Source organism: Heptranchias perlo, unplaced genomic scaffold, assembly GCF_035084215.1.
Source record: "Heptranchias perlo isolate sHepPer1 unplaced genomic scaffold, sHepPer1.hap1 HAP1_SCAFFOLD_319, whole genome shotgun sequence".
In the NCBI taxonomy this organism is placed as follows: Eukaryota; Metazoa; Chordata; class Chondrichthyes; order Hexanchiformes; family Hexanchidae; genus Heptranchias; species Heptranchias perlo.
In genome coordinates this window covers 119,664-263,842 of record NW_027139331.1, presented here as the reverse complement: position 1 = coordinate 263,842, position 144,179 = coordinate 119,664, and the positions used below count along the sequence as shown (strand labels likewise).

At 46.5% G+C, this 144,179-nt stretch overlaps 1 protein-coding gene, 3 long non-coding RNA genes, 10 other non-coding genes and 2 pseudogenes across 18 annotated transcripts; 8 read left to right on the top strand and 8 right to left on the bottom strand.

Moving 5' to 3' along the window:
* Positions 1 to 11,441: 11,441 nt before the first annotated feature.
* trnay-gua (transfer RNA tyrosine (anticodon GUA)) lies at positions 11,442 to 11,535 on the bottom strand. The gene is made up of 2 exons: positions 11,499 to 11,535; positions 11,442 to 11,477 (listed from the first exon to the last, which is right to left on the bottom strand). It is a non-coding gene; the product is annotated as a tRNA-Tyr (tRNA).
* Positions 11,536 to 27,965: 16,430 nt separating this feature from the next.
* trnal-uaa (transfer RNA leucine (anticodon UAA)) lies at positions 27,966 to 28,048 on the bottom strand. Its single transcript has one exon. It is a non-coding gene; the product is annotated as a tRNA-Leu (tRNA).
* A 23,264-nt stretch (positions 28,049 to 51,312) lies between these two features.
* trnaf-gaa (transfer RNA phenylalanine (anticodon GAA)) lies at positions 51,313 to 51,385 on the bottom strand. Its single transcript has one exon. It is a non-coding gene; the product is annotated as a tRNA-Phe (tRNA).
* Positions 51,386 to 54,052: 2,667 nt separating this feature from the next.
* Positions 54,053 to 54,144, top strand: trnar-ucu (transfer RNA arginine (anticodon UCU)). The gene is given in 2 exon segments: positions 54,053 to 54,089; positions 54,109 to 54,144. It is a non-coding gene; the product is annotated as a tRNA-Arg (tRNA).
* Positions 54,145 to 55,734: 1,590 nt separating this feature from the next.
* On the bottom strand, positions 55,735 to 55,806 carry trnaw-cca (transfer RNA tryptophan (anticodon CCA)). The gene has a single exon. It is a non-coding gene; the product is annotated as a tRNA-Trp (tRNA).
* An 8,511-nt stretch (positions 55,807 to 64,317) lies between these two features.
* Positions 64,318 to 82,864, bottom strand: LOC137311261 (zinc finger protein 271-like). Of its 3 annotated transcripts, XM_067978577.1 has the most exons (5): positions 82,692 to 82,864; positions 81,617 to 81,773; positions 76,044 to 76,197; positions 68,385 to 70,959; positions 64,318 to 64,896 (listed from the first exon to the last, which is right to left on the bottom strand). In XM_067978577.1, the coding sequence occupies exon 4, from the start codon at positions 70,605 to 70,607 to the stop codon at positions 69,036 to 69,038; it is 1,572 nt and encodes a 523-aa protein (XP_067834678.1). In that variant the 5' UTR covers positions 70,608 to 70,959; positions 76,044 to 76,197; positions 81,617 to 81,773; positions 82,692 to 82,864; the 3' UTR covers positions 64,318 to 64,896; positions 68,385 to 69,035. The 3 variants fall into 3 exon arrangements, with proteins under 3 accessions (XP_067834678.1, XP_067834679.1, XP_067834680.1); XM_067978578.1 differs by lacking the exon at positions 81,617 to 81,773; XM_067978579.1 differs by lacking the exons at positions 81,617 to 81,773; positions 82,692 to 82,864 and adding an exon at positions 77,068 to 77,204.
* Positions 82,865 to 86,776: 3,912 nt separating this feature from the next.
* LOC137311263 (uncharacterized) lies at positions 86,777 to 90,864 on the top strand. Of its 2 annotated transcripts, none has more exons than XR_010960283.1 (3): positions 86,777 to 86,851; positions 87,462 to 87,588; positions 90,346 to 90,864. It is a non-coding gene; the product is annotated as an uncharacterized lncRNA (long non-coding RNA). The 2 variants fall into 2 exon arrangements; XR_010960284.1 differs by lacking the exon at positions 90,346 to 90,864 and adding an exon at positions 90,164 to 90,317.
* Positions 90,865 to 93,433: 2,569 nt separating this feature from the next.
* On the top strand, positions 93,434 to 94,489 carry LOC137311262 (zinc finger protein 664-like; annotated as a pseudogene).
* A 15-nt stretch (positions 94,490 to 94,504) lies between these two features.
* LOC137311264 (uncharacterized) lies at positions 94,505 to 98,961 on the top strand. The gene is made up of 2 exons (XR_010960285.1): positions 94,505 to 94,567; positions 98,379 to 98,961. It is a non-coding gene; the product is annotated as an uncharacterized lncRNA (long non-coding RNA).
* A 2,838-nt stretch (positions 98,962 to 101,799) lies between these two features.
* On the top strand, positions 101,800 to 101,871 carry trnaw-cca (transfer RNA tryptophan (anticodon CCA)). Its single transcript has one exon. It is a non-coding gene; the product is annotated as a tRNA-Trp (tRNA).
* A 1,462-nt stretch (positions 101,872 to 103,333) lies between these two features.
* On the bottom strand, positions 103,334 to 103,425 carry trnar-ucu (transfer RNA arginine (anticodon UCU)). The gene is given in 2 exon segments: positions 103,334 to 103,369; positions 103,389 to 103,425. It is a non-coding gene; the product is annotated as a tRNA-Arg (tRNA).
* A 2,670-nt stretch (positions 103,426 to 106,095) lies between these two features.
* trnar-acg (transfer RNA arginine (anticodon ACG)) lies at positions 106,096 to 106,168 on the top strand. The gene has a single exon. It is a non-coding gene; the product is annotated as a tRNA-Arg (tRNA).
* An 18,723-nt stretch (positions 106,169 to 124,891) lies between these two features.
* On the top strand, positions 124,892 to 124,963 carry trnaa-ugc (transfer RNA alanine (anticodon UGC)). Its single transcript has one exon. It is a non-coding gene; the product is annotated as a tRNA-Ala (tRNA).
* Positions 124,964 to 125,008: 45 nt separating this feature from the next.
* On the top strand, positions 125,009 to 130,965 carry LOC137311254 (uncharacterized). 2 transcript variants are annotated; one of them, XR_010960280.1, is made up of 3 exons: positions 125,009 to 125,303; positions 128,130 to 128,220; positions 130,867 to 130,965. It is a non-coding gene; the product is annotated as an uncharacterized lncRNA (long non-coding RNA). The 2 variants fall into 2 exon arrangements; XR_010960279.1 differs by lacking the exon at positions 130,867 to 130,965 and adding an exon at positions 130,481 to 130,547.
* Positions 130,966 to 131,606: 641 nt separating this feature from the next.
* Positions 131,607 to 131,680, bottom strand: trnat-agu (transfer RNA threonine (anticodon AGU)). The gene has a single exon. It is a non-coding gene; the product is annotated as a tRNA-Thr (tRNA).
* Positions 131,681 to 134,778: 3,098 nt separating this feature from the next.
* On the bottom strand, positions 134,779 to 136,207 carry LOC137311258 (zinc finger protein 229-like; annotated as a pseudogene).
* Between the last annotated feature and the right edge of the window lie 7,972 nt (positions 136,208 to 144,179).

The following is a 144,179-nucleotide window of genomic DNA, read 5'->3' as shown; positions in this document are numbered from 1 at the left end:
AACGGGCAGTTGCAGGGGCATTCTGTAAACACCATGTATTGTTCTATATGTATAAATGCGTAGGCTTCATGGAGCTCCTGAACATTTACCTGAGGAAGGAGGAAGCCTCCGAAAGCTTGTGAATTTAAAATAAAATTGCTGGACTATAACTTGGTGTTGTAAAATTGTTTACAATTGTCAACCCCAGTCCATCACCGGCATCTCCACATCATATCTGGATGATAACCGAGGTGGGGTATGTGTTAGTTACGATACGGGGGAGCGGAGGGCCATGTGCTGCCAGGACAACCAAGGGATTTGCCATCCCTCATGTACCCCCAGCAGGGTTGAGTGTTTACAATACGGAGATAGAGAGGGGCCTAACGGTCCTACCCCACCGATAATTCACTGTTATTGGGGTCATGATCCGCCCCAAGCTATTGCTGTCACCCCGGCATTCGATCCATTGATCTGTCCGGCTATGGAAGAGGGGCCAGCCAGCGGGCTGGTATTCACTTTGACCGAAAATGTGATGTTCGACCACATACGACATGAATTAGTTTCAGTAATCCTGAACCTGACCGACGCCACCCTACCCGCGTGGTGTTTGGTACAGACCCAACAAATGTATCAAAGCCTCATAACACAGGTGCTGAGACAAGGTGCGGTCCGCAGTGGCGGCGGATATAACAAAAAGAGCAGGCGAGTGTGGCGACGGAGGAGGGATTTGCTTCATGACGGAGCCACAATCTTTAATACGGGCGTGTCAGTTATTAACACTATCGACCTGGTCACGGGAGATCAGAAGATTCGCGGTCTCCGCTCGCAACCAAAAGCTATTCTCAGACAACAAAATAGCGACGGGTATCGGGAGTCAAGGGGAAATGAGATTTTAACCATATACCTCCAGGATATAGCTACTGTGTTAGAAACACACGCCCAGACAATAAATAAAATAGTTAAAGAAGAATATAATGCCTCACAACAGGCAACGGCAAACGATGCTTGTAGCACCTATGGTAACTGGATGGTTGAGCAGACTCGAGAGAACCTAGACCAGATACAGGGTGGGGAGGTCCCCTTGTGGATCACCAACCAGCAGTTGAAGGGGACATTGGCTCGGGGTCATGCTGGAAAGGGGACACCCAAACGCCTTTTGACTAACCTTAATATGACTACCTGTCAATTTCGGGCCATGATAAGGACCAAGTGGAGTGTAAACAGGATGGGGGACGGCGCCTGGGTCTGGTTTTGGTCATCCCAGTCCTGACCCAGGAGACTCGGGGGCGAGAGGTGTATCGGGTGCAGAATATTGGTGTAATGAAAGACGGCATGCCTGTATCTCATCACAATGTGTTACCTTTTGCAGTGATGATAAACGAAAATTTGGTCGGAACCAAATTGGAAGGATGTGTCACTCGACATGCCATCATAGTCTGTCCACAGACGATCAGCCGAAGCCCACAAGCCCAATGCGGATTTAACAACACTGACCTGGAAATTAACTGCACCATGGAGGCACTGGACCCCGACACAAAACCCACTCAAGTGGCTTACACCGGAAAAGGCAAATATTGTGTGAGGACTCATTTAAGCTCGTTCGAGTCGGCCTACTTAATGTGTGCCAGCCCCAGTCCAGAGTTTAGCTTCACCACGGAAATTCCCGTACGAATTGGACACGAGGAGCTGGTGGACATACACCAGGACAACACGACCTTTCTTCAAGTGTCTGAAGACATTAGGAACGACGTATGGAACTACATCAACACGTTTGGATATCCAATACCTCCATTGCCCGAACACCTGAGACAGTTACGAGAGAAGGTTGAACATTCCCAGCAGGTGTATTATACCATGGAACAGGGGAGCAAGGAGTTGAGGAAAGACATAGACGCGATCAAGGTGACCATGTGGTGGGATGACTTATGGGACTGGAGACTAAATGGACAGATTCATCCATGGATCCGACTAATTTCCCATGTTTTGGTCATGGTGCAGTTAATACTGGTCTTTATTCTGCTATGTATGGCATGTAAGAAATGGCAACGGGCTGAGGCAAAACATCTGGTTGGACAGGAGGTTAAAACAGCTGGTGTATGCGCCCCTCCCCCACCCGTGATTCAGACGATTTCAGCCGCTTGTGGGAAAAATCAAGTGTGTGGGTGAGGAGAGCAGCAGGAGATTGAATCGGGAATGGTTTTAATGTAAATGACTAATTACCCTCTTTTGATGCAGACCCGGTGCCTCGACGGGCGGCCGCCTCGACAGGACTCATGTCGGATCATACGTGACCAATAGAGGATCCCCCTGGAATAGCCAGTGGGCTGGAGAGGGGAGAGGGCGAGTAAATTAGGTTGATTATTATACAAAACCTCAGTCACTTGCGCTCTAGCTTTTCCCTGAACAATCCAATGTCCAGGTTTGGAGGGGGACTGTTGGACTGGAAAATAGGCTTGTGAACAGAAATCCAAAACCTCCAGCCCCCCCTCACCTAACCTGATATATATATATATATATTAAAGAATGATTAGCCACTCCTATCCTCACACACACACAAGTAGTTAAATCGCACATGCAGCATTTAGGTAGCAGCAAAGCATGATGGGATACTTGACCATTATGGGAGCAGCTCGTAACCCACACTGTAAAAGCGGACAAAGGCAGGTTTGTTGGATTTGTGTCCACCACCTCGCTTATCTCCAGAACACACCAGGGAATGTTTATCCAAGGCCGAAACCGACATTGTTTATCCTAACGAGCTCACTTCAGATGATTAAGGGAGGAGCGGTGGATATCTCCAAGGTTACCCCAGCTCAAAAGGGAGTCAGATAGGAAGCAGCTGCTCAGGACTTTGTGAAGACCCTTTGTGTAGTTTCAATGTCTGGGACTTGTGTTTATTGATAAGTGTCCTCCTCAGGAATGTGAGATGTTTAATGTCATGGGACGACCCAAGGTAGCACCTGACAAATGAGTGGCAGACTATACCACCCAATGAAACCCTCTGTAGTTACATAGACCTGTACCACATTCTACAGCAGGTGGGTGTTGCTTATTGAAAGGTATAAACATGCTTGTAGTGCTGACGTTCCTTTGAGAGTTAGTCACGAGCTTGAGGAAGCTGCCACTCTCCCTTTGTGCACAAAGCTTTCTAATAAACTTTAACTTGGTCAGCAGTTCCGTCTCCGTCTGGTTTTGCTCCAAAAATTCGAGTCTAATAAGGCTGAGGATTGATTTAATTGAGGTGTACAAATTTATGTGTGGCCGAGATAGGCTGGATAGGAAGAATCGATTTTCCTTAGCAGAGAGGTCAATAAACAAGGGGCACGGCATTGATTTAAAGTGATTGGTAGAAGGATTATTGAGGAGCTGAGGAAAACATTTTTCATCCAGAGGCTGGTAGGTGTCTGGAACTCACTGCCTGAAAGGGTGGTAGAGGCAGAAACCCTCAACTCATTGAAAAGGTACCCGGATATGCACCTGAAGTGCCGTGACCCACAAGGCTATGGACCAAGTGCTGGAAAGTGGGATTAGGCTGGGTGGCTCATTTTCGGCTGGCGCGGACACGATGGCATGAATGGCCTCCTTCTGTGCTGTAAATTTTCTATGATTCTATGATTCTAATTAACAGTAAGCAGGGTAGTTCAGGGATCATGAGAACACTACTGAAGAAAAGTAACTGCTGGGAACCAAGCAATGTGTCCTTGTAAACCACAGATTAGGGAAGTTCCAGCTCCAGTGACAGAGATGGATCACAACAGGGTATAAAAGTGAGGGGATACTGATGTAAGTGGCAGTTGGGACTGGAGACACCGGAGATCAAGCTCAGGGAGTCCGTGGTTCCATCCAGAGGGCTGATCTCGTCTACACGGGGTATTTGCATGTTTAGTCTGGTATGGGAGAGGAAAGAGAATTTGCTCATATATTTCTTCATGAGGTATTAAAGTTGCTGACTCTCAGACTTGTTAAATAATAAGACAATGCATTATTTAGAACCTTCCATCCCTAAGTCTCTTTGCTGCTCTACTTTTAAACTTTGACCATTTAGTTTACATTTCATCTCATTTTTCTTCCTCTCAAAATGCATCACGTCACATTTCTCTGCATTAAATTTCACCTGGCCCATTTACTAACCCGTGGACGTCACAGTGAAGTCACTGACTCCTCTTCACAGTTGCCCCGGTGCCAATTTTGGCGTCATCTAGAAATTTTCACCCTGTGTCCCACATACCCACGGTCAGATCATTCTCTATATTGAGAAGAGCAATGGTCCCAACACTGACCCTGGGGCACACCAATGTTTACATCCCTCCAGTCTGGAGAACATCCATTAACCACTACTTTCTGTTTTCTGCCCTTTACACAACTTCCTTTCCACACTGCCTCATTCCTTTTAATACGGTAAGTACTAATTTTATCAACAAGCCTCCTGTCCGGCATCTTACCAAACACCCTTTCACAATCAATGTCCACAACATCCACTACATTCCCTTCATCAGGAGACGTGAGTTATCTCAAATGATCCACGTTGGCTGTTGTTAATTAATGTGTTTTTCTAACAAATGTTGAAATGTTTGCTCCACCTCATCTGGTTTGATCTGTTTCAAGACGCAACAGAAAGGTCGAGTTGTCTCCTGGAGTTTAAGATAAATTAGGATTTAAAAATTATGTTTCAGACAATGAGGAGCATCCAGGCTGAGACCCGCCCATTCTGTGCTGCAACTCCCGCCCCTCACACACTCCGATTGGTTGGAGGACCAACTCACCCTCTCACCCCTCCAGTCAATTTCCGCTCCTCCTATTGGTCCGGAACTCTCCTTAATCACCAGGGCGGGATTAGTGGTGAGACTGACATCCTGAGGTGCAGTTCGAAAATGAACATAAATTGACCCCGTCAGTTGCAACATTTAATAAAACGAAATTAATAAAAGTTACGAAAAATATTTTTTGGAGTGCATCAAAGTGGCGGAGCGTCTGCGCTGTGTGTTTGTGCCGGTTGAAATGGCACGAAGAGCTGGGGTTTCAGTTTATTTTATTATCCTTTCTCCAAACGCGCTCTTCCTGCTTCCAATGTCTTAGTTTTTCGGCCTGATATGAAGGATCATCAATGGCGGCGGCATCACCCAGCATGCAGCGCGGTACAGATTGTGCCCTATCTGAATCAGTGGAGCCCAGTGCGCAGGCGCAGTAGTGACTCATTACCGGTCAGTGTGTCCTGAGCATGCGCGGCCAGTCGAGGCTGCGGGAGGAGCGCGTTCGGTGCAGGTCAGAGGATCGGAGCAAGAGGCTCAATAAACCCCGGGGCCCGGGTCCGGGCTCAGGCCCAGGCTCAGGCTTTACAAACCCCGAGTGCGGCCCCAGACCCGAATATAAAACAGTGAACATTATCCCCCCCCTCACGACCCGCCGGGAAATGAAGGGGAAATGGGGATCGGTCAGGGAGCGTCTGTAAATGAAGGAGAAATGGTGATCGGTCAGGGAGCGTCTGTAAATGAAGGAGAAATGGGGATCGGTCAGGGAGCGTCTGTAAATGAAGGAGAAATGGTGATCGGTCAGGGAGCGTCTGTAAATGAAGGAGAAATGGTGATCGGTCAGAAAGCGTCTGCAAATGAAGGAGAAATGTTTATCGGTCAGGGAGCGTCTGTAAATGAAGGAGAAATGGTGATCGGTCAGGGAGCGTCTGTAAATGAAGGAGAAATGGTGATCGGTCAGGGAGCGTCTGCAAATGAAGGAGAAATGTTTATCGGTCAGGGAGCGTCTGTAAATGAAGGAGAAATGGTGATCGGTCAGAAAGCGTCTGCAAATGAAGGAGAAATGTTTATCGGTCAGGGAGCGTCTGTAAATGAAGGAGAAATGGTGATCGGTCAGGGAGCGTCTGTAAATGAAGTAGAAATGGCAATCTGTCAGGGAGCGTCTGTAAATGAAGTAGAAATGGCGATCGGTCAGGGAGCATCTGTAAATGAAGGAGAAATGGCGATCGGTCAGGGAGCGTCTGTAAATGAAGAAAAAATGCTGATCGGTCGGGGAGCGTCTGCAAATGAATGAGAAATGGTGATCGGTCGGGGAGCGTCTGTAAATGAAGGGGAAATGATGATCGGTCGGGGAGCGTTTGTAAATGAAGGAGAATTGGAGATCGGTCAGGGAGCGTCTGTAAATGAAGGAGAAATGGAGATCGGTCAGGGAGTGTCTGTAAATGAAGGAAAAATGCTGATCGGTCGGGGAGCGTATGTAAATGAAGGAGAAATGGCGATCGGCTGGGAAACGTCTGTAAATGAAGGGGAAATGGTGATCGGTCGGGGAGTGTCTGTAAATGAAAGAGAAATGGAGATCGGTCAGGGAGCGTCTGTAAATGAAGGAGAAATGATGATCTATCAGGGAGCGTTTGTAAATGGAGGAGAAATGGCGATTGGTCAGGGAGGGTCTGTAAATGGAGGAGAAATGGTTATCGGTCGTGGAGCGTCTGTAAATGTAGGAGAAATGGTGATCGGTCGGGGAGCGTTTGTAAACGAAGGAGAAATGGAGATCGGTCAGGGAGCATCTGTAAATAAAGGAAAAATGGCGATCGGTCAGGGAGCGTCTGCAAATGGACGAGAAATGGTGATCGGTCAGGGAGCGTTTGTAAACGAAGGAGAAATGGTGATCGGTCAGGGAGCATCTGTAAATGAAGGAAAAATGGTGATCGGTCAGGGAGCGTCTGGAAATGAAGGAAAAATGGTGATCGGCCAGGGAGCGTCTGTAAATGAAGGAAAAATGGTGATCTCTATATCTTCAGTCATCCAGAGAGCTCGAGCTTTGGATGCCGTTCCTTTCCTCATCATGGGAATCTGTCTACTCTGTACCCGAACCTACTCCTCCTTGAAGGCCTCCCACTGTTCAATTACTGTTCTGCCTGCCAATTTTTGATTCCAATCCACCTGGACAAGATCCCTTTTTAACTCACTGGAATTAGCCCTCCTCCAGTTAAGAACTTTCACATTTGACTGTCCCCTGTCCTTTTCTATAACTCTTCTAAACCGAATGAGATTATGATCACTGCTGCCCCACTGAAACATGCTCCACCCTGTCCCACATCATTCTCCACACCGAGCCCACTGCTGTACTCACACTCTCTCACACTCACACTCACTCACACTCACACTCTCTCACACTCTCACACACTCACTCTCTCACATTCCTCTCTCACCCTTTCACTCATGGTTTAGGGCCACTGAAAGGTGATGCGATGGGTTTGGATTTCAGCACAGGGAGGAGGGAGAGTGTGTGGGACGGGGATTTACAGCTTTGAGGAATGAGAGAGGAAATAATGTTCCATAGAAAGTAGAGATATCTGATCTGAATTTCTATCCTGTTCTTACAGTGATAACTTTGATAAACTCCTTTTACAGGGGAGGATTTGCAGAGGGAAACTCAAACCAAAGATCACGTCAAGATCTGACAGAGTCACTCGATTCATCAGGACATGAATATCATCGGCCTTTGAATGTGGAAGGAGAAATGTTTGTCTGTTCTATCTGTGGGAGAAGATTTCAAACATCAGTGTGAGTGGGAAAGCACCGAGACACACACACCCGAGTGAGAGTGTTCCAGTGCACTGACTGTGGAAAGAGCTTTAACCAGTTACACAGCCAGAAAAAACATCGCACCATTCACAGCGGGGAGAAACCGTACACGTGTTCTGTGTGTGGACGAGGCTTCAACTGATCGTCCAACCTGGAGAGACACAAGGACACCCAGACCATGGAGAAACCGTGGAAATGTGGGGACTGTGGGAAGGGATTCAATTACCCGGCACAGCTGGAAACTCATCGACACACTCACACTGGGGAGAGGCCGTTCTCCTGCTCCGTGTGTGGGAAGGGATTCACTCAGTCATCCACCCTGCTGAGACACCAGCGAGTTCACACTATTGAGTGACCTTTTAACTCAGTGACTGTGAGAAGAGCTTTAAAAGCAGAAATGAACTGCTGACACATCAACGCATGCCCATTGGTTGAGAGACTGTTCACCTGCTCCGTGTGTGGGAAGGGATTCACTCAGTCATCACACGTGCTGAGACACCAGCGAGTTCACATATGACTGCAGGGGTTGGATTCTGCTGTTAATCCCATCCAGGACTGAACCATGTTCATTCTGATAGTTGGGGTTTGTTTCTCCCAGATCGGATCAGGATGAATTCAGTTTACAGGAGAATTGGGTCAAATATCACCCACAATCGAGGGAGACAAAAGCAGCCATTAGAGAAGCTCAGACATCTTTGGGAAAGAAGATGGTGCCCAATTCTGAGAATAATAGCAAATGTCTTTCCAGCTACGTCAGGAGTCAGAAGACCATTAAAGATGCTTTAGGGCCACTGAAAGACAGTTCAGGACAGATTCCCGGGCTATGGCAGAGCTGTTGAATGACTATTTCTCATCAGTCTACACTCCTGTGGATGATGCTCAGATTCCAGCTGTGGGATGTGCTGTCAACAATAACATCATAAATATTAAAATAGAATGGGATGTCACTTTGGATAAAATATGAACTCTCAAAATGCATTGTGCTCCAGGTCCAGATGATATCCACCCCCGGGTGTTTAAAGAGATGGGACGGGTGCTCTGTGAGCCCCTTGCCTGTATCTTCAACAGCTCAATAGAGTCAGGGATTGTCCCCTGAGATTGGAAGGGAGCTCACATAGTTCCCATTTTCATTAAAGGGGACAAATCAGAGCCGGGGAATGACAGGCCCATCAGTGTGACCACGATCAGAGGGAAGATGCTTGAAGGGATCCTAAGAGATGCTGTTTATGATCACGGGGAAAGAGAGGGAGCCATTAGAGATACTCAACACAGCTTCTGGGAAAGAAAATGGTGTCTGACAAACTTGCTTGAGTTTTTTGAAGAAGTTGCTGGGTTAGTGGATGAGGGTAATCCGGTTCACATTGTCTATCTCAGGGATGTCAAACTCATTTCCTGTGGTGAACCTGACCCGATATCCTGGCACTTGGCCTGGGCCACATTCAGCAAACGTTATTAAACTAGAAATAGATGAAGATGAACTGTATTGGTATTTACTTACATTTAGATTTTATTTACAGCTACTGCTGCTCCCGATACCTGGCACCTCTGAGCTTGAACTATTGCACCAACATTTAGAGTAAATGACTGGGCTGAGGCCTGTCTTGGATAAAAACATGAGGACCACTTGTCATTACAGAACTGTGTGCCCCAAACACTAACCGTGGAAGTGAATTCCACAGACTGCCTACTCCCGATGTAAAGAAGTTTCTCTTGACTCCTGCTCTAAAACAGAGAGTGGGGTTAATTGTAGCGACTCACACTGTATAAGGTGGAAAGTGGGGCTCCACAAGGATTGGTTCTGGGACCACTGTTCACAATTCACATCAACGAATTGGACTCGGGAATCGGAAGTACAATTTAAAAATTTACAGATGACGCCAGATTGGCGGGGTGGGGTGGAGTTTGGATAATATTGATGAAGATTGCGACCAAATACAAAATACATCAATAAACTTGCAAAATGGGTGTATAATTGGCCGATGAATTTTAATGCAGATGACAGTGAAGTGGAGCATTTTGGGAGCAAGAATTTGGAAATTGTGCCCTGTATCCCCAAGTCCAAGTCATTAATGTATATCAAGGAAAGCAGTGGTCCCAGCACCGACCCCTGGGGAACACCAATGTACACCTCCCTCCATTCCGAAAAACAACCGTTCACCACTACACTCTGTTTCCTGTTATTTAGCCAATTCTGTATCCATGCTGCTACTGCCCCTTTTATTCCATGGGCTTCAATCTTGATGACAAACCCATTATGCGGCACTTTATCTGACGCCTTTTCGAAGTCCATACACACCACATTAACTGCATTGCCCTCATTGACCCTCTGTTACCTCATCAAAAAACTGTCTCAATTTAATTAAACACGATTTGCCTTTAACAAATCCGTGCTGGCTTTCCCTAATCCTTGTCCAATTGACTGCTAATTCTGTCCCGGATTATCGTTGCGAGAACTTTCTCCACTACCGAGGTTAAACTGACTGGTCAGTAGTTGCTGGATTTTTTCTTTCACCCTTTCTTGAACAGGGGTGTAACATTTGTAATTCTCCAGTCCTCTGGCATCACCCCCATATCTAAGGATGTTTGGAGGTTTTTTGCCAGTACCTCTGCAATTTCCACCCTCACTTCCCTCAGCAACCGAGGATGCATCCCATCCGGACCAGATGACGTATCTACTTTAAGTGCAGCCAGCCTTTCCAGTACCTCCTCTTTATGAATTTTTAGCCAATCCAGTGTCTCTACAACATCTTCCTTTACTGACACTCTGGCAGCGTCTTCTTCCTTGGGAAAGACAGATGCAATGTATTTATTTAGTACCTCCGCCATGCCCACTGCCTCCCACTGCTACTAATTCGTTATAATCTGGGCCAGTGGTGCAATGGATAACGCATTAGGTTCGATTCCTACCTGGCTTGGATATTTTAATGCAAAATTTTATGGCCTTCGATACCTTGCAAGCTGTCCTACTTGGTGGTGCTGCCTGGCTCCATACCTGGTAAGTGCCTTCTCAGTGCAGCAAGCAGTGCATCAGTGTCATAATCTGAAGGTCCTGAATTCAATCTTCAGAGAAGGTATCAAGGATTACGAAGCTTTTTTTCCATCTCTCACCTCATCTTTCCATCTTTGCTGCATCGCAAAATCAAGAACTTTTGCTTCCTGCAGCACATCAAAAGATTTGCTGCCCCTTGATCTCTCTGTACCCAAACACACAGTGAAGTTTAGGAAGTCCATGGGCGATGGACTCACTGACAACACTCTTGTTTCTGTATAATTGCCCCAAGACAAACGGTGAGTGGAGAATATAATCAACGATCCCGCTACTTCTCACAGGCCAAGTGAGCGCTCCACCAGTTGAGCTAATTCCTCGTTTGCTGTTTGTAAATCGCCCCTCACAGTTCCTGCCTCACACTCGCCTTCAAGCTGCTCCAAGACCAGCAGAGAAATCTTGCCTTGGGTTGCCGCTCCCTGAATATATTAAATACTTTGCTCCAATCGGCGGTATCGAGCATCAGCAAGTGAGGAACAGCAGAACGGGAAGCCGCAGTAATCATGAGTGATGCTGAGAAGAGCCCGAGCCTTCGGAAGGAAGACGAGGTCACCGGAAAGCAACAGCCGTCCGAGCTCGAGGAGCAGCGAGAGCCCTGACTGACTGACTGATCGAAGACCATTTTGCCTGAAATTGAGGGCGATTTGAAGTGTTGCTGCTCAAAGGCACTCCCTGCTGGTGAGCAGAGGGAAATGCTCGAGTGAAACAGCCGTGCTCGGGCAGACACAGAAAGCTTTCAGGTTTTGGAAAGGAGAAGAGGCGTCTTGTGCCTGAGTGGCAACATGTTAATCTGTGAGCTGCCTGTGAAGTTCAGAGAGTGACCTTGAGGTAATTGCTGCTTATTCCAAAATCACACTCACTCCTTCGAGCCGGAATTGAACCAGCGACCTAAGGATGACTTTATTTTATTTTATTCACTACAGTCCTCCGCTCTACCAGCTGAGCTATCGAAGGGAAGTGATAAACAGTGCTGTCTTTGGTGATTGTTCACCGTGCGCCTGTTGACACGTTCAGACTCGTGGAGTCCGGTGCTGATCGAAGACTTCTTTTGCCTGAAAGCGAGAGCTGAGTGTTTTGAAGTCTTGCTGCTCAAAAGCGCTCCCTGCTGGTGAGCAGAGGCAGAGCAGCCTTGTTTGGGCAGACACAGAAAGTTTTCAGGTTTGAGAAAGGAAAAGAGACGTCCTGTGCCTTCATGGCAACATGTTAATCTGTGAGGTGCCTGTAAAGTTAAGAGAGCGACCTTGAACTAATTGCTGCTTATTGCAAAATCACACGTTCTCCTTCGAGCCGGAATTGAACAAATGACGGAAGGATGACTTTGTCTTATTTTCCACGACAGTCTTGTCGCTCGACCAGCTGAGGTATCGAAGGGAAGCGGCAAAAATGTTTCACTTTGGTGATTGTTCACCGTGCACCTTTGACACACCCGGACTCGTGGATTCCAGTGCTCATGACTGAGGCTGACTTGGTACCTGCTCATACCGCAGTGCTGTGGGAGTGGGAGCTGCTCCGTGTTCTCCACAGCCCGGGCCAGTGACACAATGAATAATGGGACTGATTATTGATCTGGAGATTGTGGGTTTAAGTTTACGGAGGGTGTAAAGTGGAAGGCCGGGCCTGGAGAGCATTGGAATAGTCGAGTCTGGAGGTAAACAAAGGCACGGATGAGGGTTTCAGCAGCAGAACTTCATTCTGGAAGTTGGGATTTGTTTCTGCTGATGTTAATAACCGCTATAACTGGGCTGAAATTCAATATTCTGGATCGATGTCAAATAAATCAACTTTGTTTCAAACAGAATGGGTCAATTACTTGATGAATTCAAGATAAGAGACTAATTGATGTCCTCATTACCGATTATTTTGCCTTTTCTCCTTTCTCACTGCAGATTATTTCAGTTCTCATACCTTCAATTACTCTCATGGCCAAGTCCCAGCTCCCCGGTCCTTCCCGAGTGCCTCTCCCAGCCTTGGGATCCAGGGAAGGTATCAGTAATGTACCCAGGATCACTGAACACAAAACCCAGTCTGTGAATCACTTTCAGCTACTGGACTTATCGTGTGTCCCACAGCATCTCTCTCACCTTCGATGTGTGAATAGAGCATCAGGCCTGGGAATCTCGTCTTAAATTTAAATACACTCAGCAAATGTATTTAACAAAATACAAACAAGTAAACACATCACGGCCCAATAATCCAGCACTAAATTCAAAGGAGTAAGTCTGTTATCAAACTCCTTGAGTGGACAGAATAAAGAAAAATCCCAACTCTAAGATCCCCTCGAATCCTTTGCAAATACCTTACAAATCTTGACAATAATCAACAAGTCTAATTGAATGTTGACCTTTATCTCGAGTGGGGTTGGAATACAGAAGTGATGCTTCAGTTGTAATGAACCTTGGTCAGACCCCACCTGGAGAACTGGGCACCGAACCGAGGGAGAGATAAATCGGCCTTAGAAAAGGTACAGTGCAGATTCACCAGAATGATGCCGGGCTTAAAAGGGTTAAATTATGAGGATAGGTGGCATAAACCTGGTTTTTATTCCCATGAGTTTAGAACATTGAGATGTGACCTCATCGAGGTGTTTAAAATAATAAAATGATTCAATAAGGTAGATACAGAGAAATGATTTCTTCAGGAGGGGGAATCCAGAACAAGAGGGCACAAGAAATAGGAGCAGGAGTGGGCCATACGGCCCCTCGAGCCTGCTCTGCCATTCAGTCAGAATCTGGCTGATCTTCTACCTCAACTCCACTTTCCTGCCTGATTCCTTGATTCACTTGGTGTCCAAAAATCTCTCGATCTCATTCTTGAATATATTCAATGACTGAGCATCCACAGCCCTCTGGGGTAGAGAATTCCAAATATTCACAAACCTCTGAATGAATAATTTTTTCTTCATCTCAGTCCTGAATGGCTGATCCCTTATCCTGAGACTATGCCCCTTAGTTCTCGACTCTCCAGCAAGGAGAAACAGCCTCTCAGCATCTATCCTGTCAAGCTCTCCAAGAATTTTAGACGTTTCAATGAGATCACCTCTCATTCTTCTAAACTCCAGAGAATATAGGGCCATTCTGCTCAATCTCTCCTCATACAAGAACCCTCTCATCCCAGGAATCAATCTCGTGAACCTTCGTTGCACCCCCTCTAAGGCAAGTATATCCTTCCTCAGGTAAGGAGACCAAAACTGTACACAGTACTCCAGGTGTGGTCTCACCAAAGCCCTATATAATTGCACCAAGGCTCCCTTACTCTTATACTCCAACCCCCTTGCAATAAAGGACAACATACCATTTGCTTTCCTAATTGTTTGCTGCACCTGCATATTAACGTTCTGTGATCTGTGTACAAGGACACCCAAATCTCTCTGAACAACCAACATTTCTTCGTCTCTCACCTATTCAAAAAATATTCTGCTTTTCTATTCTTCCTACCAAAGTGAATAATTTCACATTTCCCCACATTATACTCCATCTGCAACCTTCTTGATAATCTTACAATTCGAGCTCGGTCATTTACGAGCAAAATAAGGTGGCAATTTTTCACACAAAGGGTGGTGGAAATCTCAAGATCAACTCCCCGAAAGGCTGTGGATGCTGGGGGTCATTAAAATTTTCAATATTGAGATTGATAGATTTGTGTTGTGTGAGTGTTTAAAGGGACATGGGGCAAAGAAGAGTAAATGGAGTTGTGGTACAGATTAGTCCTGATCCAATTGAATGGCGGAGTGGGCTTCAGGGGCGAAATCACTAATTCCAGTTCCTGAAACAAGTCACTGACACCAATCTCCTCCTGTCTGATATAAACCAATCCCACAGTCACTGACACCAATCTCCTCCTCTCTGATATAAACCAATCCCACAGTAACTGACACCAATCTCCTCCTCTCTGATATAAACCAACCCCATTCTCACTGACACCAATCTCACTGAATGGTGGAACAGGATCGAGGGGCTGAATGGCCTACTCCTGTTCCTAATGTTCCGATGTCACACTGAAGTTTCTAACATTCCTCTTCACAGTTCTTAATGCTCCCGATCTTGGTGTTGTCAGGAAATGTTGATCTTATGCCCTTGTACCCAAGCCCAGGTCATTGCTCTGTATTGAGAAGAGCAATGGTCCCAACACTGCCCCTGGGGGACACCACTGTTTACATCCCCACAGTCTGAAAAACATCCATTAACCAATACTCTGCCCTTTATCAAACTTCCCATCCACACTGACCCACTCCCTGTAATACCGTGAGCTTTAATCTGATCAACAAGCCTCCTGTCCGGCATCTTATCAAACACTTTTTAACAATCCATCTTCACAACATCCATTGCATTTTATCCCGACACTGTGTTATTTCCTCCAATATTCCCTGCTGTCTGTCCTTAATTATCCATTTTATCCCGACACTGTGTTATTTCCTCCAATAATCCCTGCTGTCTGTCCTGAATTAATCCATTTTATCCCTACACTGTGTTATTCCCTCCAATAATCCCTGCTGTCTGTCCTGAATTAATCCATTTTATCCCTACACTGTGTTATTTCCTCCAATAATCCCTGCTGTCTGTCCTGAATTAATCCACTTTATCCCTACACTGTGTTATTAACTCCAATATTCCCTGCTGTCTGTCCTGAATTCATCCATTTTATCCCTACACTGTGTTATTTCCTCCAATAATCCCTGCTGTCTGTCCTGAATTAATCCATTTTATCCCTACACTGTGTTATTTCCTCCAATAATCCCTGCTGTCTGTCCTGAATTAATCCATTTTATCCCGACACTGTGTTATTTCCTCCAATAATCCCTGCTGTCTGTCCTGAATTAATCCATTTTATCCCTACACTGTGTTATTTCCTCCAATATTCCCTGCTGTCTGTCCTGAATTAATCCATTTTACCCCTACACTGTGTTATTTCCTCCAATAATCCCTGCTGTCTGTCCTCAATTAATCCATTTTATCCCTCCACTGTGTTATTTCCTCCAATAATCCCTGCTGTCTGTCCTGAATTAATCCATTTTATCCCTACACTGTGTTATTTCCTCCAATATTCCCTGCTGTCTGTCCTGAATTAATCCATTTTATCCCGACACTGTTATTTCCTCCAATATTCCCTGCTGTCTGTCCTGAATTAATCCATTTTATCCCTACACTGTGTTATTTCCTCCAATAATCCCTGCTGTCTGTCCTGAATTAATCCATTTTATCCCTACACTGTGTTATTCCCTCCAATATTCCCTGCTGTCTGTCCTGAATTAATCCATTTTATCCCTACACTGTGTTATTTCCTCCAATAATCCCTGCTGTCTGTCCTGAATTAATCCATTTTATCCCTACACTGTGTTATTCCCTCCAATATTCCCTGCTGTCTGTCCTGAATTAATCCATTTTATCCCTACACTGTGTTATTTCCTCCAATAATCCCTGCTGTCTGTCCTGAATTAATCCATTTTATCCCTACACTGTGTTATTCCCTCCAATATTCCCTGCTGTCTGTCCTGAATTAATCCAATTTATCCCTACACTGTGTTATTCCCTCCAATAATCCCTGCTGTCTGTCCTGAATTAATCCATTTTATCCCTACACTGTGTTATTCCCTCCAATATTCCCTGCTGTCTGTCCTGAATTAATCCATTTTATCCCGACACTGTGTTATTTCCTCCAATAATCCCTGCTGTCTGTCCTGAATTAATCCATTTTATCCCTACACTGTGTTATTTCCTCCAATAATCCCTGCTGTCTGTCCTGAATTAATCCATTTTATCCCTACACTGTGTTATTTCCTCCAATAATCCCTGCTGTCTGTCCTGAATTAATCCATTTTATCCCTACACTGTGTTATTTCCTCCAATAATCCCTGCTGTCTGTCCTGAATTAATCCATTTTATCCCTACACTGTGTTATTCCCTCCAATATTCCCTGCTGTCTGTCCTGAATTAATCCATTTTATCCCGACACTGTGTTATTTCCTCCAATAATCCCTGCTGTCTGTCCTGAATTAATCCATTTTATCCCTACACTGTGTTATTTCCTCCAATAATCCCTGCTGTCTGTCCTGAATTAATCCATTTTATCCCTACACTGTGTTATTTCCTCCAATAATCCCTGCTGTCTGTCCTGAATTAATCCATTTTATCCCTACACTGTGTTATTCCCTCCAATATTCCCTGCTGTCTGTCCTGAATTAATCCATTTTATCCCTACACTGTGTTATTCCCTGCAATATTCCCTGCTGTCTGTCCTGAATTAATCCATTTTATCCCCACACTGTGTTATTCCCTCCAATATTCCCTGCTGTCTGTCCTGAATTAATCCATTTTATCCCTACACTGTGTTATTCCCTCCAATAATCCCTGCTGTCTGTCCTGAATTAATCCATTTTATCCCTACACTGTGTTATTCCCTCCAATAATCCCTGCTGTCTGTCCTGAATTAATCCATTTTATCCCTACACTGTGTTATTTCCTCCAATATTCCCTGCTGTCTGTCCTGAATTAATCCAATTTATCCCGACACTGTGTTATTTCCTCCAATATTCCCTGCTGTCTGTCCTGAATTAATCCATTTTATCCCTACACTGTGTTATTTCCTCCAATATTCCCTGCTGTCTGTCCTGAATTAATCCATTTTATCCCTACACTGTGTTATTCCCTCCAATAATCCCTGCTGTCTGTCCTGAATTAATCCATTTTATCCCTACACTGTGTTATTCCCTCCAATAATCCCTGCTGTCTGTCCTGAATTAATCCATTTTATCCCTACACTGTGTTATTTCCTCCAATAATCCCTGCTGTCTGTCCTGAATTAATCCATTTTATCCCTACACTGTTATTCCCTCCAATATTCCCTGCTGTCTGTCCTGAATTAATCCATTTTATCCCGACACTGTGTTATTTCCTCCAATAATCCCTGCTGTCTGTCCTGAATTAATCCATTTTATCCCGACACTGTGTTATTTCCTCCAATAATCCCTGCTGTCTGTCCTGAATTAATCCATTTTATCCCTACACTGTGTTATTTCCTCCAATAATCCCTGCTGTCTGTCCTGAATTAATCCATTTTATCCCTACACTGTGTTATTCCCTCCAATATTCCCTGCTGTCTGTCCTGAATTAATCCATTTTATCCCTACACTGTGTTATTTCCTCCAATAATCCCTGCTGTCTGTCCTGAATTAATCCATTTTATCCCTACACTGTGTTATTTCCTCCAATAATCCCTGCTGTCTGTCCTGAATTAATCCATTTTATCCCTACACTGTGTTATTTCCTCCAATAATCCCTGCTGTCTGTCCTGAATTAATCCATTTTATCCCTACACTGTGTTATTCCCTCCAATATTCCCTGCTGTCTGTCCTGAATTAATCCATTTTATCCCTACACTGTGTTATTTCCTCCAATAATCCCTGCTGTCTGTCCTGAATTAATCCATTTTATCCCTACACTGTGTTATTTCCTCCAATAATCCCTGCTGTCTGTCCTGAATTAATCCATTTTATCCCTACACTGTGTTATTTCCTCCAATAATCCCTGCTGTCTGTCCTGAATTAATCCATTTTATCCCTGCACTGTGTTATTCCCTCCAATATTCCCTGCTGTCTGTCCTGAATTAATCCATTTTATCCCTACACTGTGTTATTCCCTGCAATATTCCCTGCTGTCTGTCCTGAATTAATCCATTTTATCCCCACACTGTGTTATTCCCTCCAATATTCCCTGCTGTCTGTCCTGAATTAATCCATTTTATCCCTACACTGTGTTATTCCCTCCAATAATCCCTGCTGTCTGTCCTGAATTAATCCATTTTATCCCTACACTGTGTTATTCCCTCCAATAATCCCTGCTGTCTGTCCTGAATTAATCCATTTTATCCCTACACTGTGTTATTTCCTCCAATATTCCCTGCTGTCTGTCCTGAATTAATCCATTTTATCCCCACACTGTGTTATTCCCTCCAATAATCCCTGCTGTCTGTCCTGAATTAATCCATTTTATCCCTACACTGTGTTATTCCCTCCAATATTCCCTGCTGTCTGTCCTGAATTAATCCATTTTATCCCTACACTGTGTTATTTCCTCCAATATTCCCTGCTGTCTGTCCTGAATTAACCCATTTTATCCCTACACTGTGTTATTCCCTCCAATAATCCCTGCTGTCTGTCCTGAATTAATCCATTTTATCCCTACACTGTGTTATTCCCTCCAATATTCCCTGCTGTCTGTCCTGAATTAATCCATTTTATCCCTACACTGTGTTATTTCCTCCAATATTCCCTGCTGTCTGTCCTGAATTAATCCATTTTATCCCTACACTGTGTTTTTCCCTCCAATATTCCCTGCTGTCTGTCCTGAATTAATCCATTTTATCCCTACACTGTGTTATTCCCTCCAATATTCCCTGCTGTCTGTCCTGAATTAATCCATTTTATCCCTACACTGTGTTATTCCCTCCAATAATCCCTGCTGTCTGTCCTGAATTAATCCATTTTATCCCTGCACTGTGTTATTCCCTCCAATATTCCCTGCTGTCTGTCCTGAATTAATCCATTTTATCCCTACACTGTGTTATTCCCTCCAATATTCCCTGCTGTCTGTCCTGAATTAATCCATTTTATCCCTACACTGTGTTATTCCCTCCAATATTCCCTCCTCTTTGTCCTTTATTAAAGTCCAGTTTTTCCCTCGAGTTTGACATCAATCAGGTTTAAAATTGATGCAGAGTTTCAGCCAATGAGGGAGATCCGGGCTCAGCCCCGCCCACTCGGTGCCGCAAGTCCCGCCCCTCACCCACTCCCATTGGTTGGAGGACCAACCGCCCGCTCGGTCCTCCAGTCCCTCTCCGCTCTTCCTATTGGTCCGGAGCTCCCGTCAATCACCCGGGCAGTGTGAGCTGAGCATGCGCGGCGGGCGGGGAGTGAGGCCGAGATCGTGTCGGCAACAGGTGAGAGATGGGCGGGGGGAGCGGGTTAATAAACCCCGGGGGAGGGGGCGGGGGCTTCACAAACCCCGAGTGCGGCCCCGGGCCCGAATATCAAACAGTGAACATTCTCCTCTCTCTCTCTACACTCCGGGGGCTCCGGTTTAGATCAGACCCGAAACTCAACACACGGCCCGCGGCCTCCGAGCATGCGCAGTGTCAGCGTCAAACCTCGTGACTCATCGAATCAGGGAGCGTCTGTAAATGAAGGAGAAATGGTGATCGGTCAGGGAGCGTCTGTAAATGAAGGAGAAATGGTGATTGGTCAGGGAGCGTCTGTAAATGAAGGAGAAATGATGATCCGTCAGGGAGCGTCTGTAAATGAAGGAGAAATGGTGATCGGTCAGGAAGCGTCTGTCAATGAAGGAGAAATGGTGATCGGTCAGGGAGCGTCTGCAAATGAAGTAGAAATGGTGTTCGGTCAGGGAGCGTCTGTAAATGAAGGAGAAATGGTGTTCGGTCAGGGAGCGTCTGTAAATGAAGGAGAAATGGTGATCTCCATATCTTCAGTCATCCAGGGAGCTCGAGCTTTGGATGCCGTTCCTTTCCTCCTCGTGTCGACTCTGTACCCAAACCAACTCCTCCTTGAAGGCCTCCCACTGTTCAATTACTGTTCTGCCTGACAATTTTTGATTCCAATCCACACGGACAAGATCCCTTTTTAACTCATGAAATTCGCCCTCCTCCAATTAAGAATTTTCACATTTGACTGTCCCCTGTCCTTTTCCATAACTGTTCTAAACCTAATGAAATTATTATCACTGCTGCCCCACTGAAACATGCTCCACCTGCCCCACTTCATTCTCCACACCGAGCGCACTGCTGCACTCACATTCACTCTCTGACACTCACTCTCTCTCTCACCCTTTCACTCATGGTTTCGGGCCACTGAAAGATGATGCGATGGGTTTGGATTTCAGCACAGGGAGGAGGGAGAGTGTGTGGGACGGGGATTTTCAGCTTTGAGTAATGAGAGAGGAAATAATGTTCCACAGAAAGTAGTGTTATCTGATCTGAATTGCTATCCTGTACTTACAGTGATAACTTTTATAAACACCTTTTACAGGGGAGGATTTACAGAGGGAAACTCAAACCAAAGATCACGTCAAGATCTGACAGAGTCACTCGATTCATCAGGACCTGAATATCATCGGCCTTTGAATGTGGAAGGAGAAATGTTTGTCTGTTCTATCTGTGGGAGAAGATTTCAAACATCAGTGTGAGTGGAAAAGCACCGAGACACACACACCCGAGTGAGAGTGTTCCAGTGCACTGACTGTGGAAAGAGCTTTAACCAGTTACACAGCCAGAAAAAACATCACACCATTCACAGCGGGGAGAAACCGTACACGTGTTCTGTGTGTGGACGAGGCTTCAACTGATCGTCCAACCTGGAGAGACACAAGGACACCCGGACCATGGAGAAACCGTGGAAATGTGGGGACTGTGGGAAGGGATTCAATTACCCTTCAGAGCTGGAAACTCATCGACGCCGTCACACTGGGGAGAGGCCGTTCTCCTGCTCCATGTGTGGGAAGGGATTCACTCAGTCATCCGGCCTCCTGACACACCAGCGAGTTCACACTGGGGAGAGACCTTTTAAATGTTCTGACTGTGAGAAGAGGTTTAACTGCAAAAGGAATCTGCTGGAACACCAACGTACCCACACTGGGGAGAGGCCATTCACCTGCTCCGTGTGTGGGAAAGGATTCACTCAGTCATCCAACCTGCTGACACACCAGCGAGTTCACACTGATGAGAGACCTTTTAAATGTTCTGACTGTGAGAAGAGCTTTAAAAGCAAAATTGAACTGCTGAAACACCAACGCACTCACACTGGGGAGAGGCCGTTCACCTGCTCCGTGTGTGGGAAGGGATTCACTCGGTCATCACACTTTCTGTCACACCAGCGAGTTCACACTGGGAAGAGGCCGTTCACTTGCTCAGTGTGTGGGAAGGGATTCACTCAGTCATCCAACCTGCTGACACACCAGCGAGTTCACACCGATGAGAGACCTTTTAAATGTTCTGACTGTGAGAAGAGCTTTAAAAGCAAAATTGAACTGCTGAAACACCAACGCATTCACACTGGGGAGAGGCCGTTCACCTGCTCCGTGTGTGGGAAGGGATTCACTCAGTCATCACACTTTCTGTCACACCAGCGAGTTCACACTGGGAAGAAGCCGTTCACTTGCTCAGTGTGTGGGAAGGGATTCGCTCATTCATCCACCTTGCTGACACACCAGCGAGTTCACAATGGGGAGAGGCCGTTCTCCTGCTCCATGTGTGGGAAGGGATTTACTCAGTCATCCAACCTGCTGACACACCAGCGAGTTGACACTGATGAGAGACCTTTTAAATGTTCTGACTGTGAGAAGAGCTTTAAAAGCAAAATTGAACTGCTGAAACACCAACGCACTCACACTGGGGAGAGGCCGTTCACCTGCTCAGTGTGTGGGAAGGGATTTGCTTGGTCATCCACCCTGCTGAAACACCAGCGAGTTCACACTGAGTGACCTTTGCATGTTCTGACTGTGGGAAGAGATTTAAAATCAGAAACGAACTGCTGAGACATCGACGCACTCACACTGGGGAGAGACTGTTCACCTGCTCCGTGTGTGGGAAGAGATTCACTCGATCATCCCACCTTCTGAAACATTAACTTGTTCACACTATTGAGTGACCTTTTAATGCAGTGACTGTGAGAAGAGCTTAAAAGCAGAAATGAACTGCTGACACATCAACGCATGCCCATTGGTTGAGAGACTGTTCACCTGCTCCGTGTGTGGGAAGGGATTCACTCAGTCATCACACGTGCTGAGACACCAGCGAGTTCACGAAATGAGCAGGTCCAACGAGCCGGTCTGTAACACAGGCCAATGACTCAGTGCAGCTCGTTACCCAGTCACTGGGCTCCGTTATAGCCTCTCCTGTCAGTAACACACAAAGAGAAATTGTAAATCTGAAACAGAAAGAGATAATGTATAACACTTCATATCAACCACCAGTTTTTCCCTCTTTCCGGCTTTTAAAACAATCTGTTTCACAGTTTGTCAAACCCGAAACAGCCTCTGGGATTTGCTGATTGAGAATTTCAGTGGAAATTGGGACCGTCATTAAGTATCGGAACAAATATCCCCGCTGAGGTTTCGGGATTGTTACTGGTTTATTTATATCAGTGAGTGACCGATTTTAAACGAGGTGAGGGTCTAAACCTAAGGTAAGAGCCTGGGATAGACAAGAGATTCTTCAATGTATCAAGTTAAATTACACTGATTCCACCAACACTGGACATCACATCCCTCAAACATTGTTACCTGTTACTGTATAAAACTGGTGAGGGTGGAAATGGGAAATAACTGAAAAAAACTTCATTGTATCAAAGTTACTTCTGATCATTATTATTATACAAACATTCTAGAACCTATCCCTTAAAAAGGACCCAATATCAAACCAGTCCCCAGTCCTTGGGCCTGTGCCTATGTTGTGATTTGCACCCGCTTCTGACTGACTTGGTATCAGACGCACTCCCGTCAACAGTAAACGGATGGAGCCGGATCCATAAGAGAAAAATGAGGACCGAGCTCCGCGGTTCTCCCAGAGTGCGGGAGGCGGAGTAACAGCAGCAGACAGAGAGATCTCTCCAAACCAGCCGCTGCCGCCGGAGAGAAGCGAGTCCCGTTCCGAGCCGTGTCTGTCAGGCGCCCGCTGACCCTCTCTTCACTGAAGGGGACCGATTCAGCACCAACACACACACCCACCATTGGATCATTGAATCACCTTCAACACCTGAATTACATCACCACTTAATCCTCTATACACGAGGAAATACAAACCTTGTCCATGCAACTTGCCCTCATAATGTAACCATTTTAGCCCCGGTATCATTCTGGTCTTTCTGCGCTGCACCTCCTGCAAGGCCAATATATCCTTCCTGAGGTCTGGTGCCCAGGACTGAATGCCGTACTCTAAATGTGGCCTTAACAGAGTTGAAAGAATTCTAACATAACTTCCACCCTTTTGAATTCCAGTTCCCTTGCGATAAAGGCCGACATTCCATTAGCCATTTTTATTATTTTTTGCACCTGTTTGCCAACTCGTCATGATTTCCCGAAGTATCTCTGCTCACCCACAGTTCCTGGCTTCTCACCATTTTGAAAATACTCTGATTTATCTTGCTTCGGACCAAAGTGGATGGCCTCACATTTCCCCAGATTGAAACTTTGAACAGTCTGGGGCTCTTTTGTATCGAAAAGAGAAGGCTGAGGGTGACCTGATACAGGACTTTAAGATTATGCAAGGGTTTGATCGGTCAGATGTAGATAAGGTGTTTGTACTTTTGGGAGTGGGGACGTCAAAACTTAGGGCCATGAATATAATAATCATCAATAAATCCAATCTGGCATTCAAGAGAAACATATTTATCCAGAGAGGCGTTAGAATGTGCAGCTCGCTCCCACACGGAGTAGTTAAGGCGAATATCATGGATGCATTTACAGGGAAGCTGGATAAACACATGGAGGAGAAAGGAATATTCAGGTTTGCTCATAGGGTTAGATGAAGAGGGGTTGGAGGAGGCTCGTCTGCAGCATAAACACCGGTATAGTCTCGTTGGGTCGAATTGCCTGTTTCTGTGATGTACATTCTATGTAATTCTATGTAAGCTCCATCTGACACAGTTTTACCAACTCACTGAATCTATCAATTTCCTTTTATAACTTTATGCTCCCATCTACACAACTCACTGTGCACCCAAACTTGGTGTCGTCGACAAACCTGGATATACCGCTCTCTATTCCTTTATCTCCCTCAATTATACAGATCCCTGGGGGACACCACTAATCAAATCCTGTCAATTTGAGTACATACCCATTAACCCTACTCTCTGTCTCCTACCTCCAAACCAACTCCCTCCCCATGTCAATGGATTGCTGTAAATTCCACATGTTCTCATTTCTGTTAACAGTCTCTGATGTTAAACCTTAACGAGTGCCTCTGGAAGTCAATATACACATAACCCCCATAGACACTCCATTATTTACCACGTTAGTTACATCTTCAAAACGTTCAACTAGTTTCGTTAGACTTGACTTACCCTTTACAAATCCATGCTGACTCTCTCTGATCAATTCATGTTTATCCAAGTGCTCAGTCACTCTTCCCTTATAACGGATACGGTTAACTTCCCCACAACAGACGTCAGACGAATCGGTCTATAATTTCCTGCTTTATCTCTCCTACCCTTCATATATAATGGAATGACATTTGAAATTTTTCAATCCATGGAACAATTCCTGAATCAAGAGAGTTTTGAACGATCATGACTAAAGCATGTACAATTTCCTCACCTATTCCCCTTTGTCCCCTGGGATGGTCACCATCAGGTCCTGGAGATTTGTCTATCTTTAGTCCAATTGTTTTCTCCATTACCATTATTTTACTTACACTGAATCCCCTTGATTTATTTTCAGTTTTCCTCGTGTCTCTGGTATATTATCCTCATGCTTTTCTGTGAGTGTCAAAAAAGTCTGCCATTTCCTGATTTTCAATTACAATATCACCACCATCTGCCTTTAAGGGGCCCACATTACTCTTTGTCACCCTTCTTTCTCATAATATACGTGTAAAAACCTTGAAAGTTGTCCTTAATTTCACTCACAAGTTTTTCTCGTTTTCCCTCTTTGCACCTTTTACGTTTTTTTCGTTTCAGCACCACAATAAACAACACTTCACTGTGAAATTTGCTCAATTAGTTCTTCAGTGTCAGAGTGAGAATTGTCCATCCCCAATTTATTTGAAGTAACAAACACAAGCACAAATATTCATTCGTGTATCAAAGCACTGATGGACACAGAAAGATAAACACAGCCTGAAACGCAGTCAGTATCGGGATTCACAGGGAAACGGGCAAGTGAAATAGACAAAGATCAAACAGTCTGCACCCCCAACAGAATGTGACGTGTAGCTGATAGGTATTAATGAGAGGAGGTGGGAAACAGGACCATGACTTGGCTCCGTGGCTTAGTTGCTTAAAACGCTTGTCCAGTAAACAAGAGATCCTGGGTTCAACTCCCAGCGGTGCGTTTGTTTAATTCATGGTGTTTCGTGAATTTTAGAAGGAAAACACACAGTGCGGTGTTTGTGTTTTGTTCAGGAGCCAATACGGAACTGATCAGGAAGTCTCTTCAAAAATGCCTTTTCATTATACAGTCAGCCCTCTCATAGAATGTGTCCGTGACACGTTCTTCTTTCTGGGCTTGTTGAGGTCGGGGTATAATTCTCGATTCGAGGGTCATACCCTGGAGAAGCCCTAATTTAACCCTAGACTTTTGATCTTGACGTGCGATTCAAACTTTTGCAAAGAGGAAAAATAAATCCCCAAATCACTCCACCTGAATCTCACGCGGTCTCGGAAGAAATTCAGTTCAAACAATCAGGACTTTAAAGGCACCTCAATGACCTGCACTTTCATTGAACGAGCTTTGCTTACAATTGCATTCGACCTTGAAACCGCTCTGGGCTTTCATCTCACTGAAGCAGAGTTTGGCCGCTTTGTCTCTGTGAGCATGTCGGTGACGAGGTTCGCTCTGATATTGGTCGCTTTCAATTTTTAAGATCTCGCCAAGCTCTGGGAAAAGAAACCGCGAATCGAATTGTCCCTGTAAGTGATGAATTGAAGGGATTGGTGCTCCAAGCAGATCTGGAAAATTCACAGTGCGGTCGCTCAGGAATTCCAAATCCACCCTCTCACCACTCAACGATCATATTAACTGAGCAGAGAATAAATGTCACACCCTTTATTTTGGAAAAGCAAAACGGTGGGGATTTTTATCATAGCCCGATGCCTTTCGTGTTGGATCAGATGTTCCCCGTTGCGTTACTTTCATCTTCATCGGAGAACCGGTTCGGGCGTTCCTGTGATAAACAGCGACAATTGCCTGTTAATGTTAAATTTAAGATGCAGTCTGTAAAATGATTAAATTTCATCACATGCAAAGCACAAAAATCTTATTAAAGTTTTGACTGTCTCTCGGTAACCACGTCAGCATCTCCTTCAGTCTGAAATAGAAAGTTATTGGTTGATTAATGGTGATTAAAACAGTCATTCAACTACGAACAGGGTTTAATTAGCTTCATGTAATTATTTATTAAGTTCATAACTCTTGTTAAATTTAATTCTCTGACTGGGAATGGAACCACCCGGTGATGGGAGCACTGAATTTTAACCACCAGTCCATCGGGGAGCTCCCAGGATTGAGCACCAGACACTATGGAACTGATGACATTTATTTTTGTTTCATTCAGCTCTGTGTTTATTCTCAGGCCTCTTATCTCTCCCTTCTTTTCAGCTTCTGACTGCAGATATTCCTCTGGTCAAATATGAATAATATAGAATATCTCACAGCCCTGGTATATTTGCTCCTTCTCTGTACAGTTCTGTAAAAAATCAAACTGTACGCAGATACCGACAGTGTCGCTCCCTCACTCCCCACAGGAGCAGCAGGAGATGACACTTTAAACTGCCAGTTGCTTCAAACGATGCCCGATAGACCTGCGTTGCTTTGGAGTTTTCCCAGGAGCTGCATTGATTCGATGTGTGAATTTTGGAAATGGAAACATGTCCATCAGCAGCTTGTGGGAGTATTTTCCCTCACTTTCCATTCCATGTCCATGCCGACTTGCACTTGGTGCTGTCATTGCCTGAACATCACCTTCTGTCCCGATAGTAGTTCGAACAGAAAATGCCATTTTGTGCGAGCAGCTTGTCTGACACGAAAATGACCTGAATTACAAAGGGGCGAGTGGGAAAGGCCGCGTTGGTCTGCTTGTTCACAGCAAAGAATTTTCAGCGTTTCCTTGTGGTTCAGTGTTTAGGATTCGGAGCTTTCATCACCACGGCAACGGTTCGATTGGTGTCTGTCTCAACATCCACATATTATCCACTCTACCATAAGTGGACTGGACTCAAATTGCTGATGTTTCACTGTGAGGGTGAAGAGACATAAATGTGTGGACATTAGTTACGAATTCATCAGCTGGGTTGCACCTTTGCTTCTCCCCCCGTCTCAGTCTTTCCATCTTTACCCTTCACTGCCGGTGTTCCAGGTTCGATCATCCGTGGCCGTTCAACGAAGCCTGAGAAGTCCATGAGGGAAAAACACAGAGAGTCAGAGACAGAGACAAGGTGGGATCAAAGTACAGGAAGAAATAGGATCAATGTCAAGTTCTGCGAACGGGCAGAATTTAAGATGGAGCTTGGGAGAGATTCCTTCACGTGTCTTGCAATTTTACAAGAGACCATTGGGCTCCGAATTAAAAGCATGAGCCGCGCTGGAGAGTCTCTCTGAGAGAGGGAATGCGGTTCGTCAACTCCAGTTCACATTTATTTGAGCAGTAAACATAACTTTTCGCAAAAGTGCTGTCAGCAGGATTCGAACCTATGCAGGAAAATCCCATTCGAATTTTAAGTCCAACGCCTTAACCACTCGGCCATCGCAGCCACAGTTACTTATGCTGCACGGCTGTAAATCAGAATGCGTCGGTTTATCACAAGCGATCTGTGATACAATGTTCTCTCCGACAGGTTTCCAACTCGACACTTGGAGCTTGATAACGTGCGGGCATTGCTGTTTCAGTGAGTGAATCCTCGTCTGCAACGTGGTGAGGTCGGGCTTCGATTCCCGCTCAATTCAGGATTATTATCATTCTCCATTCATAAGATCGTGTGAATTGGGATCTATTTGCACTCAGCTTCAATCTGCTCACCGTTCTGAAATATTTTCCTTTCTCCACACGTGTTGCATCGAGGCTGGGTGGGAAAATCACTTTGCGAGTCCAACGCCTTAATCATTGGGTCATCGCAGCTGCAAACGATAAATCAGAATGCGGAAGGTTATCACAGGAGATCTATGAGACTGTATGTTCTTGCAGACGGGTTTCCAGCTGGACTCATGCAGCCAACACCTGTGCGGGCATTGCTGTTTCTGGGGTAAAATTCTCGCCTGCCAAGCGGGATGTTCGCGTTCCTTTACCGCCCAATGGAGCAGCATTTTCATTCTCCATTCATGAGGTCACGTGAATTGGGATACATTTACATTCAGCTTCAATCTGAACACCATCGTGAGACATTTTCCTTTCTCCATGTGTGTTGTGGTCAGAACCTCTGCATTCTGTCCTCCATGCACTGAGATTAAGTCAATCCTGCCGACTACACCGCTGACAAGACGTGAGAAGCCAATTAGTGATTTTACACTAAAAATGGTAACACCGCAGGGCTCGTTCGCGTTCTCTCACATATCAATCAGCAAATACCCAAGTCGAGAATCATACCCCAAGATCAACAAGCCACTAATAATAAAGGGGTGCCACCCACAGCCGATCGGCCATCATTCTGTCCATCCAATCACGTTTTCTATTCCGATGTAGAGGAATGTCCAGTTCTATTCTAAATATTTCATATCAACAATATTAGCCTCTCTTTACCACATTCGTTTATTTACGTGCGACTTGTATTATCAAGTGAGACTTTGCAGAATTAATTGCTCTAAAGCTACATTGTTGTCTGTCTCGTCATCCGCAGATTATCCACTCTCCCACAAGTATCACAGTGACTACACTTCAGACGTCTTGTGGTCGTGAAAAGCGCTTTATAAATTCAAGACTTTCTTCTTATACTGGGATAAAATTACTGATGTTTTCACTGTGAGGACGAAGAGTCATGAATGTGTAGACATTAGTTACGAATTCATCTTCTGGATTGGTCCTTTACTTTTCCTACCGTCTCAGTCTTTCTATCTTTACCCTTCTCTGCTGCTGTCGCTGGTTCGATCAGCCTGAGCCGTTCAAGGAAGCCGGAGGAGTCCATCAGGGGAAAACACAGAGAGAGACAGAGACATAGAGATAAAAGTATAGAAAAAATAACCTAAATATCAAGTGAGCAGAATTTATGATGGAGCTTGGGAGAGATAAAATCATAGAATCGTTTTCGCACAGAAGGAGGCCATTTGGCCCATCGAGCCTGTGCCATCTCTTTGTAAGGACAATCCAGTTCGTCCCATTCCCCCGTTCTTTCCCCGCAGACCCGCAAATATTTTCCCTTCAAATATTTTTGAAAGCCACGATGGAATCTGCTTCCTTTCTGGAAGCGCATTCCAGATTATAACTACTCGCTAAGTAACAATCGTTTTCCTCATATCGCCTTTGGTTCTTTTGTCAACCACCGTAAATCTGTGTCCTCTGATTCTCGACTCTTCCGCCAATCGGAACAGTTTCTCTTTATTTACTTTATCTAAACATGTCATGATTTTGAAAACTTCTATCAAATCTCCACTCAACCTTCTCTGCTGTAAGGAGAACAACCCCAGCTTCTCCAGTCTATCCGTACCCAAATTGTGGAATATTGTGACGTTTCCGTCACGCATCTTGAAATTTTGCAAGAGACCATTGGGCTCCCAATTAAAAGGCTCTGCCGCGGTGGAGAATCTCTCTGAGGGAAGGAAAGGCGGCCCGTTATCTCCAGTTCATATTTATTTGAGCATTGAACAAAACTTTAAACAATAGCGCCGTGAACTTTCACCGGAACACCCCGTTGGGTTTTATATCTCACGCCTGAACCGCTCGGACACGGCAGCTGCGAGCGCCTCTAATGCACGGCTGTAAATCAGAATGCGCAGGGTATTCAGAGGAGATTTGTGAGACTTTATGTTCTTTCCGACAGGTTTCCAAGTGGACACATGCAGCCGCTACCGTGCGGACGTTCCTGTCTCACTGGTAGAATTCCCCAGGTACAGCTCACACACAGGATCAGGAATCCCACTCCTGACAGATTCACTTCTTTAAACCTTGTTTAGATTCAGTGAATTAGGATTTAATTTAATCCTCATCTGCACTCCGCTGTTGATGAATCTCATTCCCGCTACTCCCATTAATAATACCTTTTGCTGCTAAATTCTGCTTAATACAAATTGTCCAGGAATTATAGAATTTCTCCTGGGGACTGGGGAACTGACTTGGGTTTGGCTCAACCCTCAAATCCACAAATTTTTATCACTGCTACTGCACAGGATTAAAGGAAAGGACCGATCCAGAGATAATCAATAAAGATCAGTAATAGACACCGTCGTTGCGCATGTGATCTCAATCCTCATATTCGAATGACGCACCCATGTGCACTTTAACCTTTTTGTGTTCGGTGTTGAAATGGTGAGATGAAACGGAACGGGCAGATCGGCTGCTGGACGGGAGATACAGTTCAAAATACAGCAATGTAAACGGGAGGAGAGCAGTGAAAGGAAGCACAGACTGAATGAGAGTGGAGGTTTGGAAGGGCGCAGATACTCACATCTTTAAAATTCATCCTATTACAGTGTGAGAGCTGTTAATAATTGGGGCCAACAAAAAATAATCGACAAGATCACTCCCCGTGAATCTCAATCAGTGCCGTTCGCGGTATTGATGAGGACGGGGCAGGTTATATGAGGTCAGTTATCTGCATTGTTGGCGCCACAACCACGGTGCAAATCCGGGTCACGGTACCGCTTGGTTTACTCTCCGCGACACAGGCTAATAGAACGCTGCAAGAAATCAATATTTACCACATGAAAGAAAGATGTTTTGTGGATGGTGAAAGCCCGCTTACTCTTTCACATCCGAGCACTCTCATGTGTCTCTGGATGATCCAAAATTCAGACCCGCCGCTTCTTCCCGCTTTTTCTTCCTTCCACAATCATGATCCATTTCACTGAGACTTTACTGCGGCCTTACCTACTCTAACATTCACTCTCACATTCTTACGCCTTTAAGTTTGCTGTACATCGACCGCTGTTCCTCAGGGGCACATGTCCCGTTCGCACCAATGTTCATTTGTGCCTTAAAACCAATCGATACATTTCAATCTGCGAGACTGTTCCAGAAACAAGCACTGAGAAAGCAGGACTGGCATTCGGAAGGACAGCGGTAGACTTTACCGTGAAATTTCTATGGGGTATCTTGTGACACGGGGGATGTTAACTGAAGAACTGGGTTTTGTTTCCATGGTCGTTGGCGCTTTTCCCCGAGTAGTTGATGTGCGGGAGAGACGGGCGGCGCGACATAGCTGCGAATGACGGCTGAAAGGTGCACTTTTAGCAATCTGGGCAGTGCAGTCAGGTCGGAAATATTCCGCTTGATCTTAATAGGTCTGTGGAAATGTCCGATTGAAAAGGAATGAGGAGAAATGAAAAGAGCGGCAGTGGTGAAAAGCTGTCGATTACAGGAGGTTGGCCGTGAGCGAAAGGCCCTTTGAAAGCTCGGCGCGGAGGGGATTTTGTTCGGAAACGGCAGATTTTGAAGCATGTGAGCAGGAAAGGAAAGTGCCATTTTGCGTATGAGAAGAGCCCCAGAAAGTTATGCTTGGAACTGAGTCCTTGAGTCAAATTGGGTGTTTTCAGGAAAACAGCCATTGTGAAATCACAAAGATGAAAACAGAAAATGCTGAAATACTCAGCAGGTCAGGCAGCTCCTGTGGAGAAAGAACCAGAGGGAACGTTTCAGCTCTCTGAGCTTTTTCATTAGAAGTGACTAAATGGGGAGAGCGTGGCTGAGCTGCTCCAGGTGCCAGGTTTTATTATACGTCTTTTGCCCGTATGTGGGTTCGAATCCCACCCCTGCCAGAATTTGTGGAGTTGTTTGTTTTGGCCTCTTCACGAAAAATCCTTCGTTCCTGAGAAGTGCTTTTTCGCATTGCTGGTTTACATCTGTTTGCTCAAATCAGCAAAGTCTTGCACGGAAGTGTTGAGAGTGTAAGGTGTGATCTCGGTGAAGTTTCAACCAAAGTGCACAATGGCGCCCTGGTAAACCGAGTATCTCTTCTGGTCAGCATAAGACAAAAATATGTACCATAATTATGAATTTCTTCTTTGCATCACAATAGGATATACTATCAGGGAATGTACATCAGCAGGCCGATTTACGTCACGCTCCGGTTATCTCCATCTCCTCCTGCACCTTTTGGATCGGTTCACTAATTGGGAATCGGATTTAACTGCTGTGGTTCGGCACACGGTCCCACACTGCTGAACTCCCAGCCCCTTCCATCAACACTCGCTTTCTTTCACACACCGACTGGATTTCAACATGTTGCTGTTCCATCTGAAATTTATCAACGGCCTCTCCGCCGAAATATCGAGTGAATCGTTCTGCTTCCTATCCTGGCAATTCCCCACGCTCACCATCACAGACTTTGGTTCTTCGAACATCGCTGCATCCAGTGGCAAAAGCTGTTCTTCCACTGAAGTTTGCTTACAGCAGCTGATTGGACATTTTCAACATTCTCGATTTGGGTGCATGGGCGGGTCATATTGTCCAGTCAGACTTTCTTGTCCTCAATGATCAGGACTTTACATTGAGAAAGAAGAAAATAAAAGTGTTTCTGTTCTGACCCAGCTCTGACGAAAGTTCATCAACCTGAAACATTAACTCTGTTTCTCTCCCCACAGATTCTGCCTGACCTGATGAGTATTCCCAACATTTTCTGTTCAGATTGCAAACAGCGGCAGTATTTTCATTTTGAATAAAAAGGGTTTTCTCCGCTTTGTTTATTCGGCGAGGTGGCCGAGCGGTTAAGGCGATGGATTCCTAATGCTTTGTGCGCGTGGGTTTGAATCCCATCGTCATTGCATGGAAATCTTCATTTCGTCCATCCAGAAAGCTTTAAGTCCCAACCTTCTTGAAACGGTGGGGGAAGGTTTTTGCATTGTTTGCTGAAATCAGCAACAGTTCCTTCCACGAAGGTGTTGAGGTTGTCAGGACGCAAAGTGTACAGTGGTATCCTGGTAAAAAGAATACATCTCATGGTCAACTTTAGAGAAACTTACGCATCATAATTATGATATCTTTCCGGAATCATTCCGTGTCTGTGTCTGTTTAAAAGGGATGTGCTGTAAGTCCCGGATCATTCCGTGTCTGTCTCTGTTTAAAAGGGATGTGCTGTAAGTCCCGGATCATTCCGTGTCTGTGTCTGTTTAAAAGGGATGTGCTGTAAGTCCCGGATCATTCCGTGTCTGTGTCTGTTTAAAAGGGATGTGCTGTCAGTCCCGGATCATTCCGTATCTGTGTCGGTTTAACAGGGATGTGCTGTCAGTCCCGGATCATTCCGTATCTGTCTCTGTTTAAAAGGGATGTGCTGTAAGTCCCGGATCATTCCGTGTCTGTCTCTGTTTAAAAGGGATGTGCTGTAAGTCCCGGATCATTCCGTGTCTGTCTCTGTTTAAAAGGGATGTGCTGTAAGTCCCGGATCATTCCGTGTCTGTGTCTGTTTAAAAGGGATGTGCTGCAAGTCCCGGATCATTCCGTGTCTGTGTCTGTTTAAAAGGGATGTGCTGTAAGTCCCGGATCATTCCGTGTCTGTGTCTGTTTAAAAGGGATGTGCTGTAAGTCCCGGATCATTCCGTGTCTGTGTCTGTTTAAAAGGGGTGTGCTGCAAGTCCCGGATCATTCCGTGTCTGTGTCTGTTTAAAAGGGATGTGCTGTAAGTCCCGGATCATTCCGTGTCTGTGTCTGTTTAAAAGGGATGTGCTGTCAGTCCCGGATCATTCCGTGTCTGTCTCTGTTTAAAAGGGATGTGCTGTCAGTCCCGGATCATTCCGTGTCTGTGTCACCCGATTTTCTTGATACCTTTTTCCTTCTGAACTGAAATGACGATCCTCTCTCGAGAAGAAGGCTCACCGCCTGCTTCGGGCAACTGGTAGGAAAAATAACAAAAACTGATGAGACCAAGTTCATTCTGCTGGTCTTCCATTCCAATCTCCGCACTCTATCCCCCATTCAGTCCCACCCCCGCCTGGACATTATAATCTGCGATATTCAGAAGCGAATGGGGAAGCCGAATATCACGGGTATAATTTTCTTGATTCCTCAACACTGAATAGCATCAATTGCAATGATTCAGAAGGTAATCAGAGAATCAGAGAATCATACAGCACAGAAGGAGGCCATTCGGCCGTCATAACTGTGCTGGCTCTTTCGAAGACCTGTCCAAATTAGACCCACACCCCAGATTATTCCCCATAACCCTGCAAATTAGTCCTCTTCAAGCACATGTCCAATTGCCTTTTCAATGATCCAATGGAATCTGCTTCCACCACCTTTCAGGAAGTGCGTTCCTGATATTAACAAACCCTCTGTCTGAAAAAAAATTCTCCTCAATTCCCCTCGAGGTCTTTTGCCAATTATTTTAAATCTGTGACCTCTGGTTACCGACCCACTTGCCAGAGAAAACAATTTCTCCCAACTTGCTCTTTCAAAACCCCTCATTATTTTGAATACCTCTATTAGGTCTCCCCTTAAGCTTCAGGAGAATAATCCCAGCTTCTCCAATCTCTCCAAATAACTGAAGTCCCTCATCCCTGGTATCATCCAGGTCAACCTGCTCTAATCCCCTTCAATGCCTTTTCATCCTTCCTACAATATAGTGCACAGAACTGTACAATATACTCCAGCTGAGGCCTACCCATTGATTTGTGAAGGTTTAATATGACTTGTTTTTATTTTCAATGCCCCTATTTAGAAAAAACAAATATCCCATATGCGTTCTTAACTACCTTATTAACTTGCCCTGTTTAGTGAATATGCACCCCCAGGTTCCTCTGCTCTTGCAACCCCCACCCCTCATAAATTGTTCCATTTCGATTATACTGCCTCTCTGTGTTCTTCTTCCAAAAGATCATCACATCTCACTGATCGGCCTTAAATCTGTTACGTGACTGCCCATTTCACCAGTCTGTCTATGTCCTCCTGAATTTTGCTACTATCTTCCTCACTATTTACGACAATGCCACGTTTTGTTTCATCCGCAAACTTCGAAACTGTACTCCCTATTCCCACATCCAAATCATTTATCTATAACAAGAAAAGCAGTAGTCCTAATACCGACTCCTGGGGGATCCCACTGCATATTTCTCTCCAGTCAGAAGAACATCCGTTCACCACGACTCTCTGCCTCCTATCCTTTAGCCAATTACGTGCTCACGTTACCACCGGTCTTTTAATCCCACGTGCTTCTAGATTTTGAATCAGTCTGTTATGTGCTAATTTTTAAAATGTGTCCTCAAAATAGCCGTAACCCCGTAATTTTATTAAGCAATGGGAATACAGATATTAAGACCGAGTGATAGATCGGGTTCATTCCCTTTACCCGGAGGTGACGGGACCCGAGGAAGGGAATTCTCATCTGGGTTTATATTTTCCGAAAACAGAGACGGAAAATAGCAAAGCTCATCCCGTCGAAATATAACAATTGGACTGAAGATCCGACAGCCTTGTCCCGTCCCGGGTTTCCAGACCTGGCCGTTCAAGGAAGCCTGATACATTCATCAGGGGAAACACAGAGAGAGAAGATACGCAGACAGAGATCGAGAAATTCATGTACAGAAAACAACTAGTATAAATCACCAAATTCTGTGATTTAGCAGAATTTAAGGTGCTACGTAAAGGAAATTCAGTCTTAAGTTGTGAAATCTTATCGGTGAACATTGGGCTAGATTATCCCTTAAAACTCTGAGAGAATTCAGCGCTGCCTGGAAGCCACGGCTCTTATTTATTTGAGCATTTCACAGTAGCATTTTAAGCTGGTTTTGAAACCCGCGTGAATTTCAAGACCATGTCTTGATCCATTTGTTAGGTAACCCACAGGTAACGCACGGCTGTAAAGCAGACTGCGTAGATTATCATAGGAACTCTGCCAGACTGCATGTTCTAGACATGTATTCAACTCTACACGTGCTGCCTGCGGCCGTGTGTGTATTGGTGGTTCAGTGGTAGAGCCCTCGCCTGCCGGCAGTAAATCAGGAGTTTGGTCCCAGGCCCATGCAGCATCCTTTACCTTTTGTATCCTTTACCCATGGGATCGCCTGAAATGGGATAGATTCATGTGCCGGCTTCAATCTGTACAACTTCTTGAAATATTATATTAATTTCGTCTACGTGTGTTGAATGGACAAACCCCCTGCACCCTGTCCTCTGGTGCTCAAACATGCTCTGCTGGAGATGAGTCAAACCTGCCTTCTGCACCGCTGAAAAGATGTGAGAAGCCAATTGGCGATTTTTGATTAAAAATGGGGACACAACGGGGCTCATCCGGGAATTGAACCAGTGAAACTCCCTGAGCGAGAATCAGACCCAAAGACCAACTGGCAACAGATCCGAGCAGCCAATGAAAAATGTTACTGCCATACAGCCGATCCGAGATCCTTTCAGGACACAATGTCCATCCAATCTCGCTTTCTTGTACGATGTGCGATGTGGAGCAATATCAGGTTGTACACTAATTATTTCATATCAACAATATCAGCCTCTCTTTTACCAAATTCGTTTTGAATTTCCGACTTGTATTATCAAGTAACACTTTGCAGAATGAATTGCTCTGAAACGACATTGTCATCTGTCTCGGCATCGTCACAGTATACTCTCTACCATAAGTATAATTCACTCAAATTGCTGCTTTCATTCACTGTGAGAGCGAAGAGACATAAATGTGGATACATTAGCTCCAAATTTATCAACTTTACTCTTCCTACCGTCTCAGTCTTTTATTTCTTTACCCTTCTCTGCTGGTGTTGCCGGTTAAATCAGCCTTCGCCTTTCAAGGAAACCTGAGAAGTCCATCAGGGGACAACACAGAGAGACAAGAGACAGAGACAGGGAGAGATAGAGAGATGACTGCAAAGACAATAAAGAGTATACATGTCAGGTTTTGCAAACTAGCAAAATTTAGGTTACAGATTGGGAGAGATTCTTTCTCGGCCCTTGAAATCTTGCAAAAGACGTTTGGACCACAGTTTAAAATAAGGGGTCTCCCATTTAAGACGGAGATGAGGAGAAACTTTTTCTCTCAGAGGGTGGTGAGTCTGTGGAACTCCCTTCCCCAGAGAGCGGTGGAGGCAGGGTCAGTGAATATTTTTATGGCTGAGTTCGATAGAATCCTGATTAACAGGGGAGTCAAAGGTGAGAGTAGGTAGATGGGAAAGTAGGGTTGAAGTCACAATCAGATCAGCCATGATCTTATCAAATGGCAGAGCAGGCTAGAGGGGCCGAATGGCCTATTCCTGTTCTTAGTTCATATGTTCTTCTGTCTGTTCATATGTAACTAAAAGCACCGGCCACACGGAAGTATCTATCATTCTGAGAGAGAGGTAAATGCGGTCAGTTAACTCCAATTAATCTATTTGAGCACTGAAGAGATCTTTAAACAGTATCTCTGCGAGCAGAATTCAAACCTGCGCAGGAAAAACCTACGGAATTTTGAGTCTAACTCGTTCACCATTCGGCCATCGCAGCAGTAAACGGCACGTTCGTGCAAACAAGATTCCAAACGGATTTATACACTTGCTGTGCATGCGAGCAGTGATGATGTGGGGTAAAATTTCCGGTTTTCCTGATGGTGGACCCGGGTTCGATTCCCAGCAAATGTAGGGTCTTTTTGCGTTCTGCACCAATAAGGAACTTTGGAACAGGATTGAACCATTTCAACCCTCGAGCCTGTTCCACAATTCAATGAGATCATGGCTCACCTATGACCTAACTCCATATACCCGCCTTCGCCCCGTATCCCTCAATACCTTTGGTTAATAAAAATCTCTGGTTCAAAGTTAACAATTGAGCTTGCATGAACTGCAGTTTGCGGAATGGAGTTCCAAACTTCTACCTCCAGTTGCTTGTCTAAGTGTTTCCTAACTTCACTCCTGAAAGTCCTGACTCCAATATTTAGGCCATGTCCGCTAGTCCAAGACGCCCCAACGAGCGGAAATAGTTTCTCTCTATCTAACCCATCAGTTCCTGAAAACTTCGATCAAATCAGCTCTTAGTCTACTAAATTCCAGGGAATATAACCTTCGTTTGTGTAATATCTCCTGGTAATTTAACCCCAGGAGTCCAGCTATCATTCTGGTAAATGTGTACTGGACTTGCTCCACGGCCAATATATCCTTCCTAAGGTGGGGTGCCCAGAACTGAACACAATACTCCAGGTGTTGTCTAACCAGAGCTTTGTCTAGCTGTAGCATAGTTTCTATCCCCTTGTATTCCCGTCCTCTAGTTATGAAGGTCAGCATTCCATTAGCCTTTTTGATTATTTTCTGTCCCTGTCCGTGACATTTCAATGATCTCTGTACATGGTCCCCTAAGTCCCTTTGGAACTCCACAGTTTCGAGCTTTTTACCATTTGGAAAGTATTCTGATCGATCCTTTTCAGGTCCAAGGTGGATGACCTCACACTTGCCTAAATTGAAATCCATTTCTCACAGCTTTGCCCATTCATTTATTATATTAACGTCTCTCTGTAATTTTATGCTTCCATTTACACTGCTAACAATGCTGGCCATCTTGGTGTTATCGGCAAACTTGATTATGTGGCTCCCTATCCCATTATCTAATATCAATGAGACCGTCTGAACTGGGGTAAATTCACATTCAGCTTCAATCTCCTCATCATCTTGAGACATTTTATTTACTTCACGCGTGTTGCGCCTTGAAAACTTCCGCACTCTGTCCTCTGGAGCTCAAACATACTCTGGATAAAATTCAATTCTACCAACACCAACACCGAAAAGGTGTCAGAATCCAATTGGTGACTTTTCACTAAAAGCAGTGAGACCCCAGAGCTCGTACGGGATTTAGACACGCGACCTCTCGCATATCAATTAATGTTACGCTGCTAAGCGCGAATCATACCCCTGGACCAACGAGCCGCTGTGATTGAACTTGGGCAGCCAGTGTGAAGGTTCGCTGCCTCCCACAGCCGATCGGCCATCCTTTCAGACCTCTTCTGTCCATCCAATCACGTTTTCTGTTCCGGTGCACAGCAGTATCAAGTTGTACACTAACTATTTCCAGTCAGCAATATTAATCTCCCTTTACCAAATTGTTTTCGACTGTCCGATTTGAATTATCAAGTAAGACGTTTTAGAATTAGTTGCTCTGAAACTACATTGCCAGGGAGGATACTGGGAGGTGTCGATGAACAGAGGGACCTTGGAAATGACATCCACAGATCACTGGTGCTGGCAGGACAGGTAGATAAGGTGGTTAAGAAGGAATACAGGATACTCTCCTTTATTAGCCGAGGCATAGAATATAAGAGCAGGGAGGTCATACTAGAAATGTATAATATTCTAGTTCGGCCACTGCTAGAGTACTGTGTACAGTTCTGGCCACCATATTACAGGAAATATGTGATTGAACTAGAGAGGGTACAGAGCAGATTTACGACGATGTTGCCAGGACTGGAGAATTTTAGTTATGAGAATAGATTGGATAGGCTGGGTTGTTTTCTTTGGAACCGAGGAGACTGAGGGTAGATTTAATTGAGGTGTATGAAATGATGACGGGCCTAGATAGAGTGGATAGGAAGGACATATTTCCCTGAGCAGAGAGGTCAATAATCAGGGGACATAGATTTAAGATGATTGGTGGAAGGATTTGAGGGGGGCGGAGGAGAAAGTTTTTCACCCAGAGGGTGGTGGGAGTCGGGAACTTCAATTCCTGAAAGGGTGGGAGAGGCAGAAACCCTCATCGCATTTAAAAAGCACGTCAATGTGCACTTGAAGAGCCGAAACCTACAAGACTACGGACCAAAGGCTGGAAAGTGGGATGAGGCTAAATACATTTTTCGTCCGGCACAGACACGATGGGCCGAATGGCTTCTTTCTGTGGCGTAAATTTCTATTCCCTGATATGTTTGTTGCCTGTCTCGGCATCGTGATAATATACACTCTACCATAAGTGTACTTTAATCAAATTACTGCTTTGTTTCACTGTGACAGCGAAGAGACATTAATGTTTGGACATTAGCTGCAGCAGCTGGGTTTCACCTTTACTTTTCCTACCGTCTCAGTCCGTTTTTTCTTTACCCTTCGATGCTGGTGTTGCAGTTTAGATCAGCCTTCACTGTTCAAGGAAACCTGAGAAGTCCATCGGGGAAAACACAGAGAGACAAGAGACAGAGACAGGGAGAGATAGAGAGATGCAATCAAAGAAAATAAAGATTATAAATGTCAGGCTTTGCAAACTAGCAGAATTTAAGTTACAGATTGTGAGGGATTCCTTCTCGGGTCTTGAAATCTTGCAACAGAAGATTGGACACTCAATAAAAAAGCAGCGGACACGCTGTTGTACCTCTCATTCTGGGAGAGGGGTAAATGTGGTGAATTAACTCAAGTGAATCTATTTGAGCATTGAAGAGATCTTTAAACAGTAGCTCTGGGAGCAGAATTCAAACCTACGCAGGAAAACCCCATCGGAATTTTGAAACCAACGCTTTAATCACTGGGCCATCGCAGCTGTAAACCACAAGTTTGTTGAAACAGCATTCCAAATGAGCCCATGCAGCACTAGTAGATTCAAGCATTGGTGGTTCAAGGGTCGATGTCTCGCTTGCTACACGGGAATCTCGGATTCAATTCCCGGCCAATGCAGGGCGTTTTGCATTCTGCGCCAATGAGGAACAACGGAAGAAGAGTATACCATTCATCCCCTCGAGCCAGTTCCGCAATTCAACGAGATCATGGCTCATCTGGGACCTAACCCCATATCCCTTAATACCTTTGGTAAAAAAAAAATCTATAAATCTCAGCTTTAAAATTAACAATTGAGCGCGCATCAACTGCCGTTTGCGGAAGAGAGTTCCAAACTTCTGCCTCCCTTTGCTTGTCGAAGTGTTTCCTAACTTCACTCCTGAAAGTCCTGACTCTAATGTTTAGACTATGTCCCCGGTCCGAGAAACCCCAACGAGCAGAAATAGTTTCTGTCTATCTACCCCATCACTTCCCCTTAATATCTTGAAAACTTCCATCAAATCAGCCCTCAATCGACTAAATTGCAGGGAATACAACCCTAATTTGTGTAATTTCTCCTCGTAATTTAACCCTTAGAGTCCAGGTATCATTCTTGTAAATCTACACTGCGCTCCCTCCAAGGCCAATATATCCTTCCGAAGGTGCGGTGCCCAGAACTGAAACCAGTACTCCAGATGTGTTGTAACCAGAGCTTTGTATAGCTGTCGCATAATATCTATCCCCTGATATTCTTGTCCTCTAGTTATAAAGTCCAGCATTCCATTAGCCTTTTTCGATTATTTTCTGTATCTGTCCATGACATTTTAATGATCGATGTACATGGACCCCTTGGTCCCTTTGAAACTCCACAGATTCGAGCTTTTCAACATTTAGAAAGTATTCTGATCTATCCTTTTGAGGTCCAAAGTGGATGCTCTCTGCACTTGCCTGAATTGAAATCCATTTGCCACAGTTTTTCCCATTCATTTATTATATTAATATCTATCTGTAATTTTATGCTTCCATCTGCACTGCTTACAATGCTGCCCATCTTGGTGTCATCGGCAAACTTGGATATGTGGCTCTCTATCCCGTCATCTAATATCAATGAGACCGTCTGAACTGGGGTAAATTCACATTCAGCTTCAATCTCTTCATCATCTTGAGACATTTTATTTACTTCACGTGTGTTGCACCTTGAAAACTTCAGCACTCAGTCCTTTGGAGCTCAAACGTGCTCTGGATGTAATTCAATTCGACCAACACCAAAAATATGTCAGAAGCCAACTGATGACTTCTCACTAAAAGTAGCGAGATCCCCCCAAGGACTCATCCGGGAGTTGAACCCGGGACCTCTACGCCTATTATTCCATACAATCCCCGAAGCGAGCATCATACCCCTAGACCAACGAGCCACTAAATTAAGACTTGCGCAGCCAGTGTGAAGGTTCGCTACCTCCCACAGCCGCTCGGCCATCCTTTCAGACCTCTTCTGTCCATCCAATGTTGTTTTCCATTCCGGTGAACAGCAATATCAAGTTGTACACCAACTATTTCCAATCAGCAATATTGATCTCCCTTTACCAAATTGGTTTCGACTGTACGACTTGAATTATCAAATAAGACGTTTCAGAATTAGTTGCTCTGAAACTACATTGCTTGGGAGGATACTGGGAGGTGCAGATGAACAGAGGGACCTTTGGATTGCATGTCCACAGATCCCTGAAGGTAGCAGGACAGGTAGATAAGGTGGTTAAGAAGGCATACAGGATACTCTCCTTTATTAGCCGCGGCATAGAATGTAAAAGCAGGGATGGTACGCCAGAACTGTATAATATTCTAGTTAGGCCGCAGCTAGAGCATTGCATACAGTTCTGGTCACCGCATTACAGGAATGATGTGATTGCACTGGAGAGAGTATAGAGGAGATTTACGACGATGTTGCCAGGACTGGAGAATTTTAGTTATGAGAATAGATTGGATAGGATGGAGTTGTTTTCTTTGGAACTGAGGAGGCTGAGGGGAGATTTAATTGAGGTGTATAAAATTATGACGGACCCAGATAGAGCAGATAGGAAGGTCCCATTTCCCTTAGCAGATAGATCAATAATCAGGGAGCATAGATTTAAGGTAGAAGGATTAGAGAGGAGCGCAGGAGATTTTTTTCACTCCGAGGGTGTTGGGGGTCTGGAACTCACTGCCTGAAAGGTTGGGAGAGGCAGAAACCCTCATCGCATTTTTAAAAATCACTTCAACATGCACTTGAAGAGCCGTAACCTACAAGAGTACGGCCCAAAAGCGAGAAAGTGGGAAGAGGCGAGAGACATGTTGCAGGTTAGATCAGCCTTCAAGGAAATCTGAAACGTCCATGAGGGACAACACGGAGAGGCAAGAGACAAAGACAGGGAGAGATAGAGAGATGAATGCAAAGAAAATAAAGATTATAAATGTCAAGTTTTGCAAACGAGCAGAAATTATGTTACGGATTGGGAGAGGTTCCTTCTCGGGTCTTGAAATCCACCAAGAGAAGATTGGACTCCCAATTAAAAGCAGCTGCCACGGTGAAATATCTCTCATTCTGGGAGAGAGGGAAATGCTGTCAATTAACTCCAGTTAATCGATTTGATCATTGAAGAGATCTTTAAACAGTAGCTCTGCGAGCAGACTTTGAACCTACGTTGAAAACCGATAGGAATTTTGAGACCAACGGTTTAACCACTCAGCCATCGCAGCTGTAAACGGCATGTTCGTTCAGACTGGATTCCAAATGGACACATGCTGCTACTCCCCATCCGAGCATTGGTTGTTCAGGGGTGGAGTTCTCACCTGCCACGCCGGAGACCCGGGATGAATTCCCGGCCAATACATGGTCATTTTGCATTCTGCACCAATGAGAAACTTAGGAACAGGAGTCGGCCATTTAGCCCTTCGAGCCTGTTCCGCAATTCAATGAGATCACGGTTGATCTGTGACCTAACTCTATTTTCCCGCCGTAGCCTCAGCTCCCTTCATACATTTGGTTAATAAAAATCTATAAATCACGGGTTTGAAATTAACAATTGAGCTCGCAACAACTGTCGTTTGTGGAAGAGAGTTCCAAACTTCTACAATCCTTTGCTTGTAGAAGTGTTTCCTAACTGTTTAGTCTATTTCCCGGAGTCCGAGACACCCCAACCAACGGAAATAGTTTCTCTCTCTCTTGCCCATCAGTTCCGATTAATATCTTGAAAATTTCGATCAAATCAGCTCTTAATCCACTACATTCCAGGGAATACAAACCTAATAGGTGTAATCTCTCCTCGTAATTTAACCATTCGAGTCCAGGTATCATTCTAGTAAATCTGCAGTGCACTCCTTCCACGGCCAATATATTCTTTCTTAGGTGCGGTGCCCAGAACTGAACACAGTACTCCAGCGCTGGTCCAATCAGAGCTTTGTATCGTGATGGCATAATGTCCATCCACTTGTATTCTAGTCCTCCAGATATAAAGACCAGCGTTCCATTAGCCTCTTTGATTATTTTCTGTGCCTGTCCATGACATTTTAATGATCTATATACATGGATTCCTAAGTCCTTTTGGAGCTCCACAGGGGTTTCGAACTTTTCACCATTTAGATTGTATTCTGATCGATCCTTTTTCGGTCCAAAGTGGATGACCTCACACTTGCCTAAATTGAAATCCAATTGCCACAGTTTTGCCCATTCATTTATTATATTAATGTCTCTCTGTAATTTTGTGCTTCCATCTGCACTGCTTACAATGCTGCCCATCTTGGTGTCATCCCCAAACTTCGATAAATCGCTCTCTATCCCGTCATTTAATATCAATGAGACCGCCTGAACGTGGGGAAATTCACATTCAGCATCAATCTCCTCATCATCTTGAGACATTTTATTTCCTTCACGTGTGTTGCACCTTGGAAACTTCCGCACTCTGTCCTCTGGAACTCAAACATCCTCTCGATATAATTCAATTCTACCAACAGCGACATGGAAAAGCTGTCATAAACCAATTGATGACTTTTCACTAAATATGGGGAGACAGCAGGGCTCATCCGCGATTGGAGCCCAAGACCTTTTGACTATTAATCAATGCTATCAACTAAGCAAGAGTCAGACCCCGACACCAACAAGCCGCTGTTGGTCGAATCGTGCAGCCAGTGTAATGGTTCGCTACTTCCCAGAGCCGATCGGCCATCCTTTCAGTCCTCTTCTGTCCAGCCAATCTCTTTTTCTATTCCGGTGTACAGCAATTTCATGTTGTACACTAACTATTTCCAATCACCAATATTAGTCTCCTTTTACCAAATTTGTTTCGAGTGTACGACTTGAATTATCAAGTAAGACGTTTCAGAATTCGTTGCTCTGAAACTACATTACTTGGGAGGATAGTGAGAGATGGAGATGAACAGAGGGACCTTGGAGTGCATGTCCATAGATCCCTGAAGGTAAGAGGAAAAGTAGGTCAGGTGGTTGAGAAGGCACACAGGATACATTCCTTAATTAGGCGAGGCACAGCATATGAGAGCAGGGAGGTTATGCTAGACCTGTATAAAACACTAGTTAGGTCACAGCTAGAGTACTGTGTACATTTCTGGTCACCAAACTACAGGAAAAATGTGATTGCACTGGAGAAGGTACAGAGGAGATTTACGACGATGTTTCCAGGACTGGAGAATTTTAGTTATGCGGATAGATTGGATAGGCTGGGGTGGTTTTCTTTGGAACCGAGCAGGGTGAGGAGAGATTTAATTGAGGCGTCTAAAATAATGACCGGCCGAGATAGATTGGATAGGAAGGACCTACTTCCCTTCGCAGAGAGGTCAATAATCAGGGGGCATAGGTTTAATTTAATTGGTAGAAGGATTGGAGGGGAGCGCAGGAGATTTTTTTCACCCAGAGGGAGGTCGGGGTCTGGAATTTCACTGCCTGAGAGGGTGGTAGAGGCAGAAACCCTCATCGCATTTAAAAAGAACTTGAATATGCATTTGAAGAGCCGGAACCGAAAAGACGACGGACGAAACGCTGAAATATGGGATGAGGCTCGATGCCTGTTTTTTTCGGACGGCACAGACATGATGGGCAGAACGGCCTCCTTCTGTAGCGTAAATTTCTAAGATTGTATGATTCTATGATTTGATTGCCGTCTGTCTCGGCATGGTGTTAATATACACTCTACCATAAGGATACTTTAATCAAATTGGTGATTTGTTTCACTGTGTGAGCGAAGAGACATTAATGTGGAGACATTGGCTGCAGCAGCTCGGTTGCCCCTTTACTTTTCCTACCGTCTCAATCTTTCTTTAACCTTCTCTGCTGGTGTTGCAGGTTCGATCAGGCATTGCCGTTCAAGGAAGCCTGAGAAGTCCATCAGGGGACAACACAAGAGACCGAGACAGGGAGAGATAGAGAAATTTATATAGAATATAAATTATAAAATGACAACAGCACAGAAGGAGGCTATTCGGCCCATCCTGCCCGTGCCGGTTCATTGTAAGAGCAATCCAATTAGTCCCATTCTCCCGCTCCTTCTCCGTAGCCCTGCAATTTTTCCCTTCAACTATTTATCAAATTCCTTTTTGAAAGCCACGATTGAATCTGCTTCCACCACCCTTTCAGGCAGCGCATTGCGGGTTATAAATACTCGCCGGGTAAAAAAAAGCATTTCCTCACGTCGCCTTTGGTTCTTTTACCGATCACCTTAAATCTGTGTCCTCTGGTTCTCGACCCTTCCGCCAATGGGAACAGCTTCTCTTTATTAACTTTATCTCAACCCTTCATGACTTTGAACACTTCGATCAAATCACCTCTTCACGTTCTCTGCTCTAAGGAGAACAACCCCAGCACGGGGTAAATGCGGTCAATTAGCTTCAGTTCATTTATTTGAGCATTGAACAGCTCTTTGAACGTTACTCTGACATTATGATAGCGCGGCCTCGCGGTCTAAGGTGTTCCATCAAATTTCTATGGAGGCGTGGGTTTGAATCCCACTGCTGTTAGAATTTCTGGCAATGTTCATTTTGACCTGTTCACAGAAAACCCGATTGTCGTGCGATGGAGCAGAGGATGTGAAAGAAGATGAAAGTGAAAGTGCAAATATTATTTTCATCACAGTGACTGGACACGTTTCCACAGGTTCGGGCCTCTCACCTGAATATTGTTTCCAGCAGAGTGGGACAGGTGATCAGAGTGACCGGGCTCCAGCGGCGCAATCGGTCAGTGCGCGGTCCTTATCTGACAGAACAGGGTCGGGAAATACCGAGGTTGTTAGTCGAGTCTCACTTTGATCAACCAATCTTTTGCCTTGTGAACATTTTGACCGCAGTTGAAGGTACAATTGTTCCAAAATGCATCTACTTATTTGTATTGCCATGTGGTTCCTCCGGACTCCGCTTTTGCAATAGCAGATGAGATGTTTTGTGTTATTATTTTACAGGAGGTAGACTGCGGAATTGGAGCCACAAACTATGATTTTGATCCATCTGCAAATTATGGGATTTAGCATGAGCTTTAAACCAGCGCGTTAGAACGCTCAGTCACGATACTTTCCATCTTGCGATCTTCTGGCGCTACTATTACAGCAATAGAATTACTGCAAGCAAGAATTCTACCCTCAAGCACCAATGCTCACACGGCAGCCGGATGCTTGTGTCCAGTTGGAAACCTGTCTGAGGGAACATGCAGTCTGACAGAGCTAGAAGTCCAGGAGATTGACTTTTGTGTTGAGCAGATGATGAGCCTCCTTCTTGAGAGTGTTTCACCAATCCAGCTCAGAGTGGATTAAGCATTATAAATTCGGGGGGAGTGGAGCCACGTGTAGAAGATGAAGTGTGGGGGATTATTTCCCTTCCTTGACGAACATTATTGATCTTGTTGCGGTTTTGCTACAAAATTTTACTTTCGAGCACCGAAATCGCTAGTTTTAACAGCAGGTCAACATCAAAAGGCGTGGGGAAAATGAGGGCTCGTCCGGGATCTCTCGCATATTTCAATCAGCAAACCCGAAGCGAGAATCAGTCCCCGTAGACCAACGAGCCCGCTGAATAAATAGCACCAAGTAGCGACACGCGAGGGAGAGTTTCTGAGTACCAGCGCCCACTTTCCCCAAATCTCCCTTAAAGTACAGGAAATAAAAATGTGTCCGAACATGAGTGAAAAGTTCTAAAGGTCATTTCTTCTGTGTTGGGTTTTGTTTAGGGTTCCAGATGCTGTTAAAGGTGATTGGGGACGGTTACTGAATTAACCGGTATAAGGGTGCAGATCCTCCGGTGTAAGGGTGCAGATACTCCGGTATAAGGATGCAGATACTCCGGTGTAAAGGTGCAGATACTCCGGTGTAAAGGTGCAGATACTCCGATGTAAAGGTGCAGATACTCCGCTGTAAGTGTGCAGGTAATCCGGTATAAAGGTGCAGATGCTCCTGTGTAAAGGTGCAGATGCTCCGGTATAAGGGTGCAGAAACTCTGGTATAAGGATGCAGATGCTCCGGTATATGGATGCAGATATTCCGGTATAAGGGTACAGATGCTTGGATTTAAGTGTGCAGATAAATGGATGTAATGATTTGTTGACCCTACTGAAATGCGGCTTAGAACTGTTGTTATTATCCGAGGCAGTGCTGCAGGATCCTTTAATGATCTCTTCCAAAAATAACTGAAACCCTTCGGAATGTGAATACAATTAGCGTTTCCAAAATAAAGGGAGTGACATTCATTATGGAAACAGTCAGGTGTCGCTCACTGCAGAAATATCCATGTCAGAGTGAAGCGGATCTCCTGCAACCTTCGGACCTTGTCTGTCAAGCAGAATTCTGATTTCCGTGAATCCAATCACAGATTAAATGGTAGAAGATCGGCCGTCCTCAGCTGGCCATCTCAACCGTGCACTTTTTTTTGCAGCCAAAACACACATGAGAAACCAGGACACGCGAGACCATGAATCTTAAAGTAAAAGATTTCCCCTATCGTCCCTGGGTGGGCTCGAACCATCAACTTTCCCGTTTTCTAGCCGAACGCACTAACCGATTGCGCTGCAGCTCCATAATTGAACAACTGATTTAACGAGCTAAAAATTTAGGTTACAGCGACCAAGACAACATCTCTCAACTATCAGTTTGTTCATGATGAATCTGGGTTGGACCCATTTCAAGGCCAATCTCTCCTCCGTGAGGTGCAGTGCCCAGAGCGGAAAAGAGTCCACTAAATGGGTTTTATTCAGAACTCTGTACAGCTGCAACATAACTTTCACCCCTTTGTGTTCCATAAACCTTTTCAAGTTTTTTGTACCCGTGAACTAGATTTTCGTGATTTGGGCCCCCAAATATTTCTGCTCATTTACAGTTCCCAGCTTCTCACCATTTATTAAAAAAAACTCTGATCGACCTTTTCTAGGCCCAAAGTGGCTGACCTCACACTTTCCCACATTGAATTGCATCTGCCACAGTATTGAAAGGTAATGAACTGAAACCCTTCGGAATGTGAATACAATGTTATATTTCCAAAATAAAGGGAGTGACATTCATTGTGGAAACAGTCTGGTGTCACTCACTGCAGAAATGTCCATGTCAGAGTGAAGCGGCTCTCCTGCAACCTTCGGACCTTGTCTGTCAAGAAGGATTCTGATTTCCGTGAAGCCAGTCTCAGGTTAACTGGTGGAATATCGGCCGTGCTCAGCTGGCCATATAAACCATGCACTTTCAAAGCAGCCAAAACACACATTCGAAACCAGAAAAAGCAAGACAGTGCACCTTGAGGTAAAAGCTGCCCTTAAGTCCCTGGGGGGGCTCGAATCACCAACCTTACAGTTAACAGCCGAACTCGCGAACCGATTGCGCCACAGAAACACAGAGAGGTTGTTATTGAACCATTATTTCAACCAACTAAAAATTCAGGTTGCAGCGATCAATATAACATCTCTCCACCATCAGCTTAATTTTCCAAAATAAAGGGTGTGAAGTTTGCACGAGTGAAAATCTGTGCTGTATTATTTCTGAACATTCAACTCATCTTGCCATTAAACACCTGTATGGTGGAAGACTCGGTCCCCTCGTGGGAGAGTCTATTTCAGCGCGGTGATACTGGGACAGAGTAAAGTTTAGTTCATGCGATTGCCGAGTGGCGAGAGGGTGGATTTGTCCAGATCTACTTGGAGCGATATTCACTTCAATTCATCACTGACAGGAACAGTTTGATTCCACGTTTATTTTCTCTGGTGCTTGGTGAGATTTCAAAAGTTCAAAACGATCCGTGCTGAACCCAATCTCGCCAGTTCCACGCTGACAGAGCGATTTCACCGTCGAATGCAAAGGCGAACAAAACTCATTCAAAGAAAGTGCAGGTCATTGAGGTGCCTTTAAATTCCTGATTGTTTGCACTGAAATTCTTCCCAAAGCGTTTGAGATTCAGGTGGAGCGATTTGGGGATTCGTATCTCTCTTTGCAAAAGTTTCATCCGCAGTTCAAGATCAAAAGTCGAGGGCAGAATGAGACGCCTTCCTGACATTTGGGAACGAGGGAAGCAGACTTTAGAACAAGGTTCTGTTTATTGTGAAAAAGCAGCTAAAACATTCATTCCGGAACGATCCAGAATCCGATCAGCTCGAAAAGCAACGGTTACCCCGTGATTTGAACACTCAGCCTTCTGGTGGCGGAATAAATAATGGAGATAGAAGCAGGAAGTTGAAAAGTGGGAATTGATAAATTAAGTGAGTGGGTAAAACTGCGGCAAATAGAGTTCAATGTGGGGGAGAGCGAGGTCATCCACTTTAAATCTAAGATCAATCAGTGTATTTTCTAAATGGTGATAAACTAGGAACTGTGGAGGAGCAGAGAGATTTAGGGGTCCATGTACAGAAACCGCTACCAACCGGCGCACAGGAACAAAAATTAATTAAACAGCCGAATGTGCCTTTCGGACCGCCGGTTAGTTCATTTGCATCGAGTTTACCGTAATATCATGATCACGGATTCGATTCTTGTAATTTGCTTTATTTATATCGGGTTTTTGTAACTTTTAAATCCAAGCTTTACAAACAGGTCCACAGACAAATTCACGGGGACAGTTTATTGAATAACACCCTGGGCCGGAGAAACACGTCTTTCTTTTCATTTGTCTTTTTCCGGTTTGCAGATAAACGTTTAACTCGCGGCCTGTTCCCATTAATGATCATCAGCAGCAACAGACAGACAGAGCGGGTCTGACCGCCCCGAGATGGGGAAAAGGCATCACTTTCGAATAAAGTGCATCAAATCAAATAGTCAACCGGCACCGAGAGAGACAAAACCAAGAGAAAAAGGCAGAAGGTAACAGAGAAATAAAATCCAAATACAGACGATATAAATATTTCCCATCCTTGATGTCTCTCTATTCAATCCCCAATCCTTCAGTGGCGGGGATCAAATTTCACTGTAAATAAATGCGAGAATCGACCCAAAGAAGAAGAAACTAAACAACCAAAAACTGCCGAAACTCGGGGTTGAACCAAGGACCTTTAGATCTTCAGTCTAACGCTCTCCCAACTGAGCTATTTCGGCTCCACATCTAACGCTTACTTTGTGTCATTGTCGTGGAAGAAAATATAACCCCAGGAGGAATTGCCCCTCCTGTTCATTCCACAATTCAGATAAAAACATCGCACTCATATATACACACCCACAGTTCATATATAAACATCGCACTCATATATACACACCCACAGTTCATATATAAACATCACACTCATATATACACTCCCACAGTTCAATATAAACATCGCACTCATATATACACACCCACAGTTCATATATAAACATCACACTCATATATACACACCCACAGTTCATATATAAACATCACACTCATATATACACACCCACAGTTCATATATAAACATCGCACTCATATATACACACCCACAGTTCATATATAAACATCACACTCATATATACACACCCACAGTTCATATATAAACATCACACTCATATATACACACCCACAGTTCATATATAAACATCGCACTCATATATACACACCCACAGTTCATATATAAACATCACACTCATATATACACACCCACAGTTCATATATAAACATCACACTCATATATACACACCCACAGTTCATATATAAACATCGCACTCATATATACACACCCACAGTTCATATATAAACATCACACTCATATATACACACCCACAGTTCATATATAAACATCACACTCATATATACACACCCACAGTTCATATATAAACATCACACTCATATATACACACCCACAGTTCATATATAAACATCACACTCATATATACACACCCACAGTTCATATATAAACATCGCACTCATATATACACACCCACAGTTCATATATAAACATCACACTCATATATACACACCCACAGTTCATATATAAACATCACACTCATATATACACACCCACAGTTCATATATAAACATCACACTCATATATACACACCCACAGTTCATATATAAACATCACACTCATATATACACACCCACAGTTCATATACAAACATCACACTCATATATACACTCCCACAGTTCATATATAAACATCACACTCATATATACACTCCCACAGTTCATATATAAACATCACACTCATATATACACATTCATAGTTCATAGAAAAACATCACACTCATATCTACACTCCCACAGTTTACAAAACAAGAGCGCACTCTTACTGCACATCCACTTAATATCTACCCAAAGTCCTGTTTATTGTTCTCACTAAAGTCTGAACACTGAACGTTTAACTGTTTTCCAGATACTGTCCATCCTGTTTTGTATTTTCAGCGTTAAATTTGCTGAAGTCCAGCAAAGGTGGCGCGATAGCGGTCCTGGCGGTGAATGCTGCTTCGACGGAAGTCTCGGTGTCCAGGAGCTGGCGGGGATTGGAAAGCTCTTGTGTCACACGAAGTGTCTGAAAGGCCCGGATACACATGAAGGTTATCAGTGCGGTGCCCACACCTCGTGCTGCAATGTTAGCGAGCCTGACATCAACTTAAAAGGCGGCTTGTTGTGGTCACAGTTTCTTTCTGTACATAACTGAACCTAAAACATTCAAAATGCAATGCTTTCTTTGCTGCATCACAATAAGCAATATCTTATTATAAAGTTTCGCTCATTGGTTCCTAAGTGTCAGATGGGAGAATTGTCTGAACCCCTCATTTATTTCATTGTTCATTCAGAATCTGCCCACGGATTGACACAGAGATAAACACAGGGAGAGTTGCAGAGTATCGGTAAACACGGCGAGAGATACAGAGTATCGGTAAACATAGCGAGAGATACAGAGTATCGGTAAACACAGGGAGAGATGCAGAGTATCGGTAAACACAGGGAGAGATACAGAGTATCGGTAAACATAGCGAGAGATACAGAGTATCGGTAAACACAGGGAGAGATGCAGAGTATCGGTCAACACGGCGAGAGATACAGAGTATCGGTAAACATAGCGAGAGATACAGAGTATCGGTAAACACAGCGAGAGATACAGAGTATCGGTAAACACAGCGAGAGATACAGAGTATCGGTAAACACAGCGAGAGATACAGAGTATCGGTAAACATAGCGAGAGACACAGAGTATCGGTAAACATAGCGAGAGATACAGAGTATCGGTAAACACAGCGAGAGATACAGAGTATTGGTAAACACAGGGAGAGATGCAGAGTATCGGTAAACATAGCGAGAGATACAGAGTATCGGTAAACATAGCGAGAGATACAGAGTATTGGTAAACACAGGGAGAGATGCAGAGTATCGGTCAACACAGGGAGAGATACAGAGTATCGGTAAACACAGCAAGAGATACAGAGTATCGGTAAACATAGCGAGAGATACAGAGTATCGGTAAACATAGCGAGAGATACAGAGTATCGGTAAACATAGCGAGAGATACAGAGTATCGGTAAACACAGGGAGAGTTGCAGAGTATCGGTAAACACGGCGGCAGGACCCTGAGACACAGTGAAAATATTGTGATTTCAACCTGGTTCAAAACACGCAGCCTTCTGATGTGGAGTCAGACGCGACTGTTCTTGCACCAGGCCCACAACAAGCGGCTGGAGCCGGATCCATTGGAGGGCGATCGGTGCAGACTGCCGCCCCGGCTCTCGGAATGTGAGAGGCGGAAGCAGGAGCAGCCTGACCGCCTCAACCACAGCACAGGATCCCCGCTCTCCTTCAAATTCTATCACTGACTCTGTGGCGCAATGGACAGCGTGTTGGACTTCTACGGAATGGTTAGCAGAGACATTCAAAGGTTGTGGGTTCGAGTCCCACCAGAGTTGGGTTTTCGTTCACGGATCGGGAGCTGGGAAGTGAAATTTTGCAGCAAAACCGCAACAGGGTCATTAATGTCCGTCAAGGACGGGAAACTGCCCCCGACACTTCATCTTACACAAGTGGCTCCAGTCACACCCGGATTTATGATTCTAAATCCACTCTGAGCTGGATTGGCGAAACTCTCCCAAGGAGGAGACTCATCATCTGCTCAGACCGAAAGTCAATCTGCTGGACTTCCGGCTCTGTCAGACTGAATGTTCCTTCAGACAGGTTTCTAACTGGACACATGCATCCTGCTGCCGTGTGAGCATTGGTGCTGGAGGGGGAGAATTCTTGCTTGTAGTAATTCTATTCCTGTAAAACTAGCTCCTGAAGTGTAGGTTGGAAAGTATCCTGGCTGAGCGGTCTAAGGCGCTGGCTTAAAACTGCAGTTAAATCCCATTTTTTTGGATGGATCAAAATCATAGTTTTTGGTTCCAATTCCGCAGCCTCCCTCCTGTAAACGAATAACATTAAACATCTCATCTGCGAATGCAACAGCGCAGACCGGAGGAACCACATGGCAATGCAAATAAGTAGATGCATTTTGGAACAAACCAATTGTACCTTCAACTCCGGTCGAAATGTTCACAAGCAAAAGGATTGTTTGATCTCGGTGAGACTCGAATTAACAACCTCGGTATTTCCCGACCCTGTCCTGTCAGATAAGGACCGCGCACTGACCGATTGCGCCGCTGGAGCCCGGTCACTCTGATCACCTGTCCCACTCTGCTGGAAAGAATCTTAAGGTGAGAGGCCCGAACCTGTGGAAACGTGTCCAGTCACTGTGATGAAACTAATATCTGCACTTCCACTTTCAGCTTCTTTCACATCCTCTGCTCCATCGCACGACAATCGGGTTTTCTGCGAACAGATCAAAATGAACATTGTCAGAAATTCTCTCAATAGTGAGATTTGAACCCAGCGCCCACGCAGTGATTGGATTTATTGTCTGAAAGCAGTGAGCTCCGTTCGCACAACGCCTTGCCAGTCTTTCACATTTTGTTTAATGGCCAAATAAATAAATTGGAGTCAATTGACCGCATTTACCCCGTGCTGGGGTTGTTCTCCTCAGAGCAGAGAAGGTTCAGAGGAGATTTGATCGAAGTGTTCAAAGTCATGAAGGGTTCAGATAAAGTTAATAAAGAGAAGCTGTTCCCATTGGCGGAAGTGTCGAGAACCAGAGGACATAGATTTGAGGTGATTGGCAAAAGAACCAAAGGCGACATGAGGAAAATCTTTTTACGCAGCGAATGGTTATGATCTGGAATGCGCTGCCTGAAAGGGCGGTGGAAGCAGATTCAATCGTGGCTTTTAAAAAGGAATTTGATAAATACTTGAAGGGGAAAATGCAGGGCCCCGGGGAAAGGGACGGGGAATGGGACCAATGGGATTGATCTTACAAAAGGCAGGTAAGGGATTGATGGGTTGAATGGCCTCCTTCTGTGGTGTGTTCATTCTGTGATAAATAATATTTTACACACAGTGAACAGACCATCCCTGAAAGACTGCCCCGCGATAAAACAGAGCGACACTGAAACGTTGCGAAAATGCAATGACCCCGACGTGATTCGAACACGCATCCTTCTGATCTGGAGTCAGACGCGCTACCGTTGCGCCACGAGGTCCACAGCGAACACCTGGAGCCGGATCCATAGGAGGGAGATCGGTACCGACCGCCACAGGGACTCGAAGAGGCGGAAGCAGCAGCAGCAACAGCGCAGGAGCCCCGCTCTCCAATCCAGCCGTTCCCAGCGGAGAGCTGCCAGTCCCGGCCTGAGCCCTGTCTGGGAGCCGCCTGCCATTCAGTCTTTGCAGAACGGGACCGATCCAGTTTCAGCTCACACACAAGCTCAGGAATCCCACTCCTGACAGGTTCACTTATTTAAACCTTGTTTAGATTCAGTGAATTGGGATTTAATTCAATCCTCATCTGCCCGCCGCTCTGTCAGTTCAGGACTTTATTTAAACCGACACTTGGAGCTCTGTTTTACAGGGTGCCGGCTGTTAAAGCATTTCTCAGTCCCACCACGAACACTTTTTGCTGCTAACTTCTGTTTAATACAAAGTTCCCAGGAACTCGGCAATTTCCCCTGGGTACTGAGTTCGAGTTAAGGAACAATAGAGATGCGATTACACTCCTGGGTGTATTCTATAGGCCACCAGCTAGTGGGACGGATATAGAGGAGCAAATTTGCAGGGAAATTACAGAGAGGTGCAAAAGCCATAAAATAGTAATAACCGGGAATTTCAACTATCCTAATATAGACTGGGATAACAATAATATAAGGCGCAAAGAAGGGGAGGAATTTTTGAAATGTGTTCAGGATAACTTTCTCGACCAGTACGTTTCTGGCCCACTGAGGAAGGAGGCATTGCTGGACTTGGTGCAAGGGAATGAGGCGGGCCAAGTGGAGCAAGTGTCAGTGGGGGAGCATTTAGGGAGCAGCGATCAGTATCATAAGGATTAGAATAGCTATGGAAATGGACTCTGTCCACTCTAAAGTAAAAGTACTCAATTGGAGGAGGGTCAATTTCAGTGGGATGAGAACAGATCTGGCCCCGGTAAATTGGAATTAAAGATTGTCAGGCAAAACTATAATTGAGCAGTGGGTGGCTTTTAAAAAGATGATTCGGGTATAGAGAAGGTACATTCCAACGAGGTAGAAAGGTCGGGCAACTAAAGCCAGAGCTCCCTGGATAATAAGAGAGATAGAGAGTAAGATGAAGCGGGGAAAAGTGACCTATGACAGGTGTCAGGTTGATAACACAAGTACCAACCAGAGAGACTATAGAAAGTTCAGAGGGGAAGTGAAAAAGGAAATAAGAGGGGCAAAGAGAGAGTATAAGAATCGCGGAAAACATAAAAGGGAATCAAAAAGCCTTCTACAGACATGTTAACAGTAAACGGGTAGTAAGAGGAGGGGCGGGGACGATTAGGGACCATAAAGGAGATCTACGTATGGGTATGATCTTGTGGCCATTACAGAAACATGGCTCAAGGGTGACAATGACTGGGAATTAAATATGCCAGGGCATTTAACAATCAGGAAGGACAGGCAGGAAGGAAGGGGAGGTGGGGTGGCTATGTTAATAAAGGAAGGAATCACTGTAATACAGATAAATGATATTGGGACAAAGCATCAAGATAATGAAACAGTTTGGGTGGAGATAAGGAATAATAAGGGGAAAAAAACATTAGTGGGCGTAGTATATAGGCCTCCTAATAGTTGCAACTCTGCTGGAAGAAGTATTAATCAGGAAATAGTCGGGGCATGTAATAAGGGAACAGCCATAATTATGGGGGATTTTAATTATCATATTAACTGGACAAATCAAATTGGGCAGAGCAGCCTTGAGGACGAGTTCATTGAGTGCATCAGGGATGGATTTCTTGAGCAGTATGTAACTGATCCTACAAGGGGGCAGGCAACCTTGGACCTGGTCCTGTGTAATGAGTCAGGATTAATTAATAATGTCCTAGTTAAGGATCCCCTTGGAACGAGCGACCACAACATGGTTGAATTCCATATCCAATTAGAGGGTGAGAAGGTTGATTCTCAAACAAGCGTACTGAGCTTGAATAAAGGAGACTATGATGGTATGAGAGCGGAATTGATTAAAGTGGACTGGGAAAATAGATTAAAGGGTAAGACGGTACATGAGCCGTGGTGTTCATTTAGGGAGTTATTTTACAACTTTCAAAATAAATATATTCCACTGAGGAAAAAAGGGTGTAAAAGAAATGACAGCCATCCGTGGCTCAGTAAAGAAATCAAGGATAGTATCCGACTAAAAACAAGGACATATAAGGTAGCCAAACTTAGTGGGAGGATAGAAGATTGGGAATTCTTCAAAAGACAGCAAAAAGTAACTAAAGGATTGATTAAGAAAGGGAAGTTAGATTATGAAAAGAAATCAGCAAAAAATATAAAAACAGATAGCAAGAGTTTCTATAGTTATATAAAAAGAAAAAGGGTGGCTAAGGCAAACGTAGGTCCCTTAGAGGATGAGACCGGGAAATTAATGGTGGGAAACATGGAGATGGCAAAAATGCTGAACAAATATTTTGTTTCAGTCTTTACAGTAGAGGACACTAAGAATATCCCAACACTGGACAAACAGGGGACTCTACGGGGGGAGGAGCTAAATACGATTAAAATCACTCAGGAGATGGTACTCAGTAAAATAATGGGACTCAAGGCGGATAAATCCCCTGGACCTGATGGCTTCCATCCTAGGGTCTTGAGGGAAGTGGCAGTAGGGATTGTGGATGCTTTGGTGATAGTTTTCCAAAATTCCCTGGACTCAGGAGAGGTCCCGGCAGATTGGAAAACTGCTAATGTAACACTGTTATTTAAAAAGGGTAGTAGGCAGAAGGCTGGAAATTATAGGCCAGTTAGCTTAACATCTGTGGTGGGTAAAATTTTGGAGTCTATTATTAAGGAGACAGTAACGGAACATTTAGATAAGCATAATTTAATAGGACAAAGTCAGCATGGCTTTATGAAGGGGAAGTCATGTCTGACAAATTTGCTTGAGTTCTTTGAGGATATAACGTACAGGGTGGATAAAGGGGAACCAGTGCACATAGTGTATTTAGACTTCCAGAAGGCATTCGACAAGGTGCCACATAAAAGATTATTACTTAAGATAAAAAATAACGGGATTGGGGGTAATATTCTGGCATGGGTGGAGGATTGGTTATCGAACAGGAAGCAGAGAGTTGGGATAAATGGTTCATTTTCGGACTGGCAACCAGTAACCAGTGGTGTTCCACAGGGGTCGGTGCTGGGTCCCCAACTCTTTACAATCTATATTAACGATTTGGAGGAGGGGACCGAGTGCAACATATCAAAATTTGCAGATGATACAAAGATGGGAGGGAAAGTAGAGAGTGAGGAGGACATAAAAAACCTGCAAGGGGATATAGGCAGGCTGGGTGAGTGGGCGGAGATTTGGCAGATGCAATATAATATTGGAAAATGTGAGGTTATGCACTTTGGCAGGAAAAATCAGAGAGCAAGTTATTATCTTAATGGCGAGAAAGTGGAAAGTACTGCAGTACAAAGGGATCTGGGGGTCCTAGTGCAAGAAAATCAAAAAGTTGGTATGCAGGTGCAGCAGGTGATCAAGAAAGCCAACGGAATGTTGGCTTTTATTGCTAGGGGGATAGAATATAAAAACAGGGAGGTATTGCTGCAGTTATATAAGGTATTGGTGAGACCGCACCTGGAATACTGCATACAGTTTTGGTCTCCATACTTAAGAAAAGACATACTTGCTCTCGAGGCAGTACAAAGGAGGTTCACTCGGTTAATCCCGGGGATGAGGGGGCGGACATATGAGGAGAGGTTGAGTAGATTGGGACTCTACTCATTGGAGTTCAGAAGAATGAGAGGCGATCTTATTGAAACATATAAGATTGTGAAGGGTCTTGATCGGGTGGATGCAGTAAGGATGTTCCCAAAGATGGGTGAAACTAGAACTAGGGGGCATAATCTTAGAATAAGGGGCTGCTCTTTCAAAACTGAGATGAGGAGAAACTTCTTCACTCAGAGGGTGGTAGGTCTGTGGAATTTGCTGCCCCAGGAAGCTGTGGAAGCTACATCATTAGATAAATTTAAAACAGAAATAGACAGTTTTCTAGAAGTAAAGGGAATTAGGGGTTATGGGGAGCGGGCAGGAAATTGGACATGAAGCTGAGTTCGGATCGGTCAATGCCCTGTGGGTGGTGCAGAGGGCCCAGGGCCGGGTCCTGCTCCTACTTCTTGTGTTCTTTAGATTTGTGGTTGGGATCAGATCAGCCATGATCTTATTGAATGGCGGAGCAGGCTCGAGGGGCCGATTGGCCTACTCCTGCTCCAATTTCTTATGTACTTATGTACTCATGGAGGCAGTGGACATGGCCTGAGGTACTAAATGAGTACTTCGCATTGTTCTTTACCAAGGAAGAAGATGCTGCCAGATTCTTGATAAAGGAAGATATAGTTAAGATACTGGATGGGCTAAAAAATGAGAAAGAAGAGGTACTAGAAAGGCTTGCTGTACTTAAAATAGATAAGTCACCTGGTCCAGATGGGATGCACCCGAGGATGCTGAGGGAAGTAAAGGGGGAAATTGCACAGGTACTGGCCATAATCTTCCAGACATCCTTCGATATGGGGATGGTGCCGGAGGACTGGAGAATTGCAAATGTTACAACCTTGTTCAAAAAAAGGGTGTAAAGATAAACCCAGCAACTATAGGCCAGTCAGTTTAACCTCGGTGATGGGGAAAGTTTTGGAAATGATAATCCGGGACAGAATTAACAGTCACTTGGACGAGTGTGGATTGATTAGGGAATTCCAGCACGGATTTGTTAAAGGCAAATCGTGTTTAACGAACTTGATAGAGTAGTTTGATGAGGTAACAGAGAGGGTAGATGAGGTCAATGCAGTTGACGTGGTGTATATGGACTTTCAAAAAGCGTTTGATAAAGTGCCACGTGGTAGGCTTGCTATCAAGATTGCAGCCCATGGAATAAAGGGGGCAATAGCAATATGGATGCAGCACTGGCTGAATGACAGGAAACAGAGAGTTGTGGTGAATGGTTGTTTTTCGGACTGGAGGGAGGTGGGCAATGGTGTTCCATAGGGGTCGGTGCTGGGACCACTACTTTTCTTGATATATATCAAAATTTGCAGATGACACAAAACTTGGAAGGGTAGAGAACAGTGAGATGGGGCAGGACTGGCAGCTCAATGTTCCAGGGTACAGATGCTATAGGAAAGATAGAGCAGGAGGTAAGAGAGGAGGGGGAGTTGCGTTCTTGATTAGGGAGAACATCACGGCAGTAGTGAGAGGGGATATATCCGAGGGTTCGCCCACTGAGTCTATATGGGTAGAACTGAAAAATAAGAAGGGAGAGATCACTTTGATAGGATTGTACTACAGACCCCCAAATAGTCAACGGGAAATTGAGGAGCAAATATGTAAGGAGATTACAGACAGCTGCAAGAAAAATAGGGTAGTAATAGTAGGGGACTTTAACTTTCCCAACATTGACTGGGACAGCCATAGCATTAGGGGCTTGGATGGAGAGAAATTTGTTGAGTGTATTCAGGAGGAATTTCTCAATCAGTATGTGGATGGCCCGACTAGAGAGGGGGCAAAACTTGACCTCCTCTTGGGAAATAAGGAAGGGCAGGTGACTGAAGTGTTAGTGAGGGATCACTTTGGGACCAGTGATCATAATTCCATTAGTTTTAAGATAGCTATGGAGAAGGATAGGTCTGGCCCAAAAGTTAAAATTCTAAATTGGGGAAAGGCCAATTTTGATGGTATTAGACTGGAACTTTCAGAAGTTGATTGGGAGAGTCTGTTGGCAGGCAAAGGGACGTCTGGTAAGTGGGAGGCTTTCAAAAGTGTGTTAACCAGGGTTCAGGGTAAGCACATTCCTTATAAAGTGAAGGGCAAGGCTGGTAGAAGTAGGGAACCTTGGATGACTCGGGAGATTGAGGCCCTTGTCAAAAAGAAGAAGGAGGCATATGACATGCATAGGCAGCTGGGATCAAGTGGATCCCTTGAAGAGTATAGAGATTGCCGGAGCAGAGTTAAGAGAGAAATCAGGAAGGCAAAAAGGGGACATGAGATTGCTTTGGCAGATAAGGCAAAGGAGAATCCAAAGAGCTTCTACAAATACATAAAGGGCAAAAGAGTAACTAGGGAGAGAGTAGGGCCTCTTAAGGATCAACAAGGTCATCTATGTGCGGAACCACAAGAGATGGGTGAGATCCTGAATGAATATTTCACATCGGTATTTACGGTTGAGAAAGGCATGGATGTTAGGGAACTTGGGGAAATAAATAGTGATGTCTTGAGGAGTGTACATATTACAGAGAGGGAGGTGCTGGAAGTCTTAACGCGCATCAAGGTAGATAAATCTCCGGGACCTGATGAAATGTATCCCAGGACGTTATGGGAGGTTAGGGAGGAAATTGCGGGTCCCCTAGCAGAGATATTTGAATCATCCACCGCTACAGGTGAGGTGCCTGAAGATTGGAGGGTAGCAAATGTTGTGCCTTTGTTTAAGAAGGGCGGCAGGGAAAAGCCTGGGAACTACAGACCGGTGAGCCTGACATCTGTAGTGGGTAAGTTGTTAGAGGGTATTCTGAGGGACAGGATCTACAGGCATTTGGAGAGGCAGGGACTAATTAGGAACAGTCAGCATGGTTTTGTGAGAGGAAAATCATGTCTCACGAATTTGATTGAGTTTTTTGAAGGGGTAACCAAGAAGATAGATGAGGGCTGTGCAGTGGACGTGGTCTACATGGACTTCAGCAAAGCCTTTGACAAGGTACCGCATGGTAGGTTGTTGCATAAGGTTAAATCTCATGGGATCCAAGGTGAGGTAGCCAATTGGATACAAAATTGGCTTGACGACAGAAGACAGAGGGTGGTTGTAGAGGGTTGTTTTTCAAACTGGATGCCTGTGTCCAGCGGTGTGCCTCAGGGATCGGTGCTGGGTCCGCTGTTATTTGTTATTTATATTAATGATTTGGATGAGAATTTAGGAGGCATGGTTAGTAAGTTTGCAGATGACACCAAGATTGGTGGCATTGTGGACAGTGAAGAAGGTTATCTAGGATTGCAACGGGATCTTGATAAATTGGGTCAGTGGGCCGATGAATGGCAGATGGAGTTTAATTTAGATAAATGTGAGGTGATGCATTTTGGTAGATTGAATCGGGCCAGGACCTACTCCGTTAATGGTAGGGCGTTGGGGAAAGTTATAGAACAAAGAGATCTAGGAGTACAGGTTCATAGCTCCTTGAAAGTGGAGTCACAGGTGGATAGGGTGGTGAAGAAGGCATTCGGCATGCTTGGTTTCATTGGTCAGAACATTGAATGCAGGAGTTGGTATGTCTTCTTGAAGTTGTACAGGGCATTGGTGAGGCCACACTTGGAGTACTGTGTACAGTTCTGGTCACCCTATTATAGAAAGGATATTATTAAACTAGAAAGAGTGCAGAAAATATTTACTCGGATGCTACCGGGACTTGATGGTTTGACTTATAGGGAGAGGTTAGACAGACTGGGACTTTTTTCCCTGGAGAGTAGGAGGTTAAGGGGTGATCTTATAGAAGTCTATAAAATAATGAGGGGCATAGATAAGGTCGATAGTCAAAATCTTTTCCCAAAGGTAGGGGAGTCTATAACGAGGGGGCATAGATTTAAGGTGAGAGGGGAGAGATACAAAAGGGTCCAGAGGGGCAATTTTTTCACTCAAAGGGTGGTGAGTGTCTGGAACGAGCTGCCAGAGGCAGTAGTAGAGGCGGGTACAATTTTGTCTTTTAAAAAGCATTTGGACAGTTACATGGGTAAGATGGGTATAGAGGGAGATGGGCCAAGTGCAGGAAATTGGGACTAGCTTGGTGGTATAAACTGGGCGACATGGACATGTTGGGCCAAAGGGCCTGTTTCCATGTTGTAACTTCTATGATTCTATGATAGACTTGAAGAGGATATGGACACGCTGGTGGCATGGACAGACACATGGCAGATGAAGTTTAACACGGAAAAATGCGAGGTGATGCATTTCGGTAGGAAAAACGAGGAGAGGCAATATAAACACGAGGGCACAATTCTGAAAGGGTCAGAGGAACAGAGGGATCTTGGGGTATATGTGCACAAATCGTTGAAAGTAGCAGGGCAGGTTGAGAAAGCGGTTTAAAAAGCAGACGGGGTCCTGGGCTTTATGAAGAGGGCATACATTAGAAAACAAGGAAGTCATGATGAACCTTTATAAAACACTATTTCGGCCACAAATGAAGTATTGTGTCCCGTTCTGGGCAGTGCACTTTTGGAAGGATGTGAAGGCCTTGAGAGGGTGCAGAGGAGATTTACTGGAATGATTCCAGGGATGAGGGACTTAAATTACGTGGATAGACTGAAGAAGCTGGGATTGTTCTCCTTGGAACTGAGAAGGCTGAGAGGAGATTTGACAGACATATTCAAAATCATGAAGGGCCTTGACAGAGTAGATGGAGTGAAACTGTTCCCATTGGCGGAAGGGACATGAACCAAAGGGCATAGATTTAAGGTGATTGGCAAAAGAAGCAAAGGTGACATGAGTAAAAACTTCTTCACACAGCGAGTGGTTGGAATCTTTGATTTTTGTGCATTTCAAGTGATGAAATTTCATTATTTTACAGACTGTATCTTAAGAGTGGGGTTAAAAGTTCAGTGTTTTTGACGCCAGGAATCTGGTGCAGCCGTTGTTAAATTTATCAAAGCAGGCAATTGTCGCCATTTATCACAAGAACGCCCTAACTGGTTATGCGATCAAGATGAAAGTAACGCAACGAGGGACAATTGATACAACACGAAAGGCATCGGGCTATGACAAAAATCCCCACCGTTTTGCTTTTCCAACATAAAGCGTGCGCCATTTATTCTCTGAACATAGAAACAGTCTGGTCTCGCTCACTACAGGAATCTCCATGTCTCAGCGAATTCGCCTTTCGGGACCTTGTCTCAAGATGAATTGTGATTTCCGTGAAGCCAATGTTCCATTCCTTTATAAGTTTCATGTGCCTGCTCTCCGATCACAAGGTTTTTTTTAGTCCACAGGGTAAATGGTGGAATATCAGCCCTGCTCAGCCGGCTATGATCACGGTACATTTTCTTGCAGACAAAACACACATTGAAACCCTGGAACTTTGAGGCAATGAATCCTGAGGAAAAATAAAATAAGGGCTCGAATCAATCTAACCAATAGCACCACCGAGACAAGTGAAGAGGTCACCTGCGAAACCAGTAATTCACTGAGCTAAACCTTGAGGCTGCAGTGACCAATATAACAGCTGTCCACTGTCAGTTTACTTTTACAAAATGAGTGGTTGAAACTTGCAGGAGTGAAAATCCAACAAGCCGGTCTTCACTCTTAAACCAGCAACTGTGAAGTTAAGAGAAACGTGCCAGAGAAATACTCGATTTCAGCGCGGTGTCACTGGGCCAGAGTAAAGCTCAGTTAATATGATCGCCGAGTGGCGAGAGGGTGGATTTGGAATTCCTGAGCGACCGCACTGCGCATTTTCCAGATCTGCTTGGAGCACCAATCCCTTCAATTCATCACTTGGAGGGACAATTCGATTCTCGGTTTCTTTTCCCTGAACTTGACGAGATCTTAAAAATTGAAAGCGACCAATATCAGAGCTAACCTCGTCACCGACATGATCACAGATACAGAGCGGCCACACTCTGCTTCAGTGAGATGAAAACCCAGAGCGGTTTCAAGGTTGAATGCAATTGGAAGCAAAGCTCGTTCAATGAAAGTGCAGGTCATTGAGGTGCCTTTAAAGTCCTGATTGTTTGAACTGAACTTCTTCCGAAAGCGCTTGAGATTCAGGTGGAGTGATTTGTGGATTTATTTTTCTTCTTTGCAAAGTTTGAACCGCACGTCAAGATCAAAAGTCTAGGGTTAAATTAGGGCTTCTCCAGGGTATGACCCTCGAATCGAGAATCATCCCCCGACCTCAACGAGCCCAGAAACAAGAACGTGTCACTGACACATTCTATGAGAGGGCTGACTGTTTCATGAAAAGGCATTTTTGAAGAGACTTCCTGATCAGTTCTGTGTTGGCTCCTGAACAAAACACAAACACCGCACTGTGCGTTTTTCCGTTCTCGCTCTGACACTGAAGAACTAATTTAGCAAATTTCACAGTGAAGTGTTGTTTATTGTGGTGCTGAAACGAAAAAAACGTAAAAGGTGCAAAGAGGGAAAACGAGAAAAACTCGTGAGTGAAATTAAGGACAACTTTCAAGGTTTTTACACGTACATTAAGAGAAAGAAGGGTGACTAAGAGTAATGTGGGCCCCTTAAAGACAAATGGAGGTGATATTGTAATTGAAAAATCAGGAAATAGCAGCCTTTTTTGACACTCACAGAAAAGCATGAGGATAATGTACCAGAGACACGAGGAAAACTGAAAATAAATCAAGGGGATTCAGTGTAAGTAAAATAATGGTATTGGAGAAAATAATTAGACTAAAGATAGACAAATCTCCAGGACCTGATGGTGACCATCTCAGGGGAATAGGTGAGGAAATTGTACATGCTTTAGTCATGATCGTTCAAAACTCTCTTGATTCAGGAATTGTTCCATGGATTGAAAAATTTCAAATATCATTCCATTATATAGGAAGGGTAGGAGAGATAAAACAGGAAATTATAGACCGATTCGTCTGACGTCTGTTGTGGGGAAGTTACCAGAATCTGTTATTAGGGAAAGAATGACTGAGCATTTGGATAAACATGAATTGATCAGAGAGAGTCAGCATGGATTTGTAAAGTGTAAGTCAAGTCCAACGAAACTTTTTGAAGATGTAACTAACGTGGTAAATAATGGAGTGTCTATGGGGGTTATGTGTATATTGACTTCCAGAGGCATTTGTTAAGGTTTAACATCAGAGACTGTTAACAGAAATGAGAACATGTGGAATTCAAAGCAACCCATTGACATGGGGAGGGAGTTGGTTTGGAGGTAGGAGACAGAGAGTAGGGTTAATGGGTATGTACTCAAATTGACAGGATTTGATTAGTGGTGTCCCCCAGGGATCTGTATAAATGAGGCAGATAAAGGAATAGAGAGCGGTATATCCAGGTTTGTCGACGACACCAAGTTTGGGTGCACAGTGAGTAGTGTAGATGGGAGCATAAAGTTACAAAGGGAAATTGATAGATTCAGTGAGTTGGTAAAACTGTGTCAGATGGAGCTTACATAGAATTACATCGAATGTACATCACAGAAACAGGCAATTCGGCCCAACTAGACTACACCGGTGTTTATGCTGCAGACGAGCCTCCTCCAACCCCTCTTCATCTAACCCGATGAGCAAACCCGAATATTCCTTTCTCCTCCATGTGTTTATCCAGCTTCCCTGTAAATGCATCCATGATATTCGCCTTAACTACTCCTTGTGGTGGCGAGCTGCACATTCTAACGACTCTCTGGATAAATATGTTTCTCTTGAATGCCAGATTGGATTTATTGATGACTATTATATTCATGGCCCTAAGTTCTCACATCCCCACTCCCAACAGTACAAACACCTTATCTACATCTGACCGATCAAACCCTTGCATAATCTTAAAGTCCTGTATCAGGTCACCCTCAGCCTTCTCTTTTCTCGACAAAAGAGCCCCAGACTGTTCAAAGTTTCAATCTGGGGAAATGTGAGGCCATCCACTTTGGCCCTAAGCAAGATAAATCAGAGTATTTTCGAAATGGTGAGAAGCCAGGAACTGTGGGTGAGCAGAGATACTTCGGGAAATCACGAAGAGTTGGCAGACAGGTGCAAAAAATAATTAAAATGGCTAATGGAATGTCGGCCTTTATCTCAAGGGAACTGGAATTCAAAAGGGTGGAAGTTATGTTAGAATTCTATAAACTCTGCTAAGGCCACATTTAGAGTACGGCATTCAGTCCTGGGCACCAGACCTCAGGAAGGATATATTGGCCTTGCAGGAGGTGCAGCGCAGAAAGACCAGAATGATACCGGGGCTAAAATGGTAACATTATGAGGGGAAGTTGCGTGGACAAGGTTTGTATTTCCTCGTGTATAGAGGATTAAGTGGTGATGTAATTCAGGTGTTGAAGGTGATTCAATGATGCAATGGTGGGTGTGTGAGTTGGTGCTGAATCGGTCCCCTTCAGTGAAGAGAGGGTCAGCGGGCGCCTGACAGACACGGCTCGGAACGGGACTCGCTTCTCTCCGGCGGCAGCGGCTGGTTTAGAGAGATCTCTCTGTCTGCTGCTGTTACTCCGCCTCCCGCACTCTGGGAGAACCGCGGAGGTCGGTCCTCATTTTTCTCTTATGGATCCGGCTCCATCCGTTTACTGTTGATGGGAGTGCGTCTGATACCAAGTCAGTCAGAAGCGGGTGCAAATCACAACATAGGCACAGGCCCAAGGACTGGGGACTGGTTTGATATTGGGTCCTTTTTAAGGGATAGGCTGTAGAATGTTTGTATAATAATAAAGATCAGAATTAACTTTGATACAATGAAGTTTTCTTCAGTTATTTCCCATTTCCACCCTCACCAGTTTTATACAGTAACAGGTAACAATGTTTGAGGGATGTGATGTCCAGTGTTGGTGGAATCAGTGTAATTTAACTTGATACATTGAAGAATCTCTTGTCTATCCCAGGCTCTTACCTTAGGTTTAGACCCTCACCGAGTTTAAAATTGGCCACTCACTGATATAAATAAACCAGTAACAATCCCGAAACCTCAGCGGGGATATTTGTTCCGATACTGAATGACGGTCCCAATTTCCACTGAAATTCTCAATCAGCAAATCCCAGAGGCTGTTTCGGGTTTGACAAACTGTGAAACAGATTGTTTTAAAAGCCGGAAAGAGGGAAAAACTGGTGGTTGATATGAAGTGTTATACATTATCTCTTTCTGTTTCAGATTTACAATTTCTCTTTGTGTGTTACTGACAGGAGAGGCTATAACGGAGCCCAGTGACTGGGTAACGAGCTGCACTGAGTCATTGGCCTGTGTTACAGACCGGCTCGTTGGACCTGCTCATTTCGTGAACTCGCTGGTGTCTCAGCACGTGTGATGACTGAGTGAATCCCTTCCCACACACGGAGCAGGTGAACAGTCTCTCAACCAATGGGCATGCGTTGATGTGTCAGCAGTTCATTTCTGCTTTTAAAGCTCTTCTCACAGTCACTGCATTAAAAGGTCACTCAATAGTGTCAACAAATTAATGTTTCAGAAGGTGGGATGATCGAGTGAATCTCTTCCCACACACGGAGCAGGTGAACAGTCTCTCCCCAGTGTGAGTGCGTTGATGTCTCAGCAGTTCGTTTCTGATTTTAAATCTCTTCCCACAGTCAGAACATTTAAAGGTCTCTCAGTGTGAACTCGCTGGTGTTGCAGCAGGTTGGATGCCCAAGTGAATCCCTTCCCACACACTGAGCAGGTGAACGGCCTCTCCCCAGTGTGGGTGCGTTGGTGTGTCAGCAGATTAAATTTGCTTTTATACCTCTTCTCACAGTCAGAACATTTAAAAGGTCTCTCATCGGAGTGAACTCGCTGGTGTCTCTGCAGGTTGGATGGCCGAGTGAATCTCATCCCACACAAGGTGCAGGTGAACGGCCTCTCCCCAGTGTGAACTCGCTGGTGTTTCAGCAGGGTGGATGACCCAGCGAATCCCTTCCCATACACAGAGCAGGAGAACGGCCTCTCCCCAGTGTGGGTGCGTTGGTGTGTCAGCAGATTAAATTTGCTTTTAAACCTCTTCTCACAGACAGAACATTTAAAAGGTCTCTCATCGGAGTGAACTCGCTGGTGTCTCTGCAGGATGAATGACCGAGTGAATCTCATCCCACACAAGGTGCAGGTGAACGGCCTCTCCCCAGTGTGAACTCGCTGGTGTTTCAGCAGGTTGGATGACTGAGTGAATCTCTTCCCACACACGGTGCAGATGAACGGCCTCTCCCCAGTGTGAGTGCGTTGGTGTCTCAGCAGTTCAATTTTGCTTTTAAACCTCTTCTCACAGTCAGAACATTTAAAAGGCCTCTCCCCAGTGTGCACTCGCTGGTGTGTCAGAAGCTCAGATGACCAAGTGAATCCCTTCCCACACACAGAGCAGATGAACGGTCTCTCCCCAGTGTGAGTGCGTTGGTGTTTCAGCAGATTACTTTTGCTTTGAAACCTCTTCTCACAGTCAGAACATTTAAAAGGTCTCTCATCAGAGTGAAGTCGCTGGTGTGTCAGCAGGGTGGATGACCGAGTGTATCCCTTCCCGCACACGGAGCAGGTGAACGGCCTCTCCCCAGTGTGAACTCGCTGGTGTGTCAGGAGGAGGGATGACTGAGTGAATCCCTTCCCACACACGGAGCAGGTGAACGGCCTCTCGCCAGTGTGAACTCGCTGGTGTTTCAGGAGGAGGGATGACTGAGTGAATCCCTTCCCACACACGGAGCAGGTGAATGGCCTCACCCCAGTGTGGGTACATTGGTGTGTCAGCAGGTTCCTTTTGCATTGAAACCTTTTCTCACAGTCAGAACATTTAAAAGGTCTCTCCCCAGTGTGAACTCGCTGGTGTGTCTGGAGGCTGGATGAAATAGTGAATCCCTTCCCACACACGGAGCAGGTGAACGGCCTCTCCCCAGTATGGGTACGTTGGTGTATCAGCAGATTAATTTTGCTTTTAAACCTCATCTCACAGTCAGAACATTTAAAAGGTCTCTCATCAGAGTGAACTCGCTGGTGTGTCAGCAGGGTGGATGACTGAGTGAATCCCTTCCCACACACGAAGCAGGTGAACGGCCTCTCCCCAGTGTGACTGTGTTGATGAATTTCCAGCCTGGACGGGTAATTGAATCCCTTCCCACAGTCCCCACATTTCCACGGTTTCTCCATGGTCCGGGTGTCCTTGTGTCTCTCCAGGTTGGACGATCAGTTGAAGCCTCGTCCACACACAGAACACGTGGACGGTTTCTCCCCGCTGTGAATGGTGCGATGTTTTTTCTGGCTGTGTAACTGGTTAAAGCTCTTTCCACAGTCAGTGCACGAGAACACTCTCACTCGGGTGTGTGTGTCTCGGTGCTTTTCCACTCACACTGATGTCTAAAATCATCTCCCACAGACAGAACAGACAAACATTTCTCCTTCCACATTCAAAGGTCGATGATATTCAGGTCCTGATGAATCGAGTGACTCTGTCAGATCTTGACGTGATCTTTGGTTTGAGTTTCCCTCTGCAAATCCTCCCCTGTAAAAGTAGTTTACAAAAGTTATCACTGTAACTACAGGATAGAAATTCAGATCAGATAACTTTACTTTCTATGGAACATTATTTCCTCTCTCATTCCTCAAAGCTGTAAATCCCCGTCCCACACACTCTCCCTCCTCCCTGTGCTGAAATCCAAATCCATCGCATCATCTTTCAGTGGCCCTAAACCATAAGTGAAAGGGTGTGAGAGAGAGTGTGAGAGAGTGTGAGTGTGTGAAAGAGTGTGAGAGAGTGTGAGTACAGCAGTGGGCTGGGTGTGGAGAATGAAGTGGGGCAGGTGGAGCATGTTTCAGTGGCGCAGCAGTGATCATAATCTCATTTGGTTTGGAACAGTTATGGAAAAGGACAAGGGACAGTCAAATGTGAAAATTCTTAACTGGAGGAGGGCTAATTCCAGTGAGTTAAAAAGGGATCTTGTCCAGGTGGATTGGAATCAAAAATTGGCAGGCAGAACAGTAATTGAACAGTGGGAGGCCTTCAAGGAGGAGTTGGTTTGGGTACAGAGTAGACAGATTCCCACGAGGAGGAAAGGAACAGCATCCAAAGCTAGAGCTCCCTGGATGACTAAAGGTATAGAGATCACCATTTCTCCTTCATTTACAGACGCCCCCTGACCGATCACCATTTCTCCTTCATTTACAGACGCTCCCTGACCGATCACCATTTCTCCTTCATTTTCAGACGCTCCCTGACCGATCACCATTTCTCCTTCATTTACAGACGCTCCCTGACCGATCTCCATTCCTCCTTCATTTACAGACGCTCCCTGACCGATCACCATTTCTCCTTCATTTACAGACGCTCCCTGATCGATCACCATTTCTCCTTCATTTACAGACGCTCCCTGATCGATCACCATTTCTCCTTCATTTACAGACGCTCCCTGACCGATCACCATTTCTCCTTCATTTACAGACGCTCCCTGACCGATCCCCATTTCCCCTTCATTTCCCGGCGGATAGTGAGGGGGGGATAATGTTCACTGTTTTATATTCGGGTCTGGGGCCGCACTCGGGGTTTGTAAAGCCTGAGCCTGGGCCTGAGCCCGGACCCGGGCCCCGGGGTTTATTGAGCCTCTTGCTCCGATCCTCTGACCTGCACCGAACGCGCTCCTCCCGCAGCCTCGACTGGCCGCGCATGCTCAGGACACACTGACCGATAATGAGGCACTACTGCGCCTGCGCGCTGGGCTCCACAGATTCAGATAGGGCACAATCTGAACCGCGCTGCATGCTGGATGATGCAGCCGCCATTGATGATCTTAATACCAGGCCGAAAAACAAAGACATTGGAAGCATACAATTCAAGTGTTTAATTTATAATATAAATAATTCAATCGTTCAATTCATTTCATAAATAATTGAATAGTTCAATTCATTAAATAATCAATTGTTTAATTTATTACATAAACAATTAGTGTTTATTTATTATATAAAGGATTCAAGTGTTTAATTTATCGTAGAAATAATTCAATAGTTTAATTCATTATATAAATTTTCCTTCATTTAATTTATTATATAAAGAATTCAATATTTAGTTGAATTATTTATATAATAAATTAAACACTTGAATGATTTGTCTGATAAATTAAACACGAGACTTCATTATATAATAAAGTAAACAATTTATTATGTGTAATGAATTAAACCTTTGAATTATTTATATAATCAATTAAACAATTCATTATGAATATAATGAATTAAACAATTGATTATTTATATAATAAATAACATTTTGAAATTCTTCATGCAATAAATTAAATAATGGATTATTAATATGATTAAATAAACACTTGAATCTTTCTATGATAAGTTAAATCTTTGAATTAATTATATAATTTAAACACTTGACCTCTTTATATAATAATTTTAACACTTGGATTATTTATATAATAAACTAAACAATTGTTTTTTTTATATAATAAATGAAACACTTGAATTATTTATATAATGAATTAAACATGAATTATTTATATAATAAATTAAACAATTTAATTATTTAGAGAATCAAATAATCAGTTCAATCATTTATATAATAAATTAAACAATTGTTTTTTATCATAAATTAGACATGCATTATTATATAATAAATTAAACACTTGTTTATTTGTATAATAATTTCATCAATTGAATTATTTAGATGCTTAATTTATTATGAAAATAATTCAATAGTTTATTTTAACAACTGAAGTCGTTATGTAAGAAATTAAACAATTGATTATTTATATAATGAATTAAACTATTGAATTATTTATTTAATAAATAAAACCTTTTAATTATTTATATAATAAATTGAACTATTGAATTATTTAGATAATAAATTAAACAGTTGAATTATTTAAATAATAAATTGAACAAATGAACTATTTATGTAATAAATTATACACTTGAATGCTTCATTAATAAATTAAACACTTGTTTATTTGTATAATAAATTCACAAATTGAATTATTTATACAATAAATTAAACAACGGAGCTATTTATATATTAAATTATACACTTGAATTATTATATAATTAAACTACTGAATTATTTATCAAATATATTAATCAATTTAATCATTCATATAATAAATTAAACAATTCAATAATTTACATAAAAAATTAAACACTTGAATTATTTATAATATATTAAACAATTGAATGATTTATATAATAAATTTAGCTATTGAATTTTTTAGACAATAAATTAAACTCTTGGTTATTTATATAATAAATTAATCAATCGAATAATTTAAACTATTGAATTCTCTTTATAATAAATGAGACATTTGAAGTATTCATATAATAAATTAAACACTTGAAAACAATTTAATTATTGATATAATAAAATAAGCAATTCATTATTTATTTAATGAATGAAACTATTGAGTCATTTATATTACATTTTAAACTTTTCAATTATTTATATAATAAATGAAGCCAGCTTGGACAAAATGGAGGCAAGCGCAGAGTCCGTCTTGGACAAAATGGCGGCCGGCATGGCCACCATCTTGGAAAAAATGGCAGCAAGCACGGCCGCCATCTTGGAAAACATGGCGGCAGGCGCGGCCGCCATCTTGGGCAAAATGGCGGAAGGCGCAGCCACCAACTTGGACAAAATGGCGGCAAGCGCGGCCACAATCTTGGAAAAAATGGCCGCCGCCGCCATCTTGTCACATGGCGGCAAGAGGCCGACAGAGTGTCCCCAGTGATCCCGCAGTGACCCCAGAATGTCCCAGTGACCCCAGAGTGATGCCGGGGTCCCAGAGTGCACCCAGTCAGCCCAGAGTGAGGCTGGTACTGTACGGCCCGTGTGTGTCTCAGTGTCAGCTCCTGTACGTGTACAGCACAGAGTGGGGAAAAGGGAAGGATTCACTCCTGTCTGATACTGTACGGCCCGTGTGTGTCTCAGTGTCAGCTCCTGTACATGTACAGTACACAGTGGGTAAAAGGAAACGATTCACTCCTGTCTGATACTGTACGGCCCGTGTGTGTCTCAGTGTCAGCTCCTGTACGTGTACAGCACAGAGTGGGTAAAAGGGAACGATTCACTCCTGTCTGGTACTGTACGGCCCGTGTGTGTCTCAGTGTCAGCTCCTGTACATGTACAGTACAGTGGGTAAAAGGGAACGATTCACTCCTGTCTGGTACTGTACGGCCCGTGTGTGTCTCAGTGTCAGCTCCTGTACGTGTACAGCACAGAGTGGGGAAAAGGGAAGGATTCACTCCTGTCTGATACTGTACGGCCCGTGTGTGTCTCAGTGTGAGCTCCTGTACATGTACAGTACACAGTGGGTAAAAGGGAACGATTCACTGAGAGATTGCAATGTTGAGTGTAACGGTTATTTGAGGGGTTCAGTCCCTAAACGGGCTGTGTTTTGACAGACACTTTTTACAGTAAGGAGTTGTGTTTAGTTTAGGGAGGTGGGTACAATCCGTGTCTGGGACTCACTGGCCCTGTGAAATGTTGAATTTTGCTCACAATATGGTGTGTTTGGATTAATGGGGGACAAGGTTTAACTGCACTGGGCTGGATTGTTTTATAAATCTCTCATTGACTGGGTCTTTCAGACCAGGATGGGAGCTGCTTCTCTCTCTCTCTCTCTGTGTAAACACCCTGAGGCAGTGAAACACTCTCTGACAAACTGTTCACAGGAACCAACCCATCAGACATGGGGAATAGACAAATACCTGGGACTGGAAATGAGCCTCCCACCAACAGAGCAGAGAGAAGAAGGAAATCATCACACCTTCAAGATCTGGATCGGTTTTGTCTTTGGAGCAGGTTCTGGTTAATTTTACTGCTTTAAAGTTATGTTATGGGACCAGTGAGACTGAGACACACACACACACACACACACACACAGACACAGACTGTACAGTCAGGAGACACGTGTCCCTTGCACAGACATTGGGTTTGAATTGAGCTGAGCTGTGCCACAAATGAATATGGGATTAAAATCTCAAATTCCAATCAGTTTGCTCCCGAGCTTCCCCATGTGTCTGTGTGGTTCCATTACAATACAATTTCACATGGGGGCCCAAAATGGCTTCGGAATTAACACTTTTTTTTTCTGAGTTGTCAGTGACCTTTTCAAAAATTAAACTTCAAACTAAGAAAACATTTGGAGGCTGTTTTCACATTTGGGCCCTCTGGGTGCTGCAGGACGCTCCCTGAAAGAGTTTTTAATTTCAATTAAGACCCCAGATATGTCACATTGTCAGCCTCTGAATAATAGTTTGATCCACTTTGTGTTATTTCTGAAAAGTTGCACTTGCAATGAACGAAGGGAGGAATTTGGGCTCGAACAGATGGTAATATTCTGTTGGACGGTCGGTACTGAGGGAGCGCTGCACTGTCAGACGGTCAGTGTGTGTCTCAGTGTCAGCTCCTGTACAATGTCCCAGTGATCGTCCAGTGTCCCCAGAATGTCCCAGTGACCCCCCCCACAGTGTCCCCAGAATGTCCCAGTGACCCCCCCCCCCCCACAGTGTCCCCAGAATGTCCCAGTGATCCCCCAGTGTCCCCAGAATGTCCCAGTGATCCCCCAGTGATCCCAGAGTAACCTAAACATTACTCACGTGGCCCCCATCGGGTCCAGGCTGCGGTGAAGGTCTCAGTCAGTCAGTCCCCAGCGGAGAGAACGATTCTTGGCCCAGGATTCCTCCTCCTCCTCCACCTCACAAAATGTCTCTTTCTGGATCATCTCCTTGCAGCATTTCATCGAAAAGTTTCCTGAGGGGAGAGAGAGAGAGAGAGAGAGAGAATTGATTAAAATACAAAAGCAAGGGATTAAAAAGGCACAGCAAGAGCCCAGAATACCCCTACACCCACTCCCACTCCCAGTTACACCAACAATCCCTCAGCCCCAACACTGAGACACAAATCCCGAGAATCGAAAGAGAGAGAAAAGTTGGGAGAGAGACAGAGAGAGAAATACACTCAGGACAGGCTGGAGGACCCCGGCAGACTGAGAGATTGTCCCCGCCCCTGGGGAGGGTTTGGGACGAGACACACGGCCATCCCCTACCCCCGGGGAGCTCCCTGCTTCAGCCTTTGAGATATTAGACTGAATCTCAATGGGTCTCCCTCAGGGACCTGTCCATTCTCATGTTAATCCAGGGACAGCCCAGGGCAGGACTGGTTTGACCAGGAGACCTGTCTGTTGGAATGAGCCACATTTCAAGGACCTATTTTACTGATTTGAAACCCTCACAGCCTGTCTCCCCCTCTTCCCTCACCCCAAACCGAGTCCCCCCTCCACCCTCAGCCTGTCTCTCCCTCTTCCCTCACCCCAAACCGAGTCCCCCCTCCACCCTCCGCCTGTCTCCCCCTCTTCCCTCACCCCAAACCGAGTCCCCCCCACCCTCAGCCTGTCTCCCCCCTCCCCTCGTGACCCAAACACCCCAGGGACCTCCGTCACATCCCACCCTGCCCGGCGTCCACATTTAAAGAACTAAAGTTGGGCGGAATCTGCTCCGAATACACAAGGGCTGCAGAGCTGGAATGGCTGCTGTTTCTCAGACAGTGTTTGACCATTTCATTCTCTCTGTGTGTTTACTGTAAAGAGCTGTGGAGGGAGCAGGGACTCCATCTCATTCTCACCTCCCCGGGTCTGGATGGCAAACAGGTTCCGAGCTCAGGGCACAGCACCATTTCAAACACTCAAATCATCCAAAGGTTGAGAAACGAGATTTAACTGACAGGTTTCCAGCCTCTAATTGAAGTTTTAATATAGAAAACATTTTAATGAATAAAAATGCTGCAGAAAGGTGAATAGAGTGAGGGACAGAGAGAGAGAGAAAATGATCGGTTTAAATGAGATAGAAAGACAGAGAGAGGGGGAGAGAGAGAGAGAGAGAGAGAGAAAGAGGGACAGAGAGAGAGAAAATGATCGGTTCGGTCAGACTCTCTCTGTTTAAATGAGATAGAAAAACAGAGAGAGAGGGACGGAGAGAGAGAGGGACGGAGAGAGAGAGGGACGGAGAGAGAGAGGGACGGAGAGAAGCCTCTCTGGGCTGTTCAATTGTTGTTACTTTAAACAGTGAGACTGAAATATTTCAGAGTACTTTTCAATCAAGAAAAATTCAGAGACAACAGAGAGAGAGAAAAGGACAGAGAGAGAGGGGGAGAGACAGAGAGAGAGGCAGAGAGAGATAGAGAGAAAATGACGGAGAGGGGAGAGAGGCAGAGAAAGATAGAGGAACAGAGAGTGAGAGAAAAAGAGAGGCAGCGAAAGAGGGGGGAAAGAGGCAGAGGGAGAGAGGGGGAGAGGGGACGGGACAGGGGGAGAGGGGACGGGGACAGGCGGAGAGGGGACGGGGACAGGCGGAGAGGGGACGGGGACAGGCGGAGAGGGGACGGGGACAGGCGGAGAGGGGACGGGGACAGGCGGAGAGGGGACGGGGACAGGCGGAGAGGGGACGGGGACAGGCGGAGAGGGGACGGGGACAGGCGGAGAGGGGACGGGGACAGGCGGAGAGGGGACGGGGACAGGCGGAGAGGGGACGGGGACAGGCGGAGAGGGGACGGGGACAGGCGGAGAGGGGACGGGGACAGGCGGAGAGGGGACGGGGACAGGCGGAGAGGGGACGGGGACAGGCGGAGAGGGGACGGGGACAGGCGGAGAGGGGACGGGGACAGGCGGAGAGGGGACGGGGACAGGCGGAGAGGGGACGGGGACAGGCGGAGAGGGGACGGGGACAGGCGGAGAGGGGACGGGGACAGGCGGAGAGGGGACGGGGACAGGCGGAGAGGGGACGGGGACAGGCGGAGAGGGGACGGGGACAGGCGGAGAGGGGACGGGGACAGGCGGAGAGGGGACGGGGACAGGCGGAGAGGGGACGGGGACAGGCGGAGAGGGGACGGGGACAGGCGGAGAGGGGACGGGGACAGGCGGAGAGGGGACGGGGACAGGCGGAGAGGGGACGGGGACAGGCGGAGAGGGGACGGGGACAGGCGGAGAGGGGACGGGGACAGGCGGAGAGGGGACGGGGACAGGCGGAGAGGGGACGGGGACAGGCGGAGAGGGGACGGGGACAGGCGGAGAGGGGACGGGGACAGGCGGAGAGGGGACGGGGACAGGCGGAGAGGGGACGGGGACAGGCGGAGAGGGGACGGGGACAGGCGGAGAGGGGACGGGGACAGGCGGAGAGGGGACGGGGACAGGCGGAGAGGGGACGGGGACAGGCGGAGAGGGGACGGGGACAGGCGGAGAGGGGACGGGGACAGGCGGAGAGGGGACGGGGACAGGCGGAGAGGGGACGGGGACAGGCGGAGAGGGGACGGGGACAGGCGGAGAGGGGACGGGGACAGGCGGAGAGGGGACGGGGACAGGCGGAGAGGGGACGGGGACAGGCGGAGAGGGGACGGGGACAGGCGGAGAGGGGACGGGGACAGGCGGAGAGGGGACGGGGACAGGCGGAGAGGGGACGGGGACAGGCGGAGAGGGGACGGGGACAGGCGGAGAGGGGACGGGGACAGGCGGAGAGGGGACGGGGACAGGCGGAGAGGGGACGGGGACAGGCGGAGAGGGGACGGGGACAGGCGGAGAGGGGACGGGGACAGGCGGAGAGGGGACGGGGACAGGCGGAGAGGGGACGGGGACAGGCGGAGAGAGACGGGGACAGGCGGAGAGAGACGGGGACAGGCGGAGAGAGACGGGGACAGGCGGAGAGAGACGGGGACAGGCGGAGAGAGACGGGGACAGGCGGAGAGAGACGGGGACAGGCGGAGAGAGACGGGGACAGGCGGAGAGAGACGGGGACAGGCGGAGAGAGACGGGGACAGGCGGAGAGAGACGGGGACAGGCGGAGAGAGACGGGGACAGGCGGAGAGAGACGGGGACAGGCGGAGAGAGACGGGGACAGGCGGAGAGAGACGGGGACAGGCGGAGAGAGACGGGGACAGGCGGAGAGAGACGGGGACAGGCGGAGAGAGACGGGGACAGGCGGAGAGAGACGGGGACAGGCGGAGAGAGACGGGGACAGGCGGAGAGAGACGGGGCAGAGAGAGGGAGTCACAGGTGGAGAGACGGGGACAGAGAGAGGGAGTCACAAAGAGAGAGGGGAAGAGAGAGAGGCAGAGAGAGAGCGGGAGAGAGGCAGAGAGAGAGAAAAAGACAGAGAGAGAGAGAGAGAGTGACAGAGAGAGGGGGAGAGAGAGAGAGAGAGGGACTCCCTGCAAGAAAACGGGACGTGTGTCGGTGAGGGACCTGGTGGTTGTTTGGGTGATGTGCCTGTCATGGTTGAATAGGTGCCAGTATGTGTGACCTGTGGGTTGTGGGTGTGCGGCTTGCAACAGTGGTAATGTGTGAGGGTGAGAGGAAGCATCTGATTGAAAGAGTTTATTGCGAGGTGGGAGATGGGGGCCCTCCCTTGCTGGTGAGAAGCCATTAAACAGCCCAGAGAGGCCTGGCTGCTCGCGGGAATCGGGTAAATCACCAGGCAGGACCAATCCACTCTCTGCCTCTCTCCCCATCTCTCTCTGTCGCCTTCTCTCTCTCTGCCTCTCCCTCGCTCTCTCCCTCGCTCTCTCCCTCGCTCTCTCTGTCTTTTTCTCTCTCTCTGTCCCCCTCTCTCCTTCTGCCTCTCGCCTCCTCTCTCTCTCCCCGCTCTGCCTTTTTCTCTCTCTCTCTCCTTCTCTCTCTCTGCCTCTCGCCCCCGCTCTCTCTGTCCTTTTCTCTCTCTCTGCCCCTCTCTCTCTGTTGTCTCTCTGAATTTCTCTTGATTGAAAAGTACTCAGGTACGGTACGGCCCGTGTGTATCTCAGTGTCAGCTCCTGTACATGTACAGTACACAGTGGGTAAAAGGGAACGATTCACTCCTGTCTGATACTGTACGGCCCGTGTGTGTCTCAGTGTCAGCTCCTGTACATGTGCAGCACACAGTGGGTAAAAGGGAACGATTCACTCCTGTCTGGTACTGTACGGCCCGTGTGTGCCTCAGTGTCAGCTCCTGCACATGTACAGTACACAGTGGGTAAAAGGGAACGATTCACTGAGAGATTGCAATGTTGAGTGTAACGGTTATTTGAGGGGTTCAGTCCCGAAACGGGCTGTGTTTTGACAGACACTTTTTAAAGTAAGGAGTTGAGTTTAGTTTAGGGAGGTGGGTACAATCCGTGTCTGGGACTCACTGGCCCTGTGAAATATTGAATTTTGCTCACAATATGGTGTGTTTGGATTAATAGGGGACAAGGTTTAACTGCACTGGGCTGGATTGTTTTATAAATCTCTCATTGACTGGGTCTTTCAGACCAGGATGGGAGCTGCTTCTCTCTCTCTCTCTCTCTCTCTCTGTAAACACCCTGAGGCAGTGAAACACTCTCTGACAAACTGTTCACAGGAACCAACCCATCAGACATGGGGAATAGACAAATACCTGGGACTGGAAATGAGCCTCCCACCAACAGAGCAGAGAGAAGAAGGAAATCATCACACCTTCAAGATCTGGATCGGTTTTGTCTTTGGAGCAGGTTCTGGTTAATTTTACTGCTTTAAAGTTATGTTATGGGACCAGTGAGACTGAGACACACACACACACACACAGACTGTACAGTCAGGAGACACGTGTCTCTTGCACAGACATTGGGTTTGAATTGAGCTGAGCTGTGCCACAAATGAATATGGGATTAAAATCTCAAATTCCAATCAGTTTGCTCCCGAGCTTCCCCATGTGTCTGTGTGGTTCCATTACAATACAATTTCACATGGGGGCCCAAAATGGCTTCGGAATTAACACGATTTCTTTCTGAGTTGTCAGTGACCTTTCAAAAATTAAACTTCAAACTAAGAAAACATTTGGAGGCTGTTTTCACATTTCGGCTCTCTGCGTGCTGCAGGACGCTCCCTGAAAGTGCTTTTAATTTCAATTAAGACCCCAGATATGTCACATTGTCAGCCTCCGAATAATAGTTTGATCCACTTTGTGTTATTTCTGAAAAGTTGCACTTGCAATGAATGAAGGGAGGAATTTGGGCTCGAACAGATGGTAAGATTCTGTTGGACGGTCGGTACTGAGGGAGCGCTGCACTGTCAGACGGTCAGTGTGTGTCTCAGTGTCAGCTCCTGTACAATGGCCCAGTGATCCTCCAGTGTCCCCAGAATGTCCCAGTGATCCCCCAATGTCCCCAGAGTAACCCAGACATTACTCACGTGGCCCCCATCGGGTCCAGGCCGCGGTGAAGGTCTCAGTCAGTCAGTCCCCAGCGGAGAGAACGATTCTTGGCCAGGATTCCCCCTCATCCTCCTCCTTCTCACAAAATGTCTCTTTCCTGGATCATCTCCTTGCAGCATTTCATCGAAAAGTTTCCTGAGGGGAGAGAGAGAGAGAGAGAGAATTGATTACAACACAAAAGCCTGTCTCCCCCTCTTCCCTCACCCCCAAACCGAGTCCCCCCCACCCTCAGCCTGTCTCCCCCTCTTCCCTCACCCCAAACCGAGTCCCCCCCACCCTCAGCCTGTCTCCCCCTCTTCCCTCACCCCAAACCGAGTCCCCCCCACCCTCAGCCTGTCTCCCCCTCTTCCCTCACCCCAAACCGAGTCCCCCCACCCTCAACCTGTCTCCCCCGCTTCCCTCACCCCAAACCGAGTCCCCCCCACCCTCAGCCTGTCTCCCCCTCTTCCCTCACCCCAAACCGAGTCCCCCCCACCCTCAGCCTGTCTCCCCCTCTTCCCTCACCCCAAACCGAGTCCCCCCCACCCTCAGCCTGTCTCCCCCTCTTCCCTCACCCCAAACCGAGTCCCCCCCACCCTCAGCCTGTCTCCCCCTCTTCCCTCACCCCAAACCGAGTCCCCCCCACCCTCAGCCTGTCTCCCCCTCTTCCCTCACCCCAAACCGAGTCCCCCCCACCCTCAGCCTGTCTCCCCTCTTCCCTCACCCCAAACCGAGTCCCCCCCCACCCTCAGCCTGTCTCCCCCTCTTCCCTCACCCCAAACCGAGTCCCCCCCACCCTCAGCCTGTCTCCCCCTCTTCCCTCACCCCAAACCGAGTCCCCCACCCTCAGCCTGTCTCCCCCTCTTCCCTCACCCCAAACCGAGTCCCCCCCACCCTCAGCCTGTCTCCCCCTCTTCCCTCACCCCAAACCGAGTCCCCCCCACCCTCAGCCTGTCTCCCCCCCTCCCCCGTGACCCAAACACCCCGGGGACCTCCGACACATCCCACCCTGCCCGGCGTCCACATTGAAAGAACTAAAGTTGGGGACAGGCCTCTCCCTCCATCCCATAATACCAGGCCGCCCATAGTAACGGTCGCTGGGCCTGGGCCCGGAATCCGTTGCCCCTGGAAACCGCGCAGGAACCGAGCGACCCGAGAGCGGCCTCAGGCCCGACTCCCAGTCCCCGGCCTCAGGCCCCTCCCCGACTCCCAGTCCCCGGCCTCAGGCCCCTCCCCGACTCCCAGTCCCCGGCCTCAGGCCCCTCCCCGACTCCCAGTCCCCGGCCTCAGGCCCTCCCCGACTCCCAGTCCCCGGCCTCAGGCCCCTCCCCGACTCCCAGTCCCCGGCCTCAGGCCCCTCCCCCGACTCCCAGTCCCCGGCCTCAGGCCCCTCCCCGACTCCCAGTCCCCGGCCTCAGGCCCCTCCCCGACTCCCAGTCCCCGGCCTCAGGCCCCTCCCCGACTCCCAGTCCCCGGCCTCAGGCCCTCCCCGACTCCCAGTCCCCGGCCTCAGGCCCTCCCCGACTCCCAGTCCCCGGCCTCAGGCCCGACTCCCAGTCCCCGGCCTCAGGCCCCTCCCCGACTCCCAGTCCCCGGCCTCAGGCCCCTCCCCGACTCCCAGTCCCCGGCCCTCCCCGACTCCCAGTCCCCGGCCTCAGGCCCCTCCCCGACTCCCAGTTCCCGGCCTCAGGCCCTCCCCGACTCCCAGTCCCCGGCCTCAGGCCCTCCCCGACTCCCAGTCCCCGGCCTCAGGCCCCTCCCCGACTCCCAGTCCCCGGCCTCAGGCCCCTCCCCGACTCCCAGTCCCCGGCCTCAGGCCCTCCCCGACTCCCAGTCCCAGGCCCTCCCCGACTCCCAGTCCCCGGCCCTCCCCGACTCCCAGTCCCCGGCCTCAGGCCCTCCCCGACTCCCAGTTCCCGGCCTCAGGCCCTCCCCGACTCCCAGTCCCCGGCCTCAGGCCCTCCCCGACTCCCAGTCCCCGGCCTCAGGCCCCTCCCCGACTCCCAGTCCCCGGCCTCAGGCCCCTCCCCGACTCCCAGTCCCCGGCCTCAGGCCCTCCCCGACTCCCAGTCCCAGGCCCTCCCCGACTCCCAGTCCCCGGCCTCAGGCCCTCCCCGACTCCCAGTTCCCGGCCTCAGGCCCTCCCCGACTCCCAGTCCCCGGCCTCAGGCCCTCCCCGACTCCCAGTCCCCGGCCTCAGGCCCCTCCCCGACTCCCAGTCCCCGGCCTCAGGCCCCTCCCCGACTCCCAGTCCCCGGCCTCAGGCCCTCCCCGACTCCCAGTCCCAGGCCCTCCCCGACTCCCAGTCCCCGGCCTCAGGCCCCTCCCCGACTCCCAGTTCCCGGCCTCAGGCCCTCCCCGACTCCCAGTCCCCGGCCTCAGGCCCTCCCCGACTCCCAGTCCCCGGCCTCAGGCCCCTCCCCGACTCCCAGTCCCCGGCCTCAGGCCCCTCCCCGACTCCCAGTCCCCGGCCTCAGGCCCTCCCCGACTCCCAGTCCCAGGCCCTCCCCGACTCCCAGTCCCCGGCCTCAGGCCCCTCCCCGACTCCCAGTTCCCGGCCTCAGGCCCTCCCCGACTCCCAGTCCCCGGCCTCAGGCCCTCCCCGACTCCCAGTCCCCGGCCTCAGGCCCCTCCCCGACTCCCAGTCCCCGGCCTCAGGCCCCTCCCCGACTCCCAGTCCCCGGCCTCAGGCCCTCACCTCCTCCCCCCGCGCTGCTCCTGCCCCCTCGCCGCCCTGAACCAGCTGCTGGCCGCCGGCGCCATCTCCTTCCAGCTGCCGTCCAACGCCAGGAAGTGTCTGCGGGAGGAGATCCACAAGGACAGGCTGGTGAGCGGAGAGTCCGAGCTGAGCGAACAGCCGGCCGCCCGCCCCCACCTCAAGGGGGGAGAGAGAGGGGAGGGGGGGGAGGGAGAGGGGGGGGAGAGGGGGGGGGGAGGGGGGGGAGGGAGAGGGGGGGGGGGGAGGGGGGGGGAGGGAGAGGGGGGGTGGGAGCTTGTCCCCCATTCAGTCCGACCATGTCTGATTTGTATTTCACTCCATTTCCCCCCTTGGTTCCATTCCCTTTAATCCCCTCACCCAACAAAAATCCATCAATCTCAGTTTTGAAATTTTCAATTGACCCCCGGCCTCCCCCTTTTCCGGGGGAGAGAGTTCCAGATTCCCACTCCCCTTTGTGTGAAGAAATGCTTCCTGACATCACCCCTGAACGGCCGGGCTCTCATTTTAAGATTATTCCCCCTTGTTCTGGACTCCCCCCACCAGAGGAAATAGTTTCTCTCTATCGACCCCATCAAATCCTTTAATCATCTTAAACCCCTCGATTCGATCACCCCTTAATCTTCTACACTCGAGGGAATACAAGCCTCGTCTCTGCAACCTGTCCTCGTAATTTAACCCTTTTAGCCCCGGTATCATTCTGGTGAATCTGCACTGCACCCCCTCCAAGGCCGATATATCCTTCCTGAGGGGACGGTGCCCAGAACTGGACGCAGTGTCTCCAGATGGGGTCTGACCAGAGCTCTGTCCAGCTGTAATATAACTTCCACCTCTTTGTATTCCAGCAAACCAACACGAGGGGAAAAACCAACTTGACTTTGCCCTCACCAATCTACCTGTCACAGATGCATCTGTCCATGACAGTATTGGTAGGAGTGACCACCGCACAGTCCTTGTGGAGACGAAGTCCCGTCTTCGCAATGAGGACACCATCCAACGTGTTGTGTGGCACTATTACCGTGCTAAATGGGATAGATTCAGAACAGACCGAGCAGCTCAAAACTGGGCATCCATGAGGCGCTGTGGGCCATCAGCAGCAGCAGAATTGTATTCCAGCACAATCTGTAACCTCATGGCCCGGCATATTCCTCACTCTACCATTACCAACAAGCCAGGGGATCAACCCTGGTTCAATGAGGAGTGTAGAAGAGCAGGCCAGGAGCAGCACCAGGCGTACCTAAAAATGAGGTGCCAACCTGGTGAAGCTACAACTCAGGACTACATGCATGGTAAACAGCAGAAGCAACATGCTATAGACAGAGCTAAGCGATTCCACAACCAGCGGATCAGATCAAAGCTCTGCAGTCCTGCTACATCCAGTCGTGAATGGTGGTGGACAATTAAACAACGAACGGGAGGAGGAGGCTCTGCAAACACCCCCATCCTCAATGATGGCGGAGTCCAGCGTGAGGGCAAAAGACAAGGCTGAAGTGTTTGCAACCATCTTCAGCCAGAAGTGCCAAGTGGATGATCCATCTCTGCCTCCTCCCGATATCCCCATCATCACAGAAGCCAGGGGGTTCAGGGGCCCGTGTGGGAGTGCGGAGTCCCCGTGGGTTTGGGGGTTCTGGGGCCCCTGTGGGAGTGCGGAGTCCCCATGGGTTTGGGGGTTCAGGGGCCCGTGTGGGCATGCGGAGTCCCCGTGGGTTTGGGGGTTCAGGGGCCCCTGTGGGAGTGCGGAGTCCCGGTGGGTTTGCGGGTTCAGGGGCCCGTGTGGGAGTGCGGAGTCCCCGTGGGTTTGGGGGTTCAGGGGCCCCTGTGGGAGTGCGGAGTCCCCGTGGGTTTGGGGGTTCAGGGGCCCGTGTGGGCATGCGGAGTCCCGGTGGGTTTGCGGGTTCAGGGGCCCGTTTGGGGGTTCAGGGGCCTGTGTGGGAGTGCGGAGTCCCCGTGGGTTTGGGGGTTCAGGGGCCCGTGTGGGAGTGCGGAGTCCCCGTGGGTTTGGTGGTTCAGGGGCCCGTGTGGGAGTGCGGAGTCCCCGTGGGTTTGGGGGTTCAGGGGCCCCTGTGGGAGTGCGGAGTCCCCGTGGGTTTGGGGGTTCAGGGGCCCGTGTGGGAGTGCGGAGTCCCCGTGGGTTTGGGGGTTCTGGGGCCCCTGTGGGAGTGCAGAGTCCCCGTGGGTTTGGGGGTTCAGGGGCCCCTGTGGGAGTGCGGAGTCCCCGTGGGTTTGGGGGTTCTGGGGCCCGTGTGGGAGTGCGGAGTCCCCGTGGGTTTGGGGGTTCAGGGGCCCCTGTGGGAGTGCGGAGTCCCCGTGGGTTTGGGGGTTCAGGGGCCCCTGTGGGAGTCCGCAGTTCCATGTCCATGGACCAGTAATGTCGGCGGGGGCGCGGGTCCCACACGGGGTGTCGGCGGGGGCCGGTCCTAAGCTTGGTGTTTTCTTGTTCTCAGGCCATTTTCGAGTTCCTGACCAGCTGATTATTCTCAACACCAAATATGGAGTTGAAGCCAAGAACTATGAAGATGTGAGTGTCCATGCTTTATATCCCCTTCCCTGCGGTAATGTAGAATCTACAGCAGAGAAACAGGCCATTCGGCCCAGTGGCTTCATGCTGGTGTTTATCCTCCACACAAGCCTCCTCCCACTCTGCCCCCATATCCCTCTATTCCTTTCTCCCTCATAGACGCATCAAGCCTCCCCTTAAATACTATTCGCCTCAATCACTCTGTGTCGCAGCGAGTTCCACATTCTCACCACTCTCTGTAAAGAAATTCCTCCTGAATTCTTTACTTGATCTTTTCGTGCCTCTCTTATATTTCGGCCCCCTTGTTCTGGTCTCACCCACTAGTGGAAGCAGTTTCTCCACATTCACCAATCCTAATTTTGAATATCTCTATCGGGTCTCCTCTTAGTCTTTTACAGAGAAAAGAGCCCCAGCCTGCTCAATCTATCGTGACGGGCACGTCCGCATCCACTCAATTCCGGTAACGTCCTTGTAAATCCTTCCCGCACTGCCTCCAGTGCTTCAATATCCTTTCTGTAGTGTGGGTCTCTCATGTCAACAATGGATTTACTACATCTTTGTCCGATCTTACAGACCGTCTCTCTCTCTCTCTCTCTCTCTCCCTGCCCAGATCGCCAAGGCGGAGAAGCTGAAGCCACTTGAGGTGGAGCTGCGACGATTGGAGGATCTGTCAGAGTCGATCGTCAATGACTTTGCCGACATAAAGCAGCGAGAGGAAGAGATGAGGGACACCAATGGTAGGAGCACCCAGCACAGGCTTCAGTCTGCAACACCCGCCCCTTCTCCACTTACTGCTCTCGGTCTCGGGGACCCTGTCTCGTTCCTTGGTCAGCATCACTCACCCCTCCGAGTCAGAAGTTTGTGTGTTTTAGCTCCCTCCACCTCCCAGGACATAAGCCCCTCTCCCCTTCTCTCCCCCATAGCACGAGCCTCAGCTTCATACGGTTATCCAGTCGTCCTGTGAAAGATGCAGTGGGCTCTGCTTCAGGCACTTTGTGGCAAAGCATCCCTTGCCCCAACTGCCCTCCACTAGCCCTCGGAGTAAAGAGGGGTGGTCTAGGGCTTGGGTACCAGGGGCCAGGGGTTAAAAGGACTGCAGGACTGATCCCCAGTGTCAAAGGGACTTTGTTTTTTAAAAAAACGGACATTTATTTCGCCCCTTCCACGACCTCGGGACGTCCCTGAGCACTTAATAGCCAGTAATGTACTATTTTGAAGTGTAGTCACTGTTGCAATTTAGGAAACGGGCAGCCAACTTGTGCACAGCAAGATCCCACAAACAGCGTTGTGATAATGACCAGATAATCTGTGTTTTAGTGGCGTTGGTTGAGGGATAAATATTGGCCAGAACACCCAGGGGAGAATTCTGCTCTTCTCCCATTAGTGGCCGTGGGATCTTTTACATCCACCTGAGAGGGGCAGGCAGGGACTCATTTTAACGTCTCATCGGAAAGACGGCACCTCAGACAGTGCGGCACTCCCTCAGTACTGCACTGGGAGTGTCGGCCTGGATTAGGTGCTCGAGTCTCTGGAGTGGGGCTCGAACCCATGACCTTCTGACAAGGGGGCCTTGTCGAGGCAGATAAGATTCTGCATATTTTCATTCCAAATTTGACTGCAGGATAAGAGCACGTGTGTACAAACTGGGGCGAGTGTGGGCAGGATGGAACACCCGGAGGGGAGGCTCTCAGTAGGGTAGCGGAGGGAAAACACAGAGTCCTTTCATGGGCCGTTAGATGGGGTGCTCCATGGGCTGGAGGCCTCCACTCATCTAAACCAGGGAGTTGGAGTCAGAGGGCTGGGACCTTTCTACACCAGAGGGCAGAGTTGTGGAATAAGTTTTTGGGGAAGGACGGTATAAACGGGGTCCAGAGACAGAAGGGATCATTTGAAGCCCCTGGGATTAAAGGGACAGTGGCTGCATGGTTACAAAATTGGCTAAGGGACAGAGAGTAGTGATGAACGGTTGTTTTTCAGACTGGAGGGAAATATACAGTGGTGTTCCCCAGGGGTCAGTATTAGGACCACTGCTCTTTTTGATATATATTAATGACTTGCACTTGGGTATTCAGGGTATTTCAAACTTTGCAGATGATACGAAACTCAGAAATGTAGTAAACAATGTGGAGGATAGTAACAGACTTCAGGAGGACATAGACTGGTGGAATGGGCACACACATGGCTGATGAAATTTAACGCAGAGAAGTGGGAAGTGATACATTTTGGTAGGAAGAATGAGGAGAGGCAATATAAACTAAATGGTACAATTTTAAAGGGAATGCAGGAACAGAGAGACCTGGGGAGTGCACAGACACAAATCCTTGAAGGTGACAAATTGAGAAGGCTGTTTTAAGAAAAAAAGCATCCAGGATCCTGGGCTTTATTAATAGAGGCATTGAGTACGAAAGCAAGGAAGTTATACTAAACCTTTATAAAACACTGGTTAGGCCTCATCTGGAGTATTGTGTCCAATTCTGGGCACCACACTTTAGGAAGGATGTCAAGGCCTTGGAGAGGGTGCAGAGGAGATTTACTAGAATGGTACCAGGGATGAGGGACTTCAGTTATGTAGAGAAACTGGGGTTGTTCTCTTTAGAGCAGAGAAGGTTACGGGGAGATTTAATAGAGGTGTTCAAAATTATGAAGGGTTTTAATAGATTAAATAAGGAGAAACTATTTCCATTGGCAGAAGGGTTGGTAACCAGAGGACACAGATTTAAGGTAATTGGCAGAAGAACCAGATGGCGATGAGGGTTTTATTTTCCGCAGCGAGTTATGATTTGGAATGAGCTGCCTGAAAGGGCAGTGGAAGCAGATTTAATAATAACTTTCAAAAGGGAATTGGATAAACACTGAAAGGAAACATTTGCAGGGCCATGGGGAAAGGGCAGGGGAGTGGGACTAATGGGACAGCTCTTTCAAAGAGCCAGCACAGGCACGATGGGCCGAGAGGCCTCCTGTGCTGTAAGATTCTCGGTGGTGGGATTGACCTGTTAGGAAGGGACAGGGTGTCAGTTGTGGACAGAGTGACGCTCCCATGAAAGGCCTGCCATGTCCCTGCTCTCACCTGAGCTGTTCAGCGAGAGTGGATCCAGGATGGGTTTTCGGGGAGGGAGTGACCGTAGGAATCACCCAAAGGCCAGACTCGGAGCAGCAGTGACCCAGGAGCAGGGAAACGGTGCTCGGGGCAGCAAGGTGAAGGGAAGAGGGAGGGCTGCCTTCAGTGAAGTGATCTTAGTGCAGATTGAATCCACTCCTCCAACCTGTTTGATGAGCCCCTCTCTCTCTCTCCCTCTCTCTCCCTACGTGCAGAGTCCAATGTAAGGAATCGTACAACACCAGGTTATAGTCCAACAATTTTATTTTAAAATCACAAGCTTTCGGAGATTATCCCCTTCGTCAGGTGAATGAGTGAAAGGTTCTCAAATCGCATATCTTCTATTAGGCTGGGACAGCATCACACCAATCAAAAGATGTCATTGTTGTTCAAACAGGCCAGTCACGGTGAACAGCACGTCCCAGTACACTGGAGAACAGCGTCCATGACACCACACAACCCTGCCACGGCAAACTCTGCAAGACATGCCAGATCATCGACACGGATACCACCATCACACGAGAGGACACCACCCACCAGGTACATGGTTCATACTCCTGTGACTCGGCCAACGTTGTCTACCTCATACGTTGCAGGAAAGGATGCCCCGGAGCATGGTACATTGGCGAGACCATGCAGACACTGCGACAACGGAAGAACGGACACCGCACAACAATCGCCAGACAGGAGGGTTCCCTCCCAGTCGGGGAACACTTTAGCAGTCAAGGACATTCAGCCACCGATCTTCGGGTAAGCGTTCTCCAAGGCGGCCTTCGAGACACACGACGACGCAAAATCGTCGAGCAGAAATTGATAGCCAAGTTCCGCACCCATGAGGACGGCCTCAACCGGGATCTTGGGTTCATGTCACGCTACACGTTACCCCACCAGCAAGGGGGGAAAAAAACTTATCTGTTTTTAATATTCTCTCTCTCTCTGCCTTTCGGGTCTCTTTCTCTCTGTCTGTGTAATTTGACACAATGTGTATTCAGTATACTGGGACCTACTGTTTTCCGTGGCTAATCTGTCTGAACACCAACGACACCTTTGATTGGTGTGATGGTGTCCCAGCCTAATACAAGATATGCGATTTGAGAACCTTTCACTCACTCACCTGGCGAAGGAGATAATCTCCGAAAGCTTGTGATTTTAAAATAAAATTGTTGGACCATAACCTGGTGTTGTAAGATTCCTTACATTAATTGAACCCGTCACTTGCAACATTTAAGAAAACGAAATTAATAAAGGTTACCGTAAAAAATATTTTCTGGAGCATCTACGCAGTGTGTTTGTGCCGGTTCAAATGGCACAAAGAGCTGGGGTTTCAGTTTATTTTATTATCCTTGGTCCAAACTCACTCTCCCTGCTTCCAATGTCTTTGCTTCTCGTCCAGGTATTAAGATGATCAATGGCGGCTGCATCACCCAGCATGCAGCGCGGTACAGATTGTGCCCTATCTGAATCAGTGGAGCCCAGTGCGCAGGCGCAGTAGTGCCTCATTATCGGTCAGTGTGTCCTGAGCATGCGCGGCCAGTCGAGGCTGCGGGAGGAGCGCGTTCGGTGCAGGTCAGAGGATCGGAGCAAGAGGCTCAATAAACCCCGGGGCCCGGGTCCGGGCTCAGGCCCAGGCTCAGGCTTTACAAACCCCGAGTGCGGCCCCAGACCCGAATATAAAACAGTGAACATTATCCCCCCCTCACTACCCGCCGGGAAATGAAGGGGAAATGGGGATCGGTCAGGGAGCGTCTGTAAATGAAGGAGAAATGGGGATCGGTCAGGGAGCGTCTGTAAATGAAGGAGAAATGGGGATCGGTCAGGGAGCGTCTGTAAATGAAGGGGAAATGGTGATCGTCAGGGAGCGTCTGTAAATGAAGGAGAAATTGGGATCGGTCAGGGAGCGTCTGTAAATGAAGGAGAAATGGTGATCGTCAGGGAGCGTCTGTAAATGAAGGAGAAATGGTGATCGGTCAGGGAGCGTCTGTAAGTGAAGGAGAAATGATGATCGGTCAGGGAGCGTCTGTAAATGAAGGAGAAATGATGATCGGTCAGGGAGCGTCTGTAAATGAAGGAGAAATGGTGATCGGTCAGGGAGTGTCTGTAAATGAAGGAGAAATGGTGATTGGTCAGGGAGCATCTGCAAATTAAGGAGAAATGATGATCAGTCAAGGGAGCGTCTGTAAATGAAGGAGAAATGGTGATCGGTCAGAGATCATCTGTAAATGAGGGAGAAATGGTGATTGGTCAGGGAGCATCTGTAAATGAAGGAGAAATGATGATCGGTCAGGGTGCGTCCGTAAAGGAGGGAGAAATGGTGATCAGTCAGAGAGCGTCTGTAAATGAAGGAGAAATGGTGATCGGTCAGGGAGCATCTGTAAATGAAGGGGAAATGGGGATCGATCGGGGAAGGTTTGTTAATGAAGGAGAATTGATGATCGGTCAGCGAGCATCGACAAATGAATGAGGAATGGTAATTGGTCAGGGAGCGTCTGTGAATGAATGAGGAATAGTGATCGGTCAGGGAACGTCTGTAAATGAAGGAGAAATGGTGATCAGTCAGACAGCGTCAGCAAATGAAGGAGAAATGGTGATCTCTATATCTTCAGTCATCCAGGGAGCTCTAGCGTTGGATGCTGTTCCTTTCCTCCTCGTGGGAATCTGTCTACTCTGGACCCAAACCAACTCCTCCTTGAAGGCCTCCCACTGTTCAATTACTCTTCTGCCTGCCAATTTTTGATTCCAATCCTCCAGGACAAGATCCCTTTTTAACACACTGAAATTAGCCCTCCTCCAGTTAAGAATTTTCACATTTGACTGTCCCCTGTCCTTTTCCATAACGATTCTAAACCTAATGAGATTATGATCACTGCTGCCCCACTGAAACATGATCCACCTGCCCCACTTCATTCTCCACACCCAGCCCACTGCTGTACTCACGCTCACTCTCTCACACTCACTCTCTCACACTCACTCACTCTCACATTCACACTCTCACATTCACTCTCACACTCACTCACTCTCACATTCACTCATGGTTTCGGGCCACTGAAAGATGATGCGATGAGTTTGGATTTCAGCACAGGGAGGAGGGAGAGTGTGTGGGATGGGGATTTACAGCTTTGGGGAATGAGAGAGGAAATAATGTTCCATAGAAAGTAGATTTGTCTGTTCTGAATTTCTATCCTGTAATTACATTGATAACTTTTATAAACTCCTTTTACAGGGGAGGATTTGCAGAGGGAAACTCAAACCAAAGATCACATCAAGATCTGACAGAGTCACTCGATTCATCAGGACCTGAATATCATCGGCCTTTGAATGTGGAAGGAGAAATGTTTGTCTGTTCTATCTGTGGGTGAAGATTTCAAACATCAGTGTGAGTGGGAAAGCACCGAGACACACACACCCGAGTGAGAGTGTTCCAGTGCACTGTCTGTGGAAAGAGCTTTAACCAGTTACACTGCCAGAAAAAACATCGCACCGTCCACAGTGGGGAGAAACCGTCCACGTGTTCTGTGTGTGGACGAGGCTTCAACTGATCGTCCAACCTGGAGAGACACAAGGACACCCAGACCATGGAGAAACCGTGGAAATGTGGGGACTGTGGGAAGGGATTCAATTACCCTTCAGAGCTGGAAACTCATCGACGCATTCACACTGGGGAGAGGCCGTTCACCTGCTCCGTGTGTGGGAAGGGATTCACTCGGTCATCCACCCTGCTGACACACCAGCGAGTTCACACTGGGGAGAGACCTTTTAAATGTTCTGACTGTGAGAAGAGGTTTAAAAGCAAAAGGAATCTGCTGGCACACCAACGCTCCCACACTGGGGACAGGCCATTCACCTGCTCCGTGTGTGGGAAGAGATTCACTCGGTCATCCCACCTTCTGTCACACCAGCGAGTTCACACTGAGTGACCTTTAAATGTTCTGACTGTGGGAAGAGATTTAAAATCAGAAACGAACTGCTGAGACATCGACGCACTCACACTGGGGAGAGACTTTTCACCTGCTCCGTGTGTGGGAAGAGATTCACTCGATCATCCCACCTTCTGAAACATTAACTTGTTGACACTATTGAGTGACCTTTTAATGCAGTGACTGTGAGAAGAGCTTTAGAAGCAGAAATGAACTGCTGACACATCAACGCATGCCCATTGGTTGAGAGACTGTTCACCTGCTCCGTGTGTGGGAAGGGATTCACTCAGTCATCACACGTGCTGAGACACCAGCGAGTTCACGAAATGAGCAGGTCCAACGAGCCGGTCTGTAACACAGGCCAATGACTCAGTGCAGCTCGTTACCCAGTCACTGGGCTCAGTTATAGCCTCTCCTGTCAGTAACACACAAAGAGAAATTGTAAATCTGAAACAGAAAGAGATAATGTATAACACTTCATATCAACCACCAGTTTTTCCCTCTTTCCGGCTTTTAAAACAATCTGTTTCACAGTTTGTCAAACCCGAAACAGCCTCTGGGATTTGCTGATTGAGAATTTCAGTGGAAATTGGGACCGTCACTAAGTATCGGAACAAATATCCCCGCTGAGGTTTCGGGGTTGTTACTGGTTTATTTATATCAGTGAGTGGCCAATTTTAAACTCGGTGAGGGTCTAAACCTAAGGTAAGAGCCTGGGATAGACAAGAGATTCTTCAATGTATCAAGTTAAATTACACTGATTCCACCAACACTGGACATCACATCCCTCAAACATTGTTACCTGTTACTGTATAAAACTGGTGAGGGTGGAAATGGGAAATAACTGAAAAAAACTTAATTGTATCAAAGTTAATTCTGATCTTTATTATTATACAAACATTCTACAGCCTGTCCCTTAAAAAGGACCCAATATCAAACCAGTCCCCAGTCCTTGGGCCTGTGCCTATGTTGTGATTTGCACCCGCTTCTGACTGACTTGGTATCAGACGCACTCCCGTCAACAGTAAACGGATGGAGCCGGATCCATAAGAGAAAAATGAGGACCGACCTCCGCGGTTCTCCCAGAGTGCGGGAGGCGGAGTAACAGCAGCAGACAGAGAGATCTCTCGAAACCAGCCGCTGCCGCCGGAGAGAAGCGAGTCCCGTTCCGAGCCGTGTCTGTCAGGCGCCCGCTGACCCTCTCTTCACTGAAGGGGACCGATTCAGCACCAACTCACACACCCACCATTGGATCATTGAATCACCTTCAACACCTGAATTACATCACCACTTAATCCTCTATACACGAGGAAATACAAACCTTGTGCACGCAACTTGCCCTCATAATGTTACCATTTTAGCCCCGGTATCATTCTGGTCTTTCTGCGCTGCACCTCCTGCAAGGCCAATATATCCTTCCTGAGGTCTGGTGCCCAGGACTGAATGCCGTACTCTGAATGTGGCCTTAGCAGAGTTTATAGAATTCTAACATAACTTCCACCCTTTTGAATTCCAGTTCCCTTGAGATAAAGGCCGACATTCCATTAGCCATTTTAATTATTTTTTGCACCTGTCTGCCAACTCTTCGTGATTTCCCGAAGTATCTCTGCTCACCCACAGTTCCTGGCTTCTCACCATTTTGAAAATACTCTGATTTATCTTGCTTCGGGCCAAAGTGGATGGCCTCACATTTCCCCAGATTGAAACTTTGAACAGTCTGGGGCTCTTTTGTATCGAAAAGAGAAAGCTGAGGCTGACCTGATACAGGACTTTAAGATTATGCAAGGGTTTGATCGGTCAGATGTAGATAAGGTGTTTGTACTTTTGGGAGTGGGGATGTGAGAACTTCGGGCCATGAATATAATAGTCATCAATAAATCCAATCTGGCATTCAAGAGAAACATATTTATCCAGAGAGTCGTTAGAATGTGCAGCTCACTCCCACAAGGAGTAGTTAAGGCGAATTGCATGGATGCATTTACGGTGAAGCTGGATAAACACATGGAGGAGAAAGGAATATTCGGGTTTGCTCATCGGGTTAGATGAAGAGGGGTTGGAGGAGGCTCGTCTGCAGCATAAACACCGGTATAGTCTGGTTGGGCCGAATTGCCTGTTTCTGTAATTCTATGTAAGCTCCATCTGACACAGTTTTACCAACTCACTGAATCTCTCAATTTCCCTTTGTAACTTTATGCTCCCATCTACACTACTCACTTTGCACCCAAACTTGGTGTCGTCGACAAACCTGGATATACCGCTCTCTATTCCTTTATCTGCCTCATTTATACAGATCCCTGGGGGACACCACTAATCAAATCCTGTCAATTTGAGTACATACCCATTAACCCAACTCTCTGTCTCCTACCTCCAAACCAACTCCCTCCCCATGTCAATGGGTTGCTTTGAATTCCACATGTTCTCATTTCTGTTAACAGTCTCTGATGCTAAACCTTATCGAATGCCTCTGGAAGTCAATATACACATAACCCCCATAGACACTCCATTATTTACCACGTTAGTTACATCTTCAAAAAGTTTCGTTAGACTTGATTTACACTTTACAAATCCATGCTGGCTCTCTCTGATCAATTCAGGTTTATCCAAGTGCTCAGTCATTCTTTCCCTAATAACAGATTCTGGTAACTTCCCCACAACAGACGTCAGACTAATAGGTCTATAATTTCCTGCTTTATCTCTCCTACCCTTCCTAATTAATGGAATGACATTGGCAATTTTTCAATCCATGGAACAATTCCTGAATCAAGAGAGTTTTGAACGATCATGACTAAAGCATGTACAATTTCCTCACCTATTCCCCTTAGTCCCCTGGGATGGTAAACATCAGGTCCTGGAGATTTGTTTATCTTTAGTCGAATTGTTTTCTCCATTACCATTATTTTACTTACACTGAATCCCCTTGATTTATTTTCAGTTTTCCTCGTGTCTCTGGTACATTATCCTCATGCTTTTCTGTGAGTGTCAAAAAAGGCTGCTATTTCCTGATTTTTCAATTACAATATCACCTCCATTTGTCTTTAAGGGGCCCACATTACTCTGAGTCACCCTTCTTTCTCTTAATGTACGTGTAAAAACCTTGAAAGTTGTCCTTAATTTCACTCACTAGTTTTTCTCGTTTTCCCTCTTTGCACCTTTTACGATTTTTTTAGTTTCAGCACCACAATAAACAACACTTCACTGTGAAATTTGCTAAATTAGTTCTTCAGTGTCAGAGCGAGAATTGTCCATCCCCAATTTATTTAAAGTAACAAACACAAGCACAAATATTCATCCGTGTATCAAAGCACTGATGGACACAGAAAGATAAACACAGCTTGAAACGCAGTCAGTATCGGGATTCACAGGGAAACGGGCAAGCGAAATAGACAAAGATCAAACAGTCTGAACCCACAACAGAATGTGATGTGTAGCTGATAGATATTAATGAGAGGAGGTGGGAAACACTACCATTACTTGGCTCCGTGGCTTAGTTGGTTAAAGCGCTTGTTCAGTGAACAAGAGATCCTGGCGGTGCCTTTGTTTAATTCGTGGTGTTTCGTGAATTTTGGACGGAAAAACGCACAGTGCGGTGTTTGTGTTTTGTTCAGGAGCCAACACAGAACTGATCAGGAAGTCTCTTCAAAAATGCCTTTTCATTATACAGACAGCCCTCTCATAGAATGTGTCAGTGACACGTTCTTGTTTCTGGGCTCGTTGAGGTCGGGGGATAATTCTCGATTCGGGGGTCATACCCTGGAGAAGCCCTAATTTAACCCTAGACTTTTGATCTTGACGTGCAGTTCAAACTTTGCAAAGAGGAAAAATAAATCCACAAATCACTCCACCTGAATCTCAAGCGCTTTCGGAAGAAGTTCAGTTCAAACAATCAGGACTTTAAAGGCACCTCAATGACCTGCACTTTCATTGAACGAGCTTTGCTTCCAATTGCATTCGACCTTGAAACCGCTCTGGGTTTTCATCTCACTGAAGCAGAGTGTGGCCGCTCTGTATCTGTGAGCATGTCCGTGACGAGGTTCGCTCTGATATTGGTCGCTTTCAATTTTTAAGATCTCGTCAAGTTCAGGAAAAAGAAACCGAGAATCGAATTGTCCCTGTCAGTGATGAATTGAAGGGATTGGTGCTCCAAGCAGATCTGGAAAATGCGCAGTGCGGTCTCTCAGGAATTCCAAATCCACCCTCTCGCCACTCGGCGATCATATTAACTGAGCTTTACTCTGGCCCAGTGTCACCGGGCTGAAATCGAGTATTTCTCCGGCACGTTTCTCTTAACTTCACAGTTGCTGGTTTAAGAGTGAAGACCGGCTCGTTGGATTTTCACTCCTGCAAGTTTCAACCATTCATTTTGGAAAAGTAAACTGACAGTGGACAGCTGTTATATTGGTCACTGCAGCCTCAAGGTTTAGCTCAGTGAATTACTGGTATCGCAGGTGACCTCTTCACTTGTCTTGATGGTGCTATTGGTTAGATTGATTCGAGCCCTTATTTTATTTTTCCTCAGGATTCATTGCCTCAAAGTTCCAGGGTTTCAATGTGTGTTTTGTCTGCAAGAAAATGTACCGTGATCATTGCCGGCTGAGCAGGGCTGATATTCCACCATTTACCCTGTGGACTAAAGAAAAAACCTTGTGATCGGAGAGCAGGCACATGAAACTTTTTAAGGAATGGAACGTTGGCTTCACGGAAATCACAATTCATCTTGACAGACAAGATCCTGAAAGGCGAATTCGCTGTGACATGGAGATTTCTGTAGTGAGCGAGACCAGACTGTTTCTATGTTCAGAGAATAAATGGCGCACGCTTTATGTTGGAAAAGCAAAACGGTGGGGATTTTTGTCATAGCCCGATTCCTTTCGTGTTGTATCAATTGTCCCTCGTTGCGTTACTTTCATCTTGATCGCATAACCAGTTAGGGCGTTCTTGTGATAAATGGCGACAATTGCCTGCTTTGATAAATTTAACAACGGCTGCACCAGATTCCTGGCGTCAAAAACACTGAACTTTTAACCCCACTCTTAAGATACAGTCTGTAAAATAATGAAATTTCATCACATGCAAAGCACAAAAATCAAAGATTCCAACCACTCGCTGTGTAAAGAAGTTTTTACTCATGTCACCTTTGGTTCTTTTACCAATCACCTTAAATCTATGCCCTTTGGTTCATGTCCCTTCCGCCAATGGGAACAGTTTCACTCTATCTACTCTGTCTGGGCCCTTCATGATTTTGAATATCTCCATCAAATCTCCTCTCAACCTTCTCAGTTCCAAGGAGAACAATGCCAGCGTCTTCAGTCTATCCATGTAATTTAAGTCCCTCATCCCTGGAATCATTCTAGTAAATCTCCTCTGCACCCTCTCAAGGCCTTCACATCCTTCCAAAAGTGCACTGCCCAGAACTGGACACAGTATTCCATTTGTGGCCGAAATAGTGTTTTATGAAGGTTCATCATGACTTCCATGCTTTTCTACTCTATGCCCCTCTTTATAAAGCCCAGGACCCCGTCTGCTTTATAAACCGCTTTCTCAACCTGCCCTGCCACTTTCAACGATTTGTGCACATATACCCCAAGATCCCTCTGTTCCTCCAACCCTTTTAGAATTCTGCCCTCTAGTTTATCTTGCCTCTCCTCGTTTTTCCCACCGAAATGCATCACCTCGCATTTTTCCGTGTCAAACTTCATCTGCCACGTGTCCGTCCATGCCACCATCGTGTCCATATCCTCTTCAAGTCTATCCACCTCACTGTTCTCTACCCTTCCAAGTTTTGTATCATGTGCAAATTTTGATATGGTACCCTTTACTCCCAATCCAAGTCATTAATATCTATCAAGAAAAGTAGTGGTCCCAGCACCGACCCCTATGGAACACCATTGCCCACCTCCCTCCTGTCCGAAAAACAACCATTCACTACAACTCTCTGTTTCCTGTCATTTAGCTAGTGTTGCATCCATGTTGCGATTTCCCCCATTATTCCATGGACTGCAATCTTGACAGCAAGCCTACCACGTGGCACTTTATCAAACGCTTTTTGAAAATCCATATACACCACGTCAACTGCATTGACCTCATCTACCCTCTCTGTTACCTCATCAATCAACTCTATCAAGTTGGTTAAACACGATTTGCCTTTAACAAATCCGTGCTGGCTTTCCCGAATCAATCCACACTCGTCCAAGTGACTGTTAATTCTGTCCCAGATTATCATTTCCAAAACTTTCCCCCTCACCGAGGTTAAACTGACTGGCCTATCGTTGCTGGGTTTATCTTTACACCCTTTTTTTGAACAAGGTTTTAACATTTGCAATTCTCCAGTCCTCTGGCACCATCCCCATATCTAAGGATGTCTGGAAGATTATGGCCAGTACCTGTGCAATTTCCCCCTTTACTTCCCTCAGCATCCTCGGGTATATCCCATCCGGACCAGGTGACTTATCTATTTTAAGTACAGCCAGCCTTCTTTCTCATTTTTTAGCCCATCCAGTATCTTGACTATATCTTCCTTTACCGAGAATCTGGCAGCATCTTCTTCCTTGGTAAAGACCAATGCGAAGTACTCATTTCGTACCTCAGGCCATGCCCACTGCCTCCATGAGTAGATCTCCTTTATGGTCCCTAATCGTCCCCAACCCTCCTCTTACTACCCGTTTACTGTTAACATGTCTGTAGAAGCTTTTGATTCCCTTTTATGTTGTCCGCTATTCTTATGCTCTCTCTTTGCCCCTCTTATTTCCTTTTTCACTTCCCCTCTGAACTTTCTATATCCTCTCTGGTTGGCACTTGTGTTATTAACCTGACACCTGTCATACACCACTTTTTTCCACTTCATCTTACTCTCTATCTCTCTTATTATCCAGGGAGCTCTGGCTTTAGTTGCCCCACCTTTCTACCTCGTTGGAATGTACCTTCTCTATACCCGAATCATCTTTTCAAATGCCGCCCACTGTCCAATTATAGTTTTGCCTGACAATCTTTAATTCCAATTTACCGGGGCCAGATCTGTTCTCATCGCACTGAAATTGACCCTCATCCAATTGAATACTTTTACTTTAGAGTGGACAGAGTCCATTTCCACAACTATTCTAATCCTTATGATACTGATCGCTGCTCCCTAAATGCTCCCCCACTGACACTTGCTCCACTTGGCCCGCCTCATTCCCTTGCACCAAGTCCAGCAATGCCTCCTTCCTCAGTGGGCCAGAAACGTACTGGTCGAGAAAGTTATCCTGAACACATTTCAAAAATTCTTCCCCTTCTTTGCGCCTTATATTATTGTTATCCCAGTCTATATTAGGATAGTTGAAATCCCCTGTTATCACTACTCTATGGCTTTTGCAACTCTCTGTAATTTCCCTGCAAATTTGCTCCTCTATATCGGTCCCACCAGCTGGTGGCCTATAGAATACACCAAGTAGTGTAATCGGACCTCTATTGTTCCGTAACTCGAACTCAGTACCCAGTAGAAATCCCCTTGTTCCTGGGAACTTTGTATTAAGCAGAAGTTAGCAGCAAAAAGTGTTCGTGGTGGGACTGAGAAATGTTTAAACAGCCGGCACCCTGTAAAACAGAGCTCCAAGTATCGGTTTAAATAAAGTCCTGAACTGACAGAGCGGAGGGCAGATGAGGATTGAATTAAATCCCAATTCACTGAATCTAAACAAGGTTTAAATAAGTGAATCTGTCAGGAGTGGGATTCCTGAGCTTGTGTGTGAGCTGAAACTGGATCGGTCCCGTTCTGTGAAGACTGAATGGCAGGCGGCTCCCAGACAGGGCTCAGGCCGGGACTGGCAGCTCTCCGCTGGGAACGGCTGGATTGGAGAGCGGGGCTCCTGCGGTGTTGCTGCTGCTGCTTCCGCCTCTTCGAGTCCCTGTGGCGGTCGGTACCGATCTCCCTCCGATGGATCCGGCTCCAGGTGGGCGCTGTGGACCTCGTGGCGCAACGGTAGCGCGTCTGACTCCAGATCAGAAGGATGCGTGTTCGAATCACGTCGGGGTCATTGCATTTTCACAACGCTTCAGTGTCACTCTGTTTTATCGCGGGGCAGTCTTTCAGGGATGGTCTGTTCACTGTGTGTAAAATAATATTTATCACAGAATGAACACACCACAGAAGGAGGCCATTCAACCCATCAATCCCTTACCTGCCTTTTGTAAGATCAATCCCATTGGTCCCATTCCCCGTCCCTTTCCCCGTGGCCCTGCATTTTCCCCTTCAAGTATTTATCAAATTCCTTTTTAAAAGCCACGATTGAATCTGCTTCCACCGCCATTCCAGATCATAACCATTCGCTGCGTAAAAAAGATTTTCCTCATGTCGCCTTTGGTTCTTTTGCCAATCACCTCAAATCTGTGTCCTCTGGTTCTCGACACTTCCGCCAATGGGAACAGCTTCTCTTTATTAACTTTATCTGAACCCTCCATGACTTTGAACACTTCTATCAAATCTCCTCTGAACCTTCTCTGCTCTGAGGAGAACAACCCCAGCACGGTGTAAATGCGGTCAATTAGCTCCAATTTATTTATTTGGGCATTAAACAAAATGTGAAAGACTGGCGAGGCGTTGTGCGAACGGAGCTCACTGCTTTAAGACAATAAATCCAATCACTGCGTGGGCGCTCGGTTCAAATCTCACCACTGATAGAATTTCTGACAATGTTCATTTTGATCTGTTCGCAGAAAACCCGATTGTCGTGCGATGGAGCAGAGGATGTGAAAGAAGCTGAAAGTGGAAGTGCAGATATTAGTTTCATCACAGTGACTGGACACGTTTCCACAGGTTCGGGTCTCTCACCTTAAGATTCTTTCCAGCAGAGTGGGACAGGTGATCAGAGTGACCGGACTCCAGCGGCGCAATCGGTCAGTGCGCGGTCCTTATCTGACAGGACAGGGTCGGGAAATACCGAGATTGTTAATTCGAGTCTCACCGAGATCAAACAATCCTTTTGCTTGTGAACATTTCGACCGGAGTTGAAGGTACAAATGGTTTGTTCCAAAATGCATCTACTTATTTGTATTGCCATGTGGTTCCTCCGGTCTGCGCTGTTGTAATAGCAGATGAGATGTTCAGTATTCCTTGTTTACAGGAGGGAGGCTGTGGTTTTGGAGACACAAACTATGATTTTGAACCATCCACAAATCGTGGGATTTAACTGGAGCTTTAAACCAGCGCCTTGGACCGCTCAGCCAGGATACTTTCCAACCGACACTTCAGGAGCTAGTTTTACAGGAATAGAATTACTACAAGCAAGAATTCTACCCCTCCAGCACCAATGCTCACACGGCAGCAGGATGCATGTGTCCAGTGAGAAACCTGTCTGAAGGAACATTCAGTCTGACAGAGCCGGAAGTCCAGCAGATTGACTTTCGGTCTGAGCAGATGTTGAGTCTCCTCCTTGAGAGAGTTTGCGCGGTTTTGCTGCAAAATTTCACTTCCCAGCTCCCGATCCGTGAACTAAAACCCAACTCTGGTGGGACTCGAACCCACAACCTTTGAATGTCCCCTCCGATTATTAAGTAGAAGTCCAACACGCTATCCATTGCGCCACAGAGTCAGTTATGCAACGTGAGGGAGAGCGGGGATCCTGTGCTGTGGTTGAGGCGGTCAGGCTGCTCCTCTTTCCGCCTTTCACATTCCGAGAGCCGCGGCGGCAGTCTGCACCGATCGCCCTCCAATGGATCCGGCTCCAGCCGCTTGTTGTGGGCCTGGTGCAAGAACAGTCGCGTCTGACTCCACATCAGAAGGCTGCGTGTTTTGAACCAGGTTGAAATCACAGCATTTTCACTGTGTCTCAGGGTCCTGCCGACTGATTTTAGATCGGGACAGTGTTTTAGCGATGGGATGTTCAGTGTTTGTGCAACAATATCAAAATTAAATTTGATACATTAATGAGCTTTTTGTTCTGTTACTTTGTATTTACACCCTCTCCAGTTTTATGTAGAAACAGTTAACAATGTTTAAGGGATGTGGTGTGCAGTGTTTGTGGAATCAGTGTAATTAAATTTGATACTTTCATCTGTTCCTTCTCCAACCCAGACTCTTATCATTAGATTTGTAGTTTCACCCTGTTTAAAATAGGTTACTCAGTGATAGAAATAAATCAGTAACAACCCCGAAACCTCAGCGGGTATATTTGTTCCAATACCTTGTGATGGTCTCGATTTCCATTCAAATTTTCAATCAGCAAATCCCAACGGGTGTTTTGGGTTTGACAAACTAATTTAAGTACTTGACTGGTTCCTGGAAATGATCCAGTGGGGATTTCCTTACCGGTACAGATATAGAAATAAATACATTCCATCATTTCACAAATGACAGTTGTGTAAATAAATATATCGCGATATCCAACATGGAAAAGCAGCTCTTCATGTTCATAAAAAAATTTCCACATTTTATTTTATTAATCCACTTACGTTTCAATGTAGATCATATATTCAGAGCATCCCTCTAAACTTAAAGAATGGTAAAACAATTGCAGATTTTACAAACACATAACACGCTATCGTATAAGTAAGATTAATCCCTACTTTGTGAAACTTGTATTCTAATTGTCTTTATGATGTTAAGAAAAATATTTCTAGATGTACATCCCCAACTTAACGGAGAAACTAAGATGTAAACCAAAAGGATTTTTCAAAAACTATTTGGGGCGATATGATCAGTTCCCCTTCTCCTTTCTTTAATTGTTACCTTTTGTTAATTGTTCATCTTGATCCGTTTGCTTCATTTTTTTCTCAGTCATTTATGGTGAATTTTCTATCCGTTAACATTCTTAAATATTTGATTTGTTTGTTCCTTTCCTCTTGACTTGTGATTTGTTGACCTCCAGGTTAAAGTGTGAAACAGAAATGTGTTTATATTCAGGCGTGACTCTGAAGTATGAGACCGAGAGGTGATGCCGGATGTGTGACCGAGAGAACAACTGCTGGAGGCGGAACTGTCCGTGACCTAACATACCCCCTGTGGCATTGCTCATGGTGGGTCGGATGACAATGTTTTATATTGACTGAACGGCTATGTATACAACACACAACGGATTTTACTGCTGCTTTAACTCCACAAAGTATAATCACCATAAATGACCAAAGTCTCAGATCAGTTAGAATTGAATTACTGTTGGTGAGGGGAGTTTGTACATTGGAAGGAGTTTATATATTTTCAGCTCCAGGTAAACCTGCAAACCTCCCTCGCCTGTCGGTTACGTCACCATGATGTTTCGACCTTGCTTTGCGCTTCTGGTCTTCTGAAGTGTGATTGAACCTGACCAAAAGTTTTCTATAATTAGTGAGGAAGGAAGGTATCAGTGTAAATGGGAGATATAAACGTGGATATTTCACTGGGTACCATGGGAACCAGATACACTGCTCATTCCAGTTAATTGTCCAGCAGCAAACAGAAATCATTCTCTTCAACTGTACTTGCCCGAAGGAAAAGGAAACAAACAAAACTGCTCAGTTCTTTGTTTTAGCTTCTTCTGTTGGTTTACGTTCACTCACCGAGAAAGTGACAGAGAGACTGAGAGATTGGATTGGCTTTTTTCACTTTATAATCTATTATACTTTGTACTTATTGTTAGAGACGGTTCCATCCCAACAATCCTGTGCCTGACCTTCTCATTGATACTAAGATGTGTTCAAAATGAGTTTCAACCAATTTTACAAAAGCTGAACAGCGAAAACTGCTCTGAAACGAGCTTCGCTTCGCAACTCTTCATGGAGATTCGGTTGCTGGTTGTAAGTAAAGAAGTTTGTACAATCAGCCCTCTGGAGCAATATCCTCAAAAGGTGTTTCGGACACATTGTATGAGAGGTCCGCCTGTACAATGCAGGAACACTGACATACTGCAGATCTGGAATCCTTTCCTTGTTGGCTCCGGAACTAATACAAATACCGCTCTGTGTTATTTTGTTGCTTAATTCACAAATTGGGTAAATATCACAGAGGAGGCTGAAGACAAAAAAGGCCCCGACCAAACGGGCACTTTGAGCAGCTCAGCCACGGGGCCAAATCAAACTGCAAATTCACCACCTCCTCTCACTGATACCTGTCAGATACCCGCCACTGTCTGGTGGAGTTTGAGGCCGTTTGGTACATTTCTATATCTCTTGTCTATTTCGCTGTGTTTGCCGACACTGTCTGTATCTCTCGCTGTGTTAATCTCTCTGTGTCAATCTTTGGGTTGATTCTGAATGAAAAATGAAATAAAACACGTTAGTCATCAGCTGAGCCAGTGGCGCAATGGATAACGCGTCTGATTACGGATCAGAAGATTGTAGGTTCGACTCCTACCTGGCTCGGATTTATGCAATTTTCCCTCTGACACTGGGGAACTGAGAATCAAACTTCATAATAAAATATTGTTTATGGTGATTCAGCGAAGAAAACATTCCATTTTCAATGATTTCGGTTCAGTTATGTATAGAATGAAACTGTGACCACAACGTGTTTGCAATAAGCCGCCTTTTAAGTTGATGTCCGGCTCGCTAACATTACAGCACGAGGTGTGGGCACCGCACTGATAACCTTCAGGTGTATCCGGGCCTTTCAGACACTTCGTGTGACACAAGAGCTTTCCAATCCCCGCCAGCTCCTGGACACCGAGACTTCCGTTCGAAGCAGCATTCACCGCCAGGACCGCTATTCCGCTCCCTTTGCCGGTCTGCATAAAATCCGATGCTAAAATTACAAAGTAGGACGGACAGTATCTGGAAAACAGTTCAACTTTCAGTGTTCAGACTTTGGGGAGAGCTGTGAACAGGACTTTGAGTAAATATAAATTGGGTGTGGATTCGGAGTTAGCTGTTCTGTTATAAACTGTGGATGTGTATATATGAATGTGATGTTTATATATGAACTGTGGGTGTGTATATATGAGTGTGATATTTATATATGAACTGTGGGTGTGTATATATGAGTGCGATGTTTATATATAAACTGTGGGTGTGTATATATGAGTGCGATGTTTATATATGAACTGTGGGTGTGTATATATGAGTGTGATGTTTATATATGAACTGTGGGTGTGTATATATAAGTGCGATGTTTATATATGAACTGTGGGTGTGTATATATGAATGTGATGTTTATATATGAACTGTGGGTGTGTATATATGAATGTGATGTTTATATATGAACTGTGGGTGTGTATATATGAGTGCGATGTTTATATATGAACTGTGGGTGTGTATATATGAGTGTGATGTTTATATATGAACTGTGGGTGTGTATATATGAGTGTGATGTTTATACATGAAGTGCGGATTGACCAGGAGGGGTAATTCCTCCTGGGGTTATATTTTCTTCCAACATAAGGACACAAAGTTCAATTTGCAGTGGGGCGGTAATCGCTCAGTTGGGAGGGCGTTGGACTAAAGATCTAAAGATCTCGGGTTTCACAAGTTTGAGTTATTTAGTTTCTGCCTCTTTGAATCCCAGAATCATAGAATGGTGACAGCACGGAAGGAGGCCATTCGGCACGTCGAGTCCGTGCCGGCCCTCTGCAAGAGCAATCCAGCTTGTCACACCGCCCCCCCACTCCGCCAGTTTACCCGTAGCCCTGCATTTTTTTCCCTTCAAGTACTTATCCAATTCTCTTTTGAAAGCCACGATTGAATCTGCCGACAGCACTCACTTAGGCAGTGAATTCCAGATCTTAACCACTCGCTGTGCAAAAGCGTTTTTCCTCATGTTGACTTTGATTCTTTTGCAATCTCCATAAATCTTTGTCCTCTGGTTCTTGACCCTTCCGTCCATGGGAGCAGTTTCTCTCGATCCACTCTGTCTAGAATCTTCATGTTTTTAAAAACATCGACGAAATATCCTCTCAACATTCTCTGCTCTAAGGAGAACAACCCCAGCTTCTCCAGTCTATCCACGTAACTGAAGTCCTTCATTCCTGGAACCTTTCCAATAAATCTGTTCTGCACCTTCTCAAAGGCCTTCACATCCTTCCTAAAGTGCGGTGCCAAGAACTGGACACAATACTGCAGTTGTGGCCGAACCAGTGTTTTATAAAGGTTCATCATAACTTCCTTCCTTATGTACTCTATGCCTCTATTTGTAAAGCCCGCGATCCTGTATGCTTCTTTAACCGCTTTCTCAATCTGCCCGGCCATCTTTAAAGATTTGTTCACATGAACCCCCAGATTTCTCGGTTCCTGCAGCTCCTTTCGAATTGTGCCCTTCAGTTTATTTCTCCTCTCCTCGTTCTTCCACCAAAATGTATCGCTTCGCACTTCTTTGCGTTAAATTTCATCTGCCATGTTTCTGCCCATTCCACCAACCTGTCTTTGTCCTGTCACTCTCCTCCTCACTGTTGTTGGACTGGAAAAATACGCTTGTGAACACAGATCCAAAACCTCCAGCCTCCCCTCACCTAACCTGATATATATATAATAAAGAATGATTAGCCACTCCTATCCTCACAAAAATTCGATAGTTAAATCGCACATGTCGCATTTAGGTAGCAGCAAAGCATGATGGGATACTTGACCATTATGGGAGCAGTTCGTAACCCACACTGTAAGAGCTGACAAAGGCAGGTTTGTTGGATTTATGGCCACCCCCTCGATTATCTCCAGAGCACACTAAGGAATGTTTACTCAAGGACATTGTTTATCCTAACTAACTCACTTGGGATGATTAAGGGAGAAGCGGTAGATATCTCCAAGGTCTCCCCAGCACAAAAGGGAGTGAGGGATGAGCTGCTCAGGACTTGTGAAGACCCCCGCCCAGTCTCAATGTTTGGGACTTATGTGTTTACTGATAAGGGCCCTCCTCAGGAATGTGAGATGTTTAAAGTCATGGGACGATCCAAGGTAGCCCCTGACAAGTGAGTGGCAGACTATACCACCCAATGAAACCCTCTGTAGTTATGTAAACATGTACCCTCACCTTTCACAGCAGGTGGGTGTTGCTTATTGAAAGGTATAAACATGCTTGTAGTGCTGATGTTCATTTGAGAGTTAGTCACGAGCTTGAGGAAGCTGACACTCTCCCTTTGTGCACAAAGTTTTCTAATAAACTTTAACTTTGTCAGCAGTTCAGTCTCCGTTTGGTTTTGCTCCAAAAATTCGAGTCTAACAGTTGGTGTCAGAAGTGGGATACTGCGCTGCAGGTCGGCTAACGGATCCTGTATTGGAGGGTACGTGGTGTAGTGAAACAGGATAGCCCTGTACTCCAGATGGGGGGTGCCCCTGCATAAAGCCCTCGAGGGTGAGGCCGGTAGCCTATGGTAGGGGCTCGGCTCATCATTGGAGACAGGATTGGCAGTGGCACTTGCCGCAGTATTAAAATTATCCACGTAGTAAAATTCCTCACGGAGACCACGGATTGACGGAATTGACTAGACCTGTAGGTTTATAAGATACAGTGTAAGTGTTTGTTTGCTTAGAGTATAAGTTTATGCCGCTATTCCGATACAGTATAAGGTTGGATTTTGAGAGTCACGTGGTGATCGACACGGACAAGGGTGGTGGTTTATCTCAAACACCGAGCCTGAGCCTGAATTAAGAGGACCAAGTCCCACGTGACGGCCAGGATCAAGTAGGCGAAGGGAACGACAACCACCACAGGATCGTGATCCGGGGACCAGTGAGTGTGTATAAATTAGAGTATAAGGTGATACGTTTGTGCCGATTAAAGTATAAGATTAGAGTAAAATAAATGAAAGTATAAAATAGAGCATAAGGATATACGTAATGATTGACATGAGTAACGAGGGGAAACCCCTTCCTCCGGACGTCCCGGCTCTGCCCACCAGTGTCTCTGTTGTAAAACGAGTCCAAGAGGCTAATTTAAAATATCAAAGTGAAATGATCAGGAACGGATGGAAGGAAACGAGTCCAGTAGTCGATCAAATAGTGGTGGGCGGGACACAAGGCTGCTAAACAAACTAATTATGGTACCGTTCTGCTCGCTAGTTGGGCAGATCAGACAGGATATTTAATCGTGGACAAATGGGGGAGACCGTCTTCTCTCCAGGACTTTTTGAGACCTGTACAAGAGGCTAAAGTTCGAGTTTGCAGCCTTTTTGGATCTGGAAGTGCCAGCAACGGAGGAGTTAGACGGTTTACAGGAATGTGGGGGGAATTGTTAAGGCAATGGAGGCTCTGCAGCACAAAACGCCGCAGCCTGAGTGCCTCCCGAATACAACCGTATCTGCCCTTCGGCACCGGTACAACCTGGAAATGGGGAGCCGAAACCCCTGGCCCCTGTCCGAGTAAATCCAAACCCAGCCGGAGGGGCAGCAAATGGGGAAATGGGAGGCAGGGGCACATTGGGGGGAATCTCAGCCTTTAACACCACAGGAGAGATCCAGCCTGATCCTTCTCATTCCCGACCTGAAGTGACATAATCCCATTGTCGACGTATGGGCAAAGATACAAAGCGCCGCCCGACATTTTAATCTGTCCATAAAGGACATAAAAGATATCATTGAGGTTAAGTGCCTCTCTGCTGTCTTTGGGGCGTTGCCCCCTTGGGATTTGCAGGTCCCAGCCACTATGGTCGAGTATGACACCCAATTTGAAGCTCTAAAGACCTGGGTTCAAGATGGATTGGGTAACGGCACTGCCACCTGGACAGAACTCACGGCCCCACGACAAAACCCTGGGGAAGACCCCAGTGCGTATATTGACCGGGTAATTGAACGGTATGAACATTGGGGACAGACCAACGGCATCCCCGCCAACCACAACGATCCAAGATTTATAGATAGCTTAATTCGGGGACTGGATAAACTATACCAAACAGCGCTTAGGATGGGGGCCAGTCCACAGGCCACTGAGGCAGGGCTTCGGGAATGGACTAGTCAGCTTTTCGGGTTCTATCTGACAGACACCCACACTCACCGCCAGGGCCACACCCTATCCGTCCTGCCGTAGATCCCGCACCACACTCGCCCAAAAATTAAAACAGAACCAGTGGTAGTAGCCCGAGAGGATCGTGCCTGCTCTAATTGCCAGGAAACAGGCCATTTATATCGAGACTGCCCCGTGTAAAGGAAACCATGCACCAATCGTGGGCGCCCGGGGCATAGCCAAGCCACGTGTTACGGAAAGGGGGGGGGGAAGGGAAGGACAGGGGCCCCGGGGAACCACTCAGGGGTCGCAAAGACCAACAAGGGAGGGGGGCGTGTTATCCGACTGTGAATTGGAGGGACTGCGAGCTCTCCTCCTCCCATCTTCCCCTCATCAAGGATTGGACACCCAGGCCTCCTCCGTCGGAGGACCGGGGGCCACCCGCCCGTGTCTAAACGTACTGTTAGGAGGCCGGCAGTATTGTGCTCTTTTATACACGGGAGCCTCGGTGTCGATAACCGACTCAGATTTTCCTACCGTAAACAAAAAAATACATATCAGCGGGGTTAGTGGGGAGAGCGTGATCCTTCGCCAGAGCATTCCAACCCCCCTCCAGCTATCCCCCGGGCCAGGCTCTGGGAAGATCCCAATAACCAGGGTCTGATTTTGGGAATGGACATCTTGCACCAGATAGAGGCGAACCTGCCTTGAGTGACCACTCACTGCAAATAGGGGGGCCGGGAGGGGGAGGTTTCCCTTTTCAGCAGATTATACCCAACAGTGTGGGGTACAGCTCCTCCGACCGATTGAGCGTGCTTGGGCGGAGGAAGGGATATGGGGGAAAGTTTGCGCAGCTTACCCTCTCGCATGGGCTACCCACAAGCTAGATTGCGGTAGGGCACAGATAGACCCTGTCAGGGTTCACGGACCCTACCACGAGGCTCACCGGCAGTATCCCCTCCGGCCGGAGGCCCAACGTGCCGTTGAGTCATTAGTGGGAGATTTGTTAGAAACCGGGATAGTGATTGAGACCCGTTCCCGGACCAACTCCCCCGTATGGCCTGTGCAAAAGCCAGATGGGTCCTGGAGGCTGACCATAGATTATACGGCCCTGAACAAAGTCACAGATAAACTCCACGCTCCAGTAGCAAACCCCGCTACCATTTTAAACGGCTTCCACCCAGGCCTGTCCATATTTACGGCACTGGACATCCAAAACGGGTTCTGGACCTGTCCTCTGGACGCTGGGTCCCGGGAATGTTTTGCCTTCACTGTGCGGTCCACTCAATATACCTGGACCCGGCTGCCCCACGGATTCCACCATTCCCCCATTATTTTTCACAAGAGTCTGGAAAAGGCTCTCCAACCGGCAATGGTGGATGCCCGCATGCAAACCTCCGCCTGTCTCCAGTATGTAGACGACTTTCTCATCAGAAGCCCTTCACCCTCAGATCATTTAGACGCCCTAACATGTGTCTTGGAGACGCTAATCGTAGGAGGTTTTAAACTGAATCCGACTAAGGCCCAAGAGGAGCTCCCACGGGTTATCTATCTGGGTCAGATCATCTCCCCAGAAGGGAGAACGTTAACCCCCGAGACGGTCCGAGTGCTTTTACAAATGCCGCGACCGGCGACCGTCTACGGCCTGCGGAGCGTAACGGGTTTGTTCAATTACACTGACAGCCAGGATGCTTACTCTGTCGTCCATGACTACTCGCGGCTCTGGCAGCGACGAGGCTATTTGACTACCTTAGGCCATTAAATTAAGCACGGCCCTGCGATCGCCGAGCTTATTCGGGCAGCGAGTGGTCCCACCTTGGGGGTTGTCATTAAGATTCGGGCCCATCAGACGGGGGAGACCCCGGAAATCAGAGGGAACCGGGCTGCGGACTTGGCCGCTAAGCAGGCGGCCTTCACCCTCCCTGTGACGGCTCTTAATTCTGCAGAGGGGAAGCACAAGGGAAAGGACTAGCGAGGTAACAAGTGAGTCCCTCCTAACCGCGTACCTCTCTGAGTCCCCCGAGAATATCCACCTCTGGGTGCAAGAGGGAGCACATCAAGACGCCCAGGGGTTTTGGCGTCATGAGACCCGGTATGCGGTCCCTGGAGCCTTTCGACGAGCCCTGATACAATCCGACCATGAACCCACACACCTGGGAGGGTACAAATTATACTACCTCATAGCTGACACCTGGTGGTGGCCCGGCCTGGCCAGGGAAATCCACGAGTCCGGACGCTTCTGTTTGCCCTGTCTCCAAACGGGAATTGGGGGTCACATACGAGGACGTATGGGACACGCCCGACGGCCCAGCGGGCCATGGACACATTTACAGATGGATTTCACTGGCCCCTCCCTCCCAGTGGCGGTACAGCCATGTTTTTGTCATCATTGACCTTTTCACTCGCTGGGTGGAGGATTTCCCGACCAGGGGGAATACGGCCGAAGCAGCAGCAAAAATCCTAGCCATGGAGGTCATTCCTCGCTGGGGAGTGCCCGACCAGATAGGTTCGGATCAGGGAACTCATTTCACCGGCAAGACAATGAAACAGGCTTTGGCTCTTTTGGGGGTCCGACAGCGGTTCCACATCCCCTGCCATCCTCAATCGTCTGGAATGGGAGAGGGAATGAACCGCACGCTAAAACAATCCATCAGTAAAATCATCCTGCAGACCGGTAAAGGGTGGAACACCGTCCTCCCCGCTAATCTTTGGCGATTACGGGCCACGCCAGCCAAAAGCACCGGCTTTACACCATTCGAACTAATGACTGGACGGGCCATGGTGTTACCCCAAGACGCACCCCCACTGGGCACAGGGGACACCTCCCAGTTCCAAAACACCCTCCTGACATACCCGCGTCTGCTCAGTGAGACCAACCAGGCTAACCATTTCCGGGTCCAGCATTTACAGGAGGCACACTATCTCTCCAGATGTCAGCGTCTCCCTCCTCAAGCTCATTGCTGCAGCATGAACGGATCGGACTGGATTGGAACAGGACGTGTGGAGGGGTTAACAGATGCGTAATAAATCGTTAAGAATAATGCGAATCAGCTCTCTTGTTTTTTTTTCCAGGACCAAGGTCAGAAGATCGAGTCAATTGTTTAGGATGTTCTGTATCTCTCTCTCTGCCTTACAGGTACACGGGCCGGCCCCAGTACTGTCACCGCTACCGGACATATTGACTCTCCAACTATTGGTTACCCAGGCTGGAATATTTCCCTCCTCTTCATCCTCCCCTCTGTTTCTTTCCTCTTTTCCCAGGTCTATCGGACCCCTCTTCGCCTACCCCGGCCCAGCACTGGTCCCTGAATCTGGGACACTGGCGACTTTGACACTATGAATTGGTCTGTATCAGGGATGATAGGATTGTTGGGACTGCTGGTTTATGGGCGGGCAGCTACTGACTCGGAGTTAGAATGGTGCCGGGACGAGTTTGGTACACACACGTGCTATCTGGATGATCGCCGAGGTGGGTATGTGTTAGTTACGCTACTTAATGTGTGTCATCCCCAGTCCGGAGTTTAGCTTCAATCCGGAAAGTCCTGTACGAATTGGACATGAGGAGCTGGTGGACATACACCAGGACAACACGACCTTTCTTCAAGTGTCTGAAGACATTAGGAACGACGTATGGAACTACATCAACACGTTTGGATATCCAATACCTCCAATGCCCGAACACCTGAGACAGTTACGAGAGAAGGTTGAACATTCCCAGCAGGTGTATTATACCATGGAACAGGGGAGCAAGGAGTTGAGGAAAGACATAGACGCGATCAAGGTGACCATGTGGTGGGATGTCTTATGGGACTGGGGACTAAATGGACAGATTCACCCATGGATCCGACTAATTTCCCATGTTTTGGTCATGGTGCAGTTAATACTGGTCTTTATTCTGCTATGTATGGCATGTAAGAAATGTAAACGGGCTGTGGCAAAACATCTGGCTGGACAGGAGGTTAAAACAGCTGGTGTATGCGCCCCTCCCCCACCCGTGCTTCAGACGATTTCAGCCGCTTGTGGGAAAAATCAAGTGTGTGGGTGAGGAGAGCAGCAGGAGATTGAATCGGGAATGGTTTTAATGTAAATGACTAATTACCCTCTTTTGATGCAGACCCGGTGACTCGACAGGCGGCCGCCTCGACAGGACTCATGTCGGATCATATGTGACCAATAGAGGATCCCCCTGGAATAGCCAGTGGGCTGGGGAGGGGAGACGGCGAGTAAATTAGGTTGATTATTGTACAAAACCTCAGTCACTTGCGCTCTTGCTTTTCCCTGAATAATCCAATGTCCAGGTTTGGAGGGGGGACTGTTGGACTGGAAAATAGGCTTGTGAACAGAAATCCAAAACCTCCAGCCCCCCCTCACCTAACCTGATATATATATATATATATTAAAGATTGATTAGCCACTCCTATCCTCACACACACAAGTCGTTAAATCGCACATGTAGCATTTAGGTAGCAGCAAAGCATGATGGGATACTTGACCATTATGGGAGCAGCTTGTAACCCACACTGTAAAAGCTGACAAAGGCAGGTTTGTTGGATTTGTGTCCACCACCTCGCTTATCTCCAGAACACACCAGGGAATGTTTATCCAAGGCCGAAGCCGACATTGTTTATCCTAACTAGCTCACTTCGGATGATTAAGGGAGGAGCGGTGGATGTCTCCAAGGTTACCCCAGCTCAAAAGGGAGTCAGATAGGAAGCAGCTGCTCAGGGCTTTGTGAAGACCCTTTGTGTCGTTTCAATGTCTGGGACTTGTGTTTATTGATAAAGGTCCTCCTCAGGAATGTGAGATGTTTAAAGTCATGGGACGACCCAAGGTAGCACCTGACAAGTGAGTGGCAGACTATACCACCCAATGAAACCCTCTGTAGTTGCATAGACGTGTACCACATTCTACAGCAGGTGGGTGTTGCTTATTGAAAGGTATAAACATGCTTGTCGTGCTGACGTTCCTTTGAGAGTTAGTCACGAGCTTGAGGAAGCTGCCACTCTCCCTTTGTGCACAAGGTTTTCTAATAAACTTTAACTTGGTCAGCAGTTCCGTCTCCGTCTGGTTTTGCTCCAAAAATTCGAGTCTAATAAGGCTGAGGATTAATTTAATTGAGGTGTACAAATTTATGTGTGGCCGAGATAGGCTGGATAGGAAGGACCGATTTCCCTGAGCAGAGAGGTCAATAAACAAGGGGCAGGGCATAGATTTAAAGTGATTGGTGGAAGGATTATTGAGGAGCTGAGGAAAAGATTTTTCACCCAGAGGCTGGTAGGTGTCTGGAACTCACTGCCTGAAAGGGTGGTAGAGGCAGAAACCCTCAACTCATTTAAAAGGCACCCGGATATGCACCTGAAGTGCCGTGACCTGCAAGGCTATGGACCAAGTGCTGGAAAGTGGGATTAGGCTGGGTGGCTCATTTTCGGTTGGCGCGGACACGATGGGATGAATGGCCTCCTTCTGTGCTGTAAATTTTCTATGATTCTATTATTCTAATTAACAGTAAGCAGGGTAGTTCAGGGATCATGAGAACACTACTGAAGAAAAGTAACTGCTGGGAACCAAGCAATGTGTCCTTGTAAACCACACATTAGGGAAGATCCAGCTCCAGTGATAGAGATGGATCACAACAGGGTATAAAAGTGAGGGGATACTGAAGTAAGGGGCAGTTGGGACTGGAGACACCGGAGATCAAGCTCAGGGAGTCCGTGGTTCCATCCAGAGGGCTGATCTCGTCTACACGGGGGATTTGCATGTTTACTCTGGTATGGGAGAGGAAAGAGAATTTGCTCATATATTTCTTAATGAGATATTAAAGTTGCTGACTCTCAGCCTTGTTAATTAATAAGACAATGCATTATTTAGAACCTTCCATCCCTAAGTCTCTCTGCTCCTCTACTTTCAAACTTTGACCATTTAGTTTACATTTCATCTCATTTTTCTTCCTCTCAAAATGCATCACGTCACATTTCTCTGCATTAAATTTCACCTGGTCCATTTACTAACCCGTGGACGTCACAGTGAAGTCTCTGACACTCCTCTTCACAGTTCCCCACGCTGCCAATTTTGGCGTCATCTAGAAATCTTCACCTTGTGTCCCACATACCCAAGCTCAGATCATTCTCTATATTGAGAAGAGCAATGGTCCCAACACTGACCCTGGGGGACACCACTGTTAACATCCCTCCAGTCTGGAGAACATCCATTAACCACGACTCTCTGTTTTCTGCCCTTTACACAACTTCCTATCCACACTGCCTCATTCCTTTTAATACGGTAAGTACTAATTTTATCAACAAGCCTCCTGTCCGGCATCTTACCAAACACCCTTTCACAATCAATGGACACAACATCCACTGCATTCCCTTCATCAGTGGACTTGAGTTATCTCAAATGATCCATGTTGGCTGTTCTTAATGAATAGGTTTTTCGAACAAATGTTGAAATGTTTGCTCCACCTCATCTGGTTTGATCTGTTTCAAGACGCAACAGAAAGGTCGAGTTGTCTCCTGGAGTTTAAGATAAATTAGGTTTTAAAAATTATGTTTCAGACAATGAGGGACATCTGGGCTTCGACCCGCCCATTCGGTGCCGCAACTCCCACCCCTCACACACTCCGATGAGTTGGAGGACCAACTCACCCCTCAGCCGCCCACCCCTCCAGTCAATTTCCGCTCCTCCTTTTGGTCCGGAACTCTCCTTTATCACCAGGGCGGGATTAGTGGTGAGACTGACATCCTGAGGTGCAGTTCGAAAATAAACCTTAATTGAACCCGTCAGTTGCAACATTTAATAAAACGAAATTAATAAAAGTTACCGTAAAAATATTTCGTGGAGTTCGCCAAAGTGGTGGAGCGTCTGCGCTGTGTGTTTGTGCCGATTTAAATGACACGAAGAGCTGGGGTTTCAATTTGTTTTATTTTCCTTGGTCCAAACGCGCTCTCCCTGCTTCCAATGTCTTTGTTTTTCGGCCTGGTATTAAGATCATCAATGGCGGCTGCAGCTCCCAGCATGCAGCGCGGTTCAGATTGTGCCCTATCTGAATCTGTGGAGCCCATCACGCAGGCGCAGTAGTGACTCATTATCGGTCAGTGTGTCCTGAGCATGCGCGGCCAGTCGAGGCTGCGGGAGGAGCGCGTTCGGTGCAGGTCAGAGGATCGGAGCAAGAGGCTCAATAAACCCCGGGGCCCGGGTCCGGGCTCAGGCCCAGGCTCAGGCTTTACAAACCCCGAGTGCGGCCCCAGACCCGAATATAAAACAGTGAACATTATCCCCCCCTCACTACCCGCCGGGAAATGAAGGGGAAATGGGGATCGGTCAGGGAGCGTCTGTAAATGAAGGGGAAATGGTGATCAGTCAGGGAGCGTCTGTAAATGAAGGAGAAATGGGGATCGGTCAGGGAGCGTCTGTAAATGAAGGAGAAATGGTGATGGATCAGGGAGCGTCTGTAAATGAAGGACAAATGATGATCGGTCAGGGAGCCTCTGTAAATGAAGGAGAAATGCTGTTGGTTCAGGGAGCGTCTGTAAATGAAGGAGAAATGTTGATCGGTAGGGGAGCGTCTGTCAATGAAGGAGAAATGGTGATCGGTCAGGGAGCGTCTGTAAATGAAGGAGAAATGATGATCGGTCAGGGAGCATCTGTAAATGAAGGAGAAATGCTGATGGATCAGGGAGCGTCTGTAAATGAAGGAGAACTGGTGATCGGTCAGGGAGCGTCTGTAAATGAAGGAGAAATGGTGACCGGTCAGAGAGCGTCTGTAAATGGTGTAGAAGTGTTCATCGGTCAGGGAGCGTCTATAAACGACAAAGAAATGGTGATCGGTCAGCGAACGTCTGTAAATGAAGGACAAACGGTGATTGGTCGGGGAAGGTTTGTAATGAAGGAGAATTGATGATCGGTCAGCGAGCATCTGCAAATGAATGAGGAATGGTAATTGGTCAGGAAGCGTCTGTAAATGAATGAGGAATAGTGATCGGTCAGGGAACGTTTGTAAATGAAGGAGAAATGGTGATCGGTCAGGGAACGTCTGTAAATGAAGGTCAGGGAACGTCTGTAAATGAAGGAGAAATAGTGATCAGTCAGGGAGCGTCTGTAAATGAAGGGGAAATGGTGATCGGTCAGGGAAGGTTTTTAAATGAAGGAGAATTGATGATCGACCAGCGAGTGTCCACAAATGAATGAGGAATGGTAATCGGTCAGAGAGCGTCTGTAAATGAATGATGAATGGTGACGGTCAGGGAGCATCTGTCAATGAAGAGAAAATGTTGATCAGTCAGGGAACGTCTGTAAATGAAGAGGAAATGGTGATCGGTCAAAAAGCGTCTGCAAATGATGAAGAAATGGTGATCAGTCAGACAGCGTCAGTAAATGAAGGACAAATAGTGATCTCTATACCTTTAGTCATCCAGGGAGTTTTAGCTTTGGATGCTTTTCCTTCCCTCCTCGTGGGAATCTGTCTACTCTGTACCCAAACCAACTCCTCCTTGAAGGCCTCCCACTGTTCAATTACTGTTCTGCCTGACAATTTTTGATACCAATCCACCTGGACAAGATCCCTTTTTAACTCACTGGAATTAGCCCTCCTCCAGTTAAGAATTTTCACATTTGACTGTCCCCTGTCCTTTTCCATAACTGCTCTAAACCTAATGAAATTATGATCAGTGCTGCCCCACTGAAACATGCTCCACCTGCCCCACTTCATTCTCCACACTGAGCCCACTGCTGTTCTCACTCTCTCACACACACTCACTTTCTCTCACACACTCACTCTCTCTCACACACTCACTCACTCTCTCTCACACACTCACTCCCTCTCACACACTCACTCTCTCTCACACACTCACTCTTTCACTCATGGTTTCGGGCCACTGAACGATGATGTGATGGGTTTGGATTTCAGCACAGGGAGGAGGGAGATTGTGTGGGACGGGGATTTATATATTTGGAGGAACAAGAGAGGAAAGAATGTTCCATAGAAACTAGAATTGTCTGTTCTGAATTTCTATCCTGTACTTACAGTAATGATTTTTCTGAACTCCTTTTGCAGGGGATTGGAAGGAGAGAATTTGGAGAGGAAAACTCAAATCAAAAATCACGTCCAATCTGACAGAGTCACTCGATTCATCAGAACCTGAATATCATCGGCCTTTGAATGTGGAAGGAGAAATGTTTGTCTGTTCTGTCTGTGGGAGAAGATTTCAAACATCAGTGTGAGTGGAAAAGCACCGAGACACACACACCCGAGTGAGAGTGTTCCAGTGCACTGACCGTGGAAAGAGCTTTAACCAGTTACACAGCCTGAAAAAACATCACACCATTCACAGCGGGGAGAAACCGTACACGTGTTCTGTGTGTGGACGAGGCTTCAACTGATCGTCCAACCTGGAGAGACACAAGGACACCCGGACCACGGAGAAACCGTGGAAATGTGGGGACTGTGGGAAGGGATTCAATTACCCTTCAGAGCTGGAAACTCATCGACGCAGTCACACTGGGGAGAGGCCGTTCACCTGCTCCGTGTGTGGGAAGGGATTTACTCGGTCATCACACATGCTGAAACACCAGCGAGTTCACACTGAGGAGAGGCCGTTCTCCTGCTCCATGTGTGGGAAGGGATTTACTCAGTCTTCCAACCTGCTGACACACCAGCTTGTTCACTCCGATGAGAGACCTTTTAAATGCTCTCACTGTGAGAAGAGCTTTAAAAGCAGAAAGGAACTGTTGAGACATCAACGCAGTGACACTGGGGAGAGGCCGTTCACCTGCTCTGTGTGTGGGAAGAGATTCACTCAGTCCTCCACCCTGCTGAGACACCAGCAACTTCACTCCGATGAGAGAAGTTTTAAATGTTCTGACTGTGAGAAGAGGTTTAAAAGCAAATTTAATCTGCTGACACACCAACGCACCCACACTGGGGAGAGGCCGTTCACCTGCTCTGTGTGCAAGAAGAGATTTACTCGGTCATCCCACCTGCTGAGACACCAGCGAGTTCACACTGATAAGAGACCTATTAAAGTTCCGACTGTGGGAAGAGGTTTAAAAGCAAAAGGAATCTGCTGACACACCAACGCACTCACACTGGGGAGAGGCCGTTCACCTGCTCCATGTGAGGGAAGGGATTCACTATTTCATCCGAACTGCTGACACACCAACTGGTTCACACTGGGGAGAGACCTTTTTAATGTTATGACTGTGAGAAGACCTGTAAAAGCAGATACCAACTATGGAGACATCGACGCATTCACACTGGGGAGAGGCCGTTCACCTGCTCCATGTGCAGGAAGAGATTTACTCGGTCATCACACCTTCTATCACACCAGCGAGTTCACTCTGATAAGAGACCTTTAAAATGTTCTGACTGTGGGAAGAGATATAAAAACAACAGGAATCTACTGAGACACCAACGTACTCACCCTGGGGAGAGACTTTTTAAATGTTCTCACTGTGAGAAGGGCTTTAAAAGCACAAATGAACTGCTGACACATCAACTCATGCCCATTGGGGAGAGACTGTTCACCTGCTCCATGTGTGGGAAGGGATTCACTCAGTCATCACACGTGCTGAGACTCCAGCGAGTTCACATATGACTGCAGGGGTTGGATTCTGCTGTTAATCCCATCCAGGACTGAACCATGTTCATTCTGACAGTTGAGGTTTGTTTCTGCTGATGTTAATAACCCCTATAACTGGGCTGGAGTTTAATATTCTGGATATTTGTGAAATAAATCAGCTTTGTTTTAAACACCTTGTTGTAGATTTTGGTCTTTCCCACCTGAGTGTTTAGCATCACCTGACTGGAGCTCAGAAAGGACAATCTGGGGGGAGGATCGTCCGGTGGGAACAGAACTTCAGCCTGGACACAGTCCTTCAGGGCCACACTGAGAGGGGCAAACGGCACTTTGGTCTTTATCGTCTCTCTTCACTGACAGCAAAATCTCCGTGTGGGTTAATCTTGAGGCGTGTAAGAAATGTGCCCCAGCCGCTCTCTTCCATGGTTCAGAGCTTCTCGGAACGGAACAGAAGCCTCCTGTACAACGGTGTTTAGAGACAGGAAGAAAAATGTGTAATGATTAACCCATTAACAGATAGAATTTAGTATAATTATAATCAATAGTGGAAGTAGAATCAAATGTACTGTGAATCTATGTATCTATAAATGTAAACTGTACTGTGTATTAATATAGAATGAACCATGTAACGTGTGTTCAATAAGAAAGTGCTGGTGGGCCGAGAAGGATGCATGATGGTTATTATAGTCAAGTTTGCAGTTAAAACTAAAAGGATGCTGACAACAGTAAAGTGGGAATGAACAGACCTCAGGGAGGAATGTGCTGTAATAGCATAATGTCTAAAAGACATGTAGATAAAGGGACTGAAGGTTCATTAAATCAAGGAGTCACTCAGGCTCAGGCCTCTCTATCTCGAGCCTCCACAAGCCAGTGAGCAGAAGTCTGTTTATACAAACGGTTCTGTGAAGACTCGCAATGTAAACTCTAAATAAGGTTCTGTTAAGTCTGTAACAACAAGGCACGGATGGGACCAGGAGTTATGCTTGGAATGTAACTTCTGAAGGTTGAGAGACATGAATAATGGTCAGGCTGAGAGATGTGGATGTGAGAGTGAACTGCTCATAAACTGAAAAAGGGAATAAGAAGAGACCTCAAAAGCTGAGGAAGGCGCACAAGATTCTGGCAAGGAAGAAGAGAACTTTTCAGTCAACAGATCACAGCAAGAGAGAGAGAGAGAGAGAGACCGCACTGTCGTCACTTGGAGGGATAGAGAGAGAGAGAGAGAGAGAGACCGCACCGTAGTCACTTGGAGGGAGAGAGAGAGAGAGAGAGACCGCACCGTTGTCACTTGGAGGGACAGAGAGAGAGAGAGAGAGAGAGACCGCACCGTAGTCACTTGGAGGGACAGAGAGAGAGAGAGACCGCACCGTAGTCACTTGGAGGGACAGAGAGAGAGAGAGAGAGACCGCACCGTAGTCACTTGGAGGGACAGAGAGAGAGAGAGAGAGACCGCACCGTAGTCACTTGGAGGGACAGAGAGAGAGAGAGACCGCACCGTAGTCACTTGGAGGGATAGAGAGAGAGAGAGAGACCGCACTGTAGTCACTTGGAGGGATAGAGAGAGAGAGAGAGAGAGACCGCACCGTAGTCACTTGGAGGGATAGAGAGAGAGAGAGACCGCACTGTAGTCACTTGGAGGGATAGAGAGAGAGAGAGAGAGAGAGAGAGACCGCACCATAGTCACTTGGAGGGAGAGAGAGAGAGAGAGAGAGACCGCACCGTAGTCACTTGGAGGGATAGAGAGAGAGAGAGAGACCGCACTGTAGTCACTTGGAGGGATAGAGAGAGAGAGAGAGAGAGACCGCACCGTAGTCACTTGGAGGGATAGAGAGAGAGAGAGACCGCACTGTAGTCACTTGGAGGGATAGAGAGAGAGAGAGAGAGACCGCACCATAGTCACTTGGAGGGAGAGAGAGAGAGAGAGAGAGACCGCACCGTAGTCACTTGGAGGGACAGAGAGAGAGAGAGAGAGACCGCACCGTAGACACTTGGAGGGATAGAGAGAGAGAGAGAGAGAGACTGCACCATAGTCACTTGGAGGGACAGAGAGAGAGACCGCACCGTAGTCACTTGGAGGGATAGAGAGAGAGAGACCGCACCATAGTCACTTGGAGGGACAGAGAGAGAGACCGCACCGTAGTCACTTGGAGGGATAGAGAGAGAGAGAGAGAGAGACCGCACCATAGTCACTTGGAGGGACAGAGAGAGAGAGAGACCGCACCGTAGTCACTTGGAGGGACAGAGAGAGAGAGAGAGAGAGAGAGACCGCACCGTAGTCACTTGGAGGGACAGAGAGAGAGAGAGAGAGACCGCACCGTAGTCACTTGGAGGGACAGAGAGAGAGAGAGAGACCGCACCGTAGTCACTTGGAGGGATAGAGAGAGAGAGAGAGAGACCGCACCGTAGTCACTTGGAGGGACAGAGAGAGAGAGAGAGAGACCGCACCGTAGTCACTTGGAGGGACAGAGAGAGAGAGAGAGAGAGACCGCACCGTAGTCACTTGGAGGGATAGAGAGAGAGAGAGAGAGACCGCACCGTAGTCACTTGGAGGGAGAGAGAGAGAGAGAGAGAGACCGCACCGTAGTCACTTGGAGGGACAGAGAGAGAGAGAGAGAGAGACCGCACCGTAGTCACTTGGAGGGACACTCCCGAGGTTTCAAGGAACACTCACTATTTCTCTTTGTTAAGTATCACCTTTTTGCACTAATTGTGATGTGATTAATAAATCGGTTTTGCCTTTAACCGTAATACCAGTACCAGTGGTGATCTTGTTGTTGTCAGGAACCAGTCCTTAGATTGGATTAGATTATAATCCTGAAAATAGTGGTTTAAATCCTACAATTGGCGACCACGAAGGGACTATTTCTGACAACAGCTAAAACCTGGTGGGGGATAGTTACATAATATAAATTGATTATTTCTCCAGTAAAATGCAGTGAGTGGAGGATAGTTACATAATATAAATTGATTATTTCCCCATTAAAATGCAGTGAGCGGAGTGCACACCTACCACGGGTGGCCTCATAAAATGAGGACAATCAGTTCTTCTTTCCTTGGTGAGAGGTTACTTTAATCTGGGGATTTAGTTCAGTGATGGAGCGCATGTTTTCCATGTGTTGAGGTCCTGGGTTCAACTCTCAGCATCTTCCAAAATAATTTTTCACCTGAATTACCCACGGAAAGTTGAATGACGCTTTCTAAGCTCAGCGAGTTCCAACTTCTGAGGCTCCACCAGCATTAAATTGTCCCGGAGCGGGACTTCATCTCACGGTCCCCTCAACAGCTCAACTCAAAGCAGCCGCCGACTGAGGGGAATGTGTGACGGTGCAATATCGAGCGAGCAGTCCCAGCTCTTGTTCCTGTTTGACGCTCTGTCATTCTTCCATCTCACTTTATGATTCAGAGGTTGGATTTCAGCCTTGTCACTGACCATTAGCGATTGGGTTTTTTTTATTTCCGCAGACTTTTTTTTTGGAAAGTTCAAAGTAAAGAGGAGCAGAAACCCCGTGAACTGAAGCAGAGGTTGAACATTGTGAACACGCGGGACCGCTGGGCATCTCGATGTCCTGGAGAGACGGAGCAGAAAGCTCACGGCTTCACTTCTAAAGTGTCTGCTTGTTTATTTCTCAGGTACCTTTTGACCCGTGGGGATGTCGCTCAGTGGAAGAGCGCATGCTTTGCATGTATGAGGTCCCGGGTTCAATCCCCGGCATCTCCAAACAAGTTACATTTCAAATTTTGGATTCAACTGTGAGAATATCATCTGAGACTCGCCTCACATTCACACACAAGGAGAGACAAGAGTTTCTTCACCTCGCGAAAAACCGAACGCTCCGCACAGAATATAATTCAATGGGAGAGCGCCCACGGTGTTTCAATGGCTCCCATCTCATGGTTGAACAGCTTGCCCAGTGATCGATTATTTCCAGTTTCACAGATTGGGGGGAAGCAGCGGACCGGCGTTCCGACCACAAAGAGGGAAGAATAGTCTGGATGTTGGGAGCTTCTTCTTTTCCCAGAGAGGACTGAGCATCTGGAATGTATTCCCGGCTGGTGTGGTGGGTGCTGACTCTCTCTGGTGGGGTGGGTGCTGACTCTCTCTGGTGCGGTGGGTGCCGACCCTCTCTGGTGCGGTGGGTGCTGACTCTCTCTGGTGCGGTGAGTGCTGACTCTCTCTGGTGCGGTGGGCGCTGACCCTCTCTGGTGCGGTGGGTGCTGACTCTCTCTGGTGCGGTGGGCGCTGACCCTCTCTGGTGCGGTGGGCGCTGACTCTCTCTGCTACGGTGGGCGCTGACCCTCTCTGGTGCGGCGGGCACTGACTCTCTCTGGTGCGGTGGGCGCTGTCCCTCTCTGGTGCGGTGGGTGCTGACTCTCTCTGGTGCGGTGGGTGCTGACTCTCTCTGGTGCGGTGGGTGCTGACTCTCTCTGGTGCGGTGGGTGCTGACTCTCTCTCCGCCTTTTTTCTGGTTTGTAACCGCTCCCAGGAGATTCCATGTTCCCGGTGGGTGGGGCTGGTGGTGTGTGTAGGAAGTGTCCAGTCACGATGCTCCAGGCATGTGGGGCAGGATTGATGAACCAGCTGGTCTTTTCCTGCCCGTCATGTCCGTCTGTCACCCCAGATCGTCAAGATGTTTTTAGTGAAGTGATCTTTAAACACAAAACCCACACCTGGGACAAGTCCTGCGCCCGTCTATAGTGAAATGAGACTCAATGCTGTCTGTGTCTCACCTTGTCCTCCTCCTTTTACATTATTATATTGTCCGCACTGAGTGATATGTTTGGTTAAGATGAAAATACAAATTATCCGCTCTGGGCTCCTCCAGTCTCTCTGTGTTTCTCTCTCCTGCTAAACTGACTGACTGTCAGATAATAGTAACTGGTGTCCTCTCCATCCCGTTCTCAACACCCAGACACAACTACTTACTGAATAAATTCAACTCTCACAGACAGTCCAGTGTCAGACAGTTACAGACGGTTTCTCTCCACCTTTCCTAACAGGACTGGCGAATGATGAATGCCCCGTCAGACCGGTTGATATACAGTAAAAGGGACAGTGACCGTCTCACCAATAGCACCGGAGGTCTGTTCACAGACACAGAATCAATCTTTCCCTTTCTATCAGTGTGTCTATATTACGCTCAGTAACAGTATCCCTCCTCCTTGTACAGCACGAGGGAGACAGACAGACAGACAGAGAGAGACACACAGACAAACAGACACAGTATCAGTCTCACACTTCCCATCAGTGTGTCCGTTTCACACTCAGTAACAATATTCCACCTTCATGTACAGCGCTAGAGAGAGATAAAAACAGACAGGCACAGTATCAGAATTACACTTCCTATCAGTGTCTCTGTATCACTCTCAATATCAGTATCCCACCTTCATAATCTGTACAAAGGAGAGAGAGAAACTGACCTGTCATGTCCCGTTTCCACCCAGGAACAAATTGGAAAATATTCTATTCCAAGGTGGAGTGACAGAAGATGCAGTCTCATCTCTCACTGATATTATTTCAGAGACAGACACATTATTAATCCCACTCTCAGGGACAGTGTCACACATTTAACCCTCTCTTGCATGTTGTCCCCTCTGCAATCTTGCAGCTCAGGGCCGCTCTGTATTACTCTCAGTGAGCGAGAGTTTCACTCCGATTGAAATAAACTGGGACTGTTGCTGCCTGATATTAATCCTACACGGTCCCAGCAAATACACCAACTCCCACTTTCCTCCCCCGTTTCTCCAGGATTGGTTTGAGGAATCCTCCCTCCAGTTTCGGAGTCAAACGTCACTTTATCAGTAAGGGAGCCAAGAATGAACAGAACCCATTGGCTCATTCCACAGCCGCTCACTTTATCTCTGAAAGACTCTTTCCCATCAAAAGAGCCCGAGAGAAACAGCAGGGATGGAAACCTCGAGTTTAATAGTTGGAGATTGTAAAGTCAGTCTGGATTCCAGCGTTAGGCACTGGTGGAATCCCATCTGTTTCCCATTCTGGTGCCTGTTCCTGCACTGCCTGTGGAGCCCATTCCCTCTGACCTTACCCCCAGACCCACTTCCTTTGCTCAGACAGGCGGGAATGGAGAGATCACGGCCCCCGGGGGAAGGGAGCAAAGAGCAGCCTCGTTACAGCAGCTCATCGCTCCGGGACCGAGTCCGCAGATGGGCTCAGAGATCGGCATTGAGTCCAGGGGGTGGGCAGGGGGAGTCCGGGGGCTGTTTGTAAGAGGCGGAGTGGATCAGGAACTGGTCCCGGAACATGGAGTGAGAGGGGGGAAGGGAGAGGTCATTCTCGGGCTGGGTGTGGACAGGGTGTGTCCAGGGGAAGGAAGAGAGAATGGGAAGAACCTGCTATTAAAACCATTGCTGCTTTCTCTCCCCAAACCAGGAGTGAATGGTCCTGGTTTAGTTCCAGTCTCACCCTGTTTATTGTTATTGGACAGTGAAGAGTGGAAACAGAGCCGGACAGTAAGGATGTGGGGAGTTATACAAAGAGCATCTATTGCAGGCATCAGGTGAGAAGTGTGAAGGACACAATTTAAACAGCGGCTGTTTATTTTCGGTTGAACGGTTAGTCCCATGGGAGAGGGGATTAGAAACCTGACCTGGACAAAGGTCCCTGCCCCATCGGGTAGTCCCATTCATGGATCAGTGCAGGGGTTGGGTTGTGTCTGGATGTCACTAAATTGTTGTAATATAGCCCAACACACCTGGTGTGCAGAAGCTGAGTGCTGCAGTGGAGTCAGACACTGACACTGTTTGTATCACTGGTTTTCATTTGTGGATATTCAAAATGATCATTAGCAGAGATATTAAACTGATCTCGATTCTATTTTCAACCTCGCTGTTTCTTGAGTTACAAGAGATCATTTTTCTTCCTACAGGCGAATCCTTGAATGATCCAGAATGAATGTGATGTTTCCTCCACCCGAGGCACAAGGAGGAGTGCAGCCAGCTCCTTCTCACACACAGGAGGTACATTATCACCCACAGAGCACAGAGACAAAGACAGGTCATCAGTTCCACAGTCTCAGACAGTAGAAGTACTCAGTCCCACACTGATCCCAAGTTCCAGAGACACAATTTCAATCCAACATTCAAACAGAGCGGGTGAGGCAGATTCTGTTCCATTTCCCCCGAACTCTGTCCCGCTGACAGGTGGATACAAAAATCCCAGTCCAAAATCACACTCTCAGATTGAAAGGCACTGTGTCAATCTCACAATAGGGCAACACAGCTACGAATTAAATACCAGAGAGAAATCACACATGGTATCCGATTGAAAGGGACAGAATGAATCCCAATAATGTACCTGAGATTCCAATTGAATACTAGCCCAGAACTCTCTCACACATGACTTTAATACATGAAATATCCATTCGAAAAGTGAACCATTTGCTACAAATTGCAAACAAATCCAAACCTCACGTACAGTATCGATTGAGAAATACTGAAAGATAGTAAACCTGAGAAACAAATTAGATACCTGTTCAGAATGCACTCGTTGAATGAAATTTAAAGATAGAGTATCAATTCTATTAGTGCAGACTGAGATACACATTATATACCAGTCCAAAAATCTCATACAATATTAGACTGAAAGATACAGTATCAATTCCATTACTACAGACTGATCTACACATTACAAACCAATTCAAAAATGTCACCTTATCCGTTTGAAAGATTCATTATCATCCACAATCGTACTCACAGAGATGAAGATTTAATAGTGGTCCAAAAAGCACACAAATTATCTGATTAAAACCTCCAACATTAAATCCTAAAGTTCGTCCATATTTACAAATTAAATAAGGAGTAAAACTCTTCAAACATTAAGATATTAAAGCTGAAGTATTGAACGCAATAATGTAATCTGAGAGAATAATTATGTACAGATACAGAATGAAACTCACATTCAGATACAGTACCAGAGACACACAGACACAGAATGAATCCAACACTCACAGATACAGAAGGAATCCCAAACTCACATACAGTACTAGAGACTGACAGACACAGAGTTAATCCCACACTCTCATCAAGTACCAGGGACTGATAGGTACAGTATGAATCCCACACTAACATGCAGTATGAGTAACTGCATATTTAGGATGAATTCAACTCCCACATACAGTACTGGGGACTGTATATAAAGAATGAGTCCCACACTCATATGGAGAAACAGAGACTGACAGATACCGAAAGAATCCCACACTAACACACAGTATGAGAGACTGCCGATAAAGAATGAATCACAAACTCTCACACACACAGCTGACAAGATAGAGAATCAATCCCAAGTTCACACACAGTATCAGTGAGTGACAGACACAGAATGAATCCCACACTCACACACTGTACCAGAGACTGAGAGATACAGAATGAATCCCACTAAACTATCAGGGAATAAGCACAGACCAGGGATCAGGGCCTTCACCCAGTCAACCATCAGAGAATCAGCACAGACCAGGGATCAGGGCCTTTACCCAGTCAACCATCAGAGAATCAGCACAGACCAGGGATCAGGGCCTTTACCCAGTAAACTATCAGAGAGTCAGCACAGACCAGGGATCAGGGCCTTAACCCAGTAAACTATCAGAGAATCAGCACAGACCAGGGATCAGGGCCTTTACCCAGTAAACTATCAGAGAGTCAGCACAGACCAGGGATCAGGGCCTTGACCCAGTAAACCATCAGAGAGTCAGCACAGACCAGGGATCAGGGCCTTTACCCAGTAAACCATCAGAGAGTCAGCACAGACCAGGGATCAGGGCCTTGACCCAGTAAACCATCAGAGAGTCAGCACAGACCAGGGATCAGGGCCTTGACCCAGCAAACCATCAGAGAGTCAGCACAGACCAGGGATCAGGGCCTTTACCCAGTAAACTATCAGAGAATCAGCACAGACCGGGGATCAGGGCCTTTACCCAGTAAACTATCAGGGAATCAGCACAGACCAGGGATCAGGGCCTTGACCCAGTAAACTATCAGGGAATCAGCACAGACCAGGGATCAGGGCCTTTACCCAGTAAACTATCAGGGAATCAGCACAGACCAGGGATCAGGGCCTTGACCCAGTAAACTATCAGGGAATCAGCACAGACCGGGGATCAGGGCCTTTACCCAGTAAACTATCAGAGAATCAGCACAGACCAGGGATCAGGGCCTTTCACCTGTCGGAGAGAACATTGTATCACAGATCGCTTGTGATAAACCTACACATTCTGATTTACAGCCGTGCAGAACAGATGTTTGTAGCTGCGATGGCCGAGTGGTTAAGGCGTTGGACTCGAAATCCCCTGGGGATTTCCTGCATACGTTCGAATCATGTTCCCAGTGATACTTCTTAAAGTTGTGTTTACTGCTCAAATAACGATGAACTGGAGTTGACGAACCGCATTCCCTCTCTCAGAGAGACTCTCCAGCGCGGCTCATGCTTTTAATTCGGAGCCCAATGGTCTCTTGCAAAATTGCAAGACACGTGAAGGAATCTCTCCCAAGCTCCATCTTAAATTCTGCCCGTTCGCAGAACTTGACATTGATCCTATTTCTTCCGATACTTTGATCCCACCTTGTCCCTGTCTCTTGACTCTCTGTGTTTTTCCCTCATGGACTTCTCAGGCTTCGTTGAACGGCCACGGATGATCGAACCTGGAACACCGGCAGTGAAGGGTAAAGATGGAAAGACTGAGACGGGGGGAGTGGCGAGAGGGTGGATTTGGAATTCCTGAGCGACCGCACTGCGCATTTTCCAGATCTGCTTGGAGCACCAATCCCTTCAATTCATCACTTACAGGGACAATTCGATCCGCGGTTTCTTTTCCCTGAGCTTGGCGAGATCTTAAAAATTGAAAGCGACCAATATCAGAGCGAACCTCGTCACCGACATGATCACAGATACAGAGCGGCCACACTCTGCTTCAGTGAGGGGAAAACCCAGAGCGGTTTCAAGGTTGAATGTAATTGGAATCAAAGCTCGTTCAATGAAAGTGCAGGTCATTGAGGTGCCTTTAAAGTCCTGATTGTTTGAACTGAATTTCTTTCAAAAGCGCTTGAGATTCAGGTGGAGTGATTTGGGGACTCCTTTTCCCTCTTCGCAAAACTTTGAACCGCAGATCAAGATCCAAAGTCCAGGGCTAAATTAGGGTTTCTCCAGGGTATGAAACATCGAATCAAGAATTATACCCCGACCTCAACGAGCCCAGAAACAAGAACGTGTCACGGACACATTCCATGAGAGGGCTGTCTGTGTGATGAAAAGGCATTTTTGAAAAGACCTCCTGATCAGTTCCGTGTTGGATCCTGAACAAAACACAGCACTGTGTGCTTCTCAAATTCACTAAACACCACGAATTACACAAAGGCACCGCTGGGAGTTGAACCCAGGATCTCCTGTTTACTAGACAGGTGCTTTAACCAACTAAGCCACGGTGCCAATTCATGGTACTGTCTCTCACCTCCTCTCATTAATATCTATCAGCGACACGTCACATTCTGTTGTGGGTTCAGACTGTTTTATCTTTGTCCATTTTGCTTGCCCGTTTCCCTGTGAATCCCGATACTGACTGCGTTTCAAGCTGTGTTTATCTTTCTGTGTCCATCAGTGCTTTGATACACGAATGAATATGTGTGCTTGTGTTTGTTTGTTACTTTAAATAAATTAGGGATGGACAATTCTCGCTCTGACACTGAAGAACTAATTGAACAAATTTCACAGTGAAGTGTTGTTTATTGTGGTGCTGAAACTAAAAAAAATCGTAAAAGGTGCAAAGAGGGAAAACGAGAAAAACTTGTGAGTGAAATTAAGGACAACTTTCAAGGTTTTTACACGTATATTAAGAGAAAGAAGTGTGACTAAGAGTAATGTGGGCCCCTTAAAGACAGATGGAGGTGATATTGTAATTGAAAATCAGGAAATGGCAGACTTGCTAAATACTCACAGAAAAGCATGAGGATAATATACCAGAGACACGAGGAAAACTGAAAATAAATCAAGGGGATTCAGTGCAAGTAAAATAATGGTAATGGAGAAAATAATTAGACTAAAGATAAACAAATCTCCAGGACCTGATGTTTACCAGCCCAGGGGACGAAGGGGAATAGGTGAGGAAATTGGACATGCTTTAGTCATGATCGTTCAAAACTCTCTTGATTCAGGAATTGTTCCATGGATTGAAAAAATTCAAATATCATTCCATTAATTAGGAAGGGTAGGAGAGATAAAACAGGAAATTATAGACCGATTCGTCTGACGTCTGTTGTGGGGAAGTTACCAGAATCTGTTATTAGGGAAAGAATGACTGAGCACTTGGATAAACATGAATTGATCAGAGAGAGCCAGCATGGATTTGTAAAGTGTAAGTCAAGTCCAACGAAAATAGTTGAACTTTTTGAAGATGTAACTAACGTGGTAAATGATGGAGTGTCTATGGGGGTTATGTGTATATTGACTTCCAGAGGCATTCGTTAAGGTTTAACATCAGAGACTGTTCTAATTTCTGTTGACATGTGGAATTCAAAGCAACCCATTGACATGGGGAGGGAGTTGGTTTGGAGGTAGGAGACAGAGAGTAGGGTTAATGGGTATGTACTCAAATTGACAGGATTTGATTAGTGGTGTCCCCCAGGGATCTGTATAAATGAGGCAGATAAAGGAATAGAGAGCGGGATATCCAGGTTTGTTGACGACACCAAGTTAGGAGGCACAGTGAGTAGTGTAGATGGGAGCATAAAGTTGTAAAAGGAAATTGATAGATTCAGTGAGTTGGTAAAACTGTGTCAGATGGAGTTTACATAGAATTACATCGAATGTACATCACAGAAACAGGCAATTCGGCCCAACTAGACTATACCGGTGTTTATGCTGCAGACGAGCCTCCTCCAACCCCTCTTCATCTAACCCTATGAGCAAACCTGAATATTCCTTTCTCCTCCATGTGTTTATCTCACTTCACCGTAAATGCATCCATGCGATTCGCCTTAACTACTCCTTGTGGGAGCGAGCTGCACATTCTAACGCCTCTCTGGATAAATATGTTTCTCTTGAATGCCAGATTGGATTTATTGATGACTATTATATTCATGGCCCTAAGTTCTGACGTCCCCACTCCCAAAAGTACAAACACCTTATCTACATCTGACCGATCAAACCCTTGCATAATCTTAAAGTCCTGTATCAGGTCACCCTCAGCCTTCTCTTTTCGATACAAAAGAGCCCCAGACTGTTCAAAGTTTCAATCTGGGGAAGTGTGAGGCCATCCACTTTGGCTCGAAGCAAGATAAATCAGAGTATTTTCAAAATGGTGAGAAGCCAGGAACTGTGGGTGAGCAGAGATACTTCGGGAAATCAGGAAGAGTTGGCAGACAGGTGCAAAAAATAATTAAAATGGCTAATGGAATATCGGCCTTTATCTCAAGGGAACTGGAATTCAAAAGGGTGGAAGTTATGTTAGAATTCTATAAACTCTGCTAAGGCCACATTCAGAGCACGGCATTCAGTCCTGGGCACCAGACCTCAGGAAGGATATATTGGCCTTGCAGGAGGTGCAGCGCAGAAAGACCAGAATGATACCGGGGCTAAAATGTTTAAATTATGGGGGCAAGTTGCGTGGACAAGGTTTGTATTTCCTCGTGTATAGAGGATTAAGTGGTGATGTAATTCAGGTGTTGAAGGTGATTCAATGATCCAATGGTGGGTGTGTGAGTTGGTGCTGAATCGGTCCCCTTCAGTGAAGAGAGGGTCAGCGGGCGCCTGACAGACACGGCTCGGAACGGGACTCGCTTCTCTCCGGTGGCAGCGTCTGGTTTAGAGAGATCTCTCTGTCTGCTGCTGTTACTCCGCCTCCCGCACTCTGGGAGAACCGCGGAGCTCGGTCCTCATTTTTCTCTTATGGATCCGGCTCCATCCGTTTACTGTTGACGGGAGTGCGTCTGATACCAAGTCAGTCAGAAGCGGGTGCAAATCACAACATAGGCACAGGCCCAAGGACTGGGGACTGGTTTGATATTGGGTCCTTTTTAAGGGACCGGCTGTAGAATGTTTGTATAATAATAATGATCAGAATTAACTTTGATACAATGAAGTTTTTTTCAGTTATTTCCCATTTCCACCCTCACCAGTTTTATACAGTAACAGGTAACAATGTTTGAGGGATGTGATGTCCAGTGTTGGTGGAATCAGTGTAATTTAACTTGATACATTGAAGAATCTCTTGTCTATCCCAGGCTCTTACCTTTGGTTTGGACCCTCACCTGGTTTAAAATTGGTCACTCACTGATATAAATAAACCAGTAACAATCCCGAAACCTCAGCGGGGATATTTGTTCCGATACTTCGTGACGGTCCCAATTTCCACTGAAATTCTCAATCAGCAAATCCCAGAGGCTGTTTCGGGTTTGACAAACTGTGAAACAGATTGTTTTAAAAGCCGGAAAGAGGGAAAAACTGGTGGTTGATATGAAGTGTTATACATTATCTATTTCTGTTTCAGATTTACAATTTCTCTTTGTGTGTACTGGCAGCAGAGGCTATAACGGAGCCCAGTGACTGGGTAACGAGCTGCACTGAGTCATTGGCCTGTGTTACAGACCGGCTCGTTGGACCTGCTCATTTCGTGAACTCGCTGGTGTCTCAGCACGTGTGATGACTGAGTGAATCCCTTCCCACGCACGGAGCAGGTGAACAGTCTCTTAACCAATGGGCATGCGTTGATGTGTCAGCAGTTCATTTCTGCTTTTAAGCTCTTCTCACAGTCACTGCATTAAAAGGTGACTCAATAGTGTGAACAAGTTAATGTTTCAGAAGGTGGGATGATCGAGTGAATCTCTTCCCACACACGGAGCAGGTGAACAGTCTCTCCCCAGTGTGAGTGCGTCGATGTCTCAGCAGTTCGTTTCTGATTTTAAATCTCTTCCCACAGTCAGAACATTTAAAGGTCTCTCAGTGTGAACTCGCTGGTGTTTCAGCAGGGTGGATGACCAAGCGAATCCCTTCCCACACACGGAGCAGGTGAACGGCCCCTCCCCAGTGTGAGTGCGTTGGTGTGTCAGCAGATTAAATTTGCTTTTAAACCTCTTCTCAGTCAGAACATTTGAAAGATCTCTCATCAGTATGAAGTCGCTGGTGTCTCAGCAGGTTGGATGACTGAGTGAATCCCTTCCCACACATGGAGCAGGTGAACGGCCTCTCCCCAGTGTGAACTCGCTGGTGTTTCAGCAGGCTCGATGAATCAGCGAATCCCTTCCCACACACGGAGCAGGTGAACGGCCTCTCCCCAGTGTGAACTCGCTGGTGTTTCAGCAGGTTCGATGAATGAGCGAATCCCTTCCCACACACGGAGCAGGTGAACGGCCTCTCCCCAGTGTGAACTCGCTGGTGTGACAGAAAGTGTGATGACTGAGTGAATCCATTCCCACACACGGAGCAGGTGAACGGCCTCTCCCCAGTGTGAATGCGTTGGTGTTTCAGCAGTTCAATTTTGCTTTTAAAGCTCTTCTCACAGTCAGAACATTTAAAAGGTCTCTCATCAGTGTGAACTCGCTGGTGTGTCAGCAGGTTGGATGACTGAGTGAATCCCTTCCCACACATGCAGCAGGAGAACGGCCTCTCCCCATTGTGAACTCGCTGGTGTGTCAGCAAGGTGGATGAATGAGCGAATCCCTTCCCACACACTGAGCAAGTGAATGGCCTCTTCCCAGTGTGAACTCGCTGGTGTGACAGAAAGTGTGATGACCGAGCGAATCCCTTCCCACACACAGAGCAGGTGAACGGCCTCTCCCCATTGTGAACTCGCTGGTGTGTCAGCAGGTTGGATGACTGAGTGAATCCCTTCCCACACACGGAGCAGGTGAACGGCCTCTCCCCAGTGTGACTGCGTCGATGAGTTTCCAGCTCTGAAGGGTAATTGAATCCCTTCCCACAGTCCCCACATTTCCACGGTTTCTCCGTGGTCCGTGTGTCCTTGTGTCTCTCCAGGTTGGACGATCAGTTGAAGCCTCGTCCACACACAGAACACGTGTACGGTGTCTCCCCACTGTGAATGGTGCGGTGTTTTTTCTGGCTGTGTAACTGGTGAAAGCTCTTTCCACAGTCAGTGCACTGGAACACTCTCACTCGGGTGTGTGTGTCTCGGTGCTTTTCCACTCACACTGATGTTTGAAATCTTCTCCCACAGATAGAACAGACAAACATTTCTCCTTCCACATTCAAAGGCCGACGATATTCAGGTCCTGATGAATCGAGTGACTCTGTCAGATCTTGACGTGATCTTTGGTTTGAGTTTCCCTCTGTAAATCCTCCCCTGTAAAAGGAGTTTATAAAAGTTATGACTGGAAGTACAGGATGGAAATTCAGATCAGATAACTCGACTTTCTATGGAACATTATTTCCTCTCTCATTCCTCAAAGCTGAAAATCCCCTGTCCCACACACTCTCTCTCCTCCCTGTGCTGAAATCCAAACCCATCGCATCATCTTTCAGTGGCCCGAAACCGTGAGTGAAAGGGTGAGAGAGTGTGAGAGAGTGAGTGTGAGAGAGCGTGTGAGAGAGAGACAGTGTGAGAGAGAGAGAGTGAGTACAGCAGTGGGCTCGGTGTGGAGAATGAAGTGGGGCAGGTGGAGCATATTTCATTGGGGCAGCAGTGATCATAATTTCATTCGGTTTAGAATATTTATGGAAAAGGACAGGGGACAGTCAAATGTGAAAATTCTTAACTGGATGAGGGCTAATTTCATGAGTGAAAAAGGGATCTTGTCCGTGTGGATTGGATTCAAAAATTGGCAGGCAGAACAGTAATTGAACAGTGGGAGGCCTTGAAGGAGGAGTTGGTTTGGGTGCAGAGTAGACAGATTCCCATGAGGAGGAAAGGAACAGCATCCAAAGCAAGAGCTCCCTGGATGACTGAAGGTATGGAGATCACCATTTCTCCTTCATTTACAGACGCTCCCTGACCGATAACCATTTCTCCTTCATTTACAGACGCTCCCTGACCGATCACCATTTCTCCTTCATTTACAGACGCTCCCTGACCGATCACCATTTCTCCATCATTTACAGACGCTCCCTGATTCGATGAGTCACGAGGTTTGACGCTGACACTGCGCATGCTCGGAGGCCGCGGGCCGTGTGTTGAGTTTCGGGTCTGATCTAAACCGGAGCCCCCGGAGTGTAGAGAGAGAGAGGAGAATGTTCACTGTTTGATATTCGGGCCCGGGGCCGCACTCGGGGTTTGTGAAGCCCCCGCCCCCTCCCCCGGGGTTTATTAACCCGCTCCCCCCGCCCATCTCTCACCTGTTGCCGACACGATCTCGGCCTCACTCCCCGCCCGCCGCGCATGCTCAGCTCACACTGCCCGGGTGATTGACGGGAGCTCCGGACCAATAGGAAGAGCGGAGAGGGGCTGGAGGACCGAGCGGGCGGTTGGTCCTCCAACCAATGGGATTGGGTGAGGGGCGGGACTTGCGGCACCGAGTGGGCGGGGCTGAGCCCGGATCTCCCTCATTGGCTGAAACTCTGCATCAATTTTAAACCTGATTGATGTCAAACTCGAGGGAAAAAACTGGACTTTAATAAAGGACAAAGAGGAGGGAATATTGGAGGGAATAACACAGTGTAGGGATAAAATGGATTAATTCAGGACAGACAGCAGGGAATATTGGAGGGAATAACACAGTGTAGGGATAAAATGGATTAATTCAGGACAGACAGCAGGGATTATTGGAGGGAATAACACAGTGTAGGGATAAAATGGATTAATTCAGGACAGACAGCAGGGATTATTGGAGGAAATAACACAGTGTGGGGATAAAATGGATTAATTCAGGACAGACAGCAGGGATTATTGGAGGAAATAACACAGTGTAGGGATAAAATGGATTAATTCAGGACAGACAGCAGGGAATATTGGAGGAAATAACACAGTGTAGGGATAAAATGGATTAATTCAGGGCAGACAGCAGGGATTATTGGAGGGAATAACACAGTGTAGGGATAAAATGGATTAATTCAGGACAGACAGCAGGGATTATTGGAGGGAATAACACAGTGTGGGGATAAAATGGATTAATTCAGGACAGACAGCAGGGATTATTGGAGGAAATAACACAGTGTAGGGATAAAATGGACTAATTCAGGACAGACAGCAGGGAATATTGGAGGAAATAACACAGTGCAGGGATAAAATGGATTAATTCAGGACAGACAGCAGGGAATATTGGAGGAAATAACACAGTGTAGGGATAAAATGGATTAATTCAGGACAGACAGCAGGGATTACTGGAGGGAATAAAACAGTGTAGGGATAAAATGGATTAATTCAGGACAGACAGCAGGGATTATTGGAGGGAATAACACAGTGTAGGGATAAAATGGATTAATTCAGGACAGACAGCAGCGATTATTGGAGGAAATAACACAGTGTAGGGATAACATGGATTAATTCAGGACAGACAGCAGGGAATATTGGAGGAAATAACACAGTGTAGGGATAAAATGGATTAATTCAGGACAGACAGCAGGGAATATTGGAGGAAATAACACAGTGTAGGGATAAAATGGATTAATTCAGGACAGACAGCAGGGATTATTGGAGGGAATAACACAGTGTAGGGATAAAATGGATTAATTCAGGACGGACAGCAGGGAATATTGGAGGGAATAACACAGTGTAGGGATAAAATGGATTAATTCAGGACAGACAGCAGGGATTATTGGAGGGTATAACACAGTGTAGGGATAAAATGGATTAATTCAGGACAGACAGCAGGGAATATTGGAGGGAATAACACAGTGTAGGGATAAATTGGATTAATTCAGGACAGACAGCAGGGAATATTGGAGGGAATAACACAGTGTAGGGATAAAATGGATTAATTCAGGACAGACAGCAGGGAATATTGGAGGGAATAACACAGTGTAGGGATAAAATGGATTAATTCAGGACAGACAGCAGGGATTATTGGAGGGAATAACACAGTGTAGGGATAAAATGGATTAATTCAGGACAGACAGCAGGGAATATTGGAGGGAATAACACAGTGTAGGGATAAAATGGATTAATTCAGGACAGACAGCAGGGATTATTGGAGGGAATAACACAGTGTAGGGATAAAATGGATTAATTCAGGACAGACAGCAGGGATTATTGGAGGGAATAACACAGTGTAGGGATAAAATGGATTAATTCAGGACAGACAGCAGGGATTATTGGAGGAAATAACACAGTGTAGGGATAAAATGGATTAATTCAGGACAGACAGCAGGGAATATTGGAGGAAATAACACAGTGTAGGGATAAAATGGATTAATTCAGGACAGACAGCAGGGATTATTGGAGGAAATAACACAGCGTAGGGATAAAATGGATTAATTCAGGACAGACAGCAGGGATTATTGGAGGAAATAACACAGTGTAGGGATAAAATGGATTAATTCAGGACAGACAGCAGGGATTATTGGAGGAAATAAAGCAGTGTTGGGATAAAATGGATCAATTCAGGACAGACAGCAGGGAATAATGGACGAAATAACACAGTGTTGGGATAAAATGGATTAATTCAGGACAGACAGCAGGGAATATTGAAGGAAATGACACAATGCAGTGATAAAATGGATTAATTCAGGACAGACAGCAGAGAATATTGGAGGAAATAACACAGTGTAGGGATAAAATGGATTAATTCAGGACAGACAGCAGGGATTATTGGAGGAAATAACACAGTGTTGGGATAAAATGGATTAATTCAGGACAGACAGCAGGGATTATTGAAGGAAATGACACAATGCAGTGATAAAATGGATTAATTCAGGACAGACAGCAGGGATTATTGAAGGAAATGACACAATGAAGTGATAAAATGGATTAATTCAGGACAGACAGGAGGGATTATTGCAGGAAATAACACAGTGTAGGGATAAAATGGATTAATTCAGGACAGACAGCAGGGATCATTGGAGGAAATAACACAGTGTAGTGATAAAATGGATTAATTCAGGACAGACAGCAGGGATTATTGGAGGAAATAACACAGTGTAGCGATAAAATGGATTAATTCAGGACAGACAGCAGGGATTATTGGAGGGATAACACAGTGTCGTGATAAAATGGATTAATTCAGGACAGACAGCAGGGATTATTGGAGGAAATAACACCGTGCATTGATAAAATGGATTAATTCACGACAGACAGCAGGGATTATTGGAGGAAATAACACAGTATAGTGATAAAATGGATTAATTCAGGACAGACAGCAGGGATTATTGGAGGAAATAACACAGTGTAGGGATAAAATGGATTAATTCAGGACAGACAGCAGGGAATATTGGAGGAAATAACACAGTGTAGGGATAAAATGGATTAATTCAGGACAGACAGCAGGGATTCTTGGAGGAAATAACACAGTGTAGGGATAAAATGGATTAATTCAGGACAGACAGCAGGGAATATTGGAGGAAATAACACAGTGCAGGGATAAAATGGATTAATTCAGGACAGGCAGCAGGGATTATTGGAGGAAATAACACAGTGTAGGGATAAAATGGATTAATTCAGGACAGACAGCAGGGATTATTGGAGGAAATAACACAGTGCAGGGATAAAATGGATTAATTCAGGACAGACAGCGGGGATTATTGGGGGAAATAACACAGTGTAGGGATAGAATGGATTAATTCAGGACAGACAGCAGGGATTATTGGAGGAAATAACACAGTGTAGGGATAAAATGCAATGGATGTTGTGAAGATGGATTGTTAAAAAGTGTTTGATAAGATGCTGGACAGGAGGCTTGTTTGTTTTTTTTTATTCGTTCACGGGATGTGGGCGTCGCTGGTGAGGCCAGCATTTATTGCCCATCCCTAATTGCCCTCGAGAAGGTAGTGGTGAGCCGCCTTCTTGAACCGCTGCAGTCCGTGTGGTGACGGTTCTCCCACAGTGCTGTTAGGAAGGGAGTTCCAGGATTTTGACCCAGCGACAATGAAGGAACGGCGATATATTTCCAAGTCGGGATGGTGTGTGACTTGGAGGGGAACGTTGATCAGATTAAAGCTCACGGTATTACAGGGAGTGGGTCAGTGTGGATGGGAAGTTTGATAAAGGGCAGAGTATTGGTTAATGGATGTTTTTCAGACTGTGGGGGTGGAAACAGTGGTGTCCCCCAGGGGCAGTGTTGGGACCATTGCTCTTCTCAATACAGAGCAATGACCTGGGCTTGGGTCCAAGGGCATAAGATCAACATTTCCTGACAACACCAAGATAGGGAGAATTAAGAACAGTGAAGAGGAATGTTAGCAACTTCAGTGTGACATCGGAACATTAGGAACAGGAGTCGGCCATTCAGCCCCTCGATCCTGTTCCACCATTCAGTGAGATTGGTGTCAGTGACTGTGGGATTGGTTTATATCAGAGTGGAGGAGATTGGTGTCAGTGACTGTGGGATTGGTTTCTATCAGAGTGGAGGAGATTGGTGTCAGTGACTGTGGGGTTGGTTTATTTCAGAGTGGAGGAGATTGGTGTCAGTGACTGTGGGGTTGGTTTATATCAGAGTGGAGGAGATTGGTGTCAGTGACTGTGGGATTGGTTTATATCAGAGTGGAGGAGATTGGTGTCAGTGAGTGTGGGGTTGGTTTTTATCAGAGTGGAGGAGATTGGTGTCAGTGAGTGTGGGGTTGGTTTATATCAGGCAGGAGGTGATTGGTGTCAGTGACTGGGTTCAGGAACTGGAATTAGCCATTTCGCCCCTCAAGCCTGCTCTGCCATTCAAGTTGATTGGGACTAATCTGTGCCACAACTCCATTTACTCTTCTTTGCTCCATGTCTCTTTCAACCCTCACACAACACAAATCTATCAATCTCAATATTGAACATTTCAATCGAGCCCCAGCATCCACAGCCTTTCGGGGAAGTGAGTTTGTAATTTCCACCACCCTTTGTGTGAAAATTTGCCACCTTATTTTGCTCTTAAATGACCGAGCTCGAATTGTAAGAATATCAAGAAGGTGGCAGATGGAGTATAATGTGGGGAAATGTGAATTTTTTCACTTTGGTAGGAAGAATAGAAAAGCAGAATATTTGTAAAAGGTGAGAGACTACGAAATGTTGTTGTTCAGAGAGATTTGGGTGTCCTTGTACACGGATCACAGAAAGTCAATATCAACGTACAGCAAACAATTAAGAAAGCAAATGGTATGTTGGCCTTTATTGCAAGGGGGTTGGAGTATCAGAGTAAGGAAGTCTTGCTGCAATTATATCGGGCTTTGGTGAGACCACACCTGGAACACTGTGTACAGTTTTGGTCTCCTTACCGGAGGAAGGATATTCTTGATTAGAGGGGGTGCAACGAAGGTTCACTAGATTGATTCCTGGGATGAGACGGTTGTCCTATGAGGAGAGATTGGGCTGAATGGCTCTATATTCTCTGGAGTTTTGAAGAATGAGAGGGTAGTTGCTGAGAGGCTGTTTCCCCTGGCTGCAGAGTCTAGAACTCGGGGGCATAGTCTCAGGATAAGGGTTCGGCCATTTAGGACTGAGATAAGGAAAAATTTCTTCACTCAGAGGGTGGTGAATATTTAGAATTCTCTACCCCAGAGGGCTGTGGATGCTCAGTCATTGATTATATTCAAGAATGAGATCGAGAGATTTTTGGACACCAAGGGAATCAAGGAATCGGGCTGGAAAGTGGAGTTAAGGTAGAAGATCAGCCATGTTCTTACTGAATGGCAGAGCAGGCTCGAGGGGCCGTATGGCCCACTCCTGCTCTGATTTCTTATGCCCTCTTGTTCTGGATTCCCCTCCAGAAGAAATCATTTCTCTGTATCTACCTTATTGAATCCCTTTATTATTTTAAACACCTCGATGAGGTCACATCTCAATGTTCTAAACTCATGGGAATGAAAACCAAGTTTATGCCACCTCTCCTCATAATTTAACCCTTTTAACCCCGGCATCATTCTGGTGAATCTGCACTGTATCTTTTCCAGGGCCGATTTATCTCTCCCTCGGTTCGGTGCCCAGTTCTCCAGGTGGGGTCTGACCAAGGTTCATTACAACTGAAGCATCACTTCTGTATTCCAACCCCACTCAAGATAAAGGTCAACATTCAATTAGACTTGTTGATTATTGTCAAGATTTATAAGGTATTTGCAAAGGATTCGAGGGGATCTTAGAGTTGGGATTTTTCTTTATTCTGTCCACTCAAGGAGTTTGATAACAGACTTACTCCTTTGAATTTAGTGCTGGATTATTGGGCCGTGATGTGTTTACTTGTTTGTATTTTGTTAAATACATTTGCTGAGTGTATTTAAATTGAAGACGAGATTCCCAGGCCTGATGCTCTATTCACACATCGAAGGTGAGAGAGATGCTGTGGGACACACGATAAGTCCAGTAGCTGAAAGTGATTCACAGACTGGGTTTTGTGTTTCGTGATCCCGGGTACATTACTGATACCTTCCCTGGATCCCAAGGCTGGGAGAGGCACTCGGGAAGGACCGGGGAGCTGGGACTTGGCCATGAGAGTAATTGAAGGTATGAGAACTGAAATAATCTACAGTGAGAAAGGAGAACAGGCAGAATAATCAGTAATGAGGACATCAATTAGTCTCTTATCTTGAATTCATCAAGTAATTGACCCATTCTGTTTGAAACAAAGTTGATTTATTTGACATCGATCCAGAATATTGAATTTCAGCCCAGTTATTGCGGTTATTAACATCAGCAGAAACAAATCCCAACTTCCAGAATGAGGTTCTGCTGCTGAAACCCTCATCCGTGCCTTTGTTTACCTCCAGACTCGACTATTCCAATGCTCTCCAGGCCCAGCCTTCCACTTTACACCCTCCGTAAACTTAAACCCACAATCTCCAGATCAATAATCAGTCCCATTATTCATTGTGTCACTGGCCCAGGCTGTGGAGAACACGGAGCAGCTCCCACTCCCAC

Excerpts from the sequence above, each read along its gene's own strand:
- LOC137311261 (XM_067978577.1), bottom strand. The coding sequence starts at position 70,607 with ATGGAGAAACCGTGGAAATGTGGGGACTGTGGGAAGGGATTCAATTAC.